Raw genomic sequence first — 144,179 nt, 5'->3', positions numbered from 1 at the left:
AAAGTAAAATAATTTGCTTCATGATAAACATGTCCACAATTGTATACAATTTGCTTGATTGTCACTATAGGGGCTATATCACGTGAACTTACAGCTGACAAATCTAATTCATGAATTTTCTCCTAGTGTGACAAAACAAATTTTAATTATTGTGGTAAAGATGATGAAAAATGCAGAATAAAATTTGTATTAGTTGCCTTATTGATTATATACAGTTGTATCTCATATCTTAGTCATAAATGACTGTAAATCTAAAAATACATTTATTTATTCTGGCTCCTTTTAAAATGTAAAAACAGGAGGCATGGTGTTTGGAAAGGAACTTCATAATATATCAGATTTTGTTAATTAAGGACAAATATATTTCTTTTGTAATTCAGGAAGTTGTTACCTGCAAGTATCTATTGAGTTCTGAATCAGTTACATATTTCTTTACAGTTCCAGTTACTACAGTGCATTTGACAAATACATCAGATGAAACATTAACCTCAACAATAAATGTCGTCAGAGGAGGAAGTACTTCTATCAGATGTAGCACTGCTCCTCGTGGTAGCAGACCTCGTGCAATATTTCACTGGTACAATGGATCAGTAAACCAGTCACCAGTACTGATAGGGAACCAGTCTATTTCTTCCACACCAGATGCAATAATGGTACCAGGGCAGCCAGAGTCAGACCTTGTGATATCCTACAGTACACTGACACTGACAGGAGATTCATTTTATCAGAATGTGTATATATTCTGTGAAGCTAGAGATGAAACCAGCACTGGGAACTTTACACAGTCTGGGGAGGTTCAGGTCAATGTAGTGTGTATGTACTTGACAGTTTGTATCAAAGATAAAAAGATATTGCTAAGATATTGATGATATGAAAACTGTTGATTTGAAAAAAATCCATATTTGCATAAATCAGTTTACCCAGGACTTGAATATGTCTGATATGTGCAGCACTATACAACCGAATAACTTGCTATCAATTTTTTGCCATTATAAAGCAGAAGGGCATATGGAATGGCATGTCATATCAATAAACTTTAAACACACATTCATCCCAAGGTTTCATTGGTCTTAAATGATAATGGTGCCAATTTGACAAACAAAATGGCCACGGTGGTCAACTTGAAAATCTTGTCTCAACTTCTGACACGGAGTTTCCCTAAAAGACTTTATATGATGTCAAGCTGATCCTGTAGGTACATGGTACAAATATAGTCCGACTTATTAAGACTTATTTTGGTACAAATATAGTCAGACTTATTAAGACTTATTTTGGTACAAATATAGTCAGTTTTATTAAGACTTATTTTGGTACAAATATAGTCAGACTTTTTAAGACTTATTTTGGTACAAATATAGTCAGACTTATTAAGACTTATTTTGGTACAAATATAGTAAGACTTTTTAAGACCTATTTTGGTGCAAATATAGTCAGACCTTTTAAGACTTATTTTGGTACAAATATAGTCAGTAGGCAGCTAACTTAAAAATCTAGTTATTGCTACTCCTTCTTGATGGATGGTTACATTGCCGTAGGGTTTTCATCAAACCACTTATTAAGATGTCTAGCTGATGCTTCATGAAAATGATGCTGATCTGAATGCCATTATGGCTGCCATAGCAACCATCTTGAAAATCTTGCTATTGCAAGTCCTAATAAATGGAAAATCATGCTGACACAGGGTAATCAACTTAATGTTTTTTTATGATGTCTAGCTTGTCCTAAATTAAAATGGTGCTGATCTGACCTTCAGTATGGTCATGCCAGCAGTAATATGTTATATACTGATGTTACTTCTGAATGAAATGGGTTTTCACAAAGAGACTTGTTGTGATATGTAGTTGGTCCTTAATAAAATTGTCATGTCCAGTGTAGAATGCCAGTCTTATATCTATTATATAATGCCAGTCTTATATCCAGTATATAATGCCTGGAGCTTGTATCCATTATATAATGCCAGTCTTATATCCATTATATAATGCCAGTCTTATATCCATTATATAATGCCAGTCTTATATCCATTATATAATGCCAGTCTTATATCCAGTATATAATGTCTGGGTCTTGTATCCATTATATAATGCCAGTCTTATATCCATTATATAATGCCAGTCTTATATCCATTATATAATGCCAGTCTTATATCCAGTATATAATGCCATATCCAGTATATAATGCCAGTATTATATTCAGTACAAAATGCCAGTCTTATATCCATTATATAATGCCAGTCTTATATTCATTATATAATGCCAGTCTTATATCCAGTATATAATGCCAGTCTTATGTCCAGTATATAATGCCAGTCTTATATCCAGTACAAAATGCCAGCCTTATATCCAGTATATAATTTCAGTCTTATATCCAGTATATAATGCCAGTATTATATCCAGTATATAATGCCAGTCTTATATCAAGTATATAATGCCAGTCTTATATCCAGTATATAATGCTGGTCATATGTCCAGAACATAATGCCAGTCTTATATCCAGTATATAATGCCAGCCTTATATCCAGCATTGATGCCCTGACATTTAATGTATCATCACTACTTTGAAAGGTATGTCATATTGACATGGGGTTTGCACAAAATACAGTTTGTAATATCTAGTTGGCCTTAAATGAAAATGGTGCTTAGCTAACATTCAGTATAGCTGCAAGAGTGGGGAAGTCAAAGATCTTGTTATAGCTCAGTAATATCGTCGATAAATTCAACAGTAAATAATTAAAAAAGAAACACCAGTCTTGTCTTGGATTCCTGGAAATTCTTTTTGGAGTGTCAGTCCCTTAGTGGACCCTTGTTTTTAAAGATTAGTGTAATTGTCATTTATAATGTGAGGCAGCCTAAATAAAATTCAGTTTGTCTGCTTCTTGTGTACATAATAAAGCTTTGCACATATTTACCACATCTGTTTTTGTATGTAAGTAATTATGTTTGCATAACATTGTTTTATAATATGCTATTTCATCTTTCAGATACTCCTGTTGTCCAAATTTCCCAAGGCTTCTCTGCATATACTGTGTTAGAAGGCAGACCTAATTTTGTTTTCACCTGCAATATTATTGAGGCCAATCCTTTGCCACAGTCAAATGGTTATAGTTGGCTCCACCAGTCAGTAGTTATACAAGGACAAGTCTCATCCTCGTACACTATTCCAAGTGTACGGAAGTCTCACAGTGGAGTGTACAAATGTACAGCTAGGAATGATTATGGCAGTGGAACATCAGATGCTGTGGCTCTTAATGTACAGTGTGAGTATATTATGTAAAATTCTAAATTGTATAGTTCAATTTGTTTTTGGGTTTAGAAAGGTAAGTTGTGCCTGGTATATTGAAGCCTTGATACTTATCTTTTAATTAGCAGAAAGAATGGCCAAAATTTTCTTTGGATTTAGGGCAAAGCTGGAATTGGAATACATGAACAGCAAACATTAGTATATGCATTTAATATGTATTGTTTGTTATCTTTTCTCCATGAGTGTATTGTGTGCCGGTCTGATTGATATTGGTCAGTAATCAAGTTAAGGGTCTTCTTGACTAGTGACATTTATATTAGTAAACAACATAATATGTCTTTATGATTATCAATTAAATATTCAGTTCATTATTAATGAAGTAAAACTGTTTACTTGTATTCATATATGATTACAGGAGATTAGATGTTTGGTTGGAAATTCCTGATCTCTTTGTCCTGTGCTTTTTATAGAACAAAAGAAAGTTAAATTGGTCCAGTCTTTAGTCTCTGCCCAATACATTCTTTAATTCTTATTGCATTTCTACTATAGTTGGTGTACAACTTAATGCTGGTGAGACCTTCACTGAATTTAATTATGTCAGTTCTACTTTATGGTTGTTGGAGTTATAGCCCCTGATTGTCAGAACTGTCTCTTTTTCTGCATGCTATGTGCTTTTCTATTACATGCATTCACATTTGGTATTCTACTTGGTATTGATCCGACCTTAGCTGGCATTCTACTTGGTATTGATGAGACCTTGGTTGGCATTCTACTTGGTATTGATGAGACCTTGGTTGGCATTCTACTTGGCATTGATGAGACCTTGGTTGGCATTCTACTTGGTATTGATGAGACCTTGGTTGGTATTCTACTTGGTATTGATGAGACCTTGGTTGGCATTCTACTTGGTATTGATGAGACCTTGGTTGGCATTCTACTTGGTATTGATGAGACCTTGGTTGGGATTCTACTTGGTATTGATGAGACCTTGGTTGGCATTCTACCTGGTATTGATGAGACCTTGGCTAGGTTCAATTGTCAGCATTCAACATCATTATTTAGCAGAGTGATTTGCCCTTGTTTTCAGAGCCAACTACTTTTGCTTTTACACATAATCTCCTTTAAAAGTCTTCTAGGGCTGATAGGGCAATTAGCATGAACTCCCTGAACAATCTTCTAAGGCTGATAGGGTAATTAGCATGAAGTTACTCCCTTAACTAATTCGGCCTCAGCACTGTTTTTGGTATCTCTGCTGATATGCCTCAGAAGCACAAAGCCATGTCTAGCTGCTTGTTCCCCATAGTTTTTAGCTGTTTGAAAACATCATGCACATGCATTCACTCTTACTTTAATTTCTCTTCTTATATCCAAACAAAATGCACGAAATTTTCACCATTTATTTCAAATGAATTTGTCGAAACATTGATGTGATGTTTTCCCTATTTGTCGAAGTCTTTTACAACTTATTTATCCAGTATTTACAAACTTATGTGCAACGTTTATCTGCAAGAACTCTGTCATCATCGCTGTCAGCATCATCATTTTCAGACGATTCAGTCTCAGAAACTTCTATGTCCAAATCTAAATCTCACAAAATATTCAACTGCTGAACATATCTTTCCTCAGCTGCTCAATATTTTCGAGATCAAACCCGAGAAACTCCACATTTTTGCTCTCATCAAAAATCACTCTTCCATCTGCCATCATTTACGATTTTTCATGAACAGAACACATGTAGTTAAACCACTCTCAAACTTTAGCCTTTTGCTTCAGAACAATTCAGATTTCCACAAATGAAAGTAAAATCATTTCTGATTGGTTTAATTTTGTTGTTTAGTTCTTGGAATAAACCATTTCTAACCAATTAGAGACGTTGTATCTAACACACATTCATCATGCCTGGAGAAAGGGTTCAGCCATTGAATGCAGTAAACAATTCACGACTACAGGTGGGATCAGCCAATGAATGCAGAAACCGGATCACGCCTGCAGACGGGATTGGGGCCGAATGAGTTAAAAGTCTTCTAAGACTGATAGGGCAATTACCATGAACTCCGATAAAAGTCTTCTAAGGCTGATAGGGCAATTAAGTAAAATCTTACAGTTCGATCTTGTGGAAATATTGTTACTGCAATGGTCCAGACGTGCACATTATGATCAATAATTTCAATTGGTGTTCCCATCGACTTATTCTTTGATTCATATAAAATCTCTCCGGTTAATGTTTTTACTACCACTAGAAATTTTAATTTACTTGACAACTCGGCAACATGATTTATTGTAGCTCCGGTATCCTTAACAGATTCAGCCCATTTGGCTATTGTTTCACGTCGCTGATCAGTCAGACCATTTCCACGTTTCGTATTTGTAAAATGCTCTGTTACTCGTTTGGCTACACAATTCAACCTTGAAAATCTCATTGGTGCAAGATCATTGATGTTGGTTTTATCATTTAGCTGATAAATTCCATAAACAACTGCGGTCACAGGATGCGCTCACAAGTAATATGGTCTGTCAATACCACTTAGCATTCCTGGCTTGGAATTTTTACTTAATTTTTACTTATTTTAATCTTCTGCTTGCACAATAAATTTTATTTTGAAAAAATATTTCTGATCATTAGTGTAATCGATAATCGTTTTCACCCGTGTATCGTTCAATGTAGCATCAATGACTTTGTTGTCACATATGATTTTAAATGTCAACCACCTATGAGATGCACCATCATCACGAAATTCTTTTTTTAGCATCGCTGATAATATTAATCAGATCAGTCAGACCTCGCCTCCGCGAGTCAGGGGTTAGTCAATCAAGATCGAATCTTAAAAGCTTTCCAAGGCTGGATTGTGGATAATCTCTCAAACTCTTCCATATTATATTTCAGACAAGTATTAAAAAAATATTATATATAATGACTCAATTATGAAATCAGTGCAAATGGTTGATGGTAGGGTCTGCAACTCCTTGTAACGAATCCTGCGTAAATGAATTTTGCGGACAACATTCGTCTAGTGTGAGGAAAGGAAGTCTTGGTCCACATCCCTGTTTAAGATGTGGGTTGGAGTTAGAGATATAGAGAGTTAAAACGTTAGTATGATAAAAAAAATAACAACTCTGTCAAGGTCATTGATAATGTTATAAGAACTTATGAAGACTATATAGCAAGATTTGAAGATAAAATGTAATTTGGACAAATAATATTACATATAAATGGAGTGAAAAGAATGTGTCCCACATCCCATTATCAAGAATTATGAAGCATCTTGTGATGGTACAATTAGACATTGTCGGCTGAAGAAACCAGTTGGTTTTGTTACCCATCATGGTTATTTAATATTTGGTGTTTGTGGCAAGAAAAATTATTACTTTCATCGATTCACATATGAATGTTTCTTTGGGGTGATCAAAGATAGTCTTGTGATCGATCATATTGACACAGATCCTCAGAACAATTCTTTATCCAATCTAAGAGTTGTCACGCTAAGTCAGAATTGTAAATCCAGTAATACTGGCTGTAATAATAATAGCGCCAAAGCAGTTGTATCCATAAATTTAGTGACTGGCGAAGAATTAATATTTCAATCAATGTATGCAGCTGGCAAATATTTTGATAATTGTACACTTTCGGTATGAAATGTCGCAGAAAATATATATAAATCTGCATTCTCAAAAAATATAAACAAAAAATTAGTTTCCATTATTGTTTGATAGGTGGTATGCCGTTATATTCATTTAATTTCTTTTAATTTTTGTTGTTATTCTACATCACTAAAATCCGATTAGGATACGTCTTGTGATTAGCTATCTCCCTTTGACCATGTCAGAAAATAAAATAAAGAATTGTAATCATTTACGAGTATTTTACGTAAGGCAGACTTGTAAATAAATATTTTTTTATGGTTAATTCTCTCTCTTGTATATCAGTTGAGAATCTGTAGTATTGTAATCTTAATTCGACAAACCATACTCATTTGATTTCTGCGTTTGCCAAGAATGGCTTATGGGAAGAGTATTGGTTATTTCCCCTGTTCTATATCAAGGAATATCAGTATGGTACATGTAAGGGTAAGTAAAGAAAATAAGAAAAAAAATTTTCTTTTTAAGAAACAACGTTTTTTGTTTTATTAAATTCATTTGGTTTTCTGGTTTATCTGTATTTTTTCTGCGATAGTAATTAATAAAAATAAAAAAATGAGTATCCTCACCATTTCCCGAATTATTTTCGAGTGCATATATTATCCAGAAAAATACTTTACAAATCTGACTTGTTGGGTAGGAATACGTTCATACAGTGTATTTCTTCCGAATGTGTGTGTTCAGAACTAAATTTCAGTTGTATTTTGCGATCCAACTGGGAAAATGTAAACAGTTAACTATATAATAATTTTTTAATCATATACCAGTAGATTGGAACATGGAGCAGTGGTAGTGTAGCTGATTCTCGTTCTCGACGCTTCGAGTTCGAATCCATTGACCGGCATATTGTCAACGTAGGCGATATTTCGCGATTTTATATATAATTGGGGGTTCACCCCAAGCTCAAATTTCAATAGAAAAATTCACACTCTCCCCACGTCGTCATCATGGTGTGGTGCTGTTTTGCATACCCCGGGGTTGATTTCTGGGGGGGTGAGTTTGCAAAAATCTGTTGAATGTAGAGAAGGCCTCCGTCCTTAGGATAAGTTAGAATTAAGATTATATGTACCTGCTGATCCTGCTAGAATGTCATAAGGCAATCTAGGAGATCACATAAGATTGTGCTGTCCTTAGCATAAGTTAGAATTAAGATTACCCAGCAAACCTACTAGAATGTCATATGGCAATCTGGGAGTGGCACGGTAAATGTTGTGTTGTCCTTAGGATAAGTAAGAGTTAAGATTATATGTATTCCTCTGAACCCGCTAGCATATCATTTGGTAAGCTAGGAGTTCACATGGAGTTGTGTCATCTTTAGTGTAAAAATAAACCTGCTAGCATATCATTTGGTAAGCTAGGAGTTCACATGGGGTTGTGTCGTTTTTAGTTTGTAAAAAAAAAGAAACGCATTCTGGATTTGCTAGGATGTCATATGGCAACCTAGAAGTTCACATAATGGTGTAAAAAAAAGTTATTTTAAATATATAATATTCGGTGTATATATATATATATATATATATATATATATATATATATATATATATATATATATATATATATATATATATAATAAATTAGGAAAATATGAATGATGTAAGTTCTGCTATTAAAAAATTAGAACATGACGGTATAAATATATCCGATGAATTTAATCCTGAAAAAAATATTTCTGATTTTGAAACACTGCAAGAGTGAAATGAGGGAGGATCATACACGCTAACTTCTCAGTATAGATTTATAAAAAAGATTCAGACGGTTATTTGGAAATAAAAGTGAAAGTAGTATGTCAGATTTTTGTATTTCACTGAGAATTGTTGGATTTACATGATTTTGACTACCTAAATACTTCACAATTAACAAATCAGTTGATTCACACTATTTATACTACCTATTACCCTATCAGAATTAACAAATCATTCGATTTACACGATTTTGACTACCTATTACCCTATCAGAATTAACAAATCAGCCTGATTTTCAGTAAAAAAATAAATTTCATATAATATGTTTGTACACCGACAGATTTCAGTAAAATATATTTGTTTTTTGTTTCTCACTGAAATGTTAGATTTGCACGATTTTGACTACCTCATTACCATTCAGAATTAACAAATCAGTCGATTTACACGATGTTGACTACCTTATTACCATTCAGAATTAACAAAACAGTTGATTCACATGATGTTGACTACCTATGGGTAATAGGTGATAGGGTATATCAGAATTAACAAATCAGCCTGATTTTCAGTAAAAATTAAATTTCTTATAATATTTTTGTGAGATCTGAAGAGTGTTTGTCAGTCTGCCTTGTTGATTTTATCAAGAATGGAGAATTATTTTTTTGTACTGTTTCCTTGAAATCGTAGATTTTTTACGATTGGAATCATACATTTTCGTGATTTTACAAGTAAATTTACACTTATCGTCACATCACTTAAATCCAGCAAGTGGCCAGATTGGTCAGGTAGTTTGAAATTTATTCTTGATAACAGTGGATTATGACACCGTAGATAGACTGGATTGATCGGTTCTTGTACAATCAGATATCCTGGTGGTTCTTTTGGCGTGAATGAATAAAGAACAAATCCTTGCTGCGCTTGTTGTTCTTGTTGTTGTTCTAGGGTTTAATGCCATATTTCAGCACAAGATAGGCTATACATGGCAGCCAGTATAACTGGTGGAGGAAGAACCCTGGAAAACCCAGGGAAGAACCACCGACACACTTGCTATGCTTCATTTGATATTGTTGTGTCCATGCTGTAACTCCCATCAATTACATCACACAGAAGATTGACCGTGACCACATGGGTTATATTTACGAATTCCGGGGATACATGTCGTCCTTCCCCTTGTGGATTATTGTTGTATCAGAGAATGGTTGGTAACTGTAGTGTTTCTTTGTATCGTGTAAATATTTCAGTAAAGAACTCATTGATGGTATCGTTGGTGGATTTTTTTAAGTCGGTAGATTAGCTTCTGTTATTTTATATTTGTCAATAAATTGTTGCATGAGTAGTTTATCTTTTTAGTTAATTACCGGCTGTATAAGTTTTTGATGAACAAATTCAAAAACAGATACAATCTGATTAACTGTTCTATAGTTTCAATTTACTCACACCACTGCTCCACCTCCCCAAGAAGATAATTGGCAAAAATATTACGCAAATTTTGTTTATACCGTTTATGATCTTCAGTAATAGAAATAAAATAAATTCTAAAAGTTTCTTCAGTAGCAAGATTGCTCTTCTTGTTGCCAGGTTCGAGATATTCAAACTGCTACATTAATCTATTATTTTTGTATATTATTTCACCGCCAGACGGATCCATACCCATTGCTGTATACAATTTACCATAAAGTGACTAATGGGTCATCTCGGCAGTTCTATGATACGATCTTTTGTCAGAGGTATAATCAGACTTTTTGGGTTCAGGTGGCAGTGGTAGTTTCGGCAGTGGAATTTCAGGGTTAGGGTTCTGATCGATGACTGATATATATCCATGACCTAATCAGGAGAGTTTATCTCGATTGCAGATGACAGCATTGGTTCATGGGCGGTTATTGTTATCTTGGATTCCTTTCCTGTGATATGTTTTATTCTACGCAGTAATTCCTCATTGATTTATTCAATTTGATAGCACCCGGTTGGTATTCCAACAACGTTCCAGTCGGGAGTACCATCTGGCTTATTTTTATTTGCTGGTAATCCACCAAATGATTTTGATCTGATATTTGACCAGCTATGGTATACTATGGTATACTCGCAACTGTGCTAACACAATCTCGCTTACCAGAATCGCAGTTGGAAAATTAATACCGAATTCAGGCTTGGTTGAACTTACTGTTATCATCATGGTTTTTGCCAAAGTTGTATTTGAGGCTATCTGCTGAAGTAGTTCTGTCATTATTTATGTTTTCTTCTTTCAAATGGTGGTTTACTTCATCGTATATCTTAACCATTAACACAAATTCAGAATCTGATATTTTTTTGTCATTGAGGCTTGATGATATCAGCGACGATAATTTAGAATATGCGCCTGTGGCTGTTTTTAATTTTACAACTGCATCATTGAGTTTTGTGCTCGTACACGTAGATATCTTTTTCATGATAATATTAAAAACACCTGCAACAGCTGCTGATGATGAAACGCATATTGTTACTGCTATTGCAGTTGTTACTGGCGTTAATGCGATAATACTACTCCGGTGGATGCAACTAATGCAGATTCCGAATAAACCACAACATCCAAAACAACTACACACCGTTTGTATTTTGTTACTTTCAGCGTATACTGGTCATTGATGGTTTTTAACTCTGATTGCCATTCACGTACTTGATTGTATCTATATTGTTGAATATGCATTGACACTGCCATTATTATTTTACGCAGTAACCAATTGAGGTGTTTGAGCAACAAATTCTAGACACCACCAGTAAGATGTTGTGGTTAATTTCTAATCAGCTGCTTCCAGTATAAATGTTTCTTCATTTCCTTTATTTAATATGATAGACACACCCCAGAAAACTTGTTGTTTGAGTGCCGCCATGGATACATTGTAAATATCTCAAATTTTGCAGCAATGAACACAGACAGCTTACACACACCAGTGACTGTTGCGGCATGTTTGATAGTATTATTCTGCGCTGACCATGTTGCAAATCCAGATGATACCATGTATACTACGTTAGTAATATGCCTGGGAGTTACTCTGGGTGGGATTTTAATCAGACTAATTTTGTTAACAATCTCAGGAATTCCACTTACAACATCTTCTTGTGTTTTCTTAATTGTATCCAATGTTTTCTTGATATCAGAGAGTTTTGCGTCAACGGTCAATGGGGTACAAAATAATTCCTCTGCGGTTTCATTAATTTTTATAAAGTGTCTACGGAAATTTGTAAACGCACTTACATGAACATCATACTTGGCTGCAACATGGATAATTTACCATCTACGGTGCTGTGGTTAACGTCAACATATTTTTTTGTTGCCACGTCATCATCAAATGTTGGATCCGTTATGGCTACTATTTTATTTCCGTTCATGTTGAGTTCACCTGTCATTGTGTCACCAGTATTTTTTAAGCAATTGTCAGCGTTTCTTGCAATTTCATCTCTAATGGTTGTAAACGATATACTTGAATCTCTGATTTCTCGGCTGTCAGAAAACACAGGGATGTTATCCATGACCGCACTGAGTACTTGTCGAACTATGTCATTCCATTTGATATTGCTGTTTTTAACACACCGTATCGGTCCTGAAAAACAACAACCTCATCTTAGTCAATCCCGGACAATTTCATAAAATCTGACATTTCATTTTTAGTCGCATATTTTGATAAATCAGTATCATCATGTCTTTTTCTTTTACTTTTGCTGAGAGATCTTCCGTAAATATCAACCATTATTATCCATGGGATTGTTTAAAATGTTAAATTTATCTGCAGTATACTCGTGCATGACATTGTGAGGTGGTTTGGTTGATTTTGATAACGCATCAAGTACATTAATTACTTCACGGCCACATATTGGTGGATCGGTTAATGTTTATGTTTGTAGCATTGAGTACCAAATTGGAATTTGAAATGAGTATTTTTTTACTGTATTGACATATTTTAGAAATTCAACTGGTGGTGCTAACCCATACGAATCGAAATAAATCGAAATAAACAATTCCACGTGGATCAGTCGCGTAAGCAACCCAATGAGTTCCTGGACCATTGATGTTATCAAGATTAATAATTCCTGCTTCTTTGGTATTCGGTTGGCTTGGTAACTGATCTCGCATAAAAAGACCTCTGAAATTATTTTTTTAAAGCTGCTTAGCAGCATCAAGTAAATAAAACTTTGACATTGGTGTGAAATGCGCTGCGTCTTCTTTTAAAACCGTTTTGGGTACCATGAGGGCAGAGTTCTTGGAAGTCTTAGACCCACTCCTTTTTTATATATCCCCATCCAGTTGATTTCTTTAATGCCATTCCAGCAGCAGTTCCAACAGCACCTAATGCGGCTGCTTTTGCAACAGCTGGGGCAGCAGCAGCAATTAATGCTGATATTGCTGCGAGAAGTGGAAATATACCACCGGTTTTAACTACGTCACTGATAGCTCTGGCGGAAAGTTGAAGTCATACTCCAGTCTTTGATTGTTTAGCTTTATTGAAATGTCTGATTTGACGTTCTGTCAATGATAACTTGTTTTGACCACCTGTGATTTGATTGTTTTAACGTTATTGTTGTTTCAGGGTTTTTTTTGCCGATGCGGACTGTAATTTCTTGATCTGAACAGGAGTCAGACTGACACTAACGTGACTATATGACATTTTTATAATTAACGCGGTTGGTCTTATTGTCTATATGTTTTCTCCTGGTGCATCAATAACTCTCATTTGCCCACCAACACCCTCAAGTAACATCACTTTATCACTGAGGATAACTGCAATTTCTCTGTAATCTCTATAAACAACTGGTGGACCAGCTGCAGCAATAGGAGGGGCTGTTACATTAGCTCGAAAGTGTATATCAACAACAGATTGTCTCACTAAATCAAGATGTTCCAGTGAAAAGTAATAGATTGGATAATATGTTGTAAAATCTAATTGTGATATTTGTAAGCCAGTATCTATATTTAGATCACGTCCTATAAATTTTGTCAAAAGATGATATACATGTGCAACATGCTTAGTATTAAAATCTAACGGTATATTCTCATATGGTTCTTGATGTCCGTTTATTTTTAAGGAAACTTCAGAAACAGAATTTATCCAATTATAGTATGTCTCTGTGTTTGTGAGTTTGTTCGTTGTTCGTGCACTATCTTGAAAAGCAATGAAAATATGTTGTGGTGCAGAAACTCTCTACTGTGATGCTATATGCCATGTAAATAAACCATTAATTCTACTTTGAATACTATCTGTGGTTACTGTAAACCATGATAACAATGATTTACCATCTTGATTCATAAAAGAAAGTAATTGATGTTCTTCAGCAATTGCCGGAGTCATTAACCGCATCCACAACAAAAGTTTTATTAGTATTACTTTACCATTATCAATTCCATCAGGATGCCATAAAGCAACATTGTCAGTAGCTTTTCTAGAAAGCACAGCTGTGTGTTTTGCTTCAAAAATTACTCTTCTAACATCTCTACAAAATCCAAATATATGCGACAGTGGAATTGCACATGAAAATCTTATACAATCACCACTCACCATTAATTTGTGCTAACAAATCCTAAATTATAGTTAGGGTTGTGACTGTGGGCATCAAAAATGCATCAGCGGGTATATCTATAGCTCCAGCTGGTTGTGGATCAGTCGAAGTATTACATGTCACTTGTACATAACGAAATGGGTTGGCATCAGGATGATCAGAATTATCCTTGGCAAACATCATTGATGGACCAGCTGATGTTGTATAATCATTGGAATATCTTGCCAAACCTATTATTGTTGTAGCTACATCAACATTATTTTCAATTGATTAATTTTTTTTCCATCAATCATATACGTAGCGCTTTCAAACAAGGCCACAATTCCATTATTAACAAATCTGATTTTAACATCACCTCCATATAGAGACTTACAAAAATGGTACTAACAGCTGCCTCGCTTGGCATTCAGCATTAAGAGGTTAGTGTTAGGACTGGTCGGCCTGGTGTCAGGATAACGTGACTGGGTGGGACATCATGCTACATGTCTGAGGCATGATGCCCCAGTGCTAGACATCACTATAAACTGCCACATTGCAGACATTGTAGCGATATGACTGAAAAATTGTTAAAGCTATGTTAAAATTCAAAATCACAAATCACACAAGTGACCTCCGTATACTGTATTATCCGTTTTTATAATTTCACCTTCTACTTCAGTAAATGCTTCAGCAGGTAAGACATATCTACTTGTATCTTGACCCTGTTATTCAATTCATCCTTGCTGATTTGGATCTCGTGCATCATAAGAATAATACTGAAAATCATGCACTGATACATTTTTAAGAACCGGTTCCTCTATGTCAAACGCTGTGTCAGATTCATGTTTAAACATTTTATTATAATTTGCTATTGTCTAAAACGAAAACCACTTCCTGATATCAGACTTGTATTTACTTCTTCAGTCCCTTGATTCATCAAGGTTGCTAGTTTTTGATTTGCGGCTTGATTTATTATTTTACTGACATTTGCGGGCATAACTTCAGTAATGGGTAATTTTGCTGGCGGTGGATGGACCGCTTTTGGTCTGCGTATTAATCATTCTAGTCTGTCCTTGATTGCCAAGAATGCTTTACTGGCAACGTTACCAATAGCACCAGGAGCTTTATCACGAATAACATCAATAGCTTTCATCGATAATTGTTTTGCAATTGGCATTGCTTTGGGGGCTATCCTTGTGAATAAATCCTGAACAACATCACCAAGTCCATTTCCGTAAGTCATCCTATATACTGGTAATCGTGAATTTACCGCCCTGACCATGATTGGTATATGATGGGAATTGTGTAAGATCATTTTTATTTAATTATTTATTTATCTAATCACTATGACAGTTAGTCACTATGATAATCATCAACGAGCTCATCAATAAGTTCTCGGTAAATATCAGTATCCATGATACCACCTTGAAATAATCGTCAACAGATATCAGCTGCTTCATTAATTATTTCTGGTGAGTTATTTCCAGCTCGTTTTCCTCCTATGAGAACTTCTAACCGTTGCAAGTCATCAAGGATATTGTTAGAACAAACAAGACCACTTCCCAAACCACTACCGGTTGCTCCTTCTTCTGTTTCTGCACTTTTCTTAAATAGTCTTAAGGGTGATCTATCTTCCTTTGATTTTTTAAGTTTAATTCTGACATCAACTTTTGCTGCGGTGGAGAAGATTGTTGTTGTTTTATTGCGATGCTGCTGTTGTTCTTTTTGTTTCACACTCTCTTTATAAAGTCTCTGTATTTCTTTAAAAAGCCTTCTGTTTTCTAAATCATCATTTCTGGCTTGTTTTTTGTTTTTATATATACAATATATCCATTTGATAAGATAATATCATCATTTACTTTCTCAGAACTGGGTTTTAAAATACTAGATTTATTAGACATACTAATTAATATTTTTTCAGGTAATTTTTCTCTTTTAGTATTTCTAATATCTTCGACAAAACCTTCCCTAAATCTTGCAATCAGTTCAATGTTTACTTTTATTGGTTTAGATGAAAGTTCTTTTGTTAATGTTGGCGACTTCAGTACCAATTTTGCCAATATGTTTAAGTATTTCTTTGCCAACGGGTGGAGGTTGAGCTGCAGCTATATCAGTTGGAAGTTCACGTAAAATCTTTTTTGTTTTTTTACTTCTCGCTGATATTTTTTCAGTCTGTGCAGCGGTTTGTTTTAATACTGGAAGAATACCCTTCTTCCTCTCCTCCTCATCCTTAATATCTCCCCATATAGCTTTTTCATTAACTGCTGTAATGGGTTTAAATAACTGTTATGTACCCATAGCAAATTCAACTTGTGCTTCTGGATGTTCTTGAAGTTTTTGTCTTACAGAATCACAAACAGGAAGAAATTTTTTGATTGCTTCTAGTCGCTCTCATGCCAATCTAGCGGAATATGGTTCTCTGATGTTTGCCATTATTGATATAATAATGATTTAATTGATAGCAGTAGAGAGGGCGCTGCCTCCAACTTGACACCAACATGATTGCTGCAATTTTTTGCGATCAGCAATAGGCTGGGTAAATCAGTTAGAGTTTATTTTGTTGACAGAGTTGTCTCATACCAGATACGGAGACAATTGAGATTTGTTTTTGCGATTTCCAGCAAGGCTTATTTTGCGAAATGGAGAGTGAACCAATTAGAGCTGCTCCGCCCTCTGCTGCTAATATGGTTAGGTCTGAATCACTATATTCCTGTTTTAGGGACCTTGGTTTCTAAATTATATATGTTGAGCAGCAGGGAGGGCGAATCATACAAGTTATTTTTGTGAAAAAACCATTCTATCAATAATATTTACAAAAATAACTCTTATTTTGGAAAACAAACCCTTATTTTTAGTAAATATGACAATTATATGTCTATTTATTAAAATAAAAGGGTTTATCATATAAATCTCATCTTGGAAATGTTATTGCGGTGTGGTTTCGTGTTAAAACCATAGTGGATTTTCGCCCTCCCTGCTGCTCTTTGAGAATATTTTTTAACTGAAGAGTGTATCGAGTCCAACTCGATATCGTGTTCGCGGGTCGTGCAAATTTATCGTCACAAATCCGTGTGGTTTTGCCTGAGCACGACTGAAGAAATTTTTGAATTTATTCATATCCATGTCTCCGCCGCACCAAGTCTGATGAATATTTCTTAACGTGTGTGCGTCAACTCCATTGAATACTGCAAGAATATTACAATTATCTCTGATCACTTTTGGAATTTGTGTATATCGTTGTGTTACATAAATTACATCTGTGTTTTTGTGTCTGCCTCGGGAAAATATTCTTGCAGGATTTGCTTGTTTATCCAACATCACATCATCGTATACAACCAGGTTGTTAATTGATCCATTGATGTCATCAATTCCAGGTGCATCATTAATATCAGTTATGAATTCAACTATGTTTTCGTCGGATTCAGTTACTGTCTTAGCGCTTTCGTTGAAATCTTTTATTACATCATAGCATCGCTGATCATCAACAGATGGAGCTACCAAATACAGCTTATCCCATTTCATCCACTTCATTATCAAATTCAGCAACAACTGTGTTTTGCCCGATCCAGATGGCCCTATGATAATCATCCGGATTGAATTTGGTAACATGCTGTTATGCTTAACTGGCTCTTTTTTCTTCGTCGTGGAAAAGTCAGTGACTTCCATTTATATACAACTAAATAATATTATGGATTTATATTGTGTGAAATGCAGGGCACAAACTCCCACAGACGGTTTAACAACTGTTAAAACAAAGAATAACAGACAAGCGTTTTCTGGTAAGTGTGTGCGATGTGGCACAAAAAAATTTAGATTTAAAAAAAAGTGAAGCTTTCCACAGCGGAGGTGACATCGCAGCCAAGTTAGGAAAATTACCAGGAACACCGTGGGCTAAATACCCAGGAGAAAAACATCTTCCAGGATATAATTACTGTGGTCCAGGAACAAGATTAGATATCAGACTTGACAACAACAACAATCCCAAACCTGGTGAATATCCGATAAACGCTATTGATGCAGCTTGTCATGTGCATGATGTGGCTTATAAAAGTAAAGACCTACAGCATCGACATATTGCAGATGTGAAATTAATTCATGCGTTAAATGCCATCCCTGATAAATCTTTCAAAGAAAAGTTAGCATCCTGGTTAATAAAATCCGCAATGAAATCTAAACTAGTATTAGGCGCTAGTAATTAAATAGCATGGAGTCGATTTATTATTCCCCAAGCGGATACTGGAGAGGTAACGCAGCAATTGATAAACTCGCCAGCGCGGCATCAGTAACACGCGCGGTTGCGAAAAATTGGTTATCCCGACAGGCAATATGGCAAATTTATCTACCGCGCCCTAAACAAATTCACTTCGCGCATTTCGATGTTAGTGTACCAAACGAAGTTCATCAGGCTGATATATTATTTCTGCCACATGATACTATCCGAAGACGCACATACAAGTATGCGTTAACCATAGTTGATGTTGCCAGTAGATACAAAGATACGGAACCGCTAACAACTAAAACAGCATCTGAGGTTGCTTCTGCGTTTGAAAGAATTTATCGGCGAGGTGGTCTACGATGGCCAAATTTATTACAAATTGATCCTGGCAAAGAATTTCAAGGTGCAGTATCATCGTTGATGAAGCAACATAACGTCACCATACGACGAGGACACACTGAAATTCATCGTGATCAGGCAATCGTTGAGAGATTTAATCGAACACTCGCCGAAAGATTATTTGGATATCAATACGCGAAAGAATTTATTCAGGATGCGAGATCGCGCGAATGGGTTGCAAGATTGCCAAGTGTGATAACTGCGAAAAATAATGAAATTACCCGAACCACCAACATGAAACCTGCCATCGCGATCACGAAAAAAAATATACCTGTACGACGTGATTCTTCAGCACAGTCGATACTGGGTAATGTCACAGTTAGATATTTATACGAACCAGGCAAACTTGAACGCGGTAAACGAAGAGCGACTGATCCCATTTGGAGTGTTACCACACATGAGATATCCACCGTGACACGATCCACTGGCAGACCAGCAATCTATAGATTAGATTGAACTGCTCCTCAGCGTGGATTCACCCATGAGCAACTTCAGGTGATTCCTGATGATACACAATTACCACCCAGATCACTAAAGTGATCCACATTTAAATAGCTGCAGCAGCACCTCTGCGTCTATTACACTCAAGACAGGTCAACATGATATTTTCACGCATGTGACCAAGTTTACTATTTTTTCTATCTATGGTAAATTGCTTTGAGTCATTCTTCGGATATCGCCACAGCATTACACAATTGCAACTCGCGCAATGATTACGTTGTTGTTGTCGCAACGTAACAACGAATTCTACATCCAAGTCAAATTTCCTATTATTTTTTTTGTCGCTGTGTTTGCAATCCGCTATTTTTTTTCTTATCATGTCAGTCATCGCTGACTCATCAACGGCATCAGTCGTCGATGTATCTAATACAATTCTTCCCAGTTGAGACATTCTTCGCACTCTTGACACAGCCAAGTAAACTAAATTTGACCACTCAATGCGATCATCAACGATCCAGATTTTTGTGTCTTCGATGGTTAATCCCTGCGCGGAGTGAATTGTCATAGCATATCCTAACACCCATGGAGATTTATTCATAGCAAGTGCAGCATCAACAACATCAACATCAACTAACACAATATCATTTAACACTAAATTCTGCTTTTCTGATTTTCCTGGAATATCAACATCGATATTTTGCAATCCTGTATCATCTGGTCTATAACATAACGGTACCGGCAACGTTGGGAATTTTTCTCGATGCAGTTAAAATAATCGTTGCTGAAGTGTGTCTCTTACTACTTTTCTACTTGCCACTACAAGATCACTTGGTTTCCACTTTTCCCAGAAGTCTTTCATGGATGTCCTTGGAATTACCTTGCGCATAGCTACACATTGAATTTTATTATTCTGCAGCCTAATCAGCTTTTTAAACATCTTTAGTTTTTCATCAAGTGCTCTAATATCATCATTCATTTCTTCGTAATAATCAACAGAAGTTTTTAACCAATCATGCGGAGATTCACCTGTACACGGTGGTGGTTGACCATGATCACCGCACATAATAACTGCAGTATTCTTCGTCATCAACCATTCAAGAAACCGCTTTAATGTATCCAACGGTACAGTGTCTATTTCATCCCACATAATTTTCTCAGGAATATACTTTGTGCCCATTCGCTCAGGAGTCCATATACCTCCGCTGTATTTGAAAAAACTGTGATATGTACAAGAATTAACTCTGCGCTGTTTCATTTCTCTGGCAAGTCTGTGTGTGGGCGTTAACACAATCATATCTGAATTTCGGAATAGCTCAATTACTCGAGTTGTCTTACCACAACCGCCAAGGTCCGTTCAGATAAACAGTTCTATGTCTGGCAACAGGATCATACACAGTCGGTAATAACTTGCTGGTTTCATCCATTGCTGATTTACGATAATCATCTTTAATTTCAACATCAGCTGATTCACAATAACTGTGTAATCTTTCATTCTTTATTCTCCAAGATCCCCACGATGATGATTCCGTTATGACGTTGTTTACTAACTCTAAGTGTCTGTTATCTATGTAGATTGAATCTGTTGCAACTCTGACCGCGATATCGGTAAATTTTTTTAGCATCGACAACAGATTTATCGCGGCATAAGACAACATCGAAGATCTCAAATGAGTATACTGAGATGATTCCCCGTCAAGGTAACTAACAATAGTTCCTATTTTTCTTCCGTCGGACAACAACACATCTTCGCGGTAACAAAATACATCTCTTGCAACGGCGTCAGCTATTATAAAATTCAATTCGGCATCATCGAAAATTAATCTGCTGTGATTTATTTTATGATCATATGCTCCTCCTTGGGTAAATTTCCCTATTAATCTTCGTCCAAGATCCTTTGCTACGCTTTCACTGTTTTTAAGGCTAATCTTGAGCATTTCAGGAATTCCTTTGCGGATAACATTTATAGGAGTTTCTGGACGTTCTCTGGCCCATCTTTCGATTTCTTCTTCTTCAGTAACAGGAATTGGTGTTGGTAACCAAACTTCAGTTTGACGATTGTAACATATAATTGCTTCACTGACCGTCAGCGATGTTAATATTCTGCTGTCAAGCATGTATCGCAATAACACTATTGGTACCCATTTCTTATCGATGAAATGTTTACCAAACCATGCATAATTGATCTGGTGCAAATTCTCAGCAAATTGAAATGATGTCACACAAGCAAATCCAGTTAAGTCAAAATCAGGTAAAGATCCATTTACGGATACTCTTGTCATTAATTCGGTTGGATGACCAAACCGCGCAAAGTATTCACTACATGATCCATATCCGAGAAAGCTTCCAGGGTAACACGCAATCATATCCACGGATATCATATCGCGGTGATCATACTGAGTATTCCACAATCCGCCATGACCATATTCAACACAGCTCAGCTGAACGTCCTCGAGGAAGTTACTACGAGTTGGTTTCCATGAATTTCGTTCTCTGGCTATATGAGAAGCAACACTTGGAACAGTAAAACAACGCGTCAACAACTGATCAATATCTGGCGCTGAATATTTCTTCGCGAGTGTTTTCATCTCATGCTGCAGTTGCTCTGTTCGGTATATTTCCCTGTTGGGTTTCACAAACTGGTCATAATCGGAATCTTCACTACTTTTAAACTACCATATTGACACAGGATCTGTTTTGCTTGTCTCATAGATATAATCAAATATATTTCCGCGATAATGTCTCACAACACGATCTCGCGGAAACATCATAACAGATTTAGTCCAAGCATGTCTGTTATGATCGATAATTGTTATCGGTGATCCATAACAGTTGTATTTTGACTTGTATAATTCTTCTCCGGTCAACGATTTTACCGTTATAGGAAATCTCAGCAAATGTTCCAGTTCGGCAACATCGTTTATTGATGCTCCATTATCTCTGATTCTGTTGGCCCATGCTGTTATCTTGGATTGTCTCGACGGCGTTAAACCGTTGCCCCGCATCGCGTTTTTAAAATGTTCTGTTACTCGTTCAGCTACACAATTCAACACCGTCGCAGACATTTTCATCCGAGCAAGTTTTTCAATCTTTGGTTTCTTTACAGGATATACTCCATAAACAACAACAGCTGCAGGATAAGCTTTGACATAATATGGACTATCAATTCCAATGAATATTCCTGGTCTGGAATTACGACTTACCAAAACTGTTTTTCTGTTGGAAAGAACAGGATTATGTTTATCATGGATAATCCATGTATCTTCGCCGGTTTCATCGGCAACACCAACAATAAATTTTATCAGAATAAAGTATTTTTTATCATCAAGATATTTAATAATGTTGCTTGCGCATGTATCGGTCATTGTACCGTCGATGACATTATCCCCAAACAGATCTTCAAAGATATCTCCAGAACTCTCACGGATAATTTTATACGTCGAGAATACGTGACTTGCACCATCATCACGAAATTCCTGTTTCGCGCGTCTGATGATGCTATTCAGATCTGCTAAATCCTTTCGTTGCACATTGGCGGTTAATCTATCAAGATCAAATCTTTTTCCGATTGGTCTTATTGATGACAATCTGTCAAATTCATTCATATATAACATTAAAACAAATAAATGTTTAATTAAAAAAAATATAAAAATATATGTCTGAGAACTATTGCAAATGGAGAATTGCAGGAACTAAACAATATTGCCAGCGAAGATGCATCAATGAATATTGCGCAACTCATAATCAGAATTTCAAACGAGGATCCAACGGCAGAGTTACTTGTATAGTATGCGGCGTTGCAGTTCGTGGAAAAACAAAAATATGTGCAGGTTGTGGTGGTAATAGATTTCGTGAGTTTGCCAGGTATCATCGACGCAAGAATGGCACCATTATAACCGAACAGGAATATCTCGCATGTAGACAGCCCGTCTCAGATAATTTTTGTTTAAGTGACAATGAATTAGAAACAAAAAATTATATAAGTATATGAACAACGAAAATATTACACAGTTGTCTGCTGAACTTGATTTACTTGAAAAGTTTACCACATCAAGTGAAATTTTCAACTCAACATGGCTAAACAACGAATACGGCAAAGTCATTGATGCTCGTGCACAAGGTTATCGAACTCACAAGAATGAATACCGGATAATGAAAATTCTCAATGATGAACTCAGAACTAAAATTGTTTATCAGCACCGAGACAACATTGCGTTGTTCGTGCCAATAGCTCGCACGATAAAGAAAATTCTTGATGTAGTCGGTAAAATATTTGAACAGGAAAAAATGTCAAAGACTCTTTCTGAACAGCTCGATAAACTGCTTCTCGATGAGTAATTTCAGTAACAATTATTACGGGAAATAATTCCCGGAAATAATTTCCGGATAATAATTTCCGGATAACAATTATACGCGATAAAAGTCAGTGTTTTTCATCAAAATAATTTTTTTTTTCATATTATTTTTCAGCGACATAAAAAAATTATTATCGGTAATTTTTTTTCGGAATTATTTCCGCATATAAATAATGAGGATCGCTCTTACGCCGACGCAGATCGAACAAATTCAACTTCAACGAAATGTTACTCCGATTGCTGATCTTGCAAAGCAATTTCACATCGGATACAACAGAATATACGAAATATCGAAACAGGCCGATCCTGACTCTATCAGGCCAAAGATATCAACGAAACCTAATCAGGCAGAGATAACATCGTTGACACGTCAGCGAGATTCCGCCGAAGAAAAATGTCGTCGTCAAGAGGAAAAAATACAACAGCTGAACGACGCCTATAACAAACTCGTCATCGATGACGTACAGTCCCGCGAAACAATAACTAAATTAACTGAACAAATAGCATCCATGGATGCAAAATGTTTTGAATTAGGAGTAACTATGCATCTCGAAAAGACAATTCAACAGCTAAAAAAAAACAGAGCAGCAATAGAACAACAATTTACGCATGAACAACAGCGCAACGCCGACCTTAAACTGAAATTCGAAAAAATGAAATCTGATAATGAAGCAGTGCAGGTTGCAGCGAAGAGGAAAAAGACTGCAAGAAAGAGCAGAAAGTTTGACACTTGCTCAGATAACGCACAACTTTCAAAACTTCGTCTTCCTGGACAACGAGCCATCAAAGACGTATCATGATCTGCATGATTTTGTCAATGTATTTAAGTGCGTCAATGACATAACGCGGCTGAGGAATTTCTTCGTAAAATTCATAATATTCTTGATAATCTGCATTACTGAGATAATTTTTATCATACCTATACATGATTCTGAAGAAAAATGAATTTTTAAAATTGTCGTATTCGCACAGGCAACCAGGATCATCCACGAAAAGATCGCCATGTTTTGGATCTAGCATGCTCAACATTGACGATGGCGAGTTGGAATCGTAGTCGGAATCATCATCATACTTGAACTTGTCAAACACTGATTTGTATTCCGGGGAGATCAACGATATACTGCGATTACAACTACCGCATGATGATCCATCAATGTAAGAGAATCTCATATATATTTATATGTTCTGTTTAATTGTTATATTATTCATCAGACATACGTCAAGAATGCTTTTTCGCGGCAACATCAAGAAATGATATCCTTGTCGGCAAAGATACCACAGATCTGCATCACTCATTGGCATTCTTACGTTACCGCCAGGTGTTATACGTACACACACATATTCGTTATCGTTGTCGCATGCACGACGAATTGCATCAATGTAAACTTGCTGATTATCAGCGTGTACTGGATATACTGATTGCATATATGTTATACTTATGTTTAATTGTGATATCTAGGAATCTCTCCACCTGCAAGAACTTCATCCAACTGCGGTCGTGTCAAGCATGAATGTGCATAATTTAAAATTTCATCATCGCTGAAGAATATCGCCGCGTAATCGTATTCGTGCAATCTTGTAATGTCGTCGGGATACAACAGTATGGGATCATTACCGTCGCGGCGACAGAGTATCCAAGTTAGTCCTATCCGATGATGATATGGTGTATTAAATGCGGCTCTGATTGCATCAGCAAATTCTCTTCTGTCGTAGATATACATGCGTGTATGCTGGTAAGTCATTCTATATATTTTTTTTACTGTCCAATCCGCGGTAAAAAAAAAATATAGTATTTTTTTTGCAACTGTTGTTGATTTTTACTAGCCAATCAAAATCCGTGACTTTGGTCTGTTTATTTAATATAATTTATCACAACGGTGCTGCCGCTAATAGTGATACCATTTCCCACCGGGCTATCATCGTCGTCGGAATCACTTTGTGTTTCACTGTCGGAAACGCTAGCGTTTTCAGAGACGTCGTCGTCGACGATAAAATCACTGTCATCGGAATCAGTTTCGTCGCGATATTTTCTTGGCATTTATTATAATATGATATCGCTAATTGAAAAAATCTTAAGATGAAAGTCTTAAGATGAAAATCCTCAGGATTTTACCAGCAAATTAATACTAACCGTCTCACCACTTAGGTCCAAAAGTCTACCCTGTTGGTCAGTGACTCTAAAATTCATCCTTGTCAGCGTCGGACTCAAACACCGCAGAAATACTGGATTGATTGGCTCTTGTACAATCAAAAACCCAGGTGGTTCTTTAGGAGTAAATGAATACAATATAAAGCCTTGCTGGGCTTGATTTGATACTGTTGTGTCTATGTTGTAACTGCCATCAATTGCATCACATACAAGATTGACCGCGACGACATCAGTGATATTTACTACGCCTGGAGAAATATGTCGGCCATCGCTCGCTGTGCTGTTGTCATGTGCCAAGATAACGGGTTCTGGTAGTGTTTTTTTCCATTGTGCAAGTATGTCATCGAAGTATTCATCGACGATATCAGTGATGTATTTTCGTAAGATGACCGGGGAAACATATCCTGGTAATTTAAAATTCGGTAGTTCAGCTTCGGTCAGCGAGTACTTATTTAGAAATTTTTGTTTATCGTAGGATCTAATTACCGCCTGAACCACGTGCTTGTTAATATACTCCATATCCGCGGCAAGTTGATTTAATATCTCAATTTGTTTAATAATTTCTCTGCGTGAACCCGTCACCGTGGATATATGTTCCTGGAAGTGTTGCCGTAGATACCCTCGGTGCGTTCCATGCGCGACATTAATACCTTTCAAGTATTCAACGATGTCGTTTAGATAAATAGCAACTCCAACACGCACCCACCCATCTTCGGGTTCAGGAGTAAAATTAAACACAATATCGGCACCGCGCGCGACAGGAAAAATCTTACCTTGTAAATTATCCCTGCGGATCTCATCAAGACGTTCTTTGTATTGCAGTGTAATTCCGTGATATGACTGCGTGTCAGTTACGTAATCAGACTTTTTAGGTTCTGGTGGTATCGGTGATGTCTGCGGTGGATTTTTAGGCCATCCTAATACTGTTCTGATTGAACTGTTATAAATGTCTATGGCATAACCTGGCATTGAGATTTCGATGATCGTTGACAACGTTGGCTCGTGTGCTGATATATTGATTTTTGATTCTTTTCCGGTGACACGTTTTATTTGACGCTGTATTTCTTTGTTGATTTCTTCGATCTGATAACTCCCAGTGGGTAACGCAATGACGTTCCAATCTGGAACACCGTCGGGTTTATTCTGATACGAAAAAACAAATGAGTTATTCGGCGATTGTCCGTGAAATGATGTCGACCTGATATTGGGCCAACTGTGATATACTCGTAATTGTGCCAGCGCGATTTCTTTTACTGGAATTGCAGTTGGAAAATCAATATTAAACTCCAGCTGCATCGAAGATATTGTTATCATTGATGTTTTTACCGGAGCTGTATTCGCGGATATTTCTTGAAGTATCTCCGTCATTATTTATTTTCATCGTTTTCAAATTAAGATTCTTTGCGCGCTCGTAATCGTTATATATGCTAGACATCAGCGTAAATTCAGAATCTGATATAACTGTATCGTCAAGGCTGGATGATATCAGCGAGGACAATTTCGAGTAGGCACTGTTGGCCACGTTGTTTAACTTTTCATATTCGTGCAGTTTTGTTAGCGCGCACGAGGATATTTTTTTTGCGATTATATTAGCAACTCCTGCAATCGTCGCTGAGGCTGAAATTGTGATTGTAATCGCGATTGCAGTTGTCACTGGTGTCAGCACTGATAATAACACACCCGTGGATGCAACTACCGCGGATACCAAATACACTATTGTGTCTATGGTAGTTACACGCCGTTTGTATTTTTTTATTTTTGTTGCTCATTTGTCAATATAGTTTTTTAGCGTTGACTGCCATTCACATACTTGATCATATCTGTATTGCTGAGCGTCTAATGACTCTGTCATTAGTGACAGTGTTGTCGTTGATGCTGATTTCATTTTATTATTATTTACGTAACCAATTGAGGTGTTTCTGCGACGAATTCCAAGCACCACCAATAGGATGTTGAGGTTAATTTCTTGTCTGCGGCTTCAAGTATAAATATTTCTTCGGTTCAACTGTTTAGTATTACAGTTACAACCCCGGAATACTTATCGGTGGAATGTCTCCAGGGATATGTTGTGAATATTTCAAATTTAATGGCGGAAAACACAGACAACCTGTGCACGCCAGTGGCTGTTGTTGTTATATTTGATAGTATTATTTTGTCGGGACCATGTTGCGAATCCCGATGATACCGTGTATACTATATTGGTGATATGCCCGGGGGTAACTCCAGTGGGAACTTTAATCAGACTGTTTTGTTAACGATCTCAGGAATTCCCGCTACGATGTTCTGCTGTGTTTGTTTAATTTCAGAAAGTTTTATATCGATGACTGGAGGAGCACCAAAGAACTTATCAATGGACTCATCAGCTTTTCTAAAGTTTCTACGGAGATTTGTAAACGCTTTTATGTGATCATCATACTCTGCCCGCAACGTGGTTAGTTTACCGTCAATGGTGTCTACATATTGTTTGTTTGCGGCATCTTCGGGAGATGTTGGACCCGCCAACACGGTTATTTTATTTTTGTTCATGTTGAGTTCACCTGTCATTGTGTCGCCGGTCTTCGCTACACGTTCCCCTGCGGCTTTTCATGCATCATCTCGAAGTGACGCGATTGATATAAACGAATCTCTGATTCTGCCTCTGTCAGTGAATACAACGATGTTGTCCGTGACAGCTCCAATAACCCTGCGAATTATGTCATTCCACTTAATGTTACTGGTTTTTAGCTTGCCATGTCGGTCTTGAAAAATAACAACCTCATCTGGGTCTACTCCGGATAGATTCAAAAGATCATCAATTTCGTCTTTGGTCGCATACTTTGATAAATCGATATCTTCTTTTTTTTTCTTGGTTCTGCTTGATCTTCCGTAAATATCAACCATTATTAGTTATGGGGTTGTTTAAAATCACAGATGTGATTTCAACGTGTATTCATGAACGACTTTGTGAGGAGAACTCGCTGATTTTGAGATTGCATCAAGAACATTTAATACTTCACGACCACAAATGGGAGGATCGGTTAGTGTTTGTGTTGGTAACGTTGACTGCCAAACTGGAATATTAGAAAATCTTTTGACGTACCTGAAAAACTCAACTGGCGGTGCTAAACCGTACGAGTCAAAATAGATAATTCCACGTGGATCGATCGCGTAAGCAACCCAGTGAGTTCCTGGACCGTTTTTGTTGTCGAGATTAATAATACCGGTTTCTACGCTGTTAGGTCGTGCTGGTAATTCATCTCGCATAAATACACCTCTGAAATTCTTTATACGTAATTGTTTAACAGCATCAAGCAAATCAAAATTGCTCGCTGGAAGCGTCAACGCTGGAAGCGTTTTTAAAACCTTTTTGGGTACCATGACGCCGGAGTTCCTGGTAGTCTTAGACCGGATCCCTTTTTTTTTTATCCTCGCCCTGTGGCTTTCTTTAGTGCCATTCCAGCAGCGGTTCCAACTGCACCAAGTGCTGCAGCTTTTGCGACTGCGGGAGCAGCAGCAGCTATTAGTGCTGGTATCGCGGCAAGAAGAGGAAATATACCTCCTTTTTTAACCATATCTTTGACCGCAGCCGGAGAAAGATCAAGTCGAACTCCAGTCGCTGATTGTTTCGCTTTATTGAAATGGTTTAGCTGAGTTTTAGTTAGTGACAGTTTGTTTGGACCACCCGTTATTTGATCGTGTTTCAGTGTTATTGTTATCCCACATATGCTCACGTTCTTCGATTGTAATTTCTTCGCCTGACCAGGAGTCAGTGTGACATTAACATGACTGTATGACATTTTATTTAATATGATATTGATCTAATTGTTTACATATTTTCCACTGGTGCATCGATGACTCTCATTCGGCCGCCAACACCTTCAAGCAACATTGCTTTATCGGAAAGTATGACCGCGATTGCTCTAGCACCTCCAGGAATTGCAGGTGGACCAGCAACTGCAGCTGGTATAGGACCGTCTATACGAGCTTTGAAATGTAGATCAACAACAGATTGTTTAACCAGATCAAGATGTTCCAACGAAAAGTAATATATCGGATACAACGTTGTAAAATCTTTTTGTGATATTTGCAGACCAGTATCCACGTTAAGGTCGCGTCCCATAAATGACATCAAACGATGATACGCACGTGCAACACGATTACTGTTGTAATCTATTAATATATCCTCGGATGGTTCTTGATGTCCGTTTATTCTCAACGAGACTTCAGAGACATTAAGATTGTCAAATACCATCGGATTTCCTTCCTGACGGTTTAATCTATTATTATTCTGAAATGCGATAAAGATATGTCGTGGTGCTGTTACTCCACGTTGCGATGAAATATGCCACGTGAACGATCCAGTATTATCACTCTGAAGAGTGTCTGTGGTTGTTGTTTTCCAGGATATTAGTGTTTTACCGCCTGTATCCATAAAAGAAAGTAGTCGTTGTTCTTCAGAGATTGACGGAGACATCACTGGCATCCACAGCGATAATTTAGTTAACGTCACCTTACCAGCGTCAGCAACATCAGCATTTCGCCAGATAGCATCATTATCATCACCTTTTCGTACAAGTACAACTGTGTGTTTGGAGCCGAATATAACCTTACGGACATCTCTGCAAAATCCAAATATATGAGACAGCGGAATCACACATGAGAACTGACCATTACCATTTAACATGGCTTTGTGCGCTGCAAATCCTAGATTATGATTCAGGTTTGGAAAATATAAATCTTCAACATCAGCAACAGCGCCTCCAACATTGTTCCGTGGTTGTCTAACAATATAAGGACTTTGATCAGCAATGTCCCTGGCATCCTTTGCAAACATCATTGACGGTCCAGCTGATCTAGTATAATCATCCGAATATCTTGCTAAACCGATAATTATTGTAGCAACGTCGACGTTATCATGAATTGTTTCAATTTCTTTTCCATCTATCATGTATATGGCGCTTTTAAATAACGCCATGATGCCGTTGTTAACAAAACCAACTTTATCAGCTGCGTCATAAAGGGTGTTATCATGTTTTGTAAGTCTACCTTTGACTTCTATGAAAGCCGCAGCGGGTAAGAAATATCTGCTTGTATCCTGGACCTGCAGTTCAATTCGCCCACGCTGATCAGGAGTACGAGAATCATAAGAATAATATTGAAAATCACGTAAAGAATCATCTTTAAGTACTGGTCTGGACATATTAAACGTGTCATCGGATTTGCGTGCAAACATTTTATTATGAATACAACGGTCTAAATAAAAAATGTTATTATCGTCGGAAACCACTACCGGCTATCAAATTAGCGGTTAAACTATCTTGCAACGCTTTGGAGGTAATTCCCGTTGTTGCGAGCTCAGTTAATTTCTGATTTGCAGCCTTATTTACTACGCTACTAACATTTGCTGGCATAGCTTCGGTGGATGGTAGTTTTACTGGAGGTTGAACCACACATGGTTTTCTTCGTATCAGTTGTGCTATTCTATCTTTGATTGATTGAAATGCTTTCCTGGCAAGATTACCAACAGCGCCAATGGATTTATCCCTGACAACATCAGCAGCTTTCATCGCAAATTGTTTTGCTAACGGTCCTGCCTTTGGAGCAATCCTTGTGACTAAATCTCTGACAACATCACCGACTCCATCTCCGTAAACAACCTTGTATACTGGTAATCGTGAGTTTACTACTCTAACCATGCTTGGTCTGCGAAAAGAATCGTGTAGTATCATTTTATTTAATTGTTGTTTCTCTAACTAAAATTATTAGTCGCTCTAATAACCGTCTGCGAGTTCGTTAATGAGTTCTCGATAGATGTGAGTATCCATGATGCCGCCGCGAAATAGTCGCTGACAGATATCAGCCGCTTCATTAATTATTTCCGGAGAGTTATTTCCAGCTTGTTTTCCTCCGATGAGAACTTCTAACCGTGATACATCATTGATGATATTATCAGGACAAACAGCTAGACCAGATCCGGTTTTAGGATCCAACCCATATTTTTCAAAAATATTCTGAGTATTATATTCCGGATCATCTTCCGGAGCCTCTTCTACTTCTAGAGCAGAGTATGCTGGTCTCTCTTTTTTAGGTCTTCCACGTCATTTAGGTTGTTGTTCAGGCAGTGGTTGATGTTCAGGCAGTGGTTGATGTTTCTGTGCTGTAACTTTCTTTCGCTCGCTTTTCTCTTTTTTCGCTTCTCTCTCAGCTTCTTTTCTATCTTGTATTTCTTTATTATACCCAATTATCCCTGTTTTTATGAAATTATAAGTATCATCATTTTTAGATATTCGGGAAATGCCTCGATTTACTTTATACACATAATCAGCCCACTCATCTTGAGACATACCTTTAGCAGCTTCTGGTTTTAGAAATTTATGTCTGCGATGAAAATTATCAACAATCCAAACAGAAAACTGTTTAAGTTCCTCTACGTTACTCAGGGGAATATTTCTTATTTCGTCGATGCCTTTTTCGGTAAATTTGTTAATAAATGTTTCCTTGACAATTGCAAGTGGACCTACTGCACCTGGATCAGCTGTGGCTGCTACTTGTTGTTCACTAAGTTGTTTTATTGCTTGAAGCAAACCTTGCTCTGGTTTTCCACCCTCGATTGCAGCCTCCTCGGGAGTTCTTCTTTTGATAGCAGTTAAAACCTTTCCAGTGGCTGCAGTGATAGGTTTAAATAATTCACCTGTGGTCTCTGCGAAACCTTCCTGAATTTGCTGTCTCATTTGTAATTTTTCTCTGACACTATCTCGTACAGGAAGAATTTTTTTTATTGCTTCTCGTCGTTCTCGAGCTAGTCTAGCAGAAAGTGCTTCTCCAATGTTGGCCATTATTGTTAACTTAAATTTTTTAATTCCACCGATACACTATTCAGTTAAAAAATATTCTCAAAGAGCAGCAGGGAGGGCGAAAATCCACTATGGTTTTAACACGAAACCACACCGCAATAACGTTTCCAAGATGAGATTTATATGATAAACCCTTTTATTTTAATAAATAGACATATTATTGTCATATTTACTAAAAATAAGGGTTTGTTTTCCAAAATAAGAGTTATTTTTGTAAATATTATTGACAGAATGGTTTTTTCACGAAAATAACTTGTATGATTCGCCCTCCCTGCTGCTTGTTTAACCAAGGTTATCAGCATATTTTATGTTCCATTTTTGACAAAATTAGATATTTTTTCTGGCACATAGTTTTAGTATAAATTGCTTGAAATAAGGGTGATTTTGGTTACTGTATATATGTAACTATGTTTGAAGCATTAAGTGAGTCATTCTTAAATATCATGCCAATAAATGAAATAATAGTCATATCAAATTTATATTGGCAGTTAGTAGCTTTGTTATATGGATAGAAGCTAATCCAAAAAAATATCCAATATTCAGGATTACTAGTACATTTCTCAGTCTGTTGAAGTCCCTCTGGCTACAAGAAAATGTGTGTCAAATTCTTGGTTAGAAAACCTTTTGTTTTAAAGGAAAGCTACAAAAATCTAACAAATATTTAGACAGGGTTTACCAATTAAGTTATTAATTTAAAATTACTGATAGGGAGTCTATAACCACCCAAATAGCATTACATCTTTGGGACTTAAAACTAATTTTCAGTCACTTTAAGGAACTAAGTATAAGTAGAATTAAAAGCATACCCAAAAATTAAAAACGTATACAGTGCAGCAAAGAAGACTGGGTGCAGTTAGTAAGGGACCTTCCATGTCCTTTTCTGGCACTCAGATAGATAAAAAAATACTCTCACCCTATTATCTATGGTAGGAAACAAAATGAAAAAGTATCCTTACGTGAAAGGAAATCCCACACTAAACTTCTGGAAACAATACATGTAAGCTGAATATGTCATGTCTATCAAAAATACATCTTAATTGTGAGCTCCTCAACAAATAAAATCTTTCATTGTACTTGCATCTTAATATGTGGTTCCATGTCTGTTGATGTATTTAAACATGAATCCTAGAGTGAACTTCTTTATCTACTCCAAAGTTTGGTGGAGGTGGGAGAGGTTTTGGCTTTAAAGGTTGTAAATACAGATTATTTCCTCTTTATCTGTTTATCATAAATGAACCTTTGGTATTAATTTTAAGGTCATCACAGCTATTTGGATTGTTTTCACATTGATTGTTATAGCTCATTTACATTTCATGTCATAAGAAAATAAGAAGTTAATGTTAGCCTCAGCATATGTCACTAGTGAATTGATGGCTGCCATGGTACCACTATAATAATAAAATAATAATAATAAAGACCTTATTTAAAGAGGGTAACACAATCAGCAAAGAGCTAATCTACCTTGAGGCCCTCATATAAAGGAATTTTTTTAATTTTAGCTGCATCTCTGAAGGCACTGGATATATTGGGTTTGGAAGAAGGAAACAGAGTGGGTATTTCTAATCTCAACTGAAATACTATTCCAGAACAAAGTACCAGAGTATTGGAAACATTTTTAAAAAACATAAGACCACTGAGACCTCTAACGAGGCCACTGATACAACCATATTATGATAAAAAAAATTCATTTTAAACTGATTGTCCTATCATTGTTACTTTTTGATTAAAAATGATTGAATCTTAGGGTGAACTTTTCATCTTTGGGAGAGGTCTTTGCTTCAGTGGTCATAAATCCAGATTATTTCCTGTTTATCTGATTATTGTGAACCTTTGGTATTAATTTAGGGTCGTCAGTAACAATTTCATTGTCTTCATATTAATTTTTGTATCAATATTAGCTCAGTTACCTTTCAAATCATAAACAAATAAAAAGATATTGTTAGTCTTAACATATGTTGCTACTGAATTGATGATAGTCAACATTGGGTTTTTACAGCTGAAATAGGACCCCTGAGAATTCTACATTAGCCACTTTTATAACATATTGATAAACTTGTTTTCCTTTTAAACTAATTGTCACATCAACATTAAGTTTACATTTAAACAGTTCTGAGCTGATCATGTTTGAAAATGGTGCTGATCTGACTTTACAGAATGGCTGCCATTGCCATTGTGGAAATTACATTTACTACTATCTTTGTAATGTTTTCTAGGTACTGTATGCAGCTTATCTGAAGGGAAATATGATGCTGATCAGACCTCATAAAATACAATTAGGTGTTATCCTGAAACACCTGTTGCAACATAATTTTGATTGTAATGAAAACAACAGTACTGAATCACCAAATATGAAAATCTCCCTACAACTACTTCTAAGTGGATAGTTCCCACACCAAAACTGCCTACCCTTCTGCACATGAGATTCTCACGTGAGATCTAACTCAGGTTAGTCTCATGTGCAATTTAACATGCAAATTAGGTAGAACTCACGTGAGCAAATAGATTCTAATAAGAAAATCACTTGTGCAGGAATTGTTAACAAGAGCAATATCTTGCTCACGTGAGTCACACCTCGCTCAAGTGAGCAAGATGTTGCTCACGTGAGCCACACCTCGCTCATGTGAGGAAGACCTGCTCACGTGAGCAACATCTTGCTCACGTGAGCGGCCTCTTGCAAACATGAGCAAAAACAACAAAATACAATTATAGTATTTAGTTTTTATTGAATACATACATCTTTTACAAGAATTAAACAGAGTAAGATCAATATTCAAACCAAGTAATCATAATCATATAATTTTAGTTCGATTAGTGATCTTCTATTAAGGTAAGACAACTAGAGTATGTATGTATGTATGTATGGATGGATGGATAGATGTATGTATGTATGTATGTTTGTACCTGTTATATTAATACATCACATTTATTCTAAAAACTTTAAGGTCATAATGAAAGATACTGCTGGAAATTTGCTTCACATGAAGACCATTCTTCACTGTTCCAGAAAATTCGAAGCAAACAAAACGTGTAATTGACATTCCTGCTTCTGAATTTCATTATTTGCCAGTCTGCAACAATATTTTCACTTGGAGATTGTTCTCTTTGAATCAATGCACTTCCTGTTGACCATTGAATTCAAGTTAGCAGGCTCAGTTTTGAACTGTTGAAAAATGGAACCTGAAATGGAAATGAAAAAGTTGGTAGAAATTTTTTTTCTGATCACAGCATTTGAGACATTCTGTAAGGTGGATTTTTGAAGATTTGTTTTACAAGGTAAAGGCAAAATACATAATTGTAGTTTGGATTAGATGGCACTTTATCACACTGTGAAAATAGGAGCCAACTGTTTTCCCAAGGACACACTTACGCAGCCAACCCAGTCTGAAAATTCATCCTTTGGACTATGAGCCAAATTGCTCTACCAATGGAATTACCATAGTTCAGTAGCAAACATATAAACTGCACTGTTGATGAGATACCTGCAAGACACATTGCATATTCCAAATTTGACTACTTCTGGATAAAGATGCCAGTGTGTACCCGGGTATTCTCCCATTGATAATAACCTGGGTAATAAAACTAACAATTGGGTACCCGTTAAAAAAAAAAGTGTTCACAGGGGCTCATATGGTTGCTTACAATTTACTTGTCATACGTGGTCTGTATAATAATACAATCCTTTCTCAAGTGACCAATTTAAGAATCAGTGCTAATATTTCAAGCCTGACCATCCTAATGTCATGACTGTCCATGGTTCATGTGCCAATTTTCTCATGACTTAAAACACTCTTGTTTTCAGATCCTGGTGACATTATCTGGGTCAAATAAAATTAAGCACAATATGAATGTCTGGTTTAACTTGGCTACTGTAACATGCACTTCTTATACCACCATGTTAGGACAAAAAAATGAATGAAATGGACAACTAAACAGACTGAAATATAAAGATCAAAAAAAGTTTGCTACTTAATAACAGTTTTGAAAAAATCAAATAAAAATTAATGTATTGGTAACTTCTGCATGAATTTTACATTAAACAGTTCCAAGAAAACAGACAGGTTCTTGAATGTGAAACCATTTGCCCTAGATTCATTCTATTATGATACTACACACATAGCAGTCCAGCTTAAATAGAAAATAAATGGCACCAGATATCATTTTTAAAAAAAGAAGAAAAAACAACAATAAAAATAACCTGGGATGTATCAATGCAATTGATGGATGTTATGTAACTGAAAAATGTTAGAGAAAAGATATTTTGTTAAACTTAAAAACATGTTGCACTGGACCGTCGTTATGGGATGAACCATGGCAGGTTGAGGATAATACAACAATGAACATTTATGGACTTTATGACGATTACTGTAGACATGTACACTAGTCGAAACGACTTATGCACCAATAATTTATCAATTTCTTTTGTGTCTATTCTCATCCATACTACTAATCCACACAAGTTCAGCTGATTTGTGACAAAAATTATAACTGCATATACAATATTTTTCATAGTTTTCTGTAATAATGGCATGTAATTTATACTCGTTGTGCTCAGATTATGATTTTTGCCCACTTATTTTAGTAATAATTATGCTTACTGAGCTCTTTTTGGGGATGGAACATGTGAACCTACAACGAAGCAGTTCAGCTTCACATTTAATACAATTTCCTTTTGATTGTATACTCTGGTAACCAATCGTTAGGAATGATGGGTACACATTAGAAATTTCAAACAAATTGACATCTCTACTTCTGGAACAGTCCTCTGGAAGATTTCTCCAAAACTTTTAGGATACATTTTTCCAAAATATGTACATTTGCAATATATAAAGAAATTCAAAATCTGGTTTCCAATTTTTATATTATAAAAAAAAAATGTATTGGGGGTCAAATTTTAGAGTCTGAAATGCGTATGTTATCATGTGTATTACATCAAAAGATTTGAAGCGTCTTATACATACCCTTTACTGGAGTCGGAATTTCCTCTAGCATGGCAATGGGGTTTTGTCTGACATCTTCCTGTTGCTGTCAATGTTTTGCACTTCTTTCAAATGATTGCTTGTTGTGTTGATTAAATTTTGTGACCTTCATGAAGTTTAATCTGTAAAAAGATAAAAATTAGTATAACTGATCTTTTTTTTTAATCTATGCAGAACAGAAAGAATGCACGGAAATGAGAAAACGATTTGGTTGGCGAACGAGTCCTAGTGTATATAAGCATTAAGAAAAGCTGTAATCCTTATCCAATTAAATCTCTATTTTAAATTTACCAATCAAAATATTTGACAGACAGGGCAACTGTCTTTTAGGAATAAAATCATGAATTAAGCTACTGCATTTGGTTCTCAATCGTGTATGCTTATCTTGATCCACCTAATCAGCAATAAAATAATACGAAGAATACACTGGTCAACAGTGAAATCATTACTGACTTGAAAAGGCCCTAATCTGTAGTATTTTGGTGTGCCGAACACGAATATAACCGTGAAAAATTTGTATTGGCTCTCGTTTTGAAGATATTCATATACCTCATTTTCTATGTTTCACTGTGTAAATTTCTCCAGTAGGACTGCAGCAACATCCGGAATAATGATGTAACATTGCATAATACCATCATGCTCACATCAACCACAGTTGATTGCATCATTTTCTGATGCAATGCAATACTAATGCCATGCGGCTGCTGAAGTAAGTTGACGTCAGCAGTGTACTATACATGTGTAGGCCTATTATACTAATGCCAGGCGGCTGCTGAAGCTGACGTAAGCAGTGTACTATATAAAGCCCAATCAGATAGGTTCAGCATTTAAAATATTTTAGACGTTGTGCGAGACAGTTCAAGCTACTGTTACATAAAACTTATTATTTTATCCATTTACGTACAATAAAGAACAGTAATGCCTCGAAAGTGTGTTAATACCGCGGACAATTTTTGCTATATTTGTGGGGAAGTGACATTTGCCAACCAGAAGAAAAGTATCAATTCTCAAGTGAAGAAGGCATATCATCTTTACTTCGGATGCAAGGTTGGTGACCAAGACAAGCCTTGGGCTCCGCATATATGCTGTGCTACATGTACAACACAGCTTTCACAGTGGTTGAATTGCAAAAGGTCATCAATGCCGTTTGCAGTCCCAATGGTGTGGAGAGAGCCAAGCAACCACCTAAATGACTGTTACTTCTGCTTGGTTCCTCCTCTTTCCGGCGGAATAACGAAGCGAAAGAAGTCGAGAATAGTCTACCCAAACATGCCGTCTGCATTGAGACCAGTTCCACATGGTGAGGGACTTCCTATTCCAGAACCTCCAGCAGAATATTCTCTTGATTCATCTGACGAAGACAAAGGTGAGTCGACCTGTTCTTCTCCTGGTCCATCAGCATGCAGTGATCCAGATTTTCACTGTGGTGCATCATCAACCCCACACAGAATAACACAGGAAGAACTAAATGACCTGATTCGTGATTTGGACTTATCAAAGAACAAGGCAGAATTGCTAGGATCAAGACTGCAACAATGGAATCTTCTAGAAGAAGATGTCACAATTACTGCATATCGAAAGCGCCACCAGCAATTGGAGCCTTTCTTCAGAAAGGAAAGTAATCTGATATTCTGTTCCGATATTGAGGGCCTCATGAATGCTTTAAAAATCACTCATGACCCACAAGAATGGAGACTATTTGTGGACTCTTCGAAACTGAGTCTCAAGGCTGTGCTTTTGCACAATGGAAACATTCTTCCATCTATTCCAGTAGCGTATGCTGTCCACATGAAAGAGACATACGATAACTTAAGGCAGCTACTGAATTCCATTGAGTATAACAAGTACAGCTGGCACCTCTGTGGTGATTTGAAGGTAGTTGCCCTTTTAATGGGACTGCAGCAAGGATATACAAAATACATGTGTTTCTTATGCGAGTGGGATAGCCGAGCAAGGGAAATGCACTACATGAGGAAGGAATGGACTCACAGGCAGAATGTAGCCATTGGAGAGAAGAATATCCAACACCCAGCTCTGGTTGAGGCTCAGAAAATCTTGCTACCACCTCTTCACATCAAACTAGGATTGATGAAGAACTTCGTGAAAGCCATTGACCGGACTTTGCCAGCATTCCGATACCTGCATGAAAAATTCCCTCGACTCAGCGAAGCAAAGATTAAAGAGGGAGTTTTTGTGGGTCCTCAGATTCGAGAGCTTTTCAAAGATGACCAGTTCAACAACTTGCTGGAAGGTGACGCGAAACAAACATGGAATGCTTTTCGCCTAGTTTCTACAAACTTCCTCGGAAATGTTAGGGCAGAAAACTATAAGGAACTAGTAGAAGACATGTTGATGAAGTATAAGAAACTTGGCTGCAATATGTCTCTAAAGATTCACTTCCTTCATTCCCATTTGGATTTCTTTCCTAGCAACTGTGGTATTGTTAGTGATGAACACGGCGAACGTTTTCATCAAGATATCGCAACAATGGAACAAAGATACCAGGGAAAATGGTCCACTACAATGCTGGCTGACTACTGCTGGACACTCCTCAGAGATGCTCCCGAACAGCTGTACAAGAGACAGGCGAAGAAATCTAAGATGTAGTCAATGACTTGATTTTTTATAGGTAGGCTATTACAGTTGACCTTTTACTATTGGAATGCATTTCGTTATGTAAACATTAATTTCTTGCAGATTACAAAAAAACTAGAGCCAATTTTGCAATTTGACTGTCATATTCGTGTTCAGCACATAAAAATTGATAAGAATTGACTAATTTTATTTCAGTAACATGACTTTTGTAAAAATTTGTTGTCCAGTGATATTTATGTTTGTACAAATTGTTTCAATCGGTAACGCAAGTGCTCCTCACTGAGGCGCCCGCATTATTATTGGGGGTGTGGGTAAGAGCCAGACATGGTTGCACAGTTAAATTGTGGAAGGCTTAAATATTCGATGATAGTGTGGTGTAGATACCATTTTTAGAAACAGGAGGTTGAATTATTATCTTTAAGTAAAATCTGAAACAAACCCTTGGCTCAATTTGAAACGACCATGTGAATGTATGCTTATACTTATGATGTCGATGATTCAGGCTATCCACTTTGATCATTCTATATGCGAAAATTGTAAAAAGAAATGAGTAAAAGTAACTTACTTCTTTCTCGGCAAAGAACCAGTCTTTCATAATCCTTGAATCTTCCCTAAACAGCACGTCGACGTCTTCTGTTTCGTACTGGCCATTAACATCAGTACCGACGTGGACATCTTTAGATGTTGGTGTTGGTTTCTATATTTTAATAGTGTCCACACTCTTGCTGTCAGAATGTTTTAAGAGCAAACATGTTGCAGGAGAATATTAAATAACTTTCTTCATAAACAGCGTGGCCCTTGCTAAGAGAACATGGCTCGCGCGTAAATTTCTGTCTGTTCGGTTTAAAAGTGCTATTCTACATGTACACTGTAGGTCAACATCCAGCATCTGTTGAGTTCATCTGAGGCGCCATTAAGGGCAAATTATTAGTAAACATGTTGTTGTACGCATAGGGGCTTGTATCATTGATTACAATATAAAAGTCAGTCATACATATTGTATAAAAATAATACTTTTGTTATTTTATACTGCTGTATGACTGACATTTAAATTGTAAGCAACGATGCGAGCCCTTCTGGTTTTACACTCCTTTGTACATATGTACTCGGGTATTTCTTAATATTATATTTTATATATCAAATAAATGCTATTTTATTATCTGATGTTTCATAAAAACTGAGCTATAAGTGAATTCATATCATTAATAAGTGAATTATTATAGACCTAGTTAATTTTGATGTTTTTACAGTAGCTTGTGCCGAGCCATGCCCCATAGGACACTCTAATGGTTCTAACAAGCCGATTCTTCCACCGTGTACTCTGATAACCTGGGTCACAGAAAAGTTAACGGAAACGTCAGTGATTTTTTTTTGTGATTATTTCAATAGGGAACTTCTTTTATAAACTTTGAAATGACACGATCAGAACATTTAAAAGGCTGCAAATAAGCAAAATTTTCCATTGCCAAGAATATACACGTGTAAAACAGTGCGAAACAGCTATACAACCAAACACGACTGGATTAGTCAGTTTCTTACGGATTTATTAAATTTTATGTACAGTACATTTTTTTTTTTTTTTACTGATAATGTACACATGCATAGGAAACGAGGTTGGGGTGAAACCTCAATAATAATTTGTCTAATACGTAACCTGTTCGACTATTCAGTCGGCGTTTGAATTTTAGCGGACACTAGACAAAATGTTTAATGTTACCCCGCGTATTTCTTTGATGCCAGACATTCAACGTCGGTGGACAATGTTTTATTAAACACGTTAATATTATTAATCCTTTATGGTTTCTGCGTGGATTAAACATAAGCCGTTTTATAGAATATGGGGAGGGGGGTGTCAAGCGTACGTACGCGGGGGGGGGGGGGGCGCGTAAAAAGTATGCATGCGTACGGGGGGGGGGGGGGTCAAGCTTTGCCAGATTTTTGCATACGTGCTAAATGGATGACCCCTAAGCCGAATTACACAATTCAGTAAGTATAAGATTGTATTGACTTTTTTGCGAACGTTAGGCATGGAAGAAAACTACGTAGTTTATGTAATTCTCCAATTTTTCTGGAAAATGACTTCAGAGTTTATTAGGCCTGGTGAGAAAATAAGTTGAAGATGTTTTAAAATGTAAAAAATCCAATAAAGCAACAGCAAGTGCAAAATAGAAATGATGTCTGTGTGACAATAATGGAGAAACTTGACATTCAATATTTACACAAAATATTTAAGTCCAAATTGCTCATGTGATAACTCACATGAGAAAATCCAACTTTGAATAAATTTGAAATAAGTGTTTAATCAGAATCAAAGTCCAAGTTTCTCACGTGATAACTCACGTGAGAAATTAGAACTCTGCCATATTTTCAAACATGGTTGTATGTAATGGAAAAGAATGTTTTCTAAGTTCTACTTTCTCATGTGAAAAGTTAGATTCTCACGTGAGCAAAATCTGCTCACGTGAGAATCAGGTTAGTTTTTCCTTGGCTCACAAGATCTAACAAACTGCACACATGAGCCTGCAAAATCTACCCTATTTGCATACATTTCTAACAAGGTTCTCATGTGCAGCTTATGAGCAGCTCATGTGAACTGGTGAGATTTTTCTGTACGGGTTGTACTGACATGTTTATATCTTTTATGCTGGCTCTGATATGATATGTCGGGGTGGGGGTCAATTTAGAGTCAATGCATCACTTGCAGTATATAAAAAATAATTCTGATCTAACCACCAAAATGTTTACCATAACTGCATTCTTGAAAATCATCTATGACTGCTTCTCGTAAACTGATCATTTTGTCGACATGAAATTTTCACTGAAATACAATAGTGAAAAGTAAATGGTTCTGGTTAAATAGGGTACAGATCTGTCTTCCAACATGTCAGATGGTTAAATAGGGTACAGATCTGTCTTCCAACATGTCAAATGGTTAAATAGGGTACAGATCTAACTTCCAACATGTCAAATGGTTAAATAGGGTACGGATCTAACTTCAAACATGGCAGATGGTTAAATATGGTACAGATCTGTCTTCCAACATGTCAGATCATTAAATAGGGTACAGATCTAACTTCCAACATGTCAAATCATACATAGTGTACAGATCTAACTTCCAACATGTCAATCGTTAAATAGGGTATGGATCTAACTTCCAACATGTCAAATGGTTAAATAGGGTATGGATCTAACTTCCAACATGTCAGATGGTTAAATAGGGTACAGATCTAACTTCCAACATGTCCGATGGTTAAATAGGGTACAGGTCTAACTTCCAACATGGCAGATTGTTAAATAGGGTACAGATCTTAAATTTCCAACATGGCAGATTGTTAAATAGGGTACAGATCTAACTTCCAACATGTCAAATGGTTAAATAGGGCACAGGTCTAACTTCCAACATGACAGATTGTTAAATAGGGTACAGGTCTAACTTCCAACATGGCAGATTGTTAAATAGTGTACAGATCTAACTTCCAACATGGCAAATGGTTAAATAGTGTACAGATCTAACTTCCAACATGTCAAATGGTTAAATAGGGTACAGATCTAACTTCCAACATGTCAAATGGTTAAATAGGGTACAGATCTAACCTCCAACATGGCAAATGGTTAAATAGGGTACAGATCTAACTTCCAACATGGCAGATTGTTAAATAGGGTACAGATCTAACTTCCAACATGGCAAATGGTTAAATAGGGTACAGATCTTAAACTTCCTACATGGCAGATTGTTAAATAGGGTACAGATCTAACTTCCAACATGGCAAATGGTTAAATAGGGTACAGATCTAACTTCCAACATGGCAAATGGTTAAATAGGTACAGATCTAACTTCCAACATGGCAAATGGTTAAATAGGGTACAGGTCTAACTTCCTACATGGCAGATTGTTAAATAGGGTACAGGTCTAACTTCCAACATGTCAGATGGTTAAATAGGGTACAGGTCTAACTTCCAACATGGCATATTGTTAAATAGGGTACAGGTCTAACTTCCAACATGGCAAATGGTTAAATAGGGTACAGATCTCACTTCCAACATGGCAAATGGTTAAATAGGGTATGGATCTAACTTCCAACATGTCAAATGGTTAAATAGGGTATGGATCTAACTTCCAACATGGCAAATGGTTAAATAGGGTATGGATCTAACTTCCAACATGGCAGATTGTTAAATAGGGTACGGATCTAACTTCCAACATGGCAAATGGTTAAATAGGGTACAGATCTTAAACTTCCAAAATGGCAGATTGTTAAATAGGGTACAGATCTAACTTCCAATGTGGCAAATGGTTAAATAGGGTATAGATCTAACTTCCAACATGGCAAATGGTTAAATAGGGTATGGATCTAACTTCCAACATGGCAAATGGTTAAATAGTGTACAGGTCTAACTTCCAACATGGCAGATTGTTAAATATCGTACAGGTCTAACTTCCAACATGTCAGATGGTTAAATAGGGTACAGGTCTAACTTCCAACATGGCATATTGTTAAAAAGGGTACGGATCTAACTTCCAACATGTCAAATGGTTAAGTAGGGTATAGATCTAACTTCCAACATGGCAAATGGTTAAATAGGGTACAAATCTAACTTCCAACTTGGCAGATTGTTAAATAGGGTACAGATCTAACTTCCAACATGGCAAATGGTTAAATAGGGTATAGATCTTAAACTTCCAAAATGGCAGATTGTTAATAGGGTACAGATCTAACTGCGAACATGGCAAATGGTTAAATAGGGTACGGATCTAACTTCCAACATGGCAGATGGTTAACTAGGGTACAGATCTAACTTCCGACATGGCAGATGGTTAAATAGGGTACAGATCTAACTTACAACTTGGCAGATTGTTAAATAGGGTACGGATCTAACTTCCAACATGGCAAATGGTTAAATAGGGTACAGATTTAACTTCCAACATGTCAAATGGTTAAATAAGGTACAGGTCTAACTTCCAACATGGCAAATGGTTAAATAGGGTACACATCTAACTTCCAGCATGGGAGACATAGTCACATGACAGTCTTAGTTACATGCCAACGATAGTGATCTTCACAATAATTGTTATCACTACTTCAGTAGATTGAAGGATGGCATTGACATGCATTTTCACTGAAACACTTCTTGCAATAGGTAATTGTTTCTGAATGTTGGCAAACCTTCATGTCCAAGCTTTATGAAGGATTTTGCAAACCAAACCTCTTTCATCTTGTTATTAATGATGCAAAGGTCGCTTCTTGCATGTTTAACCCCCTTGGCCTTATGGCCAAGTGAACGTACAGTATGCCCCTTCACTGAAGCCATTGTGCATCATGTGTCTGTCTCTCAGCTATTGCTTGTTAACATGTTTGATTCCATATTTCAGATTTAATTTCAATAAAACTCTGAATATAGGTTTATATTATACTGTATCTGAATATAATCTTGAAATATAAGCTAATATAATTATAAAGTCTTACATGCATTCAGTAATGAGCATTATTATATGCTCATTTTTTTCCCCGTTAACTTTACATTGTCAGAATCATTCAATATTCCCCGATATTGAATGCATGTAGCATTCACGTGAATAAAGGAACTACTTTCTATTGTAAAAATGAGCATATAATAATTATAGGTTGCTGCGTTTGTATGGTGAAATATGAACTCGTTTTGTCGGAAGGATATACTGCACTCACAAGTTCATGCAGTATTCCATCCCAAAACTCGTTCATATTTTCCCATACAAATGCAGTAACCTATAAAGATTAGTGCATAATAATAAGGCAATCATGTATCTGATTGGATGAGTATGTTACCATTTCTGAACCATGTACATGTTTATGTAGACAGTAATGGAATATGCCAGTTATGACAGTATGTATGTACATGTATATATCTATGTATGTATGTTTGTCTGTCTGTCTGTCTGTCTGTAGGTAGGTAGGTAGGTATGTATGTATGTATGTATGTACCCCAGGTAATGCTTTCCTAGATAAATTAAATCAAAATGAATAATGCAGTGTCACTGTTTAGTACTTTTGTATCTAATTGTCTCTGTGTGTGTATGTATGATATGGATTTTTAATGTAGCTTTAAAACTTTTTCAGTCATATCGCTACAATGTCTTTGCAGTGTGACAGTTTATAGTGATGTCTAGCACTGGAGCATCATGCCGCAGACATGCAGCATGATGTCCCACCCAGTCACATTATCCTGACAATAGGCTGACCAGTCCTAACACTAACCTCTTAATGCTGAGCGCCAAGCGAGGCAGCTGTTAGTACCATTTTTGTATGTCTTTGGTATGACTCTGCCCGGGATCAAACCCATGACCTCCTGCTGCTGAGGTGGTATTTTTAAATGCACTTCCTTTGTGCAACATGTTGAATAATGAAAGAAAATAGATACATAGAAAGTGATTATATTGGTATAGTGAATATATTGGATAAATCAAGTACAAGAAAGTCGTATTTTCTATTTTGTTCATTGATTCATAAGATTTATTGATGAGAGTATTAAACTTTGTTTGGTAGTGACTATTATTTATTTCATACCTTTGAAATCGAAATATCTACAGAAGAACATATAATCATGAATACCACACAATACAATGTCAAGTTTGAAACCATGATTAGTCCTCGAAGCAAGTGTGTGATAACTTTCATAGTTTTGTTTTAATGAGCATTTACAGAAATAAAGTCAGTACTAGAATCCCTTTTCATCATAAAATCTAAGATTACTGTAGTGTTTCATTTGATGATTGTTCGAAACCTTTCATTAAATTGTAGCACTATTCACATGAATATCTACTTAAGTGGTTAGCAACATGTTGATAGGTAAAGTCATTCCACTAGTGTGCTTTAAGAACAAGCCTAAAAATACCCATTGTAGCTAAACCTGCAAAATATTGTTTTTTTTTAAATAATGGAACATCAATCTCTTCGATGTTGCTTTAATGATCTATGGTAAATTTAATTTTCAAGTATCAACAAACAGATTTAAGTTGTTTACATTTCACATGTAGTTTATTTCACTGTAAGTTCACATTTAGTTTATTTCACTGAAAGTTCACATGTAGTTTATTTCACTCTAAGTTCACATTTAGTTTATTTCACTGTAAGTTCACATGTAGTTTATTTCACTGTAAGTTCACATTTAGTTTATTTCACTGTAAGTTCACATGTAGTTTATTCACTTAAGTTCACATTTAGTTTATTTCACTGTAAGTTCACATGTTATAGTTTATTTCACTGTAAGCACTTTAACAATTCCATATATTTATATATGAAATAGTCCTATTAGGGAGCCTGTGTCAACTGCACAAGTCTCCAAAGTAGGTTGCGTAATGTCATGCATTTTGCATGACAAGTGCAAGCAGAGTAGGTTCCCCTGATTTGATATAGAGAGATATTTTATCGTTGCTACAAGCAGTAGAACAGGGCAAGATAAGCTGGTTAAAACCAAAGTTACATTCCACTTTGTCTGGTCACATGACTTTTGGTACTGTATGGAAGAAATTTTGCAAATGTATATATTGTTGCATTTTTAACTAGTTTATTATGCAGCATGGTACTTGTTAGTGTCAAAAGCAGAAAATGTATATGTCCATTCTGTCACCAGTAACCACACCTTGTGGTTAGTTTTGTTTGGATGTATGAAATAGCACCTATTTCAAGATTAGAAGTTAATAGGTCTAGATAGCTGTAAATGGAAGAAGACGTTTTAAATTGTCACTGAAAGAAAAAAGTATGGTTCCTGTACATCAGTGATATACCTTTACCAAACTTTGTGAATGAATGTCCTTCCCATCAGTGGATTTTGCATACAATGTTATAAAACATGTAGCTGGTTTATAATGTGCAGAAATTATTACGTGTCGTTCTTGTTGATCTAACTTAAAACTTAAAGCAAACAATAACTTTATGTGCTATACATGTTTAGCTTCCACCAGCTGTATTCAAATTTAATAGCACAATGTTTGTTTATAACAGTACAACATTAGATGTAAAACTATGCAGTATGCTTTCTCACAGTATAATGAGCACATTGAGTTAATGAAATGAGTTATCATGCTTATTATATGTATATACTATATATGTATATAACCATTTTCAGATGGTGCCAAAATAGTGAACCTGACAGTCCAGGACAGTAATCCAGTCAGTGAAAACTCATCTGCCAGCTTCCATTGCCATGTTGATAGCAACCCTCTTCCTACTATTACATGGACAAGAGAGGACAACAACACAGTACTAATGACTGAGTCTAGAGTTATACAAAGCCAGTTCAGGATTGAGTCTGCACAATGCATGGATATGGGCAACTATTCTTGCACTGCATATAATGGAATATGGACTTCAGTCAAGGAGATATTACAGTTGTTTGTGAAATGTAAGTAATGTGATATGGTAAAGGTTTATACGTTTTGTCTTAATTAACACAGTGACCAATAATCCCTTTCATGAAATATCATAATACACTATTTTCCAGTGTTTATTTCATAACTACATGTACGTGGATCATGCATTAACAGCACTTGACATTTAGGAATTAATGCCTGGTGCATGCTCTCAATTAATTCTTTAAACTGTATTTGCATAAGTGTTGTTCAATTTATACAGATTTCTTGATGATAGCAAAGACAAGCCTGATCAAGCATATTTGTGCAATTGCTAGAATACACATAAATGGCTAGAGAGACTAGTTCTATACTGTACTAATATTGACCATAGTTAGAGCACAGTCAAAGTCAGACATTTGCATTATGTAATATCAGTACAGTATGATGGAATGGAAATGATTTTAAAATAATAATGCTATAGCTAATTATATACACATAACATTTATTTGGTAATTTTGTAAAAGAGGGTCTCAGAAATAGTAAGGAAATTACAGAGAAGTTATGAAGAAAACAATAAGGAAAGCACTTTATGAATTACCTATAGAGATACAGAATAGAAAATACAATTATACAAGTGTTTATACTCATAGGTACATATAAACAGTAAGGAACCTATGATGACCAAGGGTTAAATGCTCTCGCCCTTTACAGATCACTCTCATCTGTCCACCTGGGACTGAGTCTTAACTTTCCCAGTATGTCTTTGTGAGAGTGCTTGCCGGTATCACGGTACCAATTGTTTTTCCATATACCTCAATGCTAATGTTTTGTGAAATAAATATACTTTCTGTCCTACTTGGGCATGCATGTCACACACTGTCATATAGAACAATGCTAGATTGTCAATTTGACAATGACATAACCAGGTACTCCATTGCATTTAAGAGAGATAACTCTACTGGAACTAGACAGGGGTAAGAGTTATCTAGTCACAACAAGCACATTTTCAGCCATGTGTACCATATTTTAAAAAAATCATAAAAAATACAAAATATGATCTAGATAGAAATTAACACAAACTCACATGTTGCCAAGAGGCTCAACTTTTTTTAAGCCAAACAGAAAGTACAACTCTTACATAATGCACCAATCACAGCTAGTGTTGTTCTTTAATTCTGAAAACAATGTTCCATACACCTTAAGCTCCGCCCACCTGGACTTGCGCAATTGGTACCGTTATACCTGCCAGTGGCTTCCTGTTGGCCAGTGGTTAATCCCGAAGACTCCCTGAGTTCCTCTTCTGCCAGATATACTTGTCACCTTATATAGCCTGTTATGTGCTCAAAGATGTGCTAAACCGAGTTGAACAAACAACTGTAGTCAGTAAGAAGGGTCATAGATAGTCAAGGTTTTATGTAGTCAGTAAGCATGATTGAAGGGCATATATAGTCAAGGTTTTATGTAGTCAGTAAGGATGATTGAAGGGCATATATAGTCAAGGTTTTATGTAGTCAGTAAGCATGATTGAAGGGCATATATAGTCAAGGTTTTATGTAGTCAATAAGCATGGGCATATATATTCAAGGTTTTATGTAGTCAATAAGCACGGTCATATAGACAAGGTCTTATGTATTCAGTAAGCAAGGGCATATATAGACAAGGTTTTATGTAATCAACAAGCAAGGACATAGATAGACAAGGTTTTATGTAGTCAATAAGCAGGGTCATAGACAAGGTTTTATGTAGTCAATAGGCAAGGGCATATATAGTCAAGGTTTTATGTATTCAATAAGCAAGGGCATAGATAGACAAGGTTTTATGTAGTCAATAGGCAAGGGTTTAGATAGTCAAGGTTTTATGTAGTCAACATGTAAGGGTTATAGATAGGGTGTTATGTAGTCAGTAAGCAAGGGCATATATAGTCAAGGTTTTATGTAGTCAGTATAAGCAGGGTCATAGTTAATCAATGTCATATGCATGTACTATGATAGGTAAGAGTTCAGGGATGTTCAAGCATGGAAAACATATCTGTTTTCTGTCATCGATATACACATGTACATGTGCCTAGCTAGAATCAGAAAAATATAACAGGCAATGTTAAAATGATTTATACAGATATAAAGTTCACACCTCTCATGCTAATGTTTCTAATGTCAGAGTACCTCATATGTTTCCTAAGTGTCTTGACTTCAGCAGTAGGTGCAATTAAATAAGTGACATATGTCATAAATCCCATTAAATGACAAATAAACAACACCGACACATATAATATATGACCAGTTTCACTTTGCTGCTTCATCATACTGAATTCAAATTGTTTCTGCCATTGAATATATTGTTTCTAAGTGATCAGTGGTATAAACAACTGAATTTTGATCTGATTGTCCTCCTTATTGGTAAATGAAGAGCTCAACTGATATCTACCTGAACTAGACTGGATTGGCTGTCTCATTGAGTCTTTAGGGTGAGCAATTAGCTCCTATTTCCTGGACATGGTATAAGTCAGTAAATTAGTAGAAGTGCCATTAAGAACAGCCAACCATCTGAACTGGTTAATAAGTTTATATCATCATTGCCTTAGGTTCTCTATAAAAATGGTGACTTACCCTTTCATCTGATGACTGAGTCTGTGACCTCTAAACCTCTGGATACTATATGTCTTATGCCGTTTCAATAAAACTTGTAAAATGCATTAATATCATCAATAGATTGGATGAGTTTGATTGTAGATAACAATCTGTGCATATTAATTATACTTCCATTTTTGGATATGGATATAGTTTTATCAATCTTTGACAATTTCAGTTTAAATTGATACAATCCAAATTTTGAGAGGTATATCTGATTTGGCTGTATCTTACAATATTGCATTACTCAACTTAGTGAAATGAGCAACTGTAGGTCAGTTGAGCAAGTCAGGTCCACTTTATCCTCTTGGTTTTTTAAACATCATGAAACATCAGGTGAGTAAAGGAATATATCTTTTTAATGACTCAGAGGTCTTGGCTTCAGTATGTATATTGCAAAAACTAATAAATGAGGGGAAGATAGAGTTTTAATGAGTTTATAAAATTATGTTTGACCCATAGACTTAAGCACCAGTCCATTTTATGGATTTTCAATGGAGTGCAGTCTTTGCTAATATCGTCAATCTTTATTTTTGTCTAAAGACCTGGGTCACACCAGTGTCATATTACTTGAAGGAAAAACTTCTATAATGTATTTGATGGAATTTAAGGAAATTGTGGTCAGGGGTGTGAGTTGCAAAATATTGATGCATGTTTGTGTGATTACAAATTATGCATTTTACTTATTATTAATAATTTTATAATAATTTCCATCAGTAATCGGTAAGTGTAGACCAGTATGGACTTTGTACAGGAGAATTAAATGGAAGATATTATAGTAGTATAACAAGATGGTTTTCGTGAAACATTCATGACATTTAGGAAATTTGCTTTAAAATAAGGTAATTCATCCCTTAAGCAACAAAGACAATTTAAGATAAATTATGCAATGCATAATTAGGTGTGTAATGATACTTTTTAAACCAGAACTGTTAACATAGCTAGGTACAATCTATTTTGAATGATGAGGCATTGAGACAACAAAATACTTTTATGATACTGTGTTATCACATGTTGTATTTGGCTTCGGTGGACCATTGGCAGTCATTTTACATAGATCTATCAGTGGGCATGAACAAATGAATATTTTAAGTTGATAATTTGATATGTCTTGTTACTGCACCATTGTGCCCTGTAAAGTGAATTGTTATTACAACAAGCATGCAAAGCTTTTATGTGGTGCTCTTTTGTAAACTTTAGCTGTAAAAATATTCTGCAGTACTTTTATAAGAGCACTAAGAAAGTCTTTATTTGACAGGTCACCCACGAACGGATTTTCGATTTCCTCAGGAAACCAAAATTTATCGAAAACTTAATACGGCTGCAATCCTGAGATATACAGTAATATCATACCCACTTCCAACGTTCACATGGACATTCATTGGGAATGGAAATGAGAGTAGAGATCTGCCTGCTTCTGTAATTCAGTATGATAATGGACACCAGTCTGAACTTAGGTTTACCAGCCTGGACATTGATGATTTTGGATATTATTATGTAACAGCCAACAACTCACTGTATCCTTCTGCCAAGGAAGTGTTTGAAATTATACCAGCAGGTAAGATGTTGATTTCTCCCAATATTATAGTATCATTATAATAGCACAGAAGAATTTGCAACCTCTACTTTATTCTTGTGATTTGTGTTATCAACATATCCATGTATCTCCAAAAGAAGTTTTCTTTTTAGATTTTAAAAGTTTTATATTAATGGTAAGAATAATGTGGGATTTCCTAATGATATAATGGTAAGAATAATTTGGGATTTCCTAATGATATAACAGTAAGAATAATATGGGATTACCTAATGACATAATGGTAAGAATAATATGGGATTACATAATGACATAATGGTAAGAATAATGTGGGATTACCTAATGACATAATGGTAAGAATAATTTGGGATTACCTAATGACATAATGGTAAGAATAATGTGGGATTACCTAAATTACCAAATGACATAATGGTAAGAATAATGTGGGATTACCTAATGACATAATGGTAAGAATAATGTGGAATTACCTAAATTACCAAATGACATAATGGTAAGAATAATGTGGGATTACCTAATGACATAATGGTAAGAATAATGTGGGATTACCTAAATTACCAAATGACATAATGGTAAGAATAATGTGGGATTACCTAATGACATAATGGTAAGAATAATGTGGAATTACCTAAATTACCAAATGACATAATGGTAAGAATAATGTGGGATTATCTAAATTACCAAATGACATAATGGTAAGAATACTGTGGGATTACCTAATGACATAATGGTAAGAATAATTTGGGATTACCTGAATTACCAAATGACATAATGGTAAGAATAATGTGGGATTACCTAAATTACCCAATGACATAATGATAAGAATAATATGGGATTACCTAATGACATAATGTAAAAAAAACACATGAGGTATTCTAGACAATATTTTTTGTTAATTTATCAGATGATGTACAAATGAATGTTTAAGTATGACAGTATGTCTTGCAATTATAACCATTTTTGTAATTTGTCTACTGAAAAAAATTAAAATAACAATTTTGAATCATAGCACTCTTTATTTAGATTAAGTAAATAAATAAATTCTTGCTTAGTAATTCTTTCTGTTTTTAATCTGCTATCAGTATGCTTTTTTCTTCGTAGTTCTTGTTTGTTTCCATTGATGAATTTGGCCATAAACATGTATAAACTAAAATCTTCAAAACTTTAAGTCAAATCAGCCACTGCATTACTGCATTAATCAAAGTGAATATAGTGATCATATTTGCCACATTATGAAAAATGAATATGAAAGGTTCACAGTTGATAAGAAATACTGAGGATTTACAACTTTTGAAGCCCAAACTGCTTATACCTCCAGTTTGGAGTAGATACAAGCATTCTACAAGTGATACCTGTTTAAAGCCATTAAAGATATGAAGGCCATGTATTAATAACACTCCGTACAATTATTGGTAGAGTTTATGACTTTGGTAAACATGTACCTTGGTTCTTTCTGTAGATATTCAAGATAATGTGGACAGAAATGATCAGTAAAGCTTATGCATAATACATACAGTAGAAGATAAACAATGAAATAAATTTATGATGAATGAGAAGAAATTATATTATATGAAACTAAACATTCAAAATTCTACAGTAAATGCAGTTCTATCTGCTGAAGATACTCATTTCACAACTTACATTACCTAATGGCTGACCACTCTGGTGGTCTAGTGGTTAGAGCATCTGCTTCGGAAGTGGGAGGTCGTGGGTTCAAACCCCAGCCGAGTCATACCAAAGACTTGCAAAAATGGTACTAACAGTTGCCTCACTTGGTGCTCAGCATTAAGCTATTAGTGTTAGGACTGGTTGGCCTGGTGTCAGAATAATGTGACTATGTGGGACATCATGATGCATGTCTGAGGCATGATGCCCCAGTGCTAGACATCACTATAAACTGCCACAATGCAGACATCAAAATGATATGACTGAAAAGTGTTAAAAGCTACATTATGAATACTAATCACACACACACACACCTAATGGTATGCACTCTTTTTCTTGGTTATTAGTTATTGAAATCACTGTACCATAAAACTTTTTAAATTGCATGCAGCGCATCCGATCATAGAATTCTCTGCTCTGAAATGTATTTTTCCTCTCATATAGTGCATGTACATGGTATGTCAGTTTCTTTTAGTGGAAAGCTGTTGAATATTACATGACATTGTGTATGACTTAAAAAAAAAATGCATTCTGCTGTCAATAAGCTGACTAGTGATGTAGTTGACATCCAGTTATTTTGTAAGTGAAATAAGGTAGCAAATATAAGCTGTCTACTATGAATCATGACCAAGGACAGCATGCCTGGACAGATTAATGTCCACTATGAGGCATGACCACAAACAGCATGCCTGGACAGATTAATGTCCACTATGAATCATGACCAAGAACAGCATGCCTGGATAGATTAATGTCCACTATGAGGCATGACCACAAACAGCATGCCTGGACAGATTAATGTCCACTATGAGGTATGACCACAAACAGCATGCCTGGATAGAGTAAAGGCTTCTTATCTTAATCTCACAACAAAATGATTATGAACATGCAGTCAATTTACAGGGAATCTCACAACAAAATGATTATGAACATGCAGTCAAATTATATGGAATCTCACAACAAAATGATTATGAACATGCAGTCAAATTATATGGAATCTGAGACTGTGGTTTGTACTACATGAGAAGCAGTGTTTTAAAAAATGTATCAATCAGACTTTGTAATAGACATGTATCAATCAGACTTTGTAGTATACATGTATCAATCAGACTTTGTAGTAGACATTTATCAGTCAGACTTTGTAATGGACATTTATCAATCAGACTTTGTAGTAGACATTTATCAATCAGACATTGTTATAGACATGTATCAATCAGACTTTGTAGTAGACATGTATCAATCAGACTTTGTAGTAGACATGTATCAATCAGACTTTGTAGTAGACATGTATCAGTCAGACTTTGTAATAGACATGTATCAATCAGACTTTGTAATAGACATGTATCAGTCAGACTTTGTAGTAGACATATATCAATCAGACTTTGTAATAGACATGTATCAATCAGACTTTGTAGTAGACATGTATAAATCAGACTTTCTAGTAGACATGTATCAATCAGACTTTGTAGTAGACATGTATCAGTCAGATTTTGTAGTAGACATGTATCAATCAGACTTTGTAGTAGACACGTATCAATCAGACTTTGTAGTAGACATGTATCAATCAGACTTTGTAGTAGACATGTATCAATCAGATTTTGTAGTAGACATGTATCAATCAGACTTTGTAGTAGACATGTATCAGTCAGACTTTGTAGTAGACATGTATCAATCAGACTTTGTAGTAGACATGTATCAGTCAGACTTTGTAGTAGACATGTATCAATCAGACTTTGTAGTAGACATGTATCAGTCAGACTTTGTAGTAGACATGTATCAATCAGACTTTGTAGTAGACATGTATCAATCAGACTTTGTAGTAGACATGTATCAATCAGACCTTGTAGTACCATGTATCAGTTAGACTTTGTAATAGACATGTATCAATCAGACTTTGTAGTAGCCATGTATAAGTCAGACTTTGTAATAGACATGTATCAATCAGACTTTGTAGTAGACATGTATCAATCAGACTTTGTAGTAGACATGTATCAATCAGACTTTGTACTAGACATGTATCAGTCAGACTTTGTAGTAGACATGTATCAATCAGACTTTGTAATAGACATGTATCAATCAGGCTTTGTAGTAGACATGTATCAGTCAGACTTTGTAGTAGACATGTATCACTTAGACTTTGTAGTAGACATGTATCAATCAGACTTTGTAGTAGACATGTATCAGTCAGACTTTGTAGTAGACATGTATCAATCAGACTTTGTAATAGACATGTATCAATCAGGCTTTGTAGTAGACATGTATCAGTCAGACTTTGTAGTAGACATGTATCACTTAGACTTTGTAGTAGACATGTATCAATCAGACTTTGTAGTAGACATGTATCAGTCAGACTTTGTAATAGACATGTATCAATCAGACTTTGTAGTAGACATGTATCAATCAGACTTTGTAGTAGACATGTATCAATCAGACTTTGTAGTAGACATGTATCAATCAGACTTTGTAGTAGACATGTATCAGTCAGACTTTATAGTAGACATGTATCAGGCAGACTTTGTAGTAGACATGTATCAATCAGACTTTGTAATAGACATGTATTAATCAGGCTTTGTAGTAGACATGTATCAATCAGACTTTGTAGTAGACATGTATCACTTAGACTTTGTAGTAGACATGTATCAATCATACTTTGTAGTAGACATGTATCAATCAGACTTTGTAGTAGACATGTATCAATCAGACCTTGTAATAGACATGTATCAATCAGACTTTGTAGTAGACATGTATCAATCAGACTTTGTAATAGATATGTATCAGTCAGACTTTGTAGTAGACATGTATCAGTCAGACTTTGTAGTAGACATGTATCAGACTTTGTAATAGACATTTATCAATCAGACTTTGTAGTAGACATGTATCAGTCAGACTTTGTAGTAGACATGTATCAGTCAGACTTTGTAGTAGACATGTATCAATCAGACTTTGTAATAGACATGTATCAATCAGGCTTTGTAGTAGACATGTATCAATCAGACTTTGTAGTAGACATGTATCACTTAGACTTTGTAGTAGACATGTATCAATCAGACTTTGTAGTAGACATGTATCAATCAGACTTTGTAGTAGACATGTATCAATCAGACTTTGTAGTAGACATGTATCAATCAGAATTTGTAGTAGACATGTATCAATCGGACTTTATAGTAGACATGTATCAGTCAGATTTTGTAGTAGACATGTATCAATCAGACTTTGTAGTAGACATGTATCAGTCAGACTTTGTAGTAGACATGTATCAATCAGACTTTGTAATAGACATGTATCAATCAGACTTTGTAGTAGACATGTATCAGTCAGACTTTGTAGTAGACATGTATCAATCAGACTTTGTAGTAGACATGTATCAATCAGACTTTGTAGTAGACATGTATCAATCAGACTTTGTAGTAGACATGTATCAGTCAGACTTTGTAGTAGACATGTATCAATCAGACTTTGTAGTAGACATGTATCAGTCAGACTTTGTAGTAGACATGTATCAATCAGACTTTGTAGTAGACATGTATCAATCAGACTTTGTAGTACACATGTATCAATCAAACTTTGTAGTTGACATGTATCAGATTTTGTAGTAGACATGTATCAATCAGACTTTGTAGTAGACATGTATCAATCAGACTTTGTAGTAGACATGTGTCAACCAGACTTTGTAGTAGACATGTATCAATCAGACTTTGTAGTAGACATGTATCAATCAGACTTTGTAGTAGACATGTATCAGTCAGACTTTGTAATAGACATGTATCAATCAGACTTTGTAGTAGACATGTATCAATCAGACTTTGTAGTAGACATGTATCAGTCAGACTTTGTAGCAGACATGTTTCAATCAGACTTTATAGTAGACATGTATCAATCAGACTTTGTAATAGACATTTATCAATCAGACTTTGTAGTAGACATGTATCAGTCAGACTTTTCAGTCAGACTTTGTAGTAGACATGTATCAGTCAGACTTTGTAGTAGACATGTGTCAATCAGACTTTGTAATAGACATGTATCAATCAGACTTTGTAGTAGACATGTATCAATCAGACTTTGTAGTAGACATGTATCAATCAGACTTTGTAGTAGACATGTATCAATCAGACTTTGTAGTAGACATGTATCAGTCAGATTTTGTAGTAGACATGTATCAATCAGACTTTGTAGTAGACATGTATCAATCAGACCTTGTACTAGACATGTATCAATCAGACTTTGTAACAGACATGTATCAATCAGACTTTGTAGTAGACATGTATCAATCAGACTTTGTAGTAGACATTTATCAATCAGACTTTGTAATAGACATGTATCAATCAGACTTTGTAGTAGACATGTATCAATCAGACTTTGTAGTAGACATGTATCAATCAGACTTTGTAATAGACATGTATCAATCAGACTTTGTAGTAGACATGTGTCAATCAAACTTTGTAATAGACATGTATCAATCAGACTTTTTAGTAGACATGTATCAGTCAGACTTTGTAATAGACATGTATCAGTCAGACTTTGTAATAGACATGTATCAATCATACTTTGTAGTAGACATGTATCAGTCAGACTTTGTAGCAGACATGTATCAGTCAGACTTTGTAGTAGACATGTATCAGTCAGAGTTTGTAGTAGACATGTATCAATCAGACTTTGTAGTAGACATGTATCAATCAGACTTTGTAGTAGACATGTATCAGTCAGACTTTGTAGTAGACATGTATCAATCAGACTTTGTAGTAGACATGTATCAATCAGACTTTGTAGTAGACATGTATCAATCAGACTTTGTAGTAGACATGTATCAGTCAGACTTTGTAGTAGACATGTATCAGTCAGACTTTGTAGTAGACATGTATCAATCAGACTTTTGTAGTTGACATGTATCAGTCAGACTTTGTAATAGACATGTATCAATCAGACTTTTGTAGTAGACATGTATCAGTCAGACTTTGTAATAGACATGTTTCAATCAGACTTTGTAGTAGACATGTATCAGTATAGACCTCATATTAGTTCATTACTCAAAGCAATTTAGTTTGTATTAATAACATAATCTGGCATCTTTGGCCAAGCTGGTAACAATTCTTGATGCAACTTTTTTATGTTACTCATAGTTTGCAGATACAATTTAAACAATTATCAAACTCTCTGATGAATTCAATGATGAGTAAAAGTGATGAATATTAATGAGGAATTATTGGCTCTGATTTGCTGAAATTGCTACCACTATGTTGGCTGTATTGTTTCCAAATAGTATTTGATACAATTTATTATACTGGTACACATGAATATCACCAACATCTTGAAATCACAGCCCATGTATCTATTAATAATAAAATTGATTGGTTAAGCTTGTTTCATCTTTATACAGGTATTTTTGGTCTGATTTTTAAAGAAATTTTGTATTAAAGCTCATATTATTAACATATTTATTAACAATATATACATATATATATATGTGTCTGTCTGTGCGTATGTGTGTGTGTGTGTGTGTGTGAATTAGTTAATGTAACAAAAGATCAGGAAAATATCCATGATTTATTCATTCGAGCACTTTCGCATCATCTTTATAGATGCTCTTTAGGTGAATAGATTATTTCTTTACAATAATTTTTATCAATAAACAACTTGACATCATTGTAATATTAACACATAATTGTTTTTACAGTGAGATTTTAACAATGTTTCTACATGTATAAATCTTGTACACAAAATTAAATTTCTAGTATTTGAAATTTCATTAAGGTGCGTTCACATGCATCAATGCATTGATACAATGTAAATTTTGATTCATACAAATTAAAAGCATTGAAAAGTTATCGTCATTTTGATATGAAAATGTATTAGTGTATTGATACAATATATTAGTGTATTGATACAATGTATTAGTGTATTGATACAGTGTATTAATGTATTGATACAGTGTATTAGTGTATTGATACAATGTATTAGTGTATTGATACAATGTATTAATGTATTGGTACAATGCATTAGTGTATTGATACAATGTATTAATGTATTGGTACAATGCATTAGTGTATTGATACAATGTATTAATGTATTGGTACAATGCATTAGTGTATTGATACAATGTATTAATGTATTGATACAATGCATTAGTGTATTGGTACAATGTATTAATGTATTGATACAATGTATTAGTGTATTGATACAGTGTATTAATGTATTGATACAATGTATTAGTGTATTGATACAATGTATTAGTGTATTGATACAATTTATTAGTGTATTGATACAGTGTGATAGTATATTGATACAATGTACCTATAGTTATGTTCTAATTTTTTTTTTAAATAGCTTGAGTTGTTATGGTCTGATGTAGAGTATGTATGAAATAAAGATGATGTGAAAGCACTTGACAGATTGACGGAATAAAGCATGGATATTTTTCTGATCTACTGTTACAATAACTAATTCTTCTATGTATTATTTGACACATGGCCAGATTTATATATATATATATATATATATATATATATATATAATGAAATATTTTGAAACATTTTGGCATCTAATTGCTTTCATTATTCTTGATGGTGTGTTTCTTATCAGACTTTGATTACACTTGAATTATAAGCTTATATAATTAATATCGTGGATAATTTCATTTATGAGATATATCAGGCTGTTAATTAGTAGATTAAGAAGAGGTCATTCTGATGTCTACTTAGTTGAATTTGTTAACACACTAGTGACATTGTTTCTAATCAGATTATGATCAAACTTGATATGTAGATAGACAGTCAAGATCTTGCTTGAGTTTTGTTATGGGCAACACCATTATAAATTAATAACTTCTTATGCAAGTAATGTGAGTAATATGAAGCCTACATGTGCTTACACTTTTTGGAAGCCTACAAGTGCCTACATTTGTTTGAAGCCTACAAGTGCCTACACTTTTTGGAAGCCTACAAGTGCCTACACTTGTTTGAAGCCTACAAGTGCCTACACTTTTTGGAAGCCTACATGTGCCTACACTTGTTTGAAGCCTACAAGTGCCTACACTTGTTTAAAGAAAGCATACTTCTATCATACTTCAGGGAAGGAATTCCAGCTTATCTCTGCAAGACTATTTATTTGTGTTGTTCATCCCCTTTCATTTAAAGGATCAAATTCATTTGAGAACTTGGTATTTGATACATTTATTATTACCTACTCATATAATTGCAATATACCACATCCAAAATTAGGACATGTCTCCATCTAACTTTTGAGCCTGATATTGGCCTGTTGATACAAATGTCTGCATACAATTGTTGCAATTTCTGAGTGTTAAATAAAGGTGAAGATTAATCTTCATGTACTTTTGTGAGTTTGTAGTACCTTATTCAAGGCTACTTTTAAAGCAACAACTTTGAATTTGTATGACTTGAGTGTCAGTCCCAATTTCATAGAGAACGTGTACCAAAGTTATTCATTTTATATTTGACATTGCTGTCATTTATCCTTATAGTGTACCAAAGTTATTCATTTTATATTTGACATTGCTGTCATTTATCCTTATGATAAGATTTCTCACAGCTTAATTTACTCTTCATTATTCCTTTTGTAAAGTATAAATAAACAGTGGCATTACAACTTGTCTCATGGGACAAGTAGAGTCAGTGGTGAAACCTGAGTGTGTATTCTAGAGTGCACTCATAACAATGGAGCAGTTGATTTCTCACTCTGGTGCTTGCTCAGACTTGATACTGTATGATCCTAAATTTACATCAGTGACGCTATGAACAAATTTACACATTATGAACAAATTTACACAATATGGGCAAATTTACATATTATGAACAAATGTACACATTATGGGCAAATTTACACATCATGAACAAATGTACACATTATGAACAAATTTACACATTATGGACAAATTTACACATTATATTGTCTGATTTGGAACTTGATTGTCTGAGCTTGCTACTACTCTGGAGGCTAGGTTTTGGTTTTGGTTTTTTAAAAATAGAATTTGATAAATTATGTAAAGTATAATATTCCATGAATGGATTATCATGCATAACAATGAGGTGATATCTAATTCTTCAAGTTTGCTACAACTTCCTATAGGCCATATTATGACCAGATTGTTTGATCAGATTCAATTATAATCAGCCGCTGTACGTTTATGTCAGCAATATCAGGCCCTTATAGGCCTCTTGCTTTTAGAAGGTATAATTCTGACATAATGCCCATTTTGGGTTTATGGTTGAGAATGAAACAACTGAGGGTATGTCTACTACAGTATGAATATGCAGTGGATGTAAATGGCTCCTACAGTATGAATATGCAGTTGATGTAAATGTCTACTAGAGTATGAATATGCAGTGGATGTAAATGTCTACTACACTATGAATATGCAGTGGATGTAAATGTCTACTACAGTATGAATTTGCAGTGGATGTAAATGTCTACTACAGTATGAATTTGCAGTGGATGTAAATGTCTACTACAGTATGAATATGCAGTGGATGTAAATGTCTACTACAGTATGAATTTGCAGTGGATGTAAATGTCTACTACAGTATGAATATGTAATGGATTTAAATGTCTACTACAGTATGAATATGCAGTGGATGTAAATGGCTACTACAGTATGAATTTGCAGTGGATGTAAATGTCTACTACTGTATGAATATACAGTGGATGTAAATGTCTACTACACTATGAATATGCAGTGGATGTAAGTGTCTACTACAGTATGAATATGCAGTGGATATAAATGTCTACTGCATTATGAATATGCAGTGCATGTAAATGTCTACTACACTATGAATATGCAGTGGATGTAAATGTCTACTACAGTATGAATATCCAGTGGATATAAATGTCTACTGCATTATGAATATGCAGTGGATGTAAATGTCTACCACACTATGAATATGCAGTGGATGTAAATGTCTACTACAGTATGAATATGCAGTGGATATAAATGTCTACTGCATTATGAATATGCAGTGCATGTAAATGTCTACTACAGTATGAATATGCAGTGGATGTAAATGTCTACTACAATATGAATATGCAGTGGATGTAAATGGCTACTACAGTATGAATATGCAGAGGATGTAAATGTCTACTACATTATTAATATGTAGTGGATGTAAATATCTACTACCATATGAATATGCAGTGGATCTAAATGTCTACTACCGTTTGAATATGCAGTGGATGTAAATGTCTACTATATTATGAATATGCAGTGGATGTAAATGTCTACTACAGTATCAATATGCAGTGGATGTAAATGTCTACTACAGTATGAATATGCAGTGGATATAAATGTCTACTACAGTATGAATATGCAGTGGATATAAATGTCTACTACAGTATGAATATGCAGTGGATGTAAATGTCTACTATATTATGAATATGCAGTGGACGTAAATGTCTACTACAGTATGAATATGCAGTGGATGTAAATGTCTACTATATTATGAATATGCAGTGGATGTAAATGTCTACTACAGTATGAATATGCAGTGGATGTAAATGTCTACTACAGTATGAATATGCAGTGGATATAAATGTCTACTAGAGTATGAATATGCAGTGGATGTAAATATCAACTGTATTCTGAATATGCAGCCGATGTAAATGTCTACTACAGAATGAATATGCAGTGAATGTAAATGTCTACTACAGCATGAATGTGCAGTGGATATAAATGGCTACTACAATATGAATATGCAGTGGATGTAAATGTCTACTACAATATGAATATGCAGTGGATGTAAATGTCTACTATATTATGAATATGCAGTGGATGTAAATGTCTACTACAGTATGAATATGCAGTGGATGTAAATGGCTACTACAGTTTAAATATGCAGTGGATGTAAATGGCTACTACAGTATGAATATACAGTGGATGTAAATGGCTACTACAGTATGAATATGCAGTGGATGTAAATGGCTACTACAGTATGAATATGCAGTGGATGTAAATGGCTACTACAGTTTGAATATGCAGTGGATGTAAATGGCTACTACAGTATGAATATGCAGTGGATGTAAATGGCTACTACAGTATGAATATGCAGTGGATGTAAATGGCTACTACAGTATGAATATGCAGTGGATGTAAATGGCTACTACAGTTTGAATATGCAGTGGATGTAAATGGCTACTACAGTATGAATATGCAGTGGATGTAAATGTCTACTACTGTATGAATATACAGTGGATGTAAATGTCTACTACACTATGAATATGCAGTGGATGTAAGTGTCTACTACAGTATGAATATGCAGTGGATATAAATGTCTACTGCATTATGAATATGCAGTGCATGTAAATGTCTACTACACTATGAATATGCAGTGGATGTAAATGTCTACTACAGTATGAATATCCAGTGGATATAAATGTCTACTGCATTATGAATATGCAGTGGATGTAAATGTCTACTACACTATGAATATGCAGTGGATATAAATGTCTACTACAGTATGAATATGCAGTGGATATAAATGTCTACTGCATTATGAATATGCAGTGCATGTAAATATCTACCACAGTATGAATATGCAGTGGATGTAAATGTCTACTACAATATGAATATGCAGTGGATGTAAATGGCTACTACAGTATGAATATGCAGAGGATGTAAATGTCTACTACATTATTAATATGTAGTGGATGTAAATATCTACTACCATATGAATATGCAGTGGATCTAAATGTCTACTACCGTTTGAATATGCAGTGGATGTAAATGTCTACTATATTATGAATATGCAGTGGATGTAAATGTCTACTACAGTATCAATATGCAGTGGATGTAAATGTCTACTACAGTATGAATATGCAGTGGATATAAATGTCTACTACTTTATGAATATGCAGTGGATATAAATGTCTACTACAGTATGAATATGCAGTGGATGTAAATGTCTACTATATTATGAATATGCAGTGGATGTAAATGTCTACTACAGTATGAATATGCAGTGGATGTAAATGTCTACTACAGTATGAATATGCAGTGGATATAAATGTCTACTAGAGTATGAATATGCAGTGGATGTAAATATCTACTGTATTATGAATATGCAGCAGATGTAAATGTCTACTACCATATGAATATGCAGTGAATGTAAATGTCTACTACAGCATGAATGTGCAGTGGATATAAATGGCTACTACAATATGAATATGCAGTGGATGTAAATGTCTACTACAATATGAATATGCAGTGGATGTAAATGTCTACTATATTATGAATATGCAGTGGATGTAAATGTCTACTACAGTATGAATATGCAGTGGATGTAAATGGCTACTACAGTTTAAATATGCAGTGGATGTAAATGGCTACTACAGTATGAATATACAGTGGATGTAAATGGCTACTACAGTATGAATATGCAGTGGATGTAAATGGCTACTACAGTATGAATATGCAGTGGATGTAAATGGCTACTACAGTTTGAATATGCAGTGGATGTAAATGGCTACTACAGTATGAATATGCAGTGGATGTAAATGTCTACTACAGTATGAATATGCAGTGGATGTAAATGTCTACTACAGTATGAATATGCAGTGGATGTAATTGTCTAGTACAGTATGAATATGCAGTGGATGTAAATGTCTACTATATTATGAATATGCAGTGGATGTAAATGTCTACTACAGTATGAATATGCAGTGGATGTAAATGTCTACTATATTATGAATATCCAGTGGATGTAAATGTCTACTATGTTATGAATTTGCAGTGGATGTAAATGTCTACTACAGTATGAATATGCAGTGGATGTAAATGTCTACTACAGTATGAATATGCAGTGGATGTAAATAGCTACTACAGTATGAATATCCAGTGGATGTAAATGGCTACTACAGTTTGAATATGCAGTGGATATATATGTCTACTACAGTATGAATATGCAGTGGATGTAAATAGCTACTACAGTATGAATATGCAGTGGATATATATATCTACTACAGTTTGAATATGCAGTGGATATATATGTCTACTACAGTATGAATATGCCATGGATGTAAATGGCTTCTACAGTACGAACATGCAGTGGATGTAAATGGCTACTACAGTATGATTATGCAGTGGATGTAAATGTCTACTACAGTATGAATCTGCAGTTGATGTAGAGTCTACTACAGTATGAATATGCAGTGGATGTAAATGTCTACTACAGTATGAATATGCCATAGATGTAAATGGCTACTACAGTATGAATATGCAGTGGATGTAAATGTCTACTACAGTATGAATCTGCAGTTGATGTAGTGTCTACTACAGTATGAATATGCAGTGGATGAAAATGTCTACTACAGTATGAATATGCAGTGGATGTAAGTGGCAACTACAGTATGAATATACAGTGGATGTAAATGTCTACTACAGCATGAATATGCAGTGGATATAAATGGCTGCTACAGTATGAATATGCAGTGGATGTAAGTGGCTACTACAGTATGAATATGCAGTGGATGTAAATGTCTACTACAGTATGAATATGCAGTGGATGTAAATGTCTACTACAGTATGAATATGCCATAGATGTAAATGGCTACTACAGTATGAACATGCAGTGGATATAAATGTCTACTACAGTATGAATATGCAATGGATGTAAATGTCTACTACAGTATGAATATGCAGTGGATGTAAATGGCTACTACAGTATGAATATGCAGTAGATGTAAATGTCCACTGCAGTATGAATATACCATAGATGTAAATGTCTACTACAGTATGAATATGCAGTGGATGTAAATGTCTACTACAGTATGAATATGCCATAGATGTAAATGGCTACTACAGTATGAATATGCAGTGGATGTAAATGTCTACTACAGTATGAATCTGCAGTTGATGTAGAGTCTACTACAGTATGAATATGCAGCGGATGTAAATGTACTACAGCATGAATCTGCAGTTGATGTAGAGTCTACTACAGTATGAATATGCAGTTGATGTAAATGTCTACTACAGTATGAATATGCAGTGGATGTAAATGTCTACTTCAGTATGAATATGAAGTGGATGTAAATAGCTACTACAGTATGAATATGCAGTGGATGTAAATGGCTACTACAGTTTGAATATGCAGTGGATATATATGTCTATTACAGTATGAATATGCAGTGGATGTAAATAGCTACTACAGTATGAATATGCAGTGGATATATATGTCTATTACAGTTTGAATATGCAGTGGATATATATGTCTACTACAGTATGAATATGCCATAGATGTAAATGGCTGCTACAGTATGAATATGCCATAGATGTAAATGGCTACTACAGTATGAATATGCAGTGGATGTCAATGTCTACTACAGTATGAATATGCCATAGATGTAAATGGCTACTACAGTATGAATATGCAGTGGATGTAAATGTCTACTATAGTATGAATATGCCATAGATGTAAATGGCTACTACAGTATGAATATGCATTGGATGTAAATGTCTACTACAGTATGAATCTGCAGTTGATGTAGATTCTACTACAGTATGAATATGCAGTGGATGTAAATGTCTACTACAGTATGAATATGCAGTGGATGTAATTGTCTAGTACAGTATGAATATGCAGTGGATGTAAATGTCTACTACAGTATGAACATGCAGTGGATGTAAATGTCTACTATATTATGAATATCCAGTGGATGTAAATGTCTACTATATTACGGATATGCAGTGGATGTAAATGTCTACTACAGTATGAATATGCAGTGGATGTAAATGTCTACTACAGTATGAATATGCAGTGGATGTAAATAGCTACTACAGTATGAATATGCAGTGGATGTAAATGGCTACTACAGTTTGAATATGCAATGGATATATATGTCTACTACAGTATGAATATGCCATAGATGTAAATGGCTACTACAGTATGAATATGCAGTGGATGTAAATGGCTACTACAGTATGATTATGCAGTGGATGTAAATGTCTACTACAGTATGAATCTGCAGTTGATGTAGAGTCTACTACAGTATGAATATGCAGTGGATGTAAATGTCTACTACAGTATGAATATGCAGTGGATGTAAATGTCTACTACAGTATGAATCTGCAGTTGATGTAGTGTCTACTACAGTATGAATATGCAGTGGATGTAAATGTCTACTACAGTATGAATATGCAATGGATGTAAATGTCTACTACAGTATGAATCTGCAGTTGATGTAGTGTCTGCTACAGTATGAATATGCAGTGGATGTAAATGTCTACGACAGTATGAATATGCAGTGGATGTAAATGTCTACAACAGTATGAATATGCCATAGATGTAAATGGCTACTACAGTATGAATATGCAGTGGATGTAAATGTCTACTACATTATGAATATGCAGTGGATGTAAATGTCTACTACAGTATGAATATGCCATAGATGTAAATGGCTACTACAATATGAATATGCAGTGGATGTAAATGTCTACTACAGTATGAATATGCAATGGATGTAAATGTCTACTACAGTATGAATATGCAGTGGATGTAAATGGCTACTACAGTATGAATATGCCATAGATGTAAATGGCTACTACAGTATGAATATGCAGTGGATGTCAATGTCTACTACAGTATGAATATGCCATAGATGTAAATGGCTACTACAGTATGAATATGCAGTGGATGTAAATGTCTACTATAGTATGAATATGCCATAGATGTAAATGGCTACTACAGTATGAATATGCAGTGGATGTAAATGTCTACTACAGTATGAATCTGCAGTTGATGTAGAGTCTACTACAGTATGAATATGCAGTGGATGTAAATGTACTACAATATGAATCTGCAGTTGATGTAGAGTCTACTACAGTATGAATATGCAGTTGATGTAAATGTCTACTACAGTATGAATATGCAGTGGATGTAAGTGGCTACTACAGTATGAATATGCAGTGGATGTAAATGTCTACTACAGTATGAATATGCAGTAGATGTAAATGGCTACAACAGTATGAATATGCAGTGGATGTAAGTTGCTACTACAGTATGAATATACAGTGGATGTAAATGTCTACTACAGCATGAATATTCAGTGGATATTAATGGCTACTACAGTATGAATATGCAGTGGATGTAAGTGGCTACTACAGTATGAATATGCAGTTGATGTAATGTCTGCTACAGCATGAATATGCAGTGGATATAAATGGCTTCTACAGTTTGAATATGCAGTGGATGTAAATGGCTACTACAGTATGAATATGCAGTGGATGTAATGTCTGCTACAATATGAATATGCAGTGGATGTAAGTGGCTACTACAGTATGAATATGCAGTGGATGTAAATGTCTACTACAGTATGAATATGCAGTAGATGTAAATGGCTACTACAGTATGAATATGCAGTGGATTAAAATGTCTACTACAGTATGAATATACAGTGGATGTAAATGTCTACTACAGTATGAATATGCAGTGGATGGAAGTGGCTACTACAGTATGAATATACAGTGGATGTAAATGTCTAGTACAGCATGAATATGCAGTGGATATAAATGGCTACTACAGTATGAATATGCAGTGGATGTAAGTGGCTACTACAGCATGAATATGCAGTGGATATAAATGGCTACTACAGTTTGAATATGCAGTGGATGTAAATGGCTACTAAAGTATGAATATTAAGTGGATGTAAATGTCTACTACTGTATGAATATGCAGTGGATGTAAATGTCTTCTACAGTATGAATATGCAGTGGATGTAAATGGCTACTACAGTATGAATATGCAGTGGACGTAAATGGCTACTGCAGCATGAATATGCAATGGATATAAATGGCTACTACAGTTTGAATATGCAGTGGATGTAAATGTCTGCTACAATATGAATATGCAGTGGATGTATTATCTACTACAGTATGAATATGCAATGGATATAAATGGCTGCTACAGTTTGAATATGCAGTAGATGTAAATGGCTACTACAATATGAATATGCAGTGGATGTAAATGTCTACTACAGTATGAATATGCAGTGGATATAAATGGCTACTACAGTTTGAATATACAGTGGATGTAAATGGCTACTACAGTATGAATATGCAGTGGATGTAAATGTATGTTTGCCAGTGGCCTGGTGGTTAGAGCATCCGCCTCGGATGTGGGAGGTCGTGCGTTCGATCCCTGGCCGAGTCATACCAAAGACTTACAAAATTGGTACTAACAGCGGCCTCGCTTGGCACTTAGCATTAAGAATTAGTGTTAGGACTGGTCGGCCCGGTGTCAGGATAATGTGACTGGTTGAGACATCATGCTACATGTCTGCGGCATGATGCCTCAGTGCTAGACATCACTATAAACTGCCACATTGCAGACATCATAGCGATATGACTGAAAAATTGTTAAAGCTACGTTAAAAATCAAAGTCACATCACATGTTACAATATGAATATGGAGTGGATGTAAATGTCTGCTACAGTATGAATATGCAGAGGATGTAAATGGCTGCTACAGTATGAATGTGCAGTGGATGTAAAACACAGTATTGAGAATATTAGATATCTTTATAACTTGCTTAAATTCATTGGGATTTCATACAATTCTACAGATCAATAGTATCATAATGAGGCAAAGTAATTAGTTTATTAAAAGCACAAAGAACATACTATTATATATTAGAAGGCAGTCTTCCAGATGGTTTATTCTCTTTCTGTATAATATAAAATTGAATAAGATAAATTACTTATAAGTGCTGTTATTCTATGTTTTTAGCTAATTATCATAATTCATCATACACATTGTGAAAGAGTTGTATTTGTCGGTCTTGAGTATTACATTTATGTACAGATATACAATCTTTACATAAGGCTTAATTTTCCATAGATGTTCCTGAAGTTCCATCCAACATAACTGTCATAGACCTGACACAGAACAGTGTGACCATTCAGTGGGTGGCAGGAAACAGTAGTGGGCTAGAGCAGACTTTCCGCATTATTGCATCAATAGGTGAATTCTCAAGGAGTGTCACTGTGCCTGATCCTGGATATAGGAAAAAAGGATCTGCTGTACTAGAGAGTCTTCTACCAGGGACAAGATACAGTATTTACATGACAGCCATTAATGCAGTTGGTTCAAGTAACAAGACAGAGACCATTATCATTGTCACTCTAGAAGGTACATCAATTTTGGAATGATAATACTATTAGTTAGTCCACTCAATTTGTCAACCAGGTTTGTCAGGCTTTACATAGAGTATGGACTTAACATCAGATGTCAACCAGGTTTGTCAGGCTTTACATAGAGTATGGACTTAACATCAGATATCAGCCAGGTTTGTCAGACTTTACATAGACTATGGACTTAGCATCACATGTCAACCAGGTATGTCAGGCTTTATATAGAGTTTAGACTTAACATCATATGTCAACCAGGTTTATCCGGCTTTACATAGAGTATGTACTTAACATCAGATGTCAACCAGGTATGTCAGGCTTTACATAGAGTATGGACTTAACATCACATGTCAACCAGGTTTGTCAGGCTTTACATAGAGTATGTACTTAACATCAGATACATCAGGAGTAATTAAACTGTGTTAATTTGTACCACAAGAAGTTGATACTTTAATTGAAGGAAATCGACATTTGATAATACTATCTTGCTACATATGTTTCTTTTCTTCATGTGATTAATTATTAATGTGATTATGTCATACATTTTTCATAATTATGTTCTTCCCAATTATCATAGACTGTCAAAAATTTACAGTCGAAAGTCATGGAATTGTGACAATTTTTCTTTCGTGTACAAAAGCTTGATGCGATGTAGACGTCACTTTGTATGTATCGTAGGATTTTTATTCTCCATTACATGTTTTGCAAGTCAGATACAGCCTGTGTAACCCTTGTTATTTTATTATGTTAGAATTCTTCCTTGTATTGGCCTCATACAAAGATTCAGGGGCACATAATAAACACATCTTCTTTCCATGCCAGCAAACCTGTTTAGGATCCAATTAGTATTTCAGATCTGACACTGCAGTGTGCTTCTTCACATATACATCTACTGCTATAGTGTCTGATGCTCATGGCCAGGAAATTGATCATGTTGAATTGTCTGGGTCTGAATCTGATGAACACTCAACTGAACTCAGTGAGTTCAATCCAGGCATGATGATGAGCACTCAACAGAACTCAGTGAGTTCAATCCAGGCACACTGATGAGCACTCAACATAACTCAGTGAGTTCAATCCAGGCACGCTGATGAGCACTCAACTGAACTCAGTGAGCTCAATCCAGTCATGTTGATGAGCACTCAACAGAACTCAGTGAGTTCAATCCAGGCATACTGATGAGCACTCAACAGAACTCAGTGAGTTCAGTCAAGGCATGTGGATGAGTACTCAGCAGAATTCAGTGAGTTCAATCAAGGCACGCTGATGGGCACTCAACAGAACTCAGTGAGTTCAATCAAGGCATGTGGATGAGCACTCAACAGAACTCAGTGAGTTAAATCCTTGCACGATGCTGTTTAATACTGAGGAGCACTCAACAGAACTCAGTGAGCTAAATCCAAGCACGATGCTGTTTAATAATAAATGCATGCAATAAACAGATCATGCTACGATACTGAAACTTCCCTCATTTTTTATGATGAGCAGGTTTTGAACACTCCATTGAAAAATCTGTACAATCTGTTTTGTCCACTGTGGTGAAAAGCAATCTGTCCAAATAATGTATTTATGTTTCATGTCAAGAAATCTTACAGACATTAAAACAATATTAGACAATACCAATTTGGGATGCAGCCAACAATCTGAATATACCCACATGCTGAAAACAATGTAAAATCTTGCTAGAATCTGGAGCGTTGTATTTACTTTGCCAGCTTCTGATAAGGCACTAAAAAGAACAGTTTTTATTCTGAGAAAACTTCAGGCTGACATTAGGGAAACCATGATCCATTAAAAGTACATCACTTCCTAAGTGTTATGATCAACAATGATGACTACTAACTTAAGAAAAACTGCAGTGTAAGAAGTGATTTTTTAAAAAAAATTAAAGTCAGTATAAAAAAACAACATTCAGTTTGCTATTTAATAATTAAAAGGCATAATAATTGTCCATTTTTTGCATGTCTTGTTTATGTTATTTCTTTTTTTGTCTCAGTTTGATAGTATGCGTTTGCTAACATTCATGTTTAACAACCCATTTCATTACTGTTGCGTAATATTTTGGTTAGTATTGTGTCGAATATAGCATCCTCATGATGCAATCATTGCCAAATATATTTCAGTAATGTTGATGTAAGATTTAGTATTAAAGGAAAGTGTGACTGGTAACCAAATGGTCTGAAGTAACTTTGATGTAAGATTTAGTGTTAAAGGAATGTGTGACTGGTAACCAAATGGTCTACAGTAACTTTGATGTAAGATTTATTATTAAAGGAAAGTGTGACTGGTAACCAAATGGTCTGAAGTACGTATATAAGATTTAGTATTAAAGGAAAGTGTGACTGGTAACCAAATGGTCTGCAGTAACTTTGATGTAAGATTTATTATTAAAGGAAAGTGTGACTGGTAACCAAATGGTCTGAAGTACGTATATAAGATTTAGTATTAAAGGAAAGTGTGACTGGTAACCAAATGGTTTGAAGTATGTATGTAAGATTTAGTATTAAAGGAAAGTGTGACTGATAACCAAATGGTCTGCTGTACGACAGTTTTCTGTTCATCTTTACGTTAATGTTTTGTTTGACACTTTATTATTCAGTTATATAGTTGATCAATTTGTGTGTGATTAAATTGATCTGCACTGGGGCTAACCAGTAGATTGGTAAAGCACTTGTTGATTGTAAAGCATATCAATAGGTTCGTTTTGTACAACATGTCTATTTTTGTTTCCTGAGGTATAAGGGGGCTTGGCAAGTCAGAGGCACATACTAATTTTTTGTATGCATGAATTGGGAACTTGTCAGGATGAAGCTATTGCAAGGGCACAGATCACATTACGCCATAAAATGTCTTTTACTAAATTAGAATATTATCATAAATAAGCTTAATGCCTAGAAGATCAACTTATAAGTCATGGAGGAAGTAAATTACATGAGAATGAAATACAAAAATCTATATGCATAAATGAGACAGCGAAGTTGGACAGTTGAATCGAGACATAACTGTCACTTCATTATAAAAGTGAGTATGAAAATGATAACAAACAGTACTAACAGGGCAAACTAGATAAATTTAAACTTCTCAACTACAATATTACCATAAAGACCCATACTAAAAATAGCTTTGATTACTTTCATATTTGGGGCATTGTTCATAATTGCAATATGTTTGCTTACAGTACCATCTCCAAATAAAGTTCACATATGCTACAAATAATTACCTGAATGTGTCATAAGTCAATGACAGCACCTGCTAACACAAATGCAGTTCATACTAGTTTTGCAGCGTGTTTACTTACAGCTCCATTGCCACACAAAGTAAATAATTACAAAGAGAGTAATAATGCACCTGAATGTGTCAAAGGTCAATGGCAGCACCTGCTAACACCAATGCTGTCACATACTAGTTTTACTTTGTAAAATCCTGCTTCCTGCAAGTCCTACACATAGAGTAATACCACTGTTTTGAACCAGCCTTGACAGGGAGGCTCTGAAGAGAGACAAAGACTCCAACAGGGCTGACTGCTGGTTCTCCACAAATATGACATGGCTAACTCCCAGCTTCATATACTTATATGTGAATGTTTGTATGCTTTCAGTTACAGTAAAAAAAATTATCTGTTTGACGGAGTTTACACCATAAAAAATATTATTAAAAGGATTATTGTTCATATTTTGCAGAAGCAAGTACACGTGAAAGTCTTGGAATACCAGTTGCTGGAATAGCTGGAGGCATTGTTGCTGGATTTGTTATCATATTGTGTGTGGTTATTGGCATAATCCTTTGGAGAAAATATCTACGTGCAAAACAAAATAAACACGGTAAGAAGGATTGTTATCGTCAGCAACAGAAAAAGTAAATTTAAACTCCACTTTAAATTCACATGTAAAGTATTGGAAGAAAATAAGTATTTCGACGAAATAAACCCTTCTATTCAGACCATAGAACAAAAAAAATGTCCCCGAAAACTCGGAGAGTCTTTCCTCGAGAAATTTTTCGAATTTCCAGGGGAAAATGCTTTGCATTTCCGCTGGCAACTTGGTTTACTTCAATAAATCTGAAACAGTTTCCGTGGCGCGGTCGTCATTGAAAAATCCATGGTCGGTCCAGCCCCTCTGCTGCTGTGAGAAAACATTTTTATGTTAACCATACAATGTATCAAGTCCGATACGGTATCGTGTCCGCGGGTCGTGTAAATTTATTGTCACAAATCCGTGCGGGTTTCTTTGAGCGCGACTAAAGAAATTCTTAAACTTATTAATATCCATATCGCCGCTACACCAAGTTTGATGAATATTTCTCAACGTATGAACATCAACTCCATTAAACACAGCAAGAAGATTACAGTTATCCCTGATTACTTTTGGTATTTGTGTGTAACGTTGAGTAACATAAATGACATCGGTGTTTTTATGACGACCCCGGGAAAATATTCTTGCAGGATTTTTTTGCTTGTCCAGCATCACATCATCATACACTACTAGGTTATTTATTTCCCCGTTAAGGTCTTCAACGCTGGGAGCTTCTTCGATATCAGTGATAAATTCAACTACTTCCTCGCCGTCTTCACTCAGCGCTTTTGCACTCTCATTAAAATCTTTTATAACATTATAGCATCGCTGATCATCTACAGATGGTGCTACCAAATACAGCTTATCCCACTTCATCCACTTCATTATCATGTTCAACAGCAGTTGCGTTTTACCCGATCCTGACGGTCCTATGATGATCATTCTGATAGAGTTTGGTAGCACTGAATTATGCTTAACTGGCTCCTTTCTTCGCGTCGCAGAAAAGTCTGTAATTTCCATTTGTATATAAAGAATAATAATTATGGATTTATATTGTGTGAGGTGCCGGGCACGAACACCTACAAACGACATAACAACCATTACAACAAAAAATAACAGACAAGCACTTTCTGGTAAGTGTGTGCGATGTGGCACAAAAAAATTTAGATTTCAAAAAAAAAGCGAGTTAAAACCGGAGGTGACATTGCAGCCAAACTTGGAAAGCTCCCCGGAACTCCCTGGGCAAAGTATCCCGGAGAAAAGCATCTCCCAGGATACAATTACTGCGGTCCAGGGACACGACTAGATATCAGACTTGATGAACAATCTAAACCAAAACCGGGAGAGTATCCGATAAACGCTATCGACGCAGCGTGTCACATACATGATGTTGCTTATCGAAGTAAAGATCTACAAGACAGGCATATCGCGGATGTGAAATTAATTCATGCACTAAGCGCCATAAAAAATAAATCATTTAAGGAGTCACTCGCTAATTGGTTAGTAAGATCAGCGATGAAATCTAAATTAGCATTAGGCGCTGGATAATTAATAGAAATGCAAGCATTTCCAATGCAAGCGATTTATTATTCCCCAATCGGATACTGGAGAGGTAACTCAGCAATTAATAAACTCGCCAACGCGGCATCAGTAACACGCGAGGTTGCCAAAAATTGGCTATCAAAACAAGCAATATGGCAAATCTACTTACCACCACCTCGACAAATCAACTTTGCACATTTTGATGTTAGTGTGCCCAATGAAGTTCATCAGGCTGACATACTATTCCTGCCTCATGATACTGTCCGTAGAAAAACATACAAATACGCGCTAACAGTAGTTGATGTTGCTAGTAGATACAAAGAAGCAGAACCGTTAGCGACTAAAACAGCCGCTGAAGTTGCTTCTGCCTTTAAACGAATTTATCAGCGAGGACCTCTAAGCTGGCCCCGATTATTACAAGTTGATCCTGGTAAAGAATTTCAGGGCGCGGTATCATCACTGACAAAGCAGCATAACGTTGTTATACGACGAGGGCATACTGAAATTCATCGGGATCAGGCAATTGTTGAGCGATTTAATAGAACACTCGCTGAGAGATTATTCGGATACCAGTACGCGAGGGAATTCATTTACGATGAGAGATCTCGTGAATGGGTTGCAAGACTGCCAAACGTGATAGCCGCACTGAACAATGAAATTACCAGAACAACAAACATGAGACCTGTAAATGCAATCACAAAAAAATATATACCCCGCGTCAGTGAACGCGGACAACAGCAACAAAATGTTTCAACGCAGCCAGTGCTGGGTAATGTCACCGTTAGGTATTTATACGAACCAGGCGAACTAGAAGGAGGAAAAAAAAGAGCAACCGATCCCACATGGAGTGTTACTACACATAAGATATCCAGCATAACCAGATCAACTGGGAGAAACGCAATCTACAGATTAGATTTAACTGCTCCTCAGCGTGGATTCACACGCGAGCAACTTCAGGTGATTCCCGAGGATACACAATTACCACCCAAATCACTAAAGTGATTCGCACTAAAGTGATCCGCACTGAAGTGATTCAATCATTTAAATAACTGCAGCAACACCTCTGCGTCGGTTACACTCAAGACAGGTCAACATCACATTTTCACGTGTATGACCACGACTACTATCTATTCTATCTACGGTAAATTGCCTTGGGTTGTTTTTCGAATACTGCCACAGCAATAAACAATTACAACTCGCACAGTGATTATTCTGCTGTTGTTGTAATTGTATTACAAATTCAGCATCCAAACTTTGTTTGGGATCAAACTCTCTACCATTTTTTTTGTCGCTCTGTTTGTAACCGGCTAATTTCTTTCTTATTGTATCATCAGCGATTGATCTGTTGATGCTGTCGTTGATAACATCATCTAATACAATTCTTTGTGACTGACCTATCCTTCTTACTCTTGACACGGCTAAATAAACTAAATTTGACCACTCGATGCGATCATCAACAATCCAAACTGTTGTATCTGAAATAGTTAGTCCCTGCGAACTGTGGATGGTCATAGCGTATCCTAGCGTCCACGGGGATTTGCTCATTTTCAGTGCCTGTTCGACAGCATCAAGATCAACGATAACAATATCATTCAATACTAAATTTTGTTTTTCCGATTTTCCTGGAATATCAACATCAATATTCTGCAATCGCGTATCAGCTGGTCTATAACACAACGGCACTGGTAACATGGGGAATTTCTTCTGATGTAACTGAAATAACCGCTGCTGAAGTGTGTCCCTGACTATCTTTCTACTTGCCACAATTAAATCACTTGGTTTCCACGTTTCCCAAAAGTCGCTCAGCGAAGTCTCTGGAATTATTTCACGCATTATCTCACACTGGACTTTATTGGTTTGTAGCCTGATCAGTGTCTTAAACTCTTTCAGCGTTTCATCGAGTGCTCTGTGATCGTTAGTTATTTCCTCATAATAATCTACAAAAGTTTTCAGCCACTCGTGTGGAGATTCACCTGTAAATGGCGGTGGTTGACCATGATCGCCGCACATCACCACTGCGGTATTTTTCTTTAGCAACCAATCCAGAAACTGTTTTAATATATCTAACGGCACAGTGTCTATCTCATCCCAGACTATTTTCTCGGGAATATATTTCTTACCCATTCGTTCAGGTGTCCACGTGCCGCCGCTGTATTTGAAAAAACTGTGATACGTGCAAGCGTTAACATCCCGTTGTCTCATCTCCCTGGCAAGTCTGTGTGTGGGAGTCAGCACGACCAAGTCAGAACCGCGAAATAATTCAATCGCCCGAGTTGTCTTACCAGAACCACCAGGGCCGTTCAGATAAACTGTTTTGTGTCTTGTAACAGGATCGTGCACCGGCGGAGACAACGAAACCGTCGAAGACATTTCTGCGCTGCGATACTCATCCTTAATTTCAACATCAGCCGATTCACAATATCCGTGTAACATTTCATTCTTTATTCTCCACGAGCCCCACGATGGATCATCCGATATAACATTATCCAACAGCGCTGAGTGTTTTTTATCAATATAAAATGAATCCGTTGCAACTCTCACTGCGACAACAGGGAATCTATTAATCATCGACAACAAATTTATGGATACATAAGCTAGCATCGAAGATCTCAAATGTGTGTACTGAGATGATTCTCCGTCGATATAACTAAAAACAGTCCCTAGTTTTTCCCCGTTTGACAGAAACACATCCTCGCGGTTACAGAACATGCTGTTCGTGGCTGCATCAGCGACAACAAGATCCAATTCAGTCTTGTCCATGATTAATCGACTGTGATGTTGTTTATGATCATACGCTCCACCTTGAGTGAATTTCCCTATTATTCTTCGTCCTAGATCTTTTGCTGTGCTTTCGTCATTTCTGAGTTTGTTTTTAAGTACTTCAGGAGCTTTCTTGATGATAGCGTCGATAGAAGTTTCTGGATGTTCTCGTGACCAATCTTCGATGACTTCTTCTAACGTAACCGGCGTTGGAGTTGGCAACCAAACTTCGGTTTGACGACAATAACATATAATCGCTTCGCTGACCGTCAGCGACAACAGTATTCGACTGTCAAGCATGTATCGCAATAACACTATCGGTGCCCATCGCTTCTCAACGAAATGTCTGCCAAACCAAACATAACACACAGGATGTAAATCCTTAGCGAATTTAAACGACGACACACAAGCAAATCCGGTCAAGTCAAAATCGGGTAAAACACCGTTGACAGCTACTCTTGTCATGGTATTGCCAGCGTGGCCAAACCGTTTAAAATATTCGCTGCATTCTCCATACCCAAGGAAAGTTCCTGGATAACACGCCGTCATGTCAACGGATATCATACCGCGGTGATCATATCGAGTATTCCACAAACCGCCGTGTCCGTATTCAACACAGCTCTGTTGGATATCGGCAAGAAAACTCTTCGGAGTTGGTCTCCATGAATTTCGTTCCCGGGCTACATGTGCGGCAACACCGGGGACAGTAAAACAGTGTGTCAGTAACGTATCAGTGTTGCCCGCATGATATTTTTCTGCGAGTTTTTTCATTTCCTGCTGTAACGCCGTTGTTCTGTATATTTCCCCGTTAGGTCCTACAAACTGATCATATTCTCCATCTTCACTACTTCTGAATAACCACACAGACACTGGATCGGTTTTACTTATCTGATAAATAAAATCAAACATACCCCCGGAACCGCTAGCGGTTCCTATGCTTGCATTTCCCTTGCTTTGCAATTCCGGATAATACTTCACAACACGGTCTTGCGGAAATATCCTAACCGAGTCAGTCCAGGCGTGACTGTTATGATCGATAATAGTTATTGGTGTTCCACGGGAATTGTATTTTGACTTATACAATACCTCACCGGTTAACGATGAAACCGTTATAGGAAATTTTAGTAATCGCTCTAGCTCAGCAACATCATTTATTGACGCTCCTTAATCCGCTACTCGTGTCGCCCACGCTGTTATTTTAGTTTGTCTTAGCGGTGTTAGGCCGTTTCCTCGCATTGCATTTTTAAAATGTTCCATTACTCGCTCAGCTACACAATTCATCCTTGACTCTGTCAACGGCGACACCTTCATCGGTTTGAGTTTATCAACGCTTGGTTTCTTCATCGGATAAATTCCATAAACAACTGCGGTCACAGGATACGCTCTGGCATAATATGGTATATCAATCCCAACAAGTACTCCCGGTTTTGAGTCTTTACTTAACAGAACGGTTTTTCCACGAACGCCTTTGGCATCAAGAACAGGGTCTAGTTTGTCTCTGATAATCCACGTTTCGTCGCCGACTCCAACAATACATTTTATCTGTATGAAATATCTTCTATCGTCGAGATACCCAATTATGTTACGCGCGATTGTGTCATTCATGGTAGCATCAATGATACGGTCACGAGAAACGCTCGCGTTTCCCGGGATAATTTTATACGAAGACCACGTGTGTGCGGCACCATCACGACGAAACTCTTCTTTGGCGTTCTTGATAACACCAATTACCTCTGCTAACTCTCTTCGTCGTGGATCAGCGGTTAACCGGTCAAGATCGAATCTAGAACCTGATACGGGTTTTATTCTGGATAGTCTTTCAAATCCCATTATTATAATTAAGACAAATATTTAAATAGACAAATATATTATATGATGAACCAATGCAAGTGGATCAAACTAAATTCATCAGCGCCGTGTAGCAAACCCTGCAGAGGCGAATACTGTGGACAACATGCTCAACAGGTCCGCGGTGGGAGTCTAGGACCGATACCGTGTATCAGATGCGGCATTGGAGTACGAGGAAAAACGCAATTATGTTCAGCGTGTGGTGGAAAACGCTATCGAGAACTAAAACGGTATTATGATAAAAAATATCCAGACTGTGATAACGCTCTCAAATGCGAGCGTGATTACATAAATAAGTTTTCAGACAAATTATGAATTAGACAATGATTTGCTTATAGTATAATGAATCAAGAATTCGCCTCGCATCCAACTATCCCAGATTATGAAGCGTCACGAGATGGTACGGTGAGACACTGCGAGCGAAGACAACCAGTTGGATGTGTAAATAACTCTGGTTATCGTCAATTTGCTGGAGGAGGAAAAAATTATTACTGTCATCGTTTCGTGTATGAGTGTCATCACGGAGTGATTCCTGAAGGTTTTGTCGTTGATCACATTAACGGGAACAAACTTGATAACAACATTGAAAACCTTCGTGTTGTGACCCCAAGTGAGAACAATTCATCGGGGAACACAGGTCGTTGTAAAACAGTTGGAAAACGGGCTATTAAGTCTCGAAATATACAGACTCGTGAAGAAATAATATTTCAATCAATGAACGCAGCTGGCAAGTATTTTGGTATTTGTCCACCTTCTGTACAGCGTGTCGCAGATGGGGTCTGCAAAACAGCATTTTCCAAGAAGCTCAAACAGAAGATTTCATTCTGTTATATAACTCTTATCATTGACACAAACAACGATAACCCCTCCGAGGATGTGTAACGCCCGCAGAGTTGTCTCCGGATGCCTGATTGACAATACCTGTAACCGCATATTAAACTTCCTTGTAGGTCCGTACACGGAAGTTAAAAATAATTTTACTATTGCGGCGAGAACTAAATTCAGGTTGTATTATTTTTTCAGCTATAACTGACTGTATTTCACAATCAATCATGCATCAGTTACAGTAATTCATTGTAGTTGTTATATCAGTTAGCTTACAATTCTCAATATTTTAGCGCAGTATGTGATTTTCTTATCGCGGTTGCAGAGTTGTCGCTGGGTCAGAGGATTTACCCCCCCCTTGAGAAAGCCACCTTGATAATCGAGTTCATGAAATATAATTATTTATTTACCGTAGAGTATATTTTTTTTACAAACAATATCCTCGTTTTACTGAATATGTCTGACTGTTTTGTTTTTTTGTGCTTGTTACACGATTATATTTAAGAAGCGTGTGAGTAAAATATCTTAAACAAGTCCCGCCCACTGCTAGAGCGAATTTCCAACTGTCAAGTAACAGTCATGTTATAAACGAAATCGCTCCCTAAGACCTTTGGGTCGATCGAAAGTCAGCAGCGCAAGCAAAACCATAAATTAAATCCGCCAATGGCGGGTGTTTTTACACCATCCAATGGTCGATTCAATGGATGGTTTTGCTCTGCTGCTGATCGTAGAAAATGACCCACCCATGCATGTTTGTGTCGTCATAGGATAAGGTCTTAGGATAAGATTACATGTTCATTGTGCCTTTGCCTGCTATGACACTCGAATCAGAGGTTAAAGGTTGTTCTGTGTTGTATCGTCCCTCCCGAGCTTCTAGACCGTTATTTGACGATCTAGAAGTTCCTCATGGGGTGAGTGACCCCCAAAAATAAACAGATAGATGGATGCATAAAGCTCTACGTCACCTGGGTGCCCACCAATAGAAACATTCAGAAAGAGTGTTGGCCAAAAATAAACGGTAACATGAGGTGCCTAAGGGAAAAATCACAAGACGAAGGTCTAATATAAGACCAAGAAAAAAAAAATCCTAACAAAGGACTCATGAAAGAACCGTAGGCCGGTGAAGAGTACCCAGTAAGTGATAACCGCTGTTTATTTTTGTTTTTGGTGATGCTAGCATCGCTCATGCAAAGCATTTTTCATGCATTTAAAAATATGAAAATATATAATAATATGAATCACGAAAACATAAATACCATACTTGTTGAAATTAAAGAATTACAACAGCGAGGTTTTAATATTTTACTAGACACTGAAACAATTATGTCAGATTTTGAATCCTTGAATGAGCTATCACGCTTGGGGAAGAACAATCTCCCCGCCCGTTATAGGTTCATTAAGGGTTTGCAAGATCGTGTTTACAGATCACTTGCCGGGATAACTGAAAATCAGGTATCTGAATTTATTCCACTGTGCCGTGCAGTTGAGAAGATTCGTCTTGGATTGTCACAAGAGTATGAGACTCGAAAATTAATTAGCACCAGGGTGAGACGGTTAAAAGGTTATATAAAGAATCTAGACACGGAAATGCCTGAAAATACTAGTGTTTCTGACTACGAAGTCGACAAGGAAGTATAAATACCGCATAGCGTGTGACTCACAGCACAAAGTGAAAGTAGAACCTGAGCTAGCGTTTCCCTGGAAGTCCAAGGGACTTCTCATGCAAGTGCACATTTTCCACGACAAAAAAAAAGTGTATTATTTTTTTTGCCGGTGGAAACTCAAAGAGTTTCTCTGGAAACGCTAGCGTTTCTCATGCAAAGCATTTCTCAAGAGTGCCTTCAGATTTTCAGGATTTGCTTAAGCGTTTCAACATCCATACAAGAATGAGAATAGTTCATAATTTGATTTTTATCAGCGTAGACTATGATCATATGATTTTGCTGTAACTGCGTCAATTGTGACGGAGTTAACAAGAAGTCTTCGTCACCGTACATGCCAACGATTATTTGAACAGGGAAATACTGTTCTGGGAATGTCTGTATTTGAAATGCGGTTTTTATTGCCTCGTGAAGAATTTGCTTATCATGAATATGAACTCGTGCGTGAATGTATTCACATTGATACATTATACACAACCGTTTTTTTTTAAATGCGTGCTAGCACTTTCAACGATAACTTATGCCGGTTTTGATAACCACTTGGGGGGTATCATCATGGACACTTTGGACACTTTCAGTGTCTGTGTCTGTGTCTGTGTCTGTGGTAAAATCACTTTCACTTTGGACACTTTGGACACTTTCAGTGTCTGTGGTAAAATCACTTTCACTTTGGACACTTTGGACACTTTCAGTGTCTGTGTCTGTGTCTGTGTCTGTGTAATCGGTATCACAAACTTTTTTCGAGGACATTATTCTGTTACGGTATCATTAATTTGAAAAAAATAATTAGTTTTCTTATAATATTTTTCTGCAGCTGACCAAATTGCTCATTTTGATGGGGTATTTGCACGATAAAATGACGAAAATGGACCAGTGCAGAAAAAAAACTATTATAAATATTATGGATCCCTTGACTTGTCCTTGGAAACTCGAAGAGTTTCTCGTGCAGAGCATTTTAGGATTTCACCAGTAAGTTCACGGAGACAGTCTCGTCACGCAGGTCCAACAAATTTGCCCTCTGGTCGGTGAGTTTGAAATTTATCGTTGACAACCACGGGTTATGACACCGTAGATAGACCGGATTGATTGGTTCTTGCACAATCAGAAAACCAGGGGGGTCTTTTGGTGTGAACGTATACAGGATAAACCCCTGCTGTGCAGTGGTAGTATCTGATGCGCTGTAGCTACCGTCGATGACGTCACATACAAGATTGACCGCGATAACATCTGTGATATTTACGATCCCCGGTGAGATGTGTCTGCCATCGGATGCTGTACTGTTGTCGTGCTTGAGAATAACAGGTTGTGGTTTTATTCGTTCGTACGTGGCAAGAATATCTTCGAAAGATTGATCGATGAGATCAGAGACCGATTTTCTCAGCTCGTGCGCGTTATATCCAGGAAATTTAAAATTTGGAATATCCTTCGCTTGAATACCATATTTATCTGCAAATTCTGATCTGATTTGCTGTCCAGGATTATCATCGATATAGTCATCAGAACCCAGTAAATTCTGAATTATTCTTAGATTTATAATTTCCATGGCCGATGCGAGTTTGTTTAGTTTTTTTATGGTTGTGATAATATTATCACGCGGACTTGTTAAATCAGAAATATAATCTTGGAAATATACTCGCAGGAGTTGTAGCTGTTGTTTATGTTCTTGATTGATCGGAATAAATAATTCAGATTCTATATTATCTAGACGGTAAACACGGAGCTCCGCCCCTCCATCACGGCTAGCTGCTATACTCCAAGGGTGACTATCATCTGCTGCTATTAAAATACCTTTTCTTGCTAGTAATTGATCTGCAAGGAATAAATAATGGTTGTACTCGAGGTCGTGTAGTTCTTCTTTATCGGTCATAAAATCCGATTTTTCAGGTTTTGGTGGATGCGGTTTAACCTCGGGTCGTTCTTTTGGCCATCCTAATACTGTTCGGATTGAGCTGTTATAAATATCCACGGCGTATCCTGGCGTTGAGATTTCAATGACCGCAGACAGCGTTGGTTCATGAGCTGTTATAGATATTTTGGCTTCCTTGCCGGTGATTCGTTTTATTTGGCGTTGTATCTCATTGTTGATTTCTTCGATCTGATAACTCCCAGTGGGTAACGTAATTGTATCCCAGTCAAGTTCACCCTGTTCGACAGGGGGGTCGGCTTTGGTTTTCCCGAACACGAACGAATTATTCGGCTGCAGATCACCAAATGATGCCGACCTAACATTAGGCCAGCTGTGATACACACTGAGCTTTGCTAACGCGATTTCACTCACTGGAATTGGAGTTCGAAAATTAATACCAAATTCTGGTTTAGTCGAGGACACTGAGATCATTGTGGTCCTTACCGGTGTTGTGTTTGTGACTATTTGTTGAAGCAGTTCTATTGACATTATTTATTTGTTTAGTTTTCAAATAGTCATTGTACGCATCTGACATTAGTTTGAATTCAGAATCTGATATCGACGTAGCGTCGCTACTTTGCACGTCTAACGATGATGATATCAGCGATGATAATTTCTGATATGCGGTCGTGGCTGTATTTAATTTTGTCGTGTAATCGTGTAATTTTGTGTTAGCACACGAGGATATTTTTTTTGCTATGATGCCGAAAACTCCTGCCGCGGTAGTGGCCGTGGAAACACAGATCGTGGCAGCGACTACTGCAGTTACCGGAGTGACCGCTGATAGTATTACTCCGGCGGATGCAACAACGGCGGATACTGAATAAACCATAACGTCTAACACTGTTATGCGTCTGCGGTATTTTTTTACTTTTTGACTAGTTACGTCGATGACAGTTTTTAACTCAGATTGCCACTCACGAACTTGATTGTATCTATACGCGAATGCTTCCATTGGAAATGCTTGCATTTCTATTACTTTACCCGGCGACCAATTGAGGTGTTTCAGCGACAAATTCCAGGCAATACCAGTAAGTGTTTGAGGTTATTGTATTGTCTTTGGCTATCAGCATAAATTCTTCTTCGGTTCCCTTGTTTAGCAACACAGACGCAACACCGGAAAAATCTTCAGTTAAATGCCCCCGCCACGGATACCTGGTAAGTATCTTAAATGCTGCGGAAGAAAGCACTGTTAGTCTGTATATTCCAGTAACAGCTGCAATATAACTTGGGATAGTGTTATTATCTTGTGACCATGTCCCTGATCCTGATTTTACAACGTAGCTGACGTTAACAATATCCGCTGGAGTTACTCCGGTAGGAATTTTAATTAAATTAAGTTTTCCAAGTATCTCCGGAATTCCATTTACTACGTTATCTAATTTTTCCTTGATGTCAGCGAGTTTCATACTGACGGCATTAGGTTTCCCGAAGAACTCATCTACGGTATTAAGAACGTTTCTACGAAGTCTTCCAAACTGGCTCATATGAACATCATACTCAGCTCGTAACGTGGATAATTTAGTATCTATGACGCTGTCGGCTGTGTCCACATACTGTTTGTTTGCTGCGTCTTCGTTCGAAGTTGGATCTCTCAGTACGGTTATTTTGTTTCCGTTCATGCCAAGCTCTCCTGTCATTATGTCACCGGCTTTTTTCACACAATTTTTAATTTCATCGTTGATGTCTTTGTCGCCGGTATCAACGTATTTTTTTGTTGCTGCGTCTTCCGGTAAGGTTGGATCTCCGAGTACGGTTATTTTGTTTCCGTTCATGCCGAGTTCTCCTGTCATTGTGTCACCGGTTTTTTTCACACAATTTTTAATTTCATCGTTGATGTCTTTGATGCTTTTGTTCGATATACTTGAATCCCTGATGCTACCACGGTCAGTAAAAACGGGAAAGTTACCAGGGACAGCTGTACGAACATTACGGATTAAATCATTCCACTTGATGTTGCTAGATTTTAGTTTTCCTTGCTTGTCCTGAAAAACAGCAACTTCATCTGGGTCAACTCCGGCTAGATTCAAAAGATTATCGACTTCATCTTTGGTCGCATATTTTGAGAGATCGGCATCTGTGCTTGGTTTACCTCTTCCTGTGAAAGGTCTTCCGTAAATATCCACCATTATTCTTATTGCTGTTTTTCAAATGCTAGCATTTCTCGATGCGGTATATTCATACACTACTTTATGAGGAGGAGTTGCTGGATTTCTTGAGATTGCATCAAGAACATTTAAAACCTCCCTCCCACAAATGGGCGGATCAACTAATGTTTGTGTTGGTAACGTCGACTGCCACACTGGAACATTAGAAAATCTGCGGACATACCTGAGAAACTCAACTGGTGGTGCTAAACCGTACGAATCAAAATAGATAATTCCACGTGGATCGATCGCGTAAGCAACCCAGTGAGTTCCAGGACCGTCTTTGTTGTCGAGATTGATAATGCCAGTTTCTGGATTATTCGGTTGTTGCGGTAATTGATCTCGCATAAATACGCCTCTGAAATGTTTTACACGCAATTTTTTAACAGCATCGAGTAAATCAAAATTGCTCATTGGAAACACTTTGTGTTTCAGCGTTAGAATTTTTTTGGATACCATGATGCCGGAGTTCCTGGAAGTCTTAGACCGCGTCCCTTTTTTTTCTTGTATCCGGATCCTGTTTGTAGTTTTAATGCTTTTGCTATGGCTGGTGCTGTTGCGGCCATCATCGCTCCAATAAGTCCCCTGGGTATAGGTCCACTTGTTACACGAGTTGATCCTGATGGAGCCATAAACGGCAGTATTCCGCCTGGCAGTATTCCGCCTTGTTTCTTATATTTTCCTCCGGTTGCTTTCTTTGGTGCCATTCCAGCTGCGGTTCCAACTGCACCAAGTGCTGCGGCTTTTGCTACGGCCGGTGCTGCTGCGGCAATCAACGCCGGTATTGCTGCGAGAAAAGGAAATATTCCACCGGTTTTAATCATGTCCTTGATAGCTGCGGCGGTAAAATCAAGTTTAATTCCCTTTCCTGCTGATCTGGCTCTGGCAATTTGATTAAGTTGTGTTTGAGTAACTGATAATTTATTTTTTCCTCCACTGAGTTGAGCATGTTTAAGTGTTATAGATGCTCCCGTTGACGATGCTTGTTTCGATCTTAGTTTATTAATTTGGCCTTGAGATAGGGCAACGTTGGCATGATGATATGACATTTTATTAAAAAGGGGAATGATCTAATTGAGTTACATATTTTTGGAAAACATCACATGTTTTCTACGGGAGCGTCAATAACTCTCATTCGTCCGCCAACACCTTCAAGCAGCATTGCTTTATCGGAGAGTATAACCGCGACAGCTCTGAAACCAGCAGGCGGGCCGGCGGGAAACTCACCTACACGAGCTTTGAAGTGTATATCAACGACAGATTGTTTGGTTAGATCCAAATGTTCCAGCGAAAAGTAATAAATCGGATACAGCGTTGTAAAATCCAGTTGTGATATCTGCAACCCGGTATCAATATTTTGATCACGTCCCATAAATGTCATCAGACGATGATACGCACGCGCGACCTGATTGTTTGTATAATCTATCAGTATGTCCTCAGATGGTTCTTGATGCCCGTTTATTCGCAGCGAAACCTCAGAGACACCAAGTTTGTCAAATATCATATGACTCTGTAGTTGGGAAGTCAACCTCGCATTTTGCTGGAGTGCAACAAAAATATGTCGCGGCGCTGATATTCCCTGTTGTGATGATATATGCCACGTAAACTGCCCGAGACCGGCACCTTGAATGGAATCTGTTGATGTTGTTAACCACGATATCAGTGATTTACCGCCTGTGTCCATGAAAGAGAGTAACCGTTGCTCTTCAGTGATCGATGGGGACATCACTGGCATCCACAACGCAAGCTTGAATAATATTACTTTACCGCCAGCAACACCGTCTTCTCGCCAGATGGCGTCAACGTCATCACTTTTTCGGTTAAGTACAACTGTATGATTGGCTCCAAAAATAACCTTTCTGACATTTCTGCAAAATCCAAAGATGTGAGACAGTGGAATTGCGCATGAAAATCTCCTACGGTCACCTGATAACATTAATTTACGCGTAGCAAAACCTAAATTGTGCTCTGGACTAGGCCTTAATATTGAAAAATCATCACCTGGTCTGGCCGCAAATCCAGCCGGTTGTGGGTCTGCAGCAGTGCCTCGTGCTGTTTGTACTTGAATAGCAGATCTGTGTTCAGGATGATCAGAATTATCCTTAGCGAACATCATAGTCGGACCAGCTGATCTAGTGTAATCATCTGAGTATCTCGCTAATCCCAGGATTGTTGTAGCAACGTCAACATTATCCTGAATTATTTCAATTTCTCTGTATGAAGCACTTTTGAACAGCGCCATGATACCGTTGTTAACAAAACCAACTCGAACATTAGCTCCGTATGCTGTATTAGCGACAACATCTGTTACAAGTTCACCCGTGACTTCAAGAAATGCTTCAGCGGGCAGGAAATATCTACTTGTATCCTGGACTCGTAATTCAATTCGTCCGCGTTGATTAGGTACTGTTGCCTCATAAGAATAATACTGATAATCGCGCACGGACTCATCTTTTAGTGTTGGTGCATCCATGTCGAACGCTGGATCAGATATAGGTTTAAACATTTTATATAAAATTATCGTCTTCTAAAACGAAATCCGCTTCCTGATATCAGGCTTGTATTTATTTGTTCGGGTGTTTGGGTTACAAGCTCTGCAAGTTTTTGATTGGCAGCCTGATTTATTACTTTACTGACGTCCGCGGGCATAAGTTCAGTACTGGCCAGTTTCACCGGTGGTGGTTTTTTTAATCTACGAGTTAACCGTAACAGTCTATCCTTGATTGACGCGAATGCCTTCCCGGCGAGATCACCAACAGATCCAAGGGCTTTATCCTTGACAACATCAATAGCTTTCATCGACAATTGTTTTGCAATCGGTAACACCTTAGGGGCTATTCTTGAAAACAAACCAGTAACTGTATCACCGAGACCATCTCCGTAGGTTGCTCTGTAGACTGGTAATCGCGAGTTCACTACGCGGACTGGTAACACGCTAGCGTGTCTAGGTTGAGAATTGTGCACGATCATTTTATTTAATTATTATTTCTCTAACTAAATTTTCTAGTCGCTGTAGTAACCATCCGCGAGTTCATCAATGAGTCCCCGGTAGATGCCGATATCCATAATGCCACGCTGAAATAGTCTCTGACAGATATCTGCGGCTTCATTTATAATTTCCGGAGAGTTGTTTCCGGCACGTCTTCCTCCGATGAGAACTTCCAACCGTGATACGTCATTGACGATATTGTTAGGACAAGCAATAAAACCGGATCCTAAACCCTTTCCTGTCGTCGTTGGTGGCACAATTCTTGGGGATAAAATGTCTTGCGGCAAACTTTCAGGAGACGTTGTTAGGTCAATTATCGGCGACCTAGTTTGTTTGGATTTTTGGCCGCGTGGACTTCCTTCAGATGCAGCCTCGTATTCACCTAACGGAGTTAGGTCAGGATCTATTGCTCTTCGCCGTGAAGGATATTGTTGTCGTTCTGTGTGTTGCAACGGTGATTTTTCTTCTTGAGGTGGCGGTGGTGGAATATCAAGTTTACGTATAGCATCTACAAGTCTATCGTATTTTGTATCGCCCCTGCTGATTTGTTTTTTATTTTCACGTATACGATACGAATATTTGATAAAATTATCATCTGTTATAGAACCGTGTTTTGGTTTTAAAGACACATCTCTTTGAATCAATCCGAACAGTATTGTCTCAGGTAATTTCTCTTCTGGTACACTTTTAAGAAGTTTAATATAATCCGGCGTAAATCTTTCGGCGGGGTCAGTAATTCTCCCTGTTGCTCGCTTACCAACAGGTACTGACACAACAACTTCTTCATCAGGTGGAGGCGGGGGTTTAAGTCCAGCTGAAATATCCTGTAAAATTTTCCTTTGCTCTATTAAAGCCTCTTTGGTAACAGCTGCGGATTTTTCAGTAGCTTTGGTCACGGGTTTAAATAATTCCTCCGCGGATTCTGCAAAGCCTTCCCGTGCTTGCTGTCTTAGTTGTAATTTTTGTCTGACACTATCACGGACAGGAAGAAATTTCTGAATTGCTTCGAGACGTTCTCGAGCTAATCTAGTAGTAAGTGCTTCTCCGATATTTGTCATTATTTATTTGTCAATGATTTAATTCCGCTAACATAAAAATGTTTTCCTTGGAAACTCGAAGATTTCTCACAACAGCAGAGGGGCTGGACCGACCATGGATTTTTCAATGACGACCGCGCCACGGAAACTGTTTCAGATTTATTGAAGTAAACCAAGTTGCCAGCGGAAATGCAAAGCATTTTCCCCTGGAAATTCGAAAAATTTCTCGAGGAAAGACTCTCCGAGTTTTCGGGGACATTTTTTTTGTTCTATGGTCTGAATAGAAGGGTTTATTTCGTCGAAATAAGCCTTCTATCGAGGAATAGTTTTCCTGGAAGGGTTTATTTGTGAAACGGTATTGGTCTGTCCAGACTCTCTGCTGCTCTTAATGTAATATTACACTAAACTGCAACCAAGTTTACTTCCAGAACATGTAACATCATAATCAAAGCTTGACATAGACTCACATATCAGTCAACAACTTACTGATAACTTACTAACAAGACAGATATCATGTACTCACAAGTGCTCTATCCTCAGTCATGGACAAATGCCATGTACACACTAGTGCTCTATTCTCAGTCATGGACAAATGCCATGTACACACTAGTGCTCTATCCTCAGTCATGGACAAATACCATGTACACACTAGTGCTCTATCCTCAGTCATGGACAAATGCCATTTATTTATTTATGACACTTGAGAGCAGCTGAGTGTACAGAATGAAGAGAACAGGTCCAAGAACAGACCCCTGTGGAACTCCACTACATAGATCAACTGGGTTGGAGTGTATCCCATTTGCAGATACAATTTGTGTTCTGTTGACCAAGTAGGACTTGAACCACAGTAAGGCTGTATCATGAATGCCAGATACATGCTGGAGATGGTGAAGTAATATATCATGGTCTATTGTGTCAAATGCTGCAAACAAATCAAGGAGGGTGAAGACTGTAATCGTTCCACTATCCAAAGCAGAGAGAATGTCATTAACTACTTTTAGAAGAGTAGTGTCAGTTCTCTGGCAAGGGCGATATGCAGATTGTACATTGCTAAAAAGACTGTTTGAATTTAGATGAGATACAAGCTGGGATAGAACAACCTTTTCTAAGATTTTTGAAATGAATGGGAGATTATAAACTGGACGGTAGTTCTTTAAATCGTTATGGTCTAGTGTTGGTTTCTTCAACAGAGGGTTTACAGGGCAGTTTTGAAAAATGATGGGAATTGCCCTGATGAGAGAGGTATTAAAAACATAGTTAGTGAAGGCAATACTGGATCTAAGCACTCAAGCAGCAGTGATGTTGGAATTGGATCAAGTTCACTTGACTTTGGTACACTCTTCATCATGATTGTACGTACAAAAAAAATTCATAATGTTTAGAAAATATAACATGTATGGTCCCAAATCCAGACAAAAAGAGGCCTAGTGTATTTGTAATGGTCCAGTGGTACACATGTTCCTACGTAAATATGTTTATAGTTGATTTTGTTATGGTCCAGTGGTACACATGTTCCTACGTAAATATGTTTATAGTTGATTTTGTTATGGTCCAGTGGTACACATGTTCCTATGTAAATATGTTTATATTTGATATTGTAATGGTCCAGTGGTACACATGTTCATATGTATATATGATTATATTTCACTGTGTCCATCTCCTCTTTGTTTTGTCTTTCAGTAACAACTTGCATGTAATAGTGTTTGGAGCTATGAAATTAACAATTATTTACATAAAATAGTTATCCATTGTCAAATTTAAGTGAATTTGATTTTAATACAGTAAAGAAAATTGATATTAACAATTAATATAACTTTTGAGTGGTGAAAGCTCAACTCATAAACTAATGTACATTGATGCTAATACACACATAAGACACACAACAGAATAAAGAGTTTTGCATTATGTCCTTGGATCTCTAAATCTAAAGATATTCACTCATTACATAGGATCACTTTGCAACTTTATCATAGATAAGAAAAAGGATATAATAATTTAATTTAGTTCGATTATACCTAAATGCTGTATTCATTTCAATTACAGACAATGGCATAAAGAGGAAACATGATGAAAGGTTAGACTCCTGTTAATTTTACTAATATTTTATTCCTCAAATACAAATGCAGTGGAGTATGAATTGACTGATGGTCTTTCATTAGAGATAATGCTACTATAAATACTTTTTATTTTACCTTTACATTATGATTTATGCAATAAACTATATAAATTACTTTTGGTACAATGTTGTTGATACAATTGGAAAATGTCATTTCTGGTCAAATATAATTTACTCTGATTGAACCAAAATCAAAGGCTCTAAAATTGGTTCTTTAAAGTTGAATATCTTAAGTACACATGTAAGCACGTATTCCTTATATATTCACGGGATCTCCTACTAAGCAAATTAAACATTTAATATTGTATACAAACATTGTGCTTTCTACTGGACAATTCATCTCTAGCAAAGCTATAAGGTGCTCAGACCTCAACAGCCATATTAAATGGTGCAGATTATATTGTCACAGACCGACCATTCTAGATGTCACTGCATTTTCACATCTGCATCACTAATAATATAAAAAAATCGCTGCATTGACAGAAAATCATTCACTAGTATTTAAATAATCAGAACTTAAAATGTCACAATTCACTCTTACAGGTAATTTCAGAAAGCACAATCTTAACCCAAAAGTAGTCTTTGTGAGTGATTCTAACATATATCCAAGGACAGTAGCTAATTGACAGTTTAAAGGTTCTTCAATGCATTACTTTCACTAAATAATTTTTAAAACTCACCTAATGACTACACATCACCAAAGTATTAATTCCACTCTTCCACAAGGTTTCTGTTTCACATTTGTATTGCATGTCATTGGGACTTCATGGGCCAGATATTAGCACTTTGTGACATGTAATGCAAAGTGCAACAAAATACCTAATAGAAAGAGTTATTCATAGACCAAATACTTAATACAAAGAGTTATTCATAGACCCAAATATAATGCTTTTGATTAGATATTAGTAAATAATTAAAATGATTAATGATGGTTCAGTCCTCTTGTTAATTTGTCATGGGCAGCCAATTCTAGGTAGCATATGTATTTTGCTACTTTTTAGTGGTATAATTAAATGAAAACTGGAGCCATTGCCAAGGGAATGGAATGGAAGAATAAAGATACATACATGTTTAGTTGTATTAGCTTGAATAGTCATTGGATTTCAAAACAAATAGAAATGCAAAGAAAAGCCTGAATAGTATCTAAAAATGTTTTAAAATTTAAGGAATACAATGCATAAAAGTTTCCCTGTGCAGTGATCTTAAGAGGATACTCAAAATCACATTGGGGTTCTCTATATCACATGCATAAAGCACACAAACAAGGACTGACCCATGTCCACAACAAATATTTACATGTTGCAGTGAAACAAACATATTCAAATAAATAAAGATACTATCTGATGTAAATGGTTAAATTTAGGCTATACAGGGGATAGGACACAAATCTGATGTAAATGGTTAAATTTAGGCCACACATGGGACAGGACACAAATCTGATGTAAATGGTTAAATTTAGGCCACACAGGGGACAGGACACAAATCTGATATAAATGATTAAATTTAGACCACACAAGGGACAGGACACAAATCTGATATAAATGGTTAAATTTAGGCCACGCAGGGGACAGGACACAAATCTAATGTAAATGGTTAAATTTAGGCCACACAGGGGATAGGACACAAATCTGATATAAATGATTAAATTTAGGCCACACAGGGATAGGACACAAATCTGATATAAATGATTAAATTTAGGCCACACAGGGAATAGGACACAAATCTGATATAAATGATTAAATTTAGGCCACACAGGGGACAGGGCACAAATCTGATGTAAATGGTTAAATTTAGGCCAGACAGGGGACAGGACACAAATCTGATATAAATAGTTAAATTTAGACCACACAGGGGACAGGACAAACCAGTTGTAAAAATGACAAAATATCAATACAGTAAGAAAGTGATAACATTACAATCTGTAAAGGGGTATATTTTTTTTTATTTGACATCCATCATAAAGCATATCCATACAATTCTGATATAATTATATAACTTGTGGATTGCTTGTGTATTAAAGAACTTGTGCCAAAAACTGCTTAGTATCATAACATGTTATTAGTCAAAGCTAAAACCATCTGTTTAATTTTATACATCAAAATACATTTTATTTCTCAAGACACTCTTTTATTCCATATCAATCATGAGCAGAAGTCAAATAAAAGCCAATTCTGTCAAACAAGATGCAGCAAGTGGAAAAGTGTATGAAGGACTCCATTTCAGAGAAACTGAAGCAAGCCAGTACCTAGAACTTAATGGTAAATTAACTTTTATTTCTTGCAATATATTTTATAAGTCTACAGTGTCATTTTAACTTGTATGTTTCGAATGATTTTTTAATAAGATGGCTATTTAAAGTTAATGATTATATTATGTCCATATATTCAGTATGTACCAAATTTATTTTAGTGTGTATGCTTTCATTCTCATAGATACTAGAAATTAACCTGTGCCAAAGAATTCTAGTTCTTCACCCCTTATGTCACATAACCAATGCCCAGGCTGTGACAGTAAGAATTTGTAAATTTTAGGAAATATTCAGGGACCAAATTAATCTTTCATTGCTAGTAATGCTTAGGATCATTTACGATTTAGTAGTGGGTATAAAATGGAACATCTTATCAAACATGTACAAGATGAATTTGAAAATGGTGATTGCATAAAGTGATGACATTGGGTTTTGTGCTTTATTAATTTGGTTAAATCAACAGTTAGATGAAACCTGGGAAATGGAGACAAGAGATTGGATTAATTACTTGTCGGATAAATAATCCCATATGTGGTATTATGTTATTATTGTGCATTTGCTGTTAAAGCTCCCAAGTGGTTATTACTTCAGCGTGAAGGGAATATAAACCCCTTATATCATGTTGGAAGGGAATTTAAAGGGGAAGAAACTCCTGATATGTTGGAAGGGAATAGAAACCCCATACATCATGTTGGAAGGGAATAGAAACCCAAGGTAGCATCTTGGAAGGGAATAGAAACCCCATATATCATGTTGGAAGGGAATAGAAACCCCAGGTATCATGTTGGAAGGGAATTTCTGGGGGAAAAACCCCTGATAGCATGTTGGAAGGGAATAGAAACCCCATATATCATGTTAGAAGGGAATAGAAACCCCAGGTAGCATGTTGGAAGGGAATAGAAACACCAGATAGCATGTTGGAAGGGAATTTAAGGGGGAAAAAAACCCTGATAGCATGTTGGAAGGAAATAGAAACCCCTTATATCATGTTGGAAGGGAATAGAAACCCCAGGTAGCATGTTGGAAGGGAATTTAAGGAGGAAAAAAAAACCTTATATCATGTCGTAAGGGAATAAAAACCCCTTATATCATGTTGGAAGGGAATATAAACCCCAGATAGCATGTTCGAAGGGAATAGAAACCACAGGTAGCATGGTGGAAGGGAATTTAAGGGGGGAAAAAAAAAAACTGATATCATGTTGGAAGGGAATAGAAACCCCATATATTATGTTGGAAGGGAATAGAAACCCCAGATATCATGTTGGAAGGGAATTTAAGGGGGAAAAAACCCTTGATATGTTGGAAGGGAATAGAAACCCCATATATCATGTTGGAAGGGAACAGAAACCCCATATATCATGTTGGAAGGGAACAGAAACCCCATATATCATGTTGGAAGGGAATAGAAACCCCAGGTAGCATGTTGGAAGGGAATAGAAACCCCAGGTAGTATGTTGGAAGGGAATTTAAGGGGAGAAAAACCTGATATCATGTTGGAAGGGAATAGAAACCCCATATATTATGTTGGAAGGGAATAGAAACCCCAGATATCATGTTGGAAGGGAATAGAAACCCCATATATCATGTTGGAAGGGAATAGAAACTCCAGATAGCATGTTGGAAATGAATAGAAACCCCAGATATCATGTTGGAAGGGAATAGAAACCCCAGATATTATGTTGGAAGGGAATAGAAGCCCCTTATATTATGGTGGAAGGCAATAGAAATGCCAGATATCATGTTGGAAGGGAATAGAAACCATAGATGTCATGTTGGAATGGAATAGAAACCCCATATGTCACGTTGGAAGGGAATAGAAACCCCAAGATATGGTACAGAAACATGATGTGAATATGGAATAAACCATCATAAATTGATATTTCCATGTATTTATTAATTTTCTTCTACCTGTATTATTTACAAATTAAATAAATCAAATTTTCGATCAAGAAATCAATATTCTGATTTGTATAGTATTTTAATAATTTTATGATGCTGTATCCTGTACTTTTCATTTTTCACCAGATATTGCATTGGAAGAGAACAGAAATGCCAATTTAAGGTACAGGTGCTTGATAAGAATATTGAATAAAATGTAATACAGTGATATTTCCAATTATTTAATTTTAATCCACTAAGTGTATTACTGAATATATAAATCAAGTATTCAAATTAGAAATCAACAAATCAATTTTGTTTCATTTCGTTTAATATTGTCCTAAAGCCAGCACATATACATAGGCCACTGGAATATAATCACTGACATTAGGAAGTAATCAGTTGCTAAACCATTTTTTAACAAAATGTAGTGAACTTTACATACTAAAAGACGTTTGAGAAATTCTTTTTAACCATTCATTTTCAGCGGTGTTAATATATCTAGTAATTATTCCAATTTCTAATTTAAGGCCTCCAGAAAATGATTCCTATGAAAAGTTGCAGCCCTATGCAAATAATGACATTCAGATGTATAGCTCACTGAAGATTCCCAAAACATCCAAAGGTAGCTTCATGAGAAATTTATTTTCATTTTCTTGAACTCACAGTACTTACTCAGAAATTGAAATGAGTAGATCCAAATCATGTGAATAAGATAATTAATATTATTTCTTGACGTTTTGACCAATACAAGGAAATCCCTGTCAAGGGGTTATATTATTTATAGGCTTTTTGACCAAGACAAGGAAATCCCTGTCAAGGGGTTATATTATTTGTCTCCACACAAGGTTCTGCTAAGGGCAAATATAACCCTGTGAATGGGATTTCCTTGACTCAGTACAAACATCAACATAGAATATGTTTCATACTCATTTTTTCTCTTTTTAAATTAAAGCAGCCATGCACATTTTCAACATAGCTCAAATCACAGTATTCATCAGGAACTATTTTTCCCACTCACTCTGTACAATGGTCATCCGGTTTTGCACTCTAATCAAAGTCTGAATAAGAAGCTAGCTATATATACTGCTGTTAGAAAAGATGCAAGAAAAAAAACCCAACTTATACTGGTTACATGTTACAAGTATAGCATCATGAGCATCTCAAGCCATGTGTGTTTATTTTGTAAACAAGCACTAATATGATTATGTTAATGAAGGCAGAGGAGTGCTGCATTGACTCTAAGAACAAACAATTTATCCATGAGGAAATAGAAATATAAAATCACTTGATAATACTGTATTGTCACTTATACTTGAAGGATGTCATGTGAAAAAAAACAATAAGAAATTAATATCTTGTATACAGATAACTTTTAAATTTCTTCAGTTCAAATTCGCAAAAAAGTTATTTTGTAGGCAATGGTGATGTAAAATACACACCTAAGCTTAACGAAGTTGTAACGACTGTGAGGGAAGTTAAATGCATGATATTCTAGGATATATTTTGTCCTGGAAACATGGCATGTGTTGTTCTTACTGTTACAGTGATTCACAACATTGAAATCTGCATGTGGGATAGTGTGTAGACTGATGAATGAATCACTCTGATTGTAAAGTGCAGGAATTTTCATTTGTTTACAATGTTTGATTGATCTGGGACTGGTTGGAAGTGTTTGACAAAGTTTGAAGAATTAGATACTTTTAGCTACATTTAATGATGATAACCTGAAGATTTACTACATTACAGATATGATAAAATTCAACATGATGTGTGTGATTTCCAGCAGAATACCCATTAATTAAACTTTATATATTTTGTATGGTGTGTTATCAGAGGTGGAGAGACCTTAAGTTACTTTATGATTAAATTTCTTTTTGTTATATATCTACTCTTGTTTGTTGTTTGATTTTATAACAACTCTGTCAGAGACAACATAGGAAAACGATGTTTTTTCATTTTAAAAGTAGTTCCTAGCTCATGGAGACCGTGACTGAGACGACCTGTCTGAGACAACCAGACAGAGATAAGAAATGTAAGGTTAGCAAAACAGCGAAATTGATTTCTATGTCACATGGATGAGTTCATGGAGTCCTATATAGTTGTCTCCAGTTGGCTTGGAATACATAGTGTTTGATTGCATTCGACATCATTTTGCTCATTTACAGTGTTCAGTTATCATGTGCAGGAGGTATTTTTGTCATGCTTTGTCAATCTGCACAGTTGTCAGTGCTCTACGCTTTCTGTTTCCCTTAAAAATTAAACAGTTTACTAAACTTGATCTCGATGCATTAGTCTTTGGGTTGATATATCAACTTACATGGCTGTGTCTAAATTTATACACATCTTTTTCACTAAGTGTGTGTGTGTGGCAATTGTTTAAAGTAGACATGATTTTAATTGGAATATCAGTAAACATTGGATATCATTCAAACACAGTCCACATTGGTCCAATGAATATATACTTCCAATACCTATTATTAATGTTTATTCAGTCATGTAAGTGTAGAGTTATAAATGGTTATTGAGTTCAAAGAGATATTTGCTTATATGCCACATCAGCATAAATGGCTGAAGTTTGCAATTCAGTCCTTTTGTATTCATTGAAAACTAAATTTTTGAAGCTTATATTGTATTCATGAACTTCAAATTCATATTAAGTTCATTAATGGAATTAATATTTAGATTTGGTCAAGTACTAGACAGAAATTATTACATTAATTTACTTAGAGTCCGTGTGTGTGTGTGTATGATTTGGATTTTTAACGTAGCTTTAACGGTTTTCCAGTCATATTGCTACGATGTTGGCAGTGTGACAGTTTATGGTGATGTTTAGCACTGGGGCATCATGCTGCATATATGTAGCATGATGTCCTATCCAGTCACATTATCCTGACACCATGCTGACCAGTCCTATCATTAACTTCTTAATGCTAAGCGCAAAGCAAGGCAGCTGTGTGTACCATTTTTGTAAGTCTTTGATATGTCTCGGCCGGCGATCAAACCCACGACCTTCCACATCCAAGGCGGATGCTCTAACCACTAGGCCACCAGAGTAGTTTACTTAGAGACAAGTTTGATATTAGCCTCATTTCTCTTTCAAACAAAAAATTATGAAATGTATATACATGACTCTTGATAACATTTTTTTTGCTAGTTGCTTTTGCTTATTGATATATATTATCAAAACTTATTTCATTCATGTGTAACACCTTGTATTTATTCATTTTTATTTAATACAAAGTTTGTTATCTTTTAAAAATTATTTATTCAGATGCATACAAAGACATTTATAATCATTTATTAAAATACTTTTTCTATTACTTACAGATTCTGATGAAAAATATGAAAATACATGGATAAAATGAAACGACACAACTAATGAGTACCATTAAAATTCAATGGAAGACCCTTGTTTCAAGTTTATAGCCTTATCAGCATCATTGGAATATATATTTGTATGAAAAAGTGTAGTTGTTATTGCAAGTATACAGATAATGTTAAAACAAGAACATAATGGATTTTCATTGACAATGCTATTGCAATAGCTGAGATCTTTTAAATTTTGTGATTTTGCCACGTTGCTTGTATATTGTTAAACCTTTTCTCACATTGATGACAAATATTTTAAAATTTATTTTTTATAATCACTTTCGCAAATAGTACCATTAAGATTACTTATATTTATTTAGTATAGTTCTGACACATCAATACATTCTTAAAAAACAAGATCACTGGCCTAATAAACGGATCACTGGCATAATAACCAGATCAATGGCCTAATAAACAGATCACTGGCCTAATAAACAGATCACTGGCATAATAACCAGATCAATGGCCTAATAAACAAGATCACTGGCCTAATAAACAGATCACTGGCATAATAACCAGATCAATGGCCTAATAAACAAGATCACTGGCCTAATAAACAGATCACTGGCCTAATAAACAAGATCACTGCTATAATAACCAGGTCATTGACATAATAACTAGAACCAGAAATGAAGTGAAACCAACAATATAATTAAAAGTCAGTGTGTTATTAAAGATACACAATTTTGTGAACTAAATTTCCAAAATAATCTTTGATGTCCTGACTCAAGTCCAAATTATAGATTGCTATGAATGAATTCCAATAGTTTCCAGTCCAAAATGTCTTTGAGCTAAAACAAATCCAAAGTAATTCTTTGATCCAAAAGTCAATGAGCACTTTAGTAATTCAGTGAATAAATTAAATAAATAAATAATTTCACTCCAATTATTTTTTATTTTAACGGTACAACTATAAACTCTAGTCACAAACAGATTCCAAGAGACTGATCTACAACTTACACTCGTGGACAAAAGTGAGCTATGTAAACATATTGTTTGCATTATTTGAAATACAACTTACACTCATGGACAAAAGTGAGCTATGTAAACATATTGTTTGCATTATTTGAAATACAACTTACACTCATGGACAAAAGTGAGCTATATAAACATTATTTAAAATACAACTTACACTCATGGACAAAAGTGAGCTATATTAACATTATTTAAAATACAACTTACACTCATGGACAAAAGTGAGCTATGTAAACATACTGGTTGCATTATTTGAAATACAACTACTCATGGACAAAAGTGAGCTATATAAACATACAGTTTGCATTATTTAAAGTAGAACTTAAAAAATAATGGACAAAAGTGAGCTATGTAAACATACTGGTTGCATTATTTGAAATACAACTTACACTCATGGACAAAAGTGAGCTATGTAAACATACAGTTTGCATTATTTGAAGTAGAACTTAAAAAATAATGGACAAAAGGTAGGCATATAACATATACATAACAATAGAGGCATGCTGTTTAAGGATTTATTTTACAAATATAGTATTTATTATTTGTATTCATACCAATTTAGTATTTATGAACAGAATATGTCTATACATTTTATATTAAGCATCAAATGTTTGTACACATGGTAACCATGAATGGTAATCTAAAATAGTTTCTATGTTTTTATTTTAAAAAAATCCAAGATCATTTTTTTCTCGTCCTCTTTGAGGAAGACATTTATTTTTAGCAGCAGTTATTTGCCTCAATATAGTTTTTGAGGAATGGCTCTGTGAATATGTCAGTAGTTGTATGCATTTTCTTCATGAGCGAAATAAAACGCCATAGAGGTACAAATAAGTTGGTAAAATGCATTTCCAATATCAAGGAAGGACATCAAGGAAAGACAAGCATGGTCCAATATCAAAGGAAGGACATTAAGTAAAGACATGCATGGTCCAATACCAAGGAAGGACATCAAGGAAAGACATGCATGATCTAATATCAAGGAAGGACATCAAGGAAAGACAAGCATGGTCCAATATCAAGGAAGGACATCAAGGAAAGATCTGCATGGTCCAATATCAAGGAAAGACATGCATGGTCCAATACCAAGGAAGGACGTCAAGGAAAGACAAGCATGGTCCAATATCAAGGAAAGACATCAAGGAAAGACATGCATAGTCCAATATCAAGGAAAGACATGCATGGTCCAATATCAAGGAAAGACATGCATGGTCCAACACCAAGGAAGGATATCAAGGAAAGACATGCATGGTCCAATATCAAGGAAAGACATCAAGGAAAGACATGCATAGTCCAATATCAAGGAAAGACATGCATGGTCCAATATCAAGGAAAGACATGCATGGTCCAACACCAAGGAAGGACATCAAGGAAAGACATGCATGGTCCAATATCAAGGAAAGACATCAAGGAAAGATATGCATAGTCCAATATCAAGGAAAGACATGCATGGTCCAATATCAAGGAAAGGCATGCAATGTCCAACACCAGGGAAGGACATCAAGGAAAGACATGCATGGTCCAATATCAAGGAAGAACATCAAGGAAAGATCTGCATGGTCCAGTATCAAGGAAAGACATGCATGGTCCAATACCAAGGAAGGACATCAAGGAAAGACATGCATGGTCTAATATCAAGGAAGGACATCAAGGAAAGACATGCATGGTCCAATATCAAGGAAGGGGATGCACTAAGTCGAACTTTAAAGCCTAATAAACAACGTAATATTTCAGATAAAAATACTCGTGTCATACTCGTTTTATCTTAGTTACAGATAAAATCATGATACAAAGAACTATAAAACAATTAAACAGTTTTTAATAATTTATCAAAACTACATATTTTACTTACTGATATAAAAGCCAGTACAGTTAATTTATTAAACAGTCAATCTTCAATACTATTATCATACTCAATCATAGCTGTGTTACCTAGTGAATATAAATTGAATCATTCTGCAGGATAAAAATTGCTGCTGTTGTATTACATCTAAAAATGTTAAATTTTTGTATTTTATTTTTGTATTATTTTCTATCAAATAAAAGCAAAAGAGATATTTTGTAATGTTGTAATAATACAATTCTTATGAAATATGTATATATATATATATATATATATATATATATATATATATATATATATATATATATATATATATTCCACTTTAGTGTGAGTGGATATGATATTGTTTCTAAACTAATATTGCAAACTTGTGATGTGGTTTGCAATGCATCACAGTGCGACTTTTCTTGGCCTTATTCATGTACTTGAATCCGGGTGGCAAAGTGGTCTGAGGCACTTGCCTTTGCAGATCAGTGACATTTTTCCCTCTGTCCACATTCCACATGGGTTTGAGACTCATCTCAGCCATTGTGGGTATTTGAGAAAGCTTGCCAGTAGCTTCACATTGGTTGGTGGTTGGTTGTTCCCAGGTTCTTCCTTCACCAAACAATATTCTCTGCCATTTATCATATGCTGACAAAACCCACTCAACCAACGGATCACTGCCATCTCAACTGTGTCAGCGTGTGTTCGAGTCTCAGATTCAGCCAATGTGGGTATGTGAGAAAGCTTGCCAGTAGTTTCTTGTGGGTCGGTGGTTCTTTCTTGGGTTTTCCTGGGTTCTTCCTCCACCATTAATACTGGTCACCATGTATAGCCTATCGTGTGCTGAAAAATGGCATTAAACCCCATAACAACAACAACAAGAACCCACTCAACCAAATCAACCAGACTATGCATGCTTCATTTCACAAGCCTCATAAACCCACTGGGTGACATTACAGTATGGATGCTAGAATAATGGCATGAAATCAGATAAAATGTTCCACAAAGTTGCCTATTCTGATTCATCTAATTTCATTCACAAATTGTCAGGCCACGTCATGTACTGAAATAATGGCTGTCCTAGATTAAATCATAATTAATACCAGAAAGGGGATTATTTGGGTGATAGGACTTGTAATCAGGTGATGGGATGTTTACTTAACATTAATTCTGAAAGGGCAGCCAGATTATAAAAGCCTATCAGCACTGATGCAGAGCATATCTACAGGTTCTAAAGAACTGCCAGGTGAAATGATAGCGCATTGGTACCATGGTACAAGACCCTTGACAAACTTTGTACCTGCTTTTAGCACATTGGCACCATAGTAAAAGACCCTTGGCATATACTTTGTCCCTGCTTTTAGCACATTGGTACCATGGTAAAAGACCCTTGACAGAAACTTTGTCCCTGCTTTTAGCACACTGGTACCATGGTAAAAGACCTTTGACAGAAACATTGTACCTGCTTTTAGCACACTGGTACCATGATAAAAGACCTTTGACAGAAACTTTGTACCTGCTTTTAGCACATTGGTACCATGGTAAAAGACCCTTGGCAAATACTTTCTACCTGCTTTTAGCACATTGATACCATGGTAAAAGACCCTTGGCAGAAACATTGTATCTGCTTTTAGCACATTGGTACCATAGTAAAATACATTTGACAGACACTTTGTCCCTGCTTTTAGCACATTGGTGCCATGTTAAAAGACACTTGACAGATACTTTGTCTCTGTTTTTAGCACATTGGTACCACATTAAATTATCCTTGACAGATACTTTGTACCTGCTTTTAGCACATTGGTACCATGGTTAAAGACCCTTGACATAAACTCTAGAATCCAAATAATTTGAAAAAAAATTAAAATCTAACTCCAACTGGTCACAACCGAAAAAAATACATTGATATCTATGTGTTTAGAAGCCCAACTCAGGTTATTTCTCAAAACATTGGTATTAAACCTGGCTACTACGGAATTCTGGTAAACCAGAATTTTGAAATAGAGGTATTACATGTAAAAACTCATGTACATCTAGTACGGCCTCGATTCCACCCAAAAATCACACAGTAAGAATGAATTTAAAAAAGTTGTTTACTCAAACTGTTACTAATTTTGAATGAAGGTCAGGAACTTGAACAGCATTAAGATACAAAGTTCTATTTTTAGTGTTTTTATGACAGACAGTCAGTTCAAAATAATTTCTGGAAATGTCAAATTCCAGTAAACAAATTACATTACAATAACATGTAATGGAATAAAAAATAACAAACAAACAATTAAATTAAATCAAATATACATAATAAAATGTTTGGATTAGGATAATGTCATTCAGTCATCTTCATATTGCTGTAGTATGTGAGTGAAAACTCCATCTGGATATGATCATCCATTTACAAGGGGTAACCATATACAGAATTACTAGTTGACATTGAAGTCAGTCACATTGGGTTTGTATCATCATCAGTTTAACATAATACCAGCAATACAATGGCAAAATAAAATATTTTAGTAAACTACATTGGTGTGGTAATGTTATCACCATCAGTACAGGATAAGTAGATACAGCTGTACTTAGAGTGTTCACATTTTGCAATGACTCATTGGCATACTTACCATGTAAGACCAGCTACATATATTGAGAAGTGTACAAAAAGTAATAGCAATGCATCCAACCATGGCTTAGTGATAAATCATTTTCAACATGACAACCATGGCCTAGTGATAAAATCATTTTCATTATGACAACCATGGCATATTGATGAAATCATTTTCAACATGACAACCATGGCCTAGTGATAAAATTATTTTCAACATGACAACCATGACCTAGTGATTAAGTCATTTTCATAATGACAACCATGGCCATGTGATGAAATTATTCTCAACATGACAACCATGGCCTAGTGATTAAATCATTTTCATAATGACAACCATGGCCTAGTGATTAAATCATTTTCATAATGACAATCATGACCTAGTGATTAAATCATTTTCATCATGACAACCATGTCCTTGTAATTGAAAAATTGTCAACATGACAATCATGGCCTAGTGATTAAATCATTTTTAATATGACAACCATGGCTTTGTGATTAAATCATTTTCAACATGACAACCGTGGTCTTGTGATAAAATCATTTTCAACATGACAACCATGCCCTAGTGACAAAATCACTTTCAATATGACAACCGTGGCCTTGTGATAAAATCATTTTCAACATCACGACAATTGCTTTGTGATACAATCAATTTCAACATGACAACCATGGCCTTGTGATAAAATCATTTTCAACATGACAACCATGGCCTTGTGATAAAATCATTTTCAACATGACAACCATGCCCTAGTGATAAAATCATTTTCAGTATGACAACTGTGGCCTATTGATAAAATCATTTTCGACATGGCAACCATATCCATAATGTTGGAGATCTTATAGTACCTTATTCATTTGAATATCATATTTTAATGAACATCCCATGTCAATACGACTATATATTTGAAGTGGCAATATCAAGATTTTCAGGATGGCCACTATTATTTAATGCCAGCTTGACCTCATTATCACTTTGGAAATTTTCTGATGTACAAAATGCAATGACCATCCATTCAGGAGATGTAGCGGTATCATTTAGGAAGCCAGATTGTCACTGTTGTCACTGAAGTCCAAGTTGACCTCACAAGATGCACTTTAGTCAGAACTCCATGCTAATCTGACCATTCAGTATGGATAAGAAAGCTCGATGATGACCATGTTGGAGATCATGTTGATATCCTACAACCAGCTGGAACAGTTTCATTAGTATTATATTTTTAGATAGCCTTTATGCTCGCTATTTTTGGATGTCACATCAGTACCATTTATCTGTTGGACCAAGACGACATCATTAAAAGTTTTATAGTTAAAAGTCCATGTCAGTATGACTATCCTTTGGGGAGAAGAAGTGGCAAAAGATTCAAAATGGACACTATTGCTGTGATTCATATTGGATGTCAGATTGGCACCATATTCTTAAGGGCCACGTATTCATCCAAAAATATTTGTGGTTATCACACCATGAGAAAACAAGATAGTCTCTATTTGGTATGTGAAATTTTCATTTAGGACCAGATGTTCTAAACGTACTCTGAATAGAAATCCCAAGTCAGTACAATTATACAGTCAGAGGAACCATTCCATTTATGGCCAGCTAGACTTAGGATGAATGACAATGAAGGACATGCAGCAATGATGTGTTCTTATCAGTGACCAATATGTAATAAGCACCTGACTGACAATGAAGGACATACAGCAATGATGTGTTCTCATCAGTGACCAATATATAATAAACACCTGAGTGACAATGAAGGACATACAGCAGTGATGTGTTCTTATCAGTGACCAATATGTAATAAACCCCTGACTGACAATGAAGGACATAAAGCAATGATGTGTTCTCATCAGTGACCAATAGATAATAAACACCTGACTGACAATGAAGGACATGCATCAATGATGTGTTCTCATCAGTGACGAATATATAATAAACACCTGATTGACAATGAAGGACATACAGCAATTTATGTGCTCTCATAAAATTAAAATCAAAATCTATATAATAATGTTATTTGTTAAGTTTCCAGGCAGTAGGAGGAATATAAATAGCATATTTGTTATAACTGACATTAAATGAAGGACATACAGCAATGATGTGTTCTTATCAGTGACCAATATGTAATAAACACCTGAATGACAATGAAGGACATACAGCAATGATGTGTTCTTATCAGTGACCAGTATGTAATAAACACCTGAATGACAATGAAGGACATACAGCAATGATGTGTTCTTATCAGTGACCAATATGTAATAAACACCTGAATGACAATGAAGGACATACAGCAGTGATGTGTTCTTATCAGTGACCAATATGTAATAAACACCTGAATGACAATGAAGGACATACAGCAGTGATGTGTTCTTATCAGTGACCAATATGTAATAAACACCTGAATGACAATGAAGGACATACAGCAGTGATGTGTTCTCATCAGTGACCAATATGTAATAAACACCTGAATGACAATGAAGGACATACAGCAATGATGTGTTATCAGTGACTAATATGTAATAAACACCTGACTGACGATGAAGGACATACAACAATGATGTGTTATCAGTGACCAATATGTAATAAACACCTGACTGACAATGAAGAACATACAGCAGTGATGTGTTCTTATCAGTGACCAATATGTAATAAACACCTGACTGAAAATGAAGGACATAAAGCAATGATGTGTTCTCATCAGTGACCAATAGATAATAAACACCTGACTGACAATGAAGGACATACAGCAATTTGTGTGCTCTCATAAAATTAAAATTCAAATCTATATAATAATGTTATTTGTTAAGTTTCCAGGCGGTAGGAGGAATATAAATAGCATACTTGTTATAACTGACATCAAATGAAGGACATACAGCAATGATGTGTTCTTATCAGTGACCAATATGTAATAAACACCTGAATGACAATGAAGGACATACAGCAATGATGTGTTCTTATCAGTGACCAATATGTAATAAACACCTGAATGACAATGAAGGACATACAGCAGTGATGTGTTCTTATCAGTGACCAATATGTAATAAACACCTGAATGACAATGAAGGACATACAGCAGTGATGTGTTCTTATCAGTGACCAATATGTAATAAACACCTGAATGACAATGAAGGACATACATCAATGATGTGCTATCAGTTACCAATATGTAATAAACACCTGACTGACAATGAAGGACATACATCAATGATGTGTTATCAGTGACCAATATGTAATAAACACCTGAATGACAATGAAGGACATACAGCAATGATGTGTTATCAGTGACCAATATGTAATAAACACCTGACTGACGATGAAGGACATACAACAATGATGTGTTATCAGTGACCAAAATGTAATAAACACCTGACTGACAATGAAGGACATACAGCAGTAATGTGTTATCAGTGACCAATATGTAATAAACACCTGACTGACAGTGAAGGACATAAGCAATGATGTGTTATCAGTGACCAATATGTAATAAACACCTGACTGATAATGAAGGACATACAGCAATGATGTGTTCTCATCAGTGACCAATATATAATAAACACCTGACTGACAATGAAGGACATAAGCAATGATGTGTTCTCATCAGTGACCAATAGAAAATAAACACCTGACTGACAATGAAGGACATACAGCAATGATGTGTTCTCATCAGTGACCAGTATATAATAAACATCTGAATGACAAGGAAGGACATACAGCACTTATGTGTTCTCATCAGTGACCAATAAATACCAACACACTCAGAAATATTCAGTAATTATAGGTTACTGCATTTGTATGGGAAAATATGAACGAGTTTTTTGGATGGAATACTGCATGAACTTGGGAGTGCAGTATATCCATCCAACAAAACGAGTTCATATTTTCCCAAACAAATGATGTAACCATTTTATTATATGGTCATTTTTCTTATTCTAAATAAGGCTTAATTATATAAACAAAATATATGACAAGAAACAAAGTAATGTATGCTGTATTTCAAACTAAATACACAAGCATAGATTCATCATGACATAACAACAACACTATTAATGCACATATAACTCCGCCCAGATAAATTAATGAACTTAGTCGCATGCTAGACATAACATTAGAAGGAAAATGTTGTTTTTGTCTTCTTAAAATTGAAATTTAGATTCATATTGTAGTTAGAGTATACACATTTGGTTATAGCGCCCCGTTTTAAGGAATTCTTAGATTTGTGTGATTACTTTTTTGATTATTGGAATTTGGCGCAATGGAAATATCCTTAGCCAGAAATAATTAGCCAATTACTAGGAGTGAAGTGTTAGTGAGTTTCCATGATGTTATGGTTCACTAGTAGTGAATTGAGGCCAAAACCGCATGAATGTCCCTGTAGTAAGATAGTCCATATTAAAATCTACTGGTGTACATTGGTGGTGTGACTGTAGTAGCAGTATTTATGGTAGGAAACCGGTAAATTACACAAAGGAATACATAAGAAGGGATTCAGCAGATACCGTTTGTTGCCATGGTGGCAAATGTGGTGCAGTTATATTGGCAAAATGTGCCTGGAAAGCATACATTGACTGGCCTAAGGTGATGGAGTTAAAATAGTTCCCAGTGTTAGGGGATACTCGTATAGTTTCTATGGCATAAACACAGGCAGTATGGAAACCTGATGAAGAGAAACCATGCAGATGTGCGGTTGATACATATTTGGCAGGTTGTTTTATCTGTGTTCTTACATTAATTAGAGTAAAATTTATGTATACAATGGACATATCAGGCTTTCTAATTTACAACTGAAGTTGTATAGAAGTCTTTGGAAATTTGGGGTAAACTTATGACTTCTAGCGAGAATTGCTCCAGGGTTTGACAACTGCTTGGTCAAGTCAAGAGCCCTGGCTTGTAACAATATTGTGAATGAATGCACATTGCAACAACTTTTCCATTTGATTTGGAATGAATAGATTTTGTTATCTCTGTCGATTCTACAAAATTTTGTGATTATGGACTGGATTCATCTGTAATAATTCTACTTGAAATACATCAGATTGAAATAGTGATGGAGAAGCGTGTTGATATCTGCAAGTGTGTTTCTGTTCTGTCATTGAATATTTGAAATCATAATATGGAGAAAATATGAAGTCTTTCAATTGCAATTATCAAAAAGACTATGGAACTTATTGTTTATTTCCGTTTTAGTGCAGTAAGGAGGATGTCATTGTAATTGGAATATAGTCGAAATTACAGTACAATTTCGAAAAGTGTAATCAAGCTTGAGAACCCATCACTTGGCTCATGTAATTCTGATTTGTAGAACTAAGAAATGAAATTCAGGATATAAAACTTAAATATATTTTTAGCCATTCTTATTACTGGCTAAAGAAGACAGTTGATGTCTTGTCATTTGCATGTTATTTGTACGTACCCAGCAGTTTTAAAAAATCTGGCATCTCCCGCCTAAATCAGAAACATTGTGATTCGAAAAGGATAATGCAGAATGTAGCAAAGCAGCTGGTATGTGGCATATGCTTTAGTTCATTCAGAAACAAATGTAATCAACCAAAACGTAAACCGCCTACTATGTGAGTGTACATGATTTGTTTACAAACAGTACTGGCTATCTGCATCCATTGTTTGTTTACAATAGAAAGTATTTCTTTATGAGTGCAATATGAAGTTTGCACGCGAGTTCAGTATCATAAAATACTGACCGATTCTGACAATGCAAAGTCAACGGAGAAAAAATGAGCATATAATAAGTTAATGTTTCATCAAACACAGTTACATACACTAGTATGTTAGTTTATAAATAAATGTATAGATTAACACATATGCTAAATTTTTTAACAAAATACAAACTATTTATCATTTATTTAATATATGTGTGTTTTTAACAACCGTAATAAGTAACCTGTCACAATTGCAATGATTCGTCTGAAAAAAGCTCCTATTGTCCAAGCTCATAATTCTATCTTGCCATTAGATAGAACATTTTAAAATTTTAGAACCAGTTGCCAGGCTGACTAGTCTCTTGCAGGAGATATTGCCTTGCTTTAGTCACATACAGCATTAAGACGTGATTTTCAAGGAGAGAAACTGTCCTTCATTAAATTATTTACATACGTTTTTGGGGCAAATTATTATAATGTTCTGTTTTCCTACATGGTTTATCCCCTCAGTCCTTCATTCATATTATCTCGCTTGTCATTTTAGAGGACTTTATTGAACTGTGTTAAATTATTATTTTCCTTTGCTCCTCCCATTTCTTTTTCTTGCATTAGGGTAGTTATTTCCATCTGTATTGTAGTTCCATAATTTTAGTTTAGCACCAGCATTATTCTATTATATTGTTGCAATCCCATTGTAAGTATAACTACCAATTTGTGCTTCCGGAATTAATTTCCTTTGTTCGTCAATTGTGCAATGTTCTGCTGTCTGTATGGAATCGTTATCTAAATCAATAGGGACTTAGAAGAAGATGATTCTTCATTCCTAGGAATGTATGGGTCTTCAGCTGTGTTAGAAGAAGAAAAGAAGAAGAAGGAGAACAATAAGACCATTGAATCCCTCATGGTAATATCGACTCTGCTGGATAGGGTTCGATCCAGGGTCACTCAAAGGGGATGAAAACTGAATGCCGAGACTGAGTCAAATTTCTGGCTGTTGGGGAGCAGCACCCACACGAGGGCCATGAGTGAGTTATGCCTCAGGGTTAGGGAGGAGCAACACCCCATGAAAACGTGTCATGCTCATTCCCTGTATAGGTAGACGTAACACACCTCAAGAGCTAGTCACACCTTTATAGAACGCAGAAAAACCCTTTGGAAAGTACGTCACAACCCCCAAAATAAGGAGGACTCTCTCAAGACACGCTAAAGTGACTCACACACAACGTAACGTTAGAAGAAGCGGCCTTTCAATGCCGTTACGTCGTTGAATGTGATGCGCATTAAATAGACAGCAGCAATCAAATTTTAAAGTTTAAAAGATGTTTTCCCCCATTAAATCTGAGTCTCTTGGTCACCAGTCTTTGATTACTGATCAACAGTTAATGGAGTCACACCAAGGATACCGGGACAGGGATCGGGTCGGTTTGTCTCTTCATTTTGCCAATCACCCATGTTGCCATTATGAAGTCGGTGTATATGTGTCTGACTAGGGAAGGCAATCAGATCGGCACCCACAGCACCACTACTTTCTCTTTTACCTTTCGATCCTAAAGGGATGTAGGAACATCCATTCGAGGGAAGGAAATAGTTCACGCCCTTCAATCCGTATCACAGACTAATGAGCAGGCAGACAAAAAGGAAAGGGGCTGGATGTCTTCCACTAGATAAACTGCGATAGTCAACAAGTGTTCCAGTCCTACTTGAATGGCTGTACGAATGGGAATTTCCTATATTCCCTTCAAGTAGTTCAAGGAAAAGGTACTGTCGACAGTTTCCTGCTTTCTTCACCTGGATTTTGGTCTAAAGGTTTCAGACTTAGAGGACGCAAAAACACATATTGTTTAGAGTTTCATGGGCTGATCCACGATCATATCTCTTTTACCTCTCATTCCTTTATGGTAACGGACTTTTCCCAAAAGTTTTCGAAGAGCAAGTCATTCACCAGGCAACATATGGGCTGTTCTGTTTAAACTTCAACACTGCTGCAGCTGGCGTTAGCACCCAGTTACAAGGTCTAATTCTGCTTTGCCTCTTAGGCCACCCACCAACGTTTGGATGCCTGAGCGTCATAAGGGATTTCGGCGGGGACCTGAGTTTAGATTCTTTAGAGACCATGCAGCACTGGCTAGGGACAGTTGCATGTTTTGTCGGGTTTCATGGTGATAGTGACGAAGCGGCTCCACCTCCGTAATGAGGTTGCTTGGACACATCAACTTTGTTGTTGGATCACATTAAGAATCTTCTTAGATTTCCTTGGAGGCTTTCTCGGTCTTGTGTACCAGACCCTGAGGTACCAACAACTCTCTACCCTGACGCTACTTATTGCCCATCGAAACTGGCCAAAAGCGTGCGCTTCATCTTCCCTTTTGGATCTTCCTCAAAGTTCATTAAGTTCGTGCAAGAAAATTAAAGCCCACGAAGATAAGGCTTCAAATTTCTATCTTAACAATTCCTCGTCATTTGAAGTTATGAGACCTGCATTTTGGCAATCGCACACTACATTCTGCTTTTACTTTCAGTCATTACTTTCTCTTATTTTCTGTCACTAAAGTATCGTACATATGTCCGTTTATTTTCTCTGGGTCCAATAGTTACAACACAAAACGTGGCCAAATGTATTACTGCTATTATAATGTGGTTTTGTTTTTGTTGGTTTTGTTCGTTGCTAATAATAACTTGAATCTACTTACCTGTCAATATTTCCAAATTATCTCCACCAACCACTCTTCGGTTGCCCCAGTGAAAGAGGAAGTATTTCATGCACGAGCCTATGATGTGGTAGTCATACTGTTTCTGTGGCTGGGATCCATATTCTAGAATTATGTAACATTCTATCGAAAGGGAAGTTGGAAATAAAAATAACTTGCTCGAAAAGTGACTCTCGTTCCTGAAAACAATATTATGAGCTACATATTACGTGACTAAAATAAGCCATCCACCACCCGCCACTACACACACACACACACACACACACACACACACATGTTAAAGCTTATACGCGTATAATTAGATCCAGTAGGTTTTTAAATTGTGTTCATAGCATAATTGACATTTTGCTATTGTATGTTAAGTTTGAATAATACTAATATATGCACACACACAGATATATATATATATATATATATATATATATATATATATATATATATATATATATATATAGATAGATAGATAGATAGATAGATAGATAGATAGCGTGTACTTCACAATGAGATGGTTAACAGCTGGAGTGCTCTAAATAACCTGCTGAATGAGTATTTAATAATGACCTACATAGACTGAAGATCGTAGACTCCCTCGTATCAAATGCAGAATGAAAAAAGTATCAAGGTGAGTGATTGTCTTGTAGTATGACAAAAATTATTGAGATCACATTGGTTTTCTGTAACAGAAAGTCTGTTTGGCTTATTTATGGTAAATGACCAATGGTCTTTTATACTTTTATTGACTGTTATTATGACTTAAACTGAATCAGATCATTTTCTTTTACAGTCATTGTGATTTTTTAAACTTATCTTTTCATTTTATTCATTGGAACTGCAGTGAGTCAGTGGTTAGCGTGTCAGACTCACAACTGAAAAGGGTATGGGTTCAGATTCTTTTGCCAGACCAGCCTGGGCTTTCTACTGTGGTGTGTCCTTGGGCAACGTATTTTACCTTAATTACATTGGCAATAAATAGCCTGATTATATTGCTGTGCTGTAAAGCATGAAACCAAAAAACTTCCTTTCATAGTTATTGTGATTTCTTTTAACTGTATAACATCAATTTTTTTTCACAATTGTGATTTTTCAAGTTGTTTCACATGATCTTATTTGTTGTTACTGAGTAAGAGACTAAGGTTACAAACAGCAGAAGAGAGCGTGAACATATCACTTGCTGGAAAGTCCATTTTTTGAAAAATAATGCTTCCTACGAAAAATAAAAATATAATGTCAATAACGCAAAACCAACGCCTCTAACTAAAATCGAGAGTTTATATAATTGGGTTAGTTTATTTTGTATTTTATCTATGTCTTTCCTGTCCCCCCCAAAAAAAAAAAAAAATTAAAAAAATAAAATAAAATAAATATGCGTTTTATTTACCTTCTGGACATTCACCGTTGATCGCACCCTCTTTGCTGCTGTGTAGTGTGAGTAATTTAATCATTATTATATATCAATAATGGCGCCAGCTATGGAGTCTTATACAGCTAGATTAGCTCGAGAGCGACTAGAGACAATAAAGAAGTATCTCCCCGTCTGTGATTCTGTCAGACGAAGATTACAAGAACGTCAAGAGTCTCGGGTGTAATTTGCAGAAGGTTCAGAACAATTATTTAAACCTGTTACGAAGGTTACTGAGAGAACTGCAGAAGCTACTGAAGATATTCTTCCTACGTTCGAACAAACTGGTATAGCAACTGGGAAAATAGCATAAAAACTATATCAAATAAAACAACTAAAAAAAAAGATTTTACGAGAACTTCAAGCTGAAATAGCTGCTGCTAAACCAATTGCAAGAGTCAAGGAAGAAATACTTGAGAGTATTGACAAATCTCGTCATGAAATAAAACCGAAATCAGAATCAAGAAAATAAAGAGTTGAATTGATTAATAAATTTACTGAAGAAAGCCATAAAAGAAAAAAAAAACAATTCTAAACCCATCAGATTTAGTTGTATTTGCCGCTGCGAGGTATACTACTAGAGAAAGAGTTTTAGACCACAGATATGCTAATACGTATGTGGATAAAGAAACCAGGTACAAATGGATATATCGAGCAAATTCAGATTCTAGTCAGACCAGATGTCTTAATTATGATATGTATTCGCGTAAAGTAGATAATTATTTTATGCTTGTACAACAATAATTGCAACGAAAAGCACAACATATTCAACAATATTCAATAAAAATTACAAATATCACAACCTATGCAAAAATAATTACAATCTTCTCAAAAGGAAAAACCACAATCTCATCAACCTCAACAACAGAAACTACAATCTCCTCAACAACCTAAACAAGAACTTTTAAAAATAGCAATATTAATGATAAATTTACGACTCGAGGTATTAACCTCATCAAAGCAAGCTACGATGAAGCAATGAAAATTGCCACATATGAACATCGTGAAATATCAAGATAGGTAAAACCTAAATATGTTGAATTTTGGAAAAATGAGGATAATTCGGTTGAAGATGTATATTCTGTACTTAATAATAAACCTTTGGAAAAAACAGGGATTCTCGTGAATTTCGTGAAAAATCCGACGAAGACTAATGTTTGGACAGAAGATCTCCTGGCGCTACTGGAAGTGCTATTTCTACTCGAGGAAGTGGTCTTATGACTTGTCCTAACACTTATCATTCTGACGTAGATAGATTAGAAAGTTTGATTGGAGGAAAACGTGCTGGAAATAATTCTCCAGAAATAACTAATGAAAACACTTATATTTGTCAAAGATTATTTACAGGCGGTGTCATGGACATTAATATTTATTGGTCTCTCATTGATGAAATTGTTGATGATTATCACAGTGATTAAATAAATAAATAACAAATAGGATGATTATACATAATGCTCAACGAGGACCGATCATGATCAGGTTGATAAATTCACAATTATCAACCTATAAAGCGATGGACTCGGTGGTGTTGTTCAAGGTTTATTTAGAAGAATAGCTCCAAAAGCAATACCGCTTGCAAAGCAACTAGGAATGAAAGCTATTGACGTTGTTCGTGAATAAGGTATTGGTGCTGTTGGTAATGTCGGTAAAGAATTCTCGGCAATCAAGGATATACTAGCACGATTAATGCGATGAAAATCGCAATCAGTACAATTACCCAGTACAGAAGTTATGCCTAAAAATGTTAGTAAAATAATAAATCATGCTGTAAATCAAAAACTAGCAGAGTTGGCTGGTATACCCTTATCATACAAAAAATGCTAGTCTGATAGCAGGAAGTGGAATTCGTGTTAGATGATAACAATTGTAATAAAATGTTTAAACGTATATTCGATCCTGCATTTGAGATGGATGAGCGAGTTCTCAAAGACGAATCTATACGCGATAACAATATTATTCTTATGACGCACGTGTACCAAACGCACGAGGATGAATCGAATACCAAGTTCAAGATACAAGTAGATATGTCTTGCCTGCTGAAGCATTTATTGAATTACAAGGTAAACTTTTGAAAGCAGATGATACAGCGTACGGACTTTTAGATCGATCTGGTTTTGTTAAAACTGGTGTTATTGCAGTATTTAACAGAGCCACATACATGATTGACGGAAACATTATTGAACCGTGTCTCGAAAATGTTGACGTTGCCACGACGATACTTGGCCCTGCAAGATCAAGATCAGCTGGTCCGTCAATGATGTTTGCAAAGAATAACACTGATCAGCCCGAGAGCAGGAACGAGTTACTTAATGCAGCTGGAGACGCAGTTGCATCAATGAATGCCGATTTCAACTTAGAATTTGCGGCACGCAGATTATTGTTAAATGGAGAAGAAAATGTTTCATGTGCAATTCCACTATCCCACATCTTTGGATTCTGCAGAAATGTTAGGAAAGTTATATTTGGCACTATACACACTGTGGTACTTGTAATAATAAGTCACCGACAATGGTGCAATCTGGCGACCCAACGCAGTTGATGCAGGTCAAGCAAGATTAACAAAACTTTCGCTATTGATGCCAGTAATGACTCCATCGCTCGGCGAAGAACACAAATTACTTTCTTTCATGGATCAAGATGGTAAATCACTATTATCATGGTTAACGATGACCACATATAGTGTTCAAAGTAATGCTGCTGAGGTATTTACATGGCATATAGCAGCACGGCATGGGGTGTCAGCACCACGACATATATTCATCGCGTTTCAGTAAAATGCCAGGATATATTCGCAAGAACGAAATCCAATGGTGTATGACACGCAGAGTTTCTGAGGTTTCTTAGAGGATAAATGGACATCAAGAACCTTCTGAAGTTTTGCTAAATTTTTGAAAATAATCATGTTACACGTGCATATCATCGTTTGGTGACATTCATGGGGCGTGATCAGAATGTGGATTCTGATTTGCAGATATCTCAGCCGGATTTCACAACGCTGTATTCGAGCTATTATTTTTCACTGGAATATTTGGATTTGTTTAGGCAATCAAACGTTGATATACACTTCCGAGCTCGTGTAGCTCGACTGGCAGCTGGTGGTTATAGAGCAATCGCTGTTATACTTAGTGACAAAATAATGCTACTTGAAGGTGTTGGTAGATAAATGAGAGTTATTGATACACCAGTAGAAAACATGTAATTAAATTGCTCATGATATTATAATGTCATATTATCATGTTAGTGTTACTCAGACTCATGGTCGGATTAAAAAACTACAATCAGTATTAAAAGAGAAATGTGGAGTAAAAATGTCACTAAAAATAGAACAAATAGCAGGTGGTCCGAATAAATTATCACTGACTGAACGTCAGATCGAACACTTCAATAAAGCCAAACAATCCAAAACCGGACTTCAATTTAATCTTTCTGCTGGTGCTATAAAAACGCAGTCAAGACTGGTGGTATATTTCCACTTCTTGCAGTATACCAGCGTCAATAGCCGCTGCAGCCCCAGCTGTTGCAAAAGGAATTGCAATTAGTGCTGTTGGAACCGCTGCTGGAATGGCATTAAACAAAGCAACAGAAAAAGGAATAAAAACGTCCCTCCCAAAAATACGGAAAGGGTCTAAGATTACCTGGAACCCTTCGTTGATACGGAAAAGGTCAGACTTCAAGGAACACTTCGCTGATTCTTCCTATGTCAAATTTTGTTTTAGTTGATGCTGCTAAAAAATTAAATATAAAAAGTTTCAGAGGTGTTTGTATGCGTGATCAATTACAACACTGACCAAACAAAGTTTAAATAGGAATTATTAATCTTGATAACAGTTCTGGTCCAGGAACTTATTGGGTAGCATACGCGATTGATCCACGTGGAATTGTTTATTTTGATTCGTATCGGCTGGAACCACCAAAATAATTTTTAAAATATGTCGGCAGCGATAAAATTGCTGTACAAAACATTCCAGTCTGGTATTCAACATCACCAACACAGACAATAACCTCTTAAAGTCGTGCTCGAGTATACACGTAGACGGTCCGCTGCTTCAAACAGATCTCAAAGTAGAATGGTTGATATTTACGGAACATCATCTTCTGAATAAAAACAAAAAGACCGACTGAATAACTTATGAAAATCTGAGTAAACAGATTAGTGATGAAATATATAAATTACTAATATTGCAAATGCAGAATAAAATTAAGTGGTTGTATTTCAACATAAGCAAGTAAAATTAAAAAGGAGTACTCTTTCATTGCAATATATTATCGTTTGGATCTTAAAGTATAATGGTTGATATTTACGGAAGATCATCTTCAGAACAAAAACAAAAAATCCGACTGAATAACTTCTGAAAATCTTAGTAAACAGATTAGTGATGACATATCCAAATTATTAAATATTGCAAATGCAGAATAAAATTAAGTGGTTGTATTTCAACATAAGCAATTGTAATATATTATCGTTAGGATTAATGGAGTAACTGAAAATAGCATAGCTGTGTTTGATAGCAATGGAACTATTAAGCGATGTGTTGTTATTTTAACAATATTAGATAATATTAATGGTCTAGTATCAAAATCCAGTGATACAAGGGACTGGTCCTTACAATATGACTATTGATAAGATTACTGGTCTTGGAGAACCAGAATCAATTGATGACGCTGCAACGAAGAAATATGTTGACAATATCAATGTCGATGATAGAAACCTCCCAATGACGAATTAGTTAGTTTCAATTAATGATGAAACGACCAAACTTAGATCTGGATATGCTACTCATGTTTAAAAAAAATTGAGTTTTCGTAGAAACATAAATACAAATATTAAATAATTTTTGGAAGTGCCGTGGTTATTGATATTGAACTCGTTGACATAAAAAGTACCGACAGTGTAGTATATAAAGTAGCGTCTGGACAAGCATTAGGGTCACCACTCAATAAATCAATTAAACATCTTGCTGAGGTTACCGGTATATACAGATTCTCAGTACTCGGCGTTACAACATTTACACTATCTACCACATTTGCACTGCGTCGTTATCCAGTTAGTGGATCCTCTGGATTTATGTTAGTGATGTTGGATGATGATTACACATTTGCAGTGGAACCCGAAGAAAAAACTCGGCTTGATTTATTATTGGTGTCTTGAATTGGTCGCTAAATTCCCACCTACTTAAAATATAATGAGCATTCTGATCAACTTTCAACGTTTTAGATACAATCAGGCACGTGAGTGGCAAACCAAACTTAAAAATATCGTTGACGAGTATACAGTAAAAGTAAACAAATATCGCAGACGTGTAGTCGTTGACATAATTGTGTATTCGGCGTCTGCTGTTATCGCTGGAACCAGCGTATTGCTATCAACAATAACAATGACATCACCAGTAATTATAACAATTTGTGTTTTAGCTGCAACAATAATTGCCGGTGTTCATATTATCATCGTAAACAAATAAATATGGACGTGCACAAATACAAAATTGCATGAGTATATAACAAAATTATACGCATCAACACTAGCATACTCCAAATTATCCTCTTATCACATAGCCTTGGTAATGGAAAAATATCAGATAGTGAATTCACGGAGATGATTAAGATGTACAAGGAAGTAATGACTGTTATAGAATATATGCCTGATTTAGAAAATAATAATAATAATGTCAACGTCAAACGAATTGCTACACCAGATTGTTGTTAATACAACTCCGTCAATAATTACAATAATATCAGCAAGTTCGACCAATCCTGAATTTAGTGTCAACTTTACAACTGTGATCCTAGCGAAAGAAATAGCACTAGCACAATTAAGAGTATACCATATTTGGCAAAATATTAGATCAAAATCATTTGGTGGATTACAAGCGAATAATTCGCAAGTATTTTCGTACAAAAATAAACAAGATGGAACTCCCGATCGGAGATTTGTTGGTATTCATACAGGTATATATCAAATCGAACAAATAAACGATGAATTCAAGACAAGAATTAAATAAATAACAAAAAGAGAATAAAAAAAACAGCTATTAGTCTGTTCATGAACCAACAATATCAGCTGCGATATAAATACATTCACCAGATTACTATGTAGATATTTATCAGTCATCGATCATATCAGTTTTAAGATGGCCTGAATTCCGCCAGAATATAAAGACCACCACAACCAAACCGAAATGATTTTTCTACTAAGTCTACTAACGAAATAAAAATAAATATCCCAAAATATTGAGATGGTTATCCATGGGGTGAAAAAATTCACGTACTATTCATCCTTGATGATACAATATTTCATTTGGTACTGTTCAATATCAATATATAAGCGTGACTTTGATCTTGATGCTGAATCTATCATGACATTAAAACAACTACAGAATAATCATTGTGCGAGCTGTAACACAGTAATGTTGTTGCAATATTCAAATAATAAACCAAGACTATTTAAAATAGCTAGAATTAATAGTAGTCTTGGTCACACACGTGAAAATGTGATGCCGACCCGTCTTGAGTGTAATCGACATTAAAAGCGCATGTTTACAAAAGTGAAGACGTTGGTAATTGTGTTTCTTCAGGAATTACTTGTAATTGTTCACATACGAATTCACATTGAGGAGCAGTTGAATCTAAAATATAGATTGCAGGTCTACCCGTAGAACTTATCAAGCTGGAAATTGTATATATTGTCACACTCCAAATAGGACCAGTCGCTCTTTTTTTTACCACCTTCGTGTTCACCAGGTTCATATAAATATCTGACAGCCACATTACCTAGTACTGGTTGTTTTAAAAAGTCATGTTGTTGTATTGTGTATGTTTCTTGTAATCGCACTGGTATGTTTCATAGAAATCACACGAGTAATTTCATTATTTAATGCAGCTATCACACTTGGTAGTCTTGCAACCCATTCACGAGATCTCATATATTTTTGAATTTTTCAAATGCATATTGATATCCAAATAATCGCTCAGTGTTCGATTCAATCATTCAACGATTGCCTAATCATGATGAATTGGAGTATGTCCTCGTCTGATTTTGAAGTTATATTTTTCCATCAAAGACGATACTACACCAAGAAATTCCTTGCCACGATCAACCTGTAATAGTTGTAGCCATAGCAAGGGTCCTCACTGATAAATTTGTTCAAAAGCAGATACAACTTCGGCTGCTGTTTAAGTTGATAGTGATTCTGCTTCTTTATATCTACCTGCAACATCAATGACAGTTAACGCATATTTGTATGTCTGTGATTTACGTCTACCCGTTTTAACGGGATCATGTGGCAAAAACAAAATATCTGCTTAGTGAACTACATTAGGAGCTCTGACATCAAAATGTGCATAGTGAATGTTTTGAGGTGGTGATAGATACATTTTCCATATTGCCTGTCATGCTAACCATTAGCAGCAACAGAATGTGTGAAATTTGATGCATCAGCAAGTTTACCAATTGCTGCTTTACCTTCCCAATATCCTCTTGGGCTATAATAAATCGATTCCATTATTTTAATAATCGGTTGATTAACTACCGGCTCCTAATACTAGTCTACTTTTCTTCATGGATCTTATCATCCAATTTGCTAATGATTCTCTGAAAGATTTATTTTTGACGGAATTTAATGAGCTAATCAACTTCACATCTGCGATATGTCATTGTTGCAAATCTTTATTTTTATATGCTACATCATGAATGTGATATGCTTGATTAATAACAGTTATTGGATACTCTCCAGATCTTGGTTGATCTCACTCATCAAGTCGGATATCAAATAAGGTTTCAGGACCACAATAATTATATCCAGGAAGATTTTTTTTATCCTAGATAGTTTTTCTCCTGGATATCTAGCCCATGGAATTCCTGGTAATTTTCCTAATGAATATCACCACCTATTTACATAAAAGATTAAATACATTTTTATTTATTTGTACATTTTACACACTTGCCTGTAAGTGCGCGCTTTTTATTTTTTGTTATTGTTGTTGATAATCCACTTGTGGGGGTGGACTTTCTGCATCAAACACAATATAAATCCATATTATTTATTATATTTATATAACATGGATGTCCTTGATTTCTCAGCGACATGAAAGCAAGAGCCAGGCAAACATCATCCAGCTCTTCCTAATTCTATCAGAGCAATTATCATAGGTCCATCGGGGTCTGGTAAGACACAATTATTACTTAATTTGAAAATGAGATGGCTCAAATGGAATAAATTATATTCAGTATCTCCATCTGTAGATGATCCGAGATGCTACGATGTGCTTAAAGATTTTAATGAAAACAGAAAATTGTTGGACGAGGACGCTAATTATATTATTGATTTTATCACCAATATTTATGAAGCCCCATCTGTAGATGACCATGATGGATTTATTAATAATCTCTTTATATATGATGATGTAATGCTGGACGAACAATCAAATCCATCAAGAATATTTTCTCGAGGAAGACAAAAAAATCCCCCCAGATTAATTTATGTAACTCAGTGATATGCATACATACAAACAGTAATCAGAGATAACAGTATTATTTTAGCTGTATTTAATGGAGACGATACACATACTCTGTGAAATATTCATCAGACTTGGTATTCAGGGGATATGGATATACTTAAATTCAAAAACTTCTTTTCAAAAGAACAAACTAGCCCCACACAGATTTATCATGATAAATTTACATGATCCTTGACCACGATATCGTTTAGGTCTTGATAAAATATTTGGTTGAGAGACTGATATAATAATGATTTAATTACTCACACACTACAGCAGCAGAGATGGTGACAACCAATGGTGAGTGTCCCTGTGAGTAAACAAAACATATTTTTTGTAAAACACAAACGATAAAAAAAATAATATAAAAAAAAACAATTAGAGAAACTCTCGATTTTAGTTAGAGGCTTTGTTTTAGCTTTATTGACCTTATATTTTCATTTTTCATAGGAAGCTTTATTTTTCAAAAAAGGACCTTCCAGTAAGAGTTCTGTTCACACTCTCTGCTGCTCAAACACATCATTTTATGTCCAATTTATTTCCGAGTTCATAGTGCTACAAGGTTAAACATAACAACCTATCAGTGAGATCAGTGCTACAAGGTAACACATGATATCCTATCAGTGAGATCACAGTGCTACAAGGTAACACATAACAACCTATTTGTGAGACCACAGTGATACAAGGTAACTCATCTTGTCAGTGAGATCACAGTGCTACAAGGTAACACATGATATCCTATCAGTGAGAGTGCTACAACATGTGTATATGATTTGGATTTTTAACATAGCTTTAACAGTTTTTCAGTCATATCGCTAAGATGTCTGCATTGTGACAATTTATAGTGATGTCTGGCACTGGGGTATCATGCCGCAGGCATGTAGCATATGCCCTGCCCAGCCACATGATCCTGACACCAGACCAACCAGTCCTAACACTAACCTCTTAATGCTGAGTGCCAAGCAAGGCAGCTGTTAGTACCATTTTTGTAAGTCTTTGGTATTACTTGGCTGGGTATCAAACCCACTACCTCTTGCATCCAAGGTGGACACTGTAACCACTAGGCCACTGGAGCGGTTGTGCTAACATGTGACATCCTATCAGTGAGATCACAATGAAATGATCACATTAGTTTCAGCTGAACTGGAAGTATTGATTTTACAAAAGTAGACATCCTTAAAACTCTTAAATAACAGAAGACTGATTGGAATGACTACATCATTTTGAGTTATGCTGCAGACATTGCTATAACTATCACAGAACAATATTACATGCTAGAAGGCTGAGAAGATTTTCAATTGGAATAATCATAAAGCTCTGATTTTATCAATAAGAGACTGCGATGAAGCCAGTGATGTATATGTGAATTATTCTAGATTTTGTAAAACACCACTCACTAAAGAAACAGAGCACACCACCTACGAGTGAGACCACCTAATAATGAAGTATATGAAATATTATAACACTGTCCATGGCAGCCAAAGAGTGTATCAACTTATAGTGGCACCACCTTACAATAAATCATCACAGCCACAATATAGTTAAATAAATAAAACTCCAATGTTACAAAATGAATCACATACTGAATGAGATTCAACTCAAAATTCTGACATTTGATTGGTCAGTGATTTGATATCAGCCAATCAGACATCAGAAGGTAAAGTTAAGTTTTAGTTTAAGCAAGAAAATCTTATTATAATCTTGTGGGACATGAAAGAAAATGTATGACTGAATTTTATCTAAATCCAGTTTTAAAGATATGGCTGATTAATTTCAAATGTTTGTGGCAATTTCTGGGCAAAAGAGTTATGGCACTAAACCTCTTCAAATTTGTGAATAAAATTAACACTGGTCCATACATACGGTTTAAATATATTTCTAAAAATGGTTACAATTTCTCCTTTTTGGTGTAAAATCCACTGGATGTGCTTCGTTTTTTCTTTTTTTGTGTTTGGGCATGGTTACCAGTCTCATGGTTACACCTTAAAGATCTGACAAACAATATCATTAGTGTGGAAACAAAATGATCCCTTGCTCAGACCAATATAATAAGGACATAAATGACATTTATTTCTAAAACCATGAAAATTTATATGCATGAGAATCATTCACAGCAGCCATATATTAGCTTAGTTAAAGAGACAATTCCCAGTAGCAACATTGTAGCTTAGTAACAGAGACAGTTCGCAGCAGCCATATAGCTTTGTTACAGAGACAATTCTCAGTAGCCACAGTGTAGCTTAGTTACAGAGACAATTCCCAGTATGCACAGAGTAGCTAAGTTATGAAGACAATTCCCAGTATGCACAGTGTAGCTTAGTTATAGAGACAATTCCCAGTATGCACATTGTAGCTTAGTTACAGAGACAATTCCCAGTGTGCACAATGTAGCTTTGTTACAGAGACAATTCCCAGTATGCACAGTGTAGCTTAGTTATGGAGACAATTCCCAGTATGCATATTGTAGCTTAGTTACAGAGACAATTCCCAGTGTGCACAGTGTAGCTTTGTTACAGAGACAATTCCCAGTGTGCACATTGTAGCTTTGTTACAGAGACAATTCCCAGTATGCACAGTGTAGCTTAGTTATAGAGACAATTCTCAGTATGCACAGTGTAGCTTAGTTATGAAGACAATTCCCAGTGTGCACAGTGTAGCTTAGTTATGAAGACAATTCCCAGTATGCACAGTGTAGCTTAGTTATAGAGACAATTCCCAATATGCACAGTATAGCTTAGTTACAGAGACAGTTCCCAGCAGCCATACTGTAGCTTAGATACAAGGACAATTCCCAGAAGCCACAGTGTAGCTTAGTTACAGAGACAATTCCCAGTGTGCACAGTGTAGCTTAGTTACAAAGACAATTCCCATTATAAGATAAGAATTCTTTATTTCAGACTGCAAAGTCCATACCTCTAAATTAAAATGTAGATATAAAGTAAAACCATTGTAAACATAAAAGAACATATATATCATAGGTACAAGTATACAGATACATCTACAACAATTAACTGCGCTATGCATTGTTAAGAATGAAATTAAATGGCACATTTAAAGAGTAATTTGTTCCATCCCATCTGCTAATAATATGAGAATTTAAATGAATGTCATACTTCCAAAGAGATTTCAATATACAGTTCTTACTATTAAATATTCTTGCATGATTGAGAATATATACTTTCTCATTACTTCATCAAAACTGAATACATTATAATTTACAAACATGTTGGAGGCACTGTTCCACCTAGGAAGACCTAATATAAAATGAAGACTATTATAATAACCAATAACTAGTTTTCTTTTCATACAGTCACTAAAGTTTATCCACAGAGGAGCACAATACATAGTGCAGCAATAAGATAATCCAGCGTAGCTGAGTTATAGAGACAATTCCCAGTATGCAGAGTGTAGCTTAGTTACAGGGACTAAAAGTTTAATCAAATGTATTTAGTATAATGTTAAAACTATGATAGAAATTTTGGAAATCTGGTGGTATTTCATAAAGTGCTATTCCAGCTATATTATTTTCATTCAACCCTTTCTACTCCTTCTCTGCATATTCTAGTCCCTCAAACTGGTTCAGTAAATGAAAATTAAATATGTCAAAATGAAAATATAAACATGTGCATGGAAAAAGGATGCCCTAACACTGTGTCTGGAATTGCACAACACATATGTTTACCACTGTGTGATGGATGGATGGACATATACCTAAATATACACACACCACTGTGCCTGAACCTAAATGTAAACCTTCAATGGGTATGGTGAATGGACAGACAGACATATGGATAAGGATGACAGTATATGCCTCTACCACTGCCGTAGTGAAGTGTAAATATCTAGCCTTAAAACTGATAGCGTCAATGCCCGTGTCCATTTCTGTGACTTTGCCCAGCTGTAAACAATAAGGTATCATTTGCTGTGCGTTTTCTCTGCCTTAATTATTACTTCTTCACACCCAGTACACTAAGTCATATCCAGGACAGCTGTAACACAAGTTCAGGGCACGTTTTCACTTCCTTATTTCCAGACATCTTGAATAGGACTGTGTCTAATATATCTGGCAAATTGCAAATCAATATGAATTTATTAATCTTATTGCCAAGAACACCTGTTTTCTGTGAACATTAGCACAGTGACAATTTTAACTGAAATTAGTAAAAACACAATATTCAGATACATGTATATATACTAGTACTTTATACACTGATGACCAGATTATTCTATGTATCTGGTAATTTTATTTGTGGGCACACCTTTGACCTTTATCTATGATTAGCTATAGGCCTCAAGTCCCCCAATAGCCATGTTTTGAAATCTTTAATGGGTTTAATGTGTTCATGCTACCACCCTATGATATTATGTGTTGTTTTCTTCAATAAAAAAGTCAAAAAGAATTTTGATAAGAACTTTTATTTGATTAAGTCTTTTTTGTTGCGATTATTTCTCATTGAGTCATGAATCAAAGTCCCTGCATATACAGGCCTTTTGTTTCCTTCTCTGTACCAATGCTTGATAAGTTGTATGTTATGTTCTCCCACCCACTGACATATTTGTCTATGGATAGTTTCCATAGCATAATCCGTAGCTTGGGTGATCGTGGCTAGCAGTCCTATTGTCTGTGTATGATATAGTGGCTTGTCAGCTATATATTTTTGTGTTAGGACTAACCTCAGTATAGTCAAATTATTTTATAGCTATTTTATATTTTGTGTTCCTTAAAAATACATACACCTGTTATACACAATCATTTGTAGCTGGTAATGTTATACACTGATGATCAGATTGTTCTGTGTAGCTGGTAATGTTATACACTGATGACCAGATTGTTCTGTGTAGCTGGTCATGTTATACCCTGACAACCATATTGTTCAATGTAGCTGGTAATGTTATAATGATGACCAAATTGCTGTATGTAGCTGGTCATGTTATACTCTGCTGATCATATTGTTCTATGTAGCTGATGATGTTATACTCTGATGACTGGATGTTTCTATGTAGTTGGTAATGTTATACCCTGATGACCACATCGTTCTATGTGGCTGGTAATGTTATAATATGATGACCACATTGTTTTATGTATCTGGTAATGCTATAATCTGATGACTGGATTGTTTTATGTAGCTGGTAATGTTATAAAATGCAGTTGTTGAATAACAGAAATGTTACCATATCAAAGCCATTATTTCATTCTTATTTTGGTATTACACTTTGTAGGTAGAAGACATTAGAAACAGGAAGCACATGCTTAAGCAATACAAAATGTACAATTATGTTATACTATATTCCAGTGCTGGTACATTAATTCCAGATGACATGTCCAGTGTTGCTACATTCATAAGATAACATGTATGCAAATATTAAAAAGCTGGTTACAAGACAGTGACAGTTACACCTGGTGAGTTGTACATGCATAATAATTAAATAAGCATGTAATTGGGATTAGACTTGCGTGAAACAATAAGCAAACGTATGACATCATCCAACATGTATGGCATCAAATTGAGATCCATCACCTTAACTTATGCAATAAGAAACAATGTACTTATTGAAATACAAATTATTAATATGATACATAAATTAAAATTAATTTTGAATTTTAAAATGTCTATATACATACCATTTTTGCTTGGTTTTGTACCTGACTAAAATTGCCACTAAAAAAGAAAAATCACAAATCAATTTATATGTAAGTAATGACAATTAATACTATCGCAGATCAAGATTCTGCTTTTCTGTGATGAACATGTTGCATGGATACCTGGCATAAGACCATACCAAGTATGTGTGATATTACATCAGCAATAATGTCACTTGTTATTAATCATGTCATTTGTTATTTATGGTGTCATAGTATGTAAGTGTTTCTTGGCCTAGCTTTAAAAATAGGATTATGTAAAATAATGTCACAAGGAATGGTAAAGGTCATAAGTAGGGTGAACTTTATTTATTAGGACCTAGTATGGAATGATACAATAACAACTAGGACCTAGTATGGAATGATACAATAACAATTAAGACTCAGTATGGAATGATACAATAACAATTAGGACCTAGTATGGAATGATACAATAACAATTATGACCAAGTATGGAATGATACAATAACAATTAGGACCTAGTATGGAATGATACAATAACAATTATGACCAAGTATGGAATGATACAATAACAATTAGGACCTAGTATGGAATGATACAATAACAACTAGGACCTAGTATGGAATGATACAATAACAACTAGGACCTAGTATGGAATGATACAATAACAGCTAGGACCTAGTATGGAATGATACAATAACAATTATGACCTAGTATGGAATGATACAATAACAATTAGGACCTAGTATGGAATGATACAATAACAATTAAGACTCAGTATGGAATGATACAATAACAATTATGACCTAGTATGGAATGATACAATAACAATTAGGACCTAGTATGGAATGATACAATAACAATTAAGACTCAGTATGGAATGATACAATAACAATTAGGACCTAGTATGGAATGATACAATAACAATTATGACCAAGTATGGAATGATACAATAACAATTAGGACCTAGTATGGAATGATACAATAACAATTATGACCAAGTATGGAATGATACAATAACAATTAGGACCTAGTATGGAATGATACAATAACAACTAGGACCTAGTATGGAATGATACAATAACAACTAGGACCTAGTATGGAATGATACAATAACAGCTAGGACCTAGTATGGAATGATACAATAACAATTATGACCTAGTATGGAATGATACAATAACAATTAGGACCTAGTATGGAATGATACAAAAACAATTATGACCAAGTATGGAATGATACAATAACAATTTGGACCTAGTATGAAATGATACAATAACAATTAGGACCTAGTATGGAATGATACAATAACAATTAGGACCTAGTATGGAATGATACAATAACAATTAGAACCTAGTATGGAATGATTCAATAACAATTAGGACTAATATGGAATGATACGATAACAATTAGGACCTAGTATGGAATGATACAATAACAATTAGAACCTAGTATGGAATGATTCAATAACAATTAGGACTAATATGGAATGATACGATAACAATTAGGACCTAGTATGGAATGATACAATAACAATTAGGACCCATTATGGAATGATACAAAAAGCAGTTGGAAATTACCTATGCCTGTCACATTGCTAACTGGGTCACTAAATAAAATTCTGATATATGTACAAAATAATCTGTTTGTAATTTATGCATAGTGAGATCAGGCCTCTGTGAAACTAAACCTGTGAATCTATGTTAAATCACTATATCAATCAAACATTCTCATAAACTTAAAAACTGTCCAGTTTCATTTGATGAACAACAATTTAAAGATTGGATTGTGAATACAGAAGGTGATGCATAGGAATTGTTTCATCTAGCACAAAATTGCCATGTCCATGTTTGTATGTATGTATGGATGGATGGATGTATGTATGTATGTATGTATGTATGGATGGATGTGTATGTATGTATGTATGTATGTATGTATGTGTGTTTGTATGTATATTTGTGCAAGCAGTTTGGGTATGGACTGCAACTTGTGACAAAAATGCATAAATATATCAAAATTTTATTGAAATACAGAAAGTAAACCCATTAATATCAAAAACTGAGTGCAACAGTGACGGATACAATACAATTATGATAGCTACACTATTAGAAAACGTACTAATATACAAAGTCAAATCTTCTCTCTTTTTTATTGTACTTATCCAGAAACAAATCACATCACAAATTCAGAAAAATTCAATCAAGATGACTTCACTTATACATTGTATGAGTATCGCTGTCCCTTGAAACATGCATAAGCATAACCAACACTAAGGGTACTGACACATGGGTAAACATGGTAGTAATGATCATTTAAATCCTATGTGTAACCAACACTAAGGGCATTAACACCAGGGTAACCATGGTAGTAATGGTCATTCAAATCTCATGTATAAAAAACTTTAATGGCATTGACATAGGGTTAAACATGGTAGTAATGGTCATTTAAATCTCATGCATAAAAAAGATTAATGGCACTGACATAGGGTTAAACATGGTAGTAATGGTCATTTAAATCTCATGCATAAAAAAATTGATGCACTGACATAGGGTAAAACATGGTAGTAATGGTCATTCAAATCTCATGTATAAAAAAGATTAATGGCACTGACGTAGGGTTACACATGGTAGTCATGGTCATTCAAATCTCATGTATAAAAAACACTGATGCACTGACATAGGGTTAAACATGGTAGTAATGGTCATTCAAATCTCATGTATAAAAAAAATTAATGCATTGACATAGGGTTGAACATGGTAGTAATGGTCATTCAAATCTCATGTATAAAAAAAATTAATGCCACTGACATAGGGTTAAACATGGTAGTAATGGTCATTCAAATCTCATGTATAAAAAACATTGATGCACTGACACAGGGTAAAACATGGTAGTAATGGTCATTTAAATCTCATGCATAAAAAAGATTAATGGCACTGACATAGGGTAAAACATGGTAGTAATGGTCATTCAAATCTCATGTATAAAAAAGATGAATGGCACTGACATAGGGTAAAACATGGTAGTAATGGTCATTCAAATCACATGTATAAAAAACATTAATGGCACTGACATAGCGTTAAACATGGTGGTAATGGTCATTCAAATCTCATGTATAAAAAACTTTAATGGCATTGACATAGGGTAAAACATGGTAGTAATGGTCATTTAAATCTCATATATAAAAAAGATTAATGGCACTGACATAGGGTTAAACATGGCAGTAATGGTCATTTAAATCTCATGTATAAAAACATTATTCGCATCGACATAGGGTTAAGCATGGTAGTAATGGTCATTTAAATCTCATGTATAAAAAACATTAATGGCATTGACATAGGGTTAAACATGGTAGTAATGGTCATTCAAATCTCATGTATAAAAAAGATTAATGGCACTGACATAGGGTTAAATGTGGTAGTAATGGTCATTCAAATCTCATGTATAAAAACACTGATGCACTGACATAGGGTAAAACATGGTAGTAATGGTCATTTAAATCTCATGTATAAAAAACTTTAATGGCACAGACATAGGGTAAAACATGGTAGTAATGGTCATTCAAATCTCATGTATAAAAAAAATTAATGCATTGACATAGGGTTAAACATGGTAGTAATGGTCATTTAAATCTCATGTATAAAAAAGGTTAATGACACTGACATACGGTAAAATATGGTAGTAATGGTCATTCAGATATCTTGTATAAAAAAGATTAATGGCACTGACATAGGGTAAAACATGGTAGTAATGGTCATTCAAATCTCATGTATAAAAAACATTGATGCACTGACATAGGGTTAAACATGGTAGTAATGGTCATTCAAATCTAATGTATAAAAAAAAATTAATGCATTGACATAGGGTTGAACATGGTAGTAATGGTCATTCAAATCTCATGTATAAAAAACATTGATGCACTGACACAGGGTAAAACATGTTAGTAATGGTCATTTAAATCTCATGTATAAAAAAGATTAATGGCACTGACATAGGGTAAAACATGGTAGTAATGGTCATTCAAATCTCATGTATAAAAAAGATGAATGGCACTGACATAGGGTAAAACATGGCAGTAATGGTCATTCAAATCTCATGTATAAAAAACTTTAATGGCATTGACATAGGGTAAAACATGGTAGTAATGGTCATTCAAATCACATGTATAAAAAACATTAATGGCACTGACATAGCGTTAAACATGGTAGTAATGGTTACTCAAATCTCATGTATAAAAAACTTTAATGGCATTGACATAGGGTAAAACATGGTAGTAATGGTCATTCAAATCTCATGTATAAAAAGGATTAATGGCACTGACAGGTTAAACATGGTAGTAATGGTCATTCAAATCTCATGTATAAAAACTTTAATGGCATTGACATAGGTTAAAACATGGTAGTAATGGTCATTCAAATCACATGTATAAAAAACATTAATGGCACTGACATAGCGTTAAACATGGTAGTAATGGTCATTCAAATCTCATGTATAAAAAACTTTAATGGCATTGACATAGGGTAAAACATGGTAGTAATGGTCATTCAAATCTCATGTATTAAAAGGATTAATGGCACTGACATAGGGTAAAACATGGTAGTAATGGTCATTTAAATCTCATGTATAAAAAAGATTAATGGCACTGACATAGGGTTAAACATGGCAGTAATGGTCATTTAAATCTCATGTATAAAAACATTATTGGTATCGACATAGGGTTAAGCATGGTAGTAATGGTCATTTAAATCTCATGTATAAAAAACATTAATGGCATTGACATAGGGTTAAACATGGTAGTAATGATCATTCAAATCTCATGTATAAAAAAGATTAATGGCACTGACATAGGGTTAAACATGGTAGTAATGGTCATTCAAATCTCATGTATAAAAAACACTGATGCACTGACATAGGGTAAAACATGGTAGTAATGGTCATTTAAATCTCACGTATAAAAAACTTTAATGGCATTGACATAGGGTAAAACATGGTAGTAATGGTCATTCAAATCTCATGTATAAAAAACATTAATGGCACTGACATAGCGTTAAACATGATAGTAATGGTCATTCAAATCTCATGTATAAAAAACTTTAATGGCATTGACATAGGGTAAAACATGGTAGTAATGGTCATTCAAATCTCATGTATAAAAAAGATGAATGGCACTGACATAGGGTTAAACATGGTGGTAATGGTCATTTAAATCTCATGTATAAAAACTTTAATGGCATTGACATAGGGTAAAACATGGTAGTAATGGTCATTCAAATCTCATGTATAAAAAAGATGAATGGCACTGACATAGGGTTAAACATGGTGGTAATGGTCATTTAAATCTCATGTATAAAAAAGATTAATGGCACTGACATAGGGTTAAACATGGTAGTAATGGTCATTTAAATCTCATGTATAACAAAGATGAATGGCACTGACATAGGGTTAAACATGGTAGCAATGGTCATATAGATCCTATGTATAACTACAAGAATGCGGACAAAGGAGTATATGGTGGTCTTGATCATCCAAAATAGATGCATAACGAACATTAAGGGGGCTGAGAAAAGGGTATATGTAGTCCTTGTCATCCAAATCAGATGCATAACCAGCACTAAGGGGGCTGACATACAGGTAAACAATGGGTGACATGGTCAGGCAAAACCTATGCATAACCAACACTAATGGGACTGACATACAGGTAAACAATGGGTGACATGGTCAGGCAAAACCTATGCATAACCAACACTAAGGGGGCTGACATACAGGTAAACAATGGGTGACATGGTCAGGCAAAACCTATGCATAACCAACACTAAGGGGGCTGACATACAGGTAAACAATGGGTGACATGGTCAGGCAAAACCTATGCATAACCAACACTAAGGGGGCTGACATACAGGTAAACAGTGGGTGACATGGTCAGGCAAAACCTATGCATAACCAACACTAAGGGGGCTGACATACAGGTAAACAATGGGTGACATGGTCAGGCAAAACCTATGCATAACCAACACTAAGGGGGCTGACATACAGGTAAACAGTGGGTGACATGGTCAGGCAAAACCTATGCATAACCAACACTAATGGGGCTGTCACATGGATAAGCATGGATGGAATGGTAGTCCAAAATCCAACGTATAACCAACACTAATGGGGCTGACATACAGATAAACATGGGGGTAATGGGCAGACAAAACCTCTGCATAACCAGCACTAGGTGGGCTGACATACAGGTAAACATGGGTGTCATGGTCATCCAAATCACATGCATAACCAGCACTAAGTGGGCTGACATACAGGTAAACATGGGTGTCATGGTCATCCAATATCCAATGTATAACCAACACTAAGGGGGCTGACATACAGGTAAACATGGGTGTCATGGTCATCCAATATCCAATGTATAACCAACACTAAATACACTGATACAGTGAAAATCATAATGGTAATGGTCATCCAAATCCCATGTATAGCCAACACATACACTAAGGGGACTGACAGGTGTAAACATGGTGAATGGTGGTAATAGTTATCCAAATTTTGTTAATTTTTGTTTTTCAAATAATAAATGTTGAGACCAGTCATCACTGAACTCATTATACAAAATGAACAGAATTCCAGAAGCAGTCACTCCAATGGGAAGTTAGTTTTGACACCAATTAATTGCACTGGATAAAACTGCAACTTAAATCAAGCATAGTTATTACAAATACTTTTTAAAAAAAATCTTGTCTTGCCCTAGGATATTTATTTTGTTATTCTAAATGGCACATAAACACAAGAAGGGTAAATGAGTACCAAGGGAATTGCAGCAAAGTGCCATGCCCAAGGACACATCAGTCACATGGGAGTGAAGCCAATAAGTAGTAGGACTTGCACCTATTTCCTTTTGGTCACTAGACCTGCATGCTATTCCCATTGATACTCTGACCCTTGTGTCACTGCTACCCCTGCTGTTTAATATGGAACTTGAGAGGAAAGATGGATCAAACTGAGATTCCAAAAATTGGCTGAATCTTGCTTGGGTCTAGAATAATTTTTTTTTAAGGCACAGTAACACAGTAGCTGAGTGCTGAGGCAAGTGCAGTTAAGTGCCTTGTCCAAGGACACAACATGACAGCCACCTTAAGGGGTGAAACAATTGTGGGATTTAAACCCAAATCCTTTTGTTCTCTAGTCCAGTATACTAATCACTGAACTGTCATCGCTGCTATTTAAAATGAAACTTTTCATCAAAACTTAAAATTTTCCACTTGGGACTTGAGCAGTCTAATAAAGTTTTGTAAAATCATTGTGATCCTTTTGTCTGTCCATTACTATAGGACCAGAGCATCAAGATCTGCACTTAGTTAAAGATTGATAATTAGAAGTTAAATTGTCCTCCATTCGGGTTACTACAGAATCATATGGCCAGGTTATCCAGTTCTACACTTAAAGATTTATAATCAGAAGTTTGTCTTCCTCAGTTCCGATTACTACAGAATCATATGGCAGACCACCCAGTTCTGTACTTATCTAAAGATTTAGTTTTCTTGTCCTTGGCTTAAATTAGTGGACAATTGTGGAAATACAACTGAGACCATTAGAATATCAAATGTGGGAAAATCTGTGGACAGAAACACAATATTGGCAGTATTTCTTAGTTCAGAAAGTGTATCATTCCATATAAATTTATCTTCATCAAGTATACAATTACTTTTAATATAAATACATTATTTGTCTTTGCACATCAATTAATATTCCTATTCTTATTTTATAGGATGGAAGACAATTGTAGCATTATACTACTGATGAGACCAGATATCAATACAATAGCATATTACTTAAAACTATATACAAATATTGTGACATCTATAAAAAGGTCAATTCTAAAACTTGGAATTCATAAAACTTTATAAATTCATAAAGGTTAGTATCACAGGTTTTTCTTGTATAATATACAAAAGAGGTGCTCCAAACTGCCAATCAATGTCTTATCACAACCAAACATCATTTAGGCACAATTTATATTAAGGCAAACACATGATAGCAAGACTTAAAATTCACGATTAATCATTATTTATATACAGTGTTTCAATGGCATCTAGATCAAAGTCAAGGCATGATTACAACACAAAAAATGTATACATAGGCTTACATTTTTAATGATACAATACAAACAGTGCTATTTAAAAACACTAAAAAACAAAGTTTAAAATGTTAATTTTTGTGACGTTCTTGATAGCAAATTAATTTGAGTCCTGTCAGTGATCATTACTGTACTCTCTTTATATGAGTTTTTGTCAGGAACCAGACCTTGTCAGGGTTCTTAAAAAAAAAAAAATATTTGTACATAATATATTCACTTCCACATTTGTAAAGTCCAATGTACCTAGATGCACAAATTTAAGTCAAATTACAAATGAAAATAAATGTATAAAATGGAACTGTACATATTTTAAAGAGAAACTACTTCAAGGCTACTGTGGCTTGCAAAGTCATGGTAAATTTATAAGCAGTTTAAAGTTGAATATAATTTGATATCAGCTAAAAAGGAACTATCTTACTGAAAAAAAGAATTTGATTTATTTGTTGGACACATGAATGATATGCCCAACATATCTTTATATTGATTCAACTTTGATAGGACACAAGTATGATAGGCCCAACATATCTTTATATAGATTCAACTTTGATAGGACACAAGTATGACAGACAGGCCCAACATATCTTTATATTGATTCAACTTTGATAGGACACAAGTATGACAGGCCCAACATATCTTCATATTGATTCAACTTTGATAGGACACAAGTATGACAGGCCCAACATAGCCTTATATAGATTCAACTTTGATAGGACACAAGTATGACAGGCCCAACATATCTTTATATTGATTCAACTTTGATAGGACACAAGTATGACAGGCCCAACATATCTTCATATTGATTCAACTTTGATAGGACACAAGTATGACAGGCCCAACATAGCCTTATATAGATTCAACTTTGATAGGACACAAGTATGACAGGCCCAACATATCTTTATATTGATTCAACTTTGATAGGACACAAGTATGATAGGCCCAACATAGCCTTATATAGATTCAACTTTGATAGGACACAAGTATGACAGGCCCAACATATCTTTATATTGATTCAACTTTGATAGGACACAAGTATGATAGGCCCAACATAGCCTTATATAGATTCAACTTTGATAGGACACAAGTATGATATGCCCAACATATCTTTATATTGATTCAACTTTGATAGGACACAAGTATGATAGACCCAACATATCTTTATATAGATTCAACTTTGATAGGACACAAGTATGACAGGCCCAACATATCTTTATATTGATTCAACTTTGATAGGACACAAGTATGACAGGCCCAACATATCTTTATATTGATTCAACTTTGATAGGACACAAGTATGACAGGCCCAACATATCTTTATATTGATTCAACTTTGATAGGACACAAGTATGACAGGCCCAACATATGTTTATATAGATTCAACTTTGATAGGACACAAGTATGACAGGCCCAACATATGTTTATATTGATTCAACTTTGATAGGACACAAGTATGATAGGCCCAACATATCTTTATATCAATTCAACTTTGATAGGACACAAGTATGATAGGCCCAACATATCTTTATATCAATTCAGCTTTGATAGGACACAAGTATGATAGGCCCAAGGTATCTATTATATAGATTCAACTTTGATAGGACACAAGCATGACAGGCCCAACATAGCCTTATATTGATTCAACTTTGATAGGACACAAGTATGATAGGCCCAACATATCTTTATATTGATTCAACTTTGATAGGACACAAGTATGACAGGCCCAACATGTCTTCATATTGATTCAACTTTGATAGGACACAAGCATGACAGGCCCAACATAGCCTTATATTGATTCAACTTTGACAGGACACAAGTATGATAGGCCCAACATATGTTTATATAGATTCAACTTTGATAGGACACAAGTATGACAGGCCCAACATAGCCTTATATAGATTCAACTTTGATAGGACACAAGTATGACAGGCCCAACATAACTTTATATTGATTCAACTTTGATAGGACACAAGTATGACAGACTCAACATATCTTTATACAGACCCAACATGTCTTTATATAGATTCAACTTTGATAGGACACAAGTATGACAGGCCCAACATAACTTTATATAGATTCAACTTTGATAGCTTTTTGTATTTTTCTAATATATAGTATAATCTCAATAGCAAAGAACCCCTAAAATTACCTATCAAGTATTTAAAGTCAATGAGGTTTCATTTGTATGTGCCATTAAATTTGTGCAAAAATATTTTGTGCAGCTGAAATGTTTTGCATTGAGTTTGCATGTCAGCTAACCTCAGCAATAAGTAATTGCAATATTTTCTGTACAGATTCAACTACCTATTTATTATATCTTTTAAATAAATTAGAGATGTTACCATCAAGTCTTACACTGTCATTGAGACAAAAACTGAAAAAATAATGTAATAACTTGAAATTCAATTCTTGATCTTCACCAAAATTAATTCATGGACCTCACTCATTGTAAATTATCAATGAACTGAACCCCTCACATTGTATATTATCAATGGAACCTCACTCATAGTAAATTATCAATCAATATATCCTCACTCATTGTAAATTATCAATGAAAGAATGGATCAATATTCATTGTAAATTATGAATGAATGGTTCCTTGGTAATTGTAAATTATCAATGAATGCATCAATATCCATTGTAAATTATAAACTAATATATCATCATTTATTGTAAAGTATCAATGAATGGGTCTTCTGTCATTTTAACTTATCAATAAATGAATCCCATTCATGCCAAGTTTCTTGGTGACATAATATCAGTATTGTAAATGGAGCTGTTATTTTGTCTTGCTGTGATGTTTTTTTTATGGCAGTGGGTTTGTAAATGGATTTGCTATGTTGCATTGCTGGTGAAGTTATCATGGCAGTGGATGTAATGGTAATATTATTCTGCCAATAATTTAACTATATTTCTCCATGCAACTATCTAAAAATATTCTTCAGCTTTGAGATGGGGAGGTGTTAAATTGGCATAAAATTAACCCTTGACTGTACACACTATGTATCTCTGTTTTCTTTGGATACAATATCAATCATGGATTTTACAAAACAGTTATCTCTGTTCTGCAACTGGCACTTTCACTGCCATTAAGGTTTAGCAATTATATTGTATTAGATTTTCATTTATTGCCTATTCATTATTCTGTACCAGGTTGCCACTAAGTTTTAGTAATTATTTTTTATCAGATTGCTATTCAGATCTAGCAAATATACTCTATCACACTGTCAGTGATAATTAGTAATTATACTCTATCACACTGTCAGTGATAAGGTCCAGTAATTAAATGGTATCAGCATGCCACTGATGTCTAGTAATTATATTGTTTTAGATTAGCACTGAGGTCTAATTTTTATACTGTATCACACTGTCAGTGATAATTAGTAATTATACTGTATCACACTGTCAGTGATATCAGTAATTATACTGTATCACACTGTCAGTGATATCTAGTAATTATACTGTATCACATTGTCAGTAATAATTTACAATTATACTGTATCACACTGTCAGTGATATCTAGTAATTATACTCTATTACACTGTCAGTGATAAGGTCCAGTAATTACATGTATCAGCATGCCACTGATGTCTACTAATTATAGTTTCATATTAGCAGTGAGGTCTAATTTCTATACTGTATCACACTGTCAGTGATATCAAGTAATTATACTGTCACATTGTCAGTGATATCTAGAAATTATACTGTCACATTGTCAGTGATATCTAGTAATTTTACTGTCACATTGTCAGTGATATCTAGTAATTATAGAACATTCTTAATGAGATCCTCATAAATGTTGTCTTATGAAAATGAGGCCAAGCTAGGCGGATCGAGTAGAAATATGGCATCCTACTGTGCAATGAGCAGCAATCTGAACTGTTTGCCAGATATTTGTTTTGCATTCATTGAGAATTTCATCAAGGGTGCCTGCAAAAGAAAAATAAACCATCAGTTAATTGCAATAATTAGTTGTTGAAAAACCAAACAATTATTTCAGCACAGGCCACTGAAATTCTATCACTGTCATAAAAAATAATGCCAGAACATGCAAGAAAAAACGGAGGAAAAATCACACACACACACACACACACACACATATATATATATATATATATATATATATATATATATATATATATATATATATACACATACATTGCTTCCCTTTTGGGGGGATTCTCTGATATTAACTTACTACAATGATAGAATTTCAATGGGCTGTGATTTAAGTGTGCATTTTTCATTACATTTACACACATCAACATGTTTTATCAAGTTTCTTTAATTCTTATGTAGTCATGCTCTCTCTCTCTTTCTCTCTCTCTGTCTCTCTGTCTCTCGTAATTTTATTCAACTTGTCCTCTCATCGTTTTCATTTTATTGGTGCTATCTCTCTTCTCTATCACAGTCATTTTCATTCTACTGTTTCTATTTATTTTTTCAACAAGATAATAAAGTTCACTTTTTCTGTAATTACTACTTGTACATCAATTCATAATCACTGATATAAATGCGCTGCATGGAGGTACACAGAGGTTTTGATGACCCCGTTTTGTGGAATGGGACTAGGGATAACATTTTTAGAAACCTACCATTATAAAACACACATACATACACTCAATGGTTTCATCGACAGAACCTATTATGCATTTTTGGATTTCACTTTATAACATCATTCAGTTGCAAGAAAATACAAACACACCAAAACTATCATCCAGTTCTTACCTTAAAATTCGGCCCCTCATCATGTTGTATTGCAACAATTCATTTTTTATGAATTTCCATCTTCTTCACTGATGGAATATGGTGGAAGCTTAAATCTGTGGTAATTCTAGCATTGCCATTGCACAATGGAACAAAATAATATTTGTCACAATTATTTTCCCTTGCCAGTATCAATTGTAGCAGCCATGGTTGTGATGCAAAATGAAGCTGGTGCATAGCTTAGCCACATTTTGGATTCATTGACCCAGGGTCACGTGAATACATTCCGAGAATGATATATACCGTATCACACCATCATTGATATATAGTAATTATACTGTAACACTGTCAGTGATATCTAGTAAATATACTGTATCTCACTGTCAATAATATCTAGTAATTATACTGTATCTCACTGTCAATTATATCTAGTATTATACTGTATCACACTGTCAGTGATATCAAGTAATTATACTGTATAACATTGTCAGTGATATCTAGTAATTATACTGTCCCACTGTCAGTGATATCTAGTAATTTTATTGTATCTCACTGTCAATGATATCTAGCAATAATACTGCCCCACTGTCAGTGATATCTAGTAATTATACTGTCCCACTTCAGTGATATCTAGTAAGCATACTGTCCACTATCAGTGATATCTAGT

General features: G+C 35.6%; 1 protein-coding gene across 3 annotated transcripts; it reads left to right on the top strand.

Moving 5' to 3' along the window:
• Positions 1–48,138: 48,138 nt before the first annotated feature.
• Positions 48,139–104,466, top strand: LOC149782404 (nephrin-like). Of its 3 annotated transcripts, XR_016414365.1 has the most exons (10): positions 48,140–48,400; positions 52,236–52,535; positions 71,027–71,317; positions 74,997–75,137; positions 93,866–93,896; positions 96,090–96,196; positions 98,212–98,248; positions 98,595–98,689; positions 101,395–102,653; positions 102,712–104,466. XR_016414365.1 is itself a non-coding variant. In XM_089933788.1 (9 exons), exons 1-9 carry the CDS (start codon positions 48,265–48,267, stop codon positions 101,430–101,432), a joined length of 1,176 nt encoding a protein of 391 aa, XP_089789914.1. In that variant the 5' UTR covers positions 48,140–48,264; the 3' UTR covers positions 101,433–104,466. The 3 variants fall into 3 exon arrangements, 2 of the variants coding, with proteins under 2 accessions (XP_089789915.1, XP_089789914.1); XM_089933788.1 differs by having other exon boundaries at positions 101,395–104,466; XM_089933789.1 differs by lacking the exon at positions 98,212–98,248 and having other exon boundaries at positions 48,139–48,400; positions 101,395–104,466.
• Positions 104,467–144,179: the final 39,713 nt, after the last annotated feature.

This window comes from Sinohyriopsis cumingii, chromosome 15 (genome assembly GCF_028554795.1).
Source record: "Sinohyriopsis cumingii isolate HCF-2022 chromosome 15, ASM2855479v2, whole genome shotgun sequence".
NCBI classification, from domain to species: Eukaryota; Metazoa; Mollusca; class Bivalvia; order Unionida; family Unionidae; genus Sinohyriopsis; species Sinohyriopsis cumingii.
Note: the sequence above shows the minus strand (reverse complement) of the source record. Positions and strands in the feature narration are given on the sequence as shown.

Excerpts from the sequence above, each read along its gene's own strand:
- LOC149782404 (XM_089933788.1), top strand. The coding sequence starts at position 48,265 with ATGACTGAGTCTAGAGTTATACAAAGCCAGTTCAGGATTGAGTCTGCA. Across the intron at positions 52,536-71,026 it reads GTTTGAAATTATACCAGCAG|ATGTTCCTGAAGTTCCATCC; the intron begins GTAAGATGTTGA and ends AATTTTCCATAG. Across the intron at positions 98,690-101,394 it reads GATTCCCAAAACATCCAAAG|ATTCTGATGAAAAATATGAA; the intron begins GTAGCTTCATGA and ends TATTACTTACAG.